Genomic DNA, 110361 nt, shown 5'->3' on the forward strand with positions numbered 1-110361 from the left:
TGGCTTGCAAACTGTTATTAATGCCTTTATTTCATCATGTCTGGTTTATTGTAATTCATTGTTCGCTTGTCTTAACAAATCTTCCTTGGACCGTCTGCAGATTGTTCAGAACACTGCTCCAAGGCTTCTGACTAAGTCATGTTAGAACTCACATATCTTACAGTTATTAATTCAGTTGCACTGGCTCCCCATTAGTATCAGGATCCACTTTAAGATTCTGCTAATACTTTTAGAGCCCTGTATGGACAAGCACCAGCACAAACTCATACATCCCCTGCAGGTCCCTGAGGTCATGAAATCAGAGCCTGCTGAAAACTGCACGAGTTTTTGCCCCAGTTTCCCCAAGACTCTGGAATTCTCTCCCACTGAGCCTGAGATCTATGGACTCTTTTTACTTTGATGTTCTAGCTTTTTTCATAAAGCATTTATTTTTCTTGAAAGGTTCTCACTTAAATGGCTCACTGCACACCATGCTGAGATATGTCAGTAATCTTTGACAATTACTTATTTATTCACCTAAAGAAATGCAAACAGCTTATGTGATTTGTGGCATGATGCTAGAAACAAAGTGCCTAAAGATACAATTTTAAACAGTTTCTTTGGAAAAATTAGGTGTTATGTCAGGACACAACACAGGTTCATCCTTTGAGTTAGGTGCCTTCTTAATCCTTAGCCCCCACTTTTTTCACACACTGGATTCATGATCAGTCAACAACCACCTCAGAAGAGGAAAACCTCCACTATGGTTTAAATACCCATATTTCTCCACTTTCTGTTTTTTGAGCTGCAGAAACCTCTTAGATGACAAAAATATCTTCACAAACTTAAAGAACTGCATTAACCTTTTAAGACTATGTTTGAATGATTCATAGTGTTAAGTGGTTCATCAAACACAAACATATTCCTCCAAAAATAGTCAAGTACAAGAATTGGACTGGCAATGAGTGAAAAAGCTGCCAGAACCTGGAGGACTATTGCTTGAGACCACCAAATGACGAAAGATGGCTCAAGACGTTTTACACAGGACTTTATTTACAGTGTTATTTTGAATTACTTAACTTTTTGATAAGATGACATAGATGCATTAGTTTCTGCTATACTGTGTGTACATGTTACATATCAGCAGTATTTCAACACCTCACAAATGTTACAGTGTTCGTTTAGGTGTTTTAATGACCATGAAAACATGTAACTACGTCTAACCTACACAATAACTCTTCCGAACCGCTTCCAGATAATTCTGCAGGAACAATACCCATGGCCAACTGCTGTGCTTCTCCCGAATAAAGACCGCGGTAAAGTGAGCCGTCATTTGTGAGCCGCGGTTAAGCCAGCCGCCTCCTATCCGCCGCATAAATTTCCTTGCGCTTTTACACCAGTCTTTACGGTAGCGCCTACCCGCGCACACGTGCGCGCGCGCGAACAGGCACACGCGCGCACACAAATTACAACGGAACAGCCCAATACAGCCATCGTGACAGTCTGGTTGCATATTAAAAAATTCATTAAAAATCATTCTTAAAAGTTGATGCCAAGCTTTCAACACAATCCTCTTCTGGGACAGGTTCTACCCAGATTTACTGTAATATTACTCAGAATTCACAGTAAACTCATATTCAGTGCAATACAGTCAATACTCTACAATTATGTCTATTTCAAAAATTCATTAAAGATCATCCTGAATAGTTGAGGTCCAACTTTCAACCCATTCCTTCTCTGGGACACCTACTGTACCTGTGTGCCAAGTTTAATCCAGATTTACTGTAAAATTCCTCAGAAATTAAAGGAAACGTATATTCAATGCAATACAGCCAATACAATAGAATTATGGAAATTTCAAAAATTCATTAAAAATCATCCTTACTAGTTGGGGTCTAACTTTCAACACATTCCTTCTCTGGGACACCTACTGTACCTGTGCGCCAGGTTTCATCCAGATTTACTGTAAAATTCCTCAAAAATTAAAGGAAACTTATATTCAATTCAATACAGTCAATAGAATTATGTCAAATTCAAAAATTCATTAAAAATCATCCTGAATAGTTGAGTTCCGGCTTTCAACACATTCCTTCTCTGGGACACCTACTGTGTGCCAAGTTTCATCTAGATCTACTGTAATATTACTCAGAAATTACAAGAAACTTATATTCAACGCAATACAGCCAATACAATAGAATTATGTCAATTTCAGAAATTCATTAAAAATCATCCTTAGTAGTTAAGGTTTCAACCCTTTTTCTAGTCAGTGGGTGTGTGGGCAGACAACTCTGGCTTGTCACCCAGTTAGATTTCCTGGTATTTGTAAGATGGCACTATCTACAAATCAGGACACATTAACTACACTCAACAAAAATATAAACGCAACACTTTTGTTTTTGCTCCCATTCCCCATGGGATGGACGTAGAGACCTAAAATTCATTCCAGATACACAATATAACCATCCCTCCCAAACAGTGGTCACAAATCAGTCCAAATGTGTGGTAGTGGGCACATCTGCTATATTGAGATAATCCATCCCACCTCACAGGTGTGCCACATCAGGATGCTGATCTGACATCATGAGTAGTGCACAGGTGTACCTCAGACTGCCCACAACAAAAGGCCACCCTGGAATGTGCAGTTTTTTGCGCTATTGGGGGTCTGGGGACCCAGAACCGGTCAGTATCTGGTGTGACCACCATTTGCCTCATGCAGTGCAACACATCGTCGCATGGAGTCTATCAGATTGTCAATTGTGGCCTGTGGAATTTTGGTCCACTCCACTTCAATGGCTGTGCGAGGTTGTTGGATATTCGTGGGAACTGGTACACGCTGTCGTATACACCGGTCAAGCACATCCCGAACATGCTCAATGGGTGACATGTCCGGTGAGTATGCCGGCCATGCAAGAACTGGGACATTCTCAGCTGCCATCTGCCCTGAACAATGTGAACCATGATTCATCCGTGAAGCGCACACCTCTCCAACGTGCCAGACGCCATCGAATGTGAGCATTTGCCCACACAAGTCTGTTACGGCGACGAGCTGGAGTCAGGTCAAGACCCCGATGAGGACGACGGGCATGCAGTTGAGCGTCCCTGAGACGGTTTCTGACAGTTTGTGCAGAAATTGTTTGGTTGTGCAAACCAATTGTTCCAGCAGCTGTCTGGGTGGCTGGTCTCAGACGATCTTGGAGGTGAACCTGCTGGATGTGGAGGTCCTGGGCTGGTGTGGTTACACGAGGTCTGCGGTTGTGAGGCCGGTTGGATGTGCTGCCATATTCTCTGAAACGCCTGTGGAGACGGCTTATGGTTGAGAAATGAACATTCAATGCACGGGCGACAGATCTGGTTGACATTCCTGCTGTCAGCATGCCAGTTCCACCTCCCTCATTGCTTGTGGCATCTGTGGCATTTTGCTGTGAGACAAAACTGCACATTCCAGGGTGGCCTTTTGTTGTGGGCAGTCTGAGGTACACCTGTGCACTACTCATGATGTCAGATCAGCATCCTGATGTGGCACACCTGTGAGGTGGGATGGATTATCTCAATATAGCAGATGTGCCCACTACCACACATTTGGACTGATTTGTGACCACTGTTTGGGAGGGATGGTTATATTGTGTATCTGGAATGAATTTTAGGTCTCTACGTCCATCCCATGGGGAATGGGAGCAGTAACAAAGGTGTTGCGTTTATATTTTTGTTGAGTGTATGATATTTAAAAATGACATGATGACATAGTCCTTGGTCAGTTTACCAAGCATTTCTCAGTTTTGTTCTTTATAGTTCTGTTCATCATATCATTGTTTGTGAGTCCTGGATTATTTGATTATATGTTTACATTATGTGTTCTTTTGTTTTCAGTTCCATATTGCTTTTAAGTGTAGTTCTTCTTCAGCGTTCCACAAGTGGATGGAAGACTTGTGAAAACACTCTAGTGTTAAAGCCAGTCTTGTCTTCATGTCTGTTTATGCTTTTGTCTGTGTCAAGCTTGTGTGTCTTAGTCTGTGTTTTAGTTTGGTGGCCTCTTGTCTCTTTCTTGTGTTGAGTCTTACTTCCACTGTCTTCTTATTCCCAATGTATCCCTGCTGTGTTACACAGCTGTCTCCAATTCCCCTAATCGCCATCCTATTTATACATTTTGCCAATCTCCCGGTCTGAAGTACATTATTCTATTCTATTCTATTCTATTCTATTCTATTTATACAGTGCCAAATCACAACAACAGTCACCTAAAGACACTTTATGTTGCTGGGTAAAAACGCAACAATAATACAAAGAAAACCCCAACAATTTAAGTACCCCATATGAGCTAACATTTAGTGTGAGTGGGAAGGAAAAACTCCATTTGAAGAGGTAGAAACATCTGGCAGGCTCAAGGAGAGACAGCCATAGGACAACATATACACTGTGCAAGAGATACATACTAACTAATGATTAAATGCAGAGAGGTGTATAAACACAGAACGAGCAAAGAAGGAAAGAATTCATACATGATGGGAAGCCAGCAAGAGCCTAGGCTTATTGCAGCACAAATAAGGGAAGATCCAGGGTCACCTGATCCACTATAACTGTATTATTTGTCAAAACTGAGGGTTTTAATGCTAATCTCAAAAGCAGAGACGGGTGTTTGTCTTCTGAATTAATTTAGAATAGAATAGAGTTCAACTTTATTGTCATTGCACATGTCACAGGTACAAGGCAAGAAAATGCAGTTTGCATCCATCCAGAAGTGCTTTAGCCATGATATAGATATATTAGAATATATATTAGCAATAATATAGGTATGTAAGTATATTACAGAAATGGGTCTATTATGGTATGTTACAATGCACACGGTATGAAGGTATGTTATGAATATGCTATAACTATAAGTATAGTTACAGGCTGTAGTGAGTACAAGCTATGTACAGGCTATGAACAGGATATAAATATGAAAAACTATACAGAATATGAAATTTAAAAAACTATACAGAATATGAGATATACAGCTATACAGAAATGTGAACTATGCAGGTTATAAACAGTTGTAGAATTAAAAATGATCGTATTGTACAGAATGATGTGAGCTGCATCCACAGAAGAGAGGTCTAAGAGATGAAGACTCTGATTACCGTTCAACCTTAAAATTCTATAGGAACCACACCTAATATTCCAAAATTAAAATCTGGATTTCAGAGCGAGTCAGTGAAGACAAGCAAATATGCTGTCTCTTTATAGTCCCTGTCATGACTCTCTCAGCAGCACTTTTGATCCATCAATATTAAACAATTATTGATGCAGCAGATTGAGATGAAACCTGGCCCAGAGGTACAGTAGGTGTCCCAGAGAAGGAATGTGTTGAAAGTTGGACCTCAACTATTCAGGATGATTTTTAATGAATTTTTGAAATAGACAAATTTGTAGTGTATTGACTGTATTGAACTGAACACAAATTTACTGTGATTTCTGAAGGATATTACAGTAAATCTGGATGAAACTTGGCACACAGGTACAGTAGGTGTCCCAGAGGAGGGATGTGTTGAAAGTTGGACCTCAACTACTAAGGATGATTTTTAATGAATTTTTGAAATTTCCATAATTGTAGTGTATTGGCTGTATTGAATTGCATATAACTGTCCTTTAATTTTTGAGGAATTTTACAGTAAATCTGGATGAAACCTGGCGCACAGGTACAGTAGGTGCAGAGAAGGAATGTGTTGAAAGTTGGACCTCAACTACTAAGGATGATTTTTAATGAATTTTTGAATTTTCCATAATTGTATTGACTCTATTGGGCTGTTCCATTGTAATTTGCAGAGGTGTGGACTCGAGTCACATGACTTGGACTCGAGTCAGACTCGAGTCATTAATTTTATGACTTTAGACTTGACTTGAAAAAATGTTCTAAGACTTGTGACTTGACTTGGACTTTTACACCAATGACTTGGGACTTGAATTGGACTTGAACCGGTTTACTTGAAAAGACTTGATATTTTACCCCAAATATAAAATTTAACATGCATATTATATAGAGATTGAAAATGTGACGTCATTCACGGGTAGAACCGCAAAGGATTCTGGGAACTCGTGGCAAGCGGTACTACCGCACGCAGGCTTTCAATTAAAATCAGTTATACAGCGATAAAAAGAAACACAAAAATGGCAAGAAGCTGTTGTATTATTAACTGCAATAGCCGGTCGCATGACAGCCACGAGAAGCTGACGGGTAAAGAGATCGGTTGTTATCGGATTACGTCGTTGAAGAGAAATTGTTCAAGCCATGTTTCCGAAGTAACAAAGACGCGACGGATGGCCTGGATCGCAGCCATTCAAAGATCAAATATAACGTCCCAGAACCCTCCAGCTCACAGGTTAGTCTGCTCCAAGCATTTACACGAAGGTCAGTGTTTTTTAGTAGTTAATACGTCATTTTCATAACATAATTAGTGATATAGGTTACAAGCAAGTCTGGCACTGAACAGAAATGGTCGCGCTATGCTCCTTTATTTATTGTGCATAAATAGTGAATTGTCCTGACACAATATTGCGTTTCGCTTCTGTTATTATGGTACATTGACAAAAACATATACTTTTATTCACAGGATAAAACAGGTTTTTTGTATCACCAGTTGCCCAGTGCGATTACAGCATACAATATTATTGTCACTGCTACATTTCTGTGATGGGTACCAGAAATTATTTCCACTACTAATTAATTACCGTTGAGCTCAAAGGTCCTATTAATAAACGGTTAAGGAATGTGTATTTATGACGACGATTTGTGAGACTGGTAAACTTATGATACGTACGATAGTCTTTACTTTCTACACGGTGCATTTCAAGGTCCTGCACCCATCTGTCGGTAAACTGTACCTGGGCTTGTTGCAGTGACCTGAAGTTACTAAACTTCATGAGTGTGTGCACTCACTCCAAGAACCGTATGATTATAAATATGCATATAAATATGCTAAGATGAGATAGCTGAATTCATCTAACTAGCAAATGTTGTCCAGGCTACGTTGGTGATGCAGTTTTTTTTTTTTTTTAATGTGTATGATATTTTTGTCATGCGATTTTAAAGCCGGTCCTACAACCGCATCCAAGAATAACATGCAGCTTATCTCAGAACTGTCGGTGAAAATTATTCTTGGAGCTAGGTTTAATTGAGCTGCATTTTAAAGAGGTGCAATTTCACAATTTGTGTATATTTTCTAAGTTCACTATTTTGTCATGTGTTGAGAAAAACACAGATTTTAAAATTACATGGTCTAATATTTACATTTAGCATAACTGCAACATTATTTTTTCTTTTTTTTTTTTAAAGACTCGAAAGGACTTGAAATTCAAAGTTTCAGACTTGTGACTTGACTCGGACTTTTACACCAGTGACTTGAGACTCGACTCTGACTTGCCTGACATTACTTGAGACTTGACTTGAGACTTGAGGATAAAGACTTGAGACTTACTTGAGACTTGCAAAACAATGACTTGGTCCCACCTCTGGTAATTTGTGTGTGTGCGCGCGTGTGTGACTGTTCGCGCGCGCGCACGTGTGCACGGGTCTAGGCTTTCAATCAGCAGAGTGAAGCTGACCCCCCACCCACTTGAAACGTAAAGGCAAATAGGCGGAGCGGTTAGTGCTACGTTTGTGCAGATTTGTGCAGGTAAAATTAGCGTTTGTGCTGCTACAGTATCTGAGATATTAAAAGTTATATTTTTTGCTGATGACATCACCATCCCCCCAGACTGCTCCAAAACAAACCAAAATGGTCTACTTTTTTAGTGCTACGTTTGTGCTGGTTTGTGCAGGTAAAATTAGCGTTTGTGCTGCTTCTGTTTTAAAGATATTAATGAAAATGTAAAGGTCAAAAGGTCAACCAGCCCCCCCACATTACCCAAATCCAACAAAAGTGGTATCAAACGTTTGTGCTACGTTTGTGCTGGTTTGTGCTGCAGAAATTTTTGTTTGTGCCGTTATTATTTTAAAGATATTAACAAAAATTTCTAGAGGTCAACCAGCCCCCCCCCCCCCATATTAATGGAATCAAACAAAATGGATGTCAAACGTTTGTGCTGGTTTGTGCTGCAAAAATGTTTGTTTGTGCTGCTAACATTTTAAAATGTTTAATAAAATAACGTCTTGATGCGTGCTTAATCATCCAGGTAAGTAAATCCCAAAAGGTTGATTCTGTTCATCTGGACATTTTCAGTTGGAGAAACGTTTCGTCACTCATCCAAGTGACTTCTTCAGTCTCAGCTGACTGCAGGTTTCCCCAACCTTATAAACACCCGTGAGTGAAGTTGCCCCCCCTACCTTCTTCAAATCGAACAAAATTGATGTCAAACATTTGTCCTGCAAATTATTTTGTTTGTGCAGGTTATGTTTCCCTAATTTTATAAACAGTACATGTACAGTGAGAGAGAGATGTTACATCTGTCTTCACTTGCATCCCAGTCATAGAAGCGTTGGAGGTCGTTCATAAGAGATTACAGGATCATCCCAACCTCAGCAACAGGACCACTCTCAGCACTGATCAGTTGTGTTTGCTTTTGGAACTGTCTTAATTCCACCTATTGTGCATAAGGGTCAGTACAGGCAGAAATCTAGGTGTGCCATGGGTTCCCACAGGCCCCTGGTCAAAGTCACCAAACCAGTTCGTAAGCAGGTACAGGTGTGGCCAGAAGGGTCCTCAGAGGCACTGCTTTTCCACCACAGGCCGCCACACACGACAACACCACAGACTTTCAGGAATATACAGAAACTGTCACTGCCTACATCCCAAAATGCATCGATGATGTCACAGAGACCAGGACTATCACTGTCTGGGCCAATCAGAAACCATGGCTCACAGGTCAGGTTTAAATGCTCCTAAAGTTGAAAAATGCAAGCCTTCAGAGCCGGGAATTAGGTGAGTCTAAGAACAGCAAGGGCAAACCTGTCACGTGGCATCAGCTACAGCAAAGCTTCAGCGACAGCAGAGATACTTGGAGGCAGTGGCAAGGAATACAAACCATCACAGACTACAAGCCCACTCTACAGACCGTGGTGACACAATCCCCAGACAGTGTGTGGAGATCCCTCCACCATCATTACTGAACCCAAGAAGTCATCTATCTCCTGCTTTAAGGACTACCGTCCTGTCAAACTCACCTCCATCATTATTAAGTTAAGTGCTTTGAACGGTTAGTCATGCATCAAATCAAATTATTGCTTTCCCCCAACCTGGATCCATTTCAGTTCGCATACCAGTCAAAACGCTCAACCGATGATGGAATTTCAACTGCCCCTCACTCAGCCCTCACACATCTGAACACTAGAGACTCATATGTCAGAGTGCTGTTCATAGACTTCAGTTCAGCATTCAACACCATCATTCCCCAGCAACTCATTCCCAAACTGGATCTGCTGGGGATCAGCACCTTGCTGTATAACGGGCTGCTAGATTTCTTGACAGGAAGACAGCAGACAGTACGGGTCAACAGCAACACCTCCAGCCCAAGAACACGGAATACGGGGGCTCCCCAAGGATGTGTGTTGAGCTCCCTTCTCTTCACTCTGCTGACCCACGACGAGATCTACTACAGGGGTGAAGTTAACCATCTGCCAGAGTGGTACAGCAACAACAACCTGTCCCTGAATGTGGAGAAGACCAACAGTGACTCTACTTCCTCTGCAAACTGAGAAGCACAAGAGATTCAACCCCCATTATGAGCACCTTTTACAGAGGCACAGTTGAGAGTATCCTCACCAGCTGCATCACTGTGTGGTATGACTCCTGCATTGGGTTCTGCAGGAAAAAATGACAACGGGTAGTGAGAGCAGCCGAGAGCATTGTGGGGACCTCTCTTGCCTCCCTCCCCAGGAGATCTACTGCACCTGCCTCATCTGGAAGGTCGTCTCCATTACAGGTGACTCCACTCATCCCTTCAACAGCGTCTTCAGTTTGCTGCCATCAGGAAGGATACTGAAGAGCCTCCGGGGCAGAACCAGCAGACTGAGAGATAGCTTCGTCCATCGGGCTGTCAGGATGCTGACCATCTCTGGATCGAGAAGGGGGGCCCAAGGGTACATCTTTCGCCATCCTACAATGCTGTGATTGTAGCCATTCAACACATTCTGTGAATGGTACTCATGGCCATTGATCAATAGGCTTTGATTAGTTGTCATTGATCAATGGTCATAAGAATTTGCATACTAACAATCATGGAATTAACCCCCCGGCACATTGTTCATTCAGTGGCGCTAGTTTCCTTCACTATGCAAATGTACTGTTTATAAGGTTGGGGAAACCTACAGTCAGCTGAGACTGAAGAAGTCACTTGGATGAGTGACGAAACGTTTCTCCAACTGAAAATGTCCAGATGAACAGAATCAACCTTTTGGGATTTACTTACCTGGATGATTAAGCACGCATCAAGACGTTATTTTATTAAACATTTTAAAATGTTAGCAGCACAAACAAACATTTTTGCAGCACAAACCAGCACAAACGTTTGACATCCATTTTGTTTGATTCCATTAATATGGGGGGGCTGGTTGACCTCTAGAAATTTTTGTTAATATCTTTAAAATAATAACGGCACAAACAAAAATTTCTGCAGCACAAACCAGCACAAACGTAGCACAAACGTTTGATACCACTTTTGTTGGATTTGGGTAATGTGGGGGGGCTGGTTGACCTTTTGACCTTTACATTTTCATTAATATCTTTAAAACAGAAGCAGCACAAACGAAAATTTTAGCAGCACAAACCAGCACAAACGTAGCACAGTTGATTGACACCCATTTTGTTTGATTTAATTAATGTGGGGGGGCTGGTTGACCTCTGATGACCTCTAGAAATTGTTATTAATATCTTTAAAATGATAGCAGCACAAACGAAAATCTTTGCAGCACAAACCAGCACAAACGTAGCACAAACGTTTGATACCACTTTTGTTGGATTTGGGTAATGTGGGGGGGCTGGTTGACCTTTACATTTTCATTAATATCTTTAAAACAGAAGCAGCACAAACGCTAATTTTACCTGCACAAACCAGCACAAACGTAGCACTAAAAAAGTAGACCATTTTGGCCCGTTTTGGAGCAGTCTGGGGGGATGGTGACCTTTGAATGACCTATAAAATAAAGTTTAATATCTCGGAAACCGTAGCAGCACAAACGCTAATTTTACCTGCACAAATCTGCACAAACGTAGCACTAACCGCTCCGCCTATTTGCCTTTACGTTTCAAGTGGGTGGGGGGTCAGCTTCACTCTGCTCTTTTTTTTTTTTTTTTTTTTTTTTTTTCTTTATTAGTAATATAAACATACAAACAAAATGCACCATATATTACAGATTCAGAGAATAAACATTTCTTACATATTAGCAACTTTCATATATAGTGAAAATAAAATATAAAGATGGGGTCACATAAATTAACAGATTATTAACTCACTAAATACTTCACTCTGCTCTTTCAGCAAGGATATAAAGCGAAAAGGCGCTACCGTAAAGACTGGTGTAAAAGCGCAAGGAAATTTATGCGGCGAAGAAGAAGCAGCTGGCTTGACCGCGGCTCACAAATGACCGCTCACTTTACCGCGGTGAATAAGCTGTGACATTTTTATGCATAGACCTGAATTCAGTGGGAGGAACCCAATTATCCTGTACCTATTTCTCATTCCATGCACATCCAAGTCAGCATTGAACTGCATAACGTAACAGAGGACGCGTGTTGCATAAGGGCAGAGAAAATGGGTAGCTGATTTTATCGATCATCGGCCACCACTGTCCCGTTTTCGTAAGACTTAAAAAAAACACAAAAACAAGAAAAAAAATGCAGTCAGAGGTTGTACATGGCAACTTGTGCCAGGAAACTGTTAATAAACTCCAAAAATCAGTTACAACTCCCTTAATCAATGCCATGTAATATGACAGATCGGGAGCGAACCCAATGGGCGCGTGGGTGGGCGGGATTTATATGGAGAATCAGCCAATCTGAACCAGGAAGCCACAGGCCATCCCAACAGCTGCGAGTAGAAGAGCCTCACAGCGTTCGGTGTAGCTATTGTGGCTTATTTCAGCCTGTTGTAAGCAATACATTAGTCATTTAGACGTGATTAGAAATGCTGTTAAATGTTACTGGTAGATGCTCGTGCTTTATGTTAAAAATAGGCAACTTGTGGAGCTAAGTCACGCGTTGACGTTAAACGTTCTCTGCGAAACTTTTGCAGAGTTGAAAAAAAGGAAACAAAATTGCCAAAATGGAGAGTCACGAACGGGCAGCGGCAGTGGGCGACGGCGTGCTCGACTTCTCACGCTTGGGTTTGAACACTCTGAGCGTTGACAGTATCACCGACAGGAGGAAAAGAGACACCAAACAACTCTACCTGAACTACAACCGACTAGGCTCGCTGCCGTCGTCGGTCACCCTGTTCTTCAACCTCGAGTTTCTGGACATTAGCAACAACGGACTTTCGTTCATCTGTGAGGACATTATACGCCTGACCAAGCTGAAAACACTTATAGCCAAGAACAACCGCTTGGACGAGTTCTCGCTGCCCAAGGAGTTCGGCTCTCTGCAGCTGGAGGTGCTGAACTTTAGCGGGAACCGATTCGAGGAGATCCCGCTTCAGTGTACCAAACTGCTGCGCTTGCAGTCGCTTTCACTCGGAGGAAACAGATTGAAAAGTATACCTGCAGAGATAGAAAACTTAACCAGGTAAGGTAACAACACAAAACGGCCGAAAAGTCAATATATGAGTGACGTTTCAGTCCAGCGCTGAGGTAATGGATTACGTATAGTGTCCAATCTGCATATCTTTGCTTGAGGCAATCGACTATATTGCATACGATATAATCTGACCAACTGATAATTGAGGGGGTGGAGAGGAATCAATCTTTTATTTCTCTCCAGTAAAGCCCTCTGAATATTACCTGTATTGGTCACTACATAGGTTTTTTTACGACTTCCCTTTTGGTTAAATTTAACAATGTAATTAGCTATGGTCGTTGCTATGGTTATCTGCTGCAGAGACGGGCCAGCCTTTGGGCCCCTCGGCCCGAGCTAAACCCACCACCAACGACACACTTCAACGCTGCTAATACTAACTATATATTGTCCACGCTTCGTCTCGGCATAATACATCTGGCACAACTGTTATAATGGGTAACTATTGTGCTTGTAAAAAAATAAAAAAATAAAAGAAACCAGCAGACAATAAGTTTCTAAAACTAGTTAGCTGTTATTTAGGCATAGACTTGTTTTTTTTTTTAAATTTATTTGCATAGCAATGCAATTGTTAAAACAGACAATATTAACTAACTTAAATAGAAACTTGCTAACTTAGTAGTTGGTTACCAGTGATAATGCCTATGGTTTTAATGCAAAGTCGCATCTAGTCAAGTCTAGGCTTTCATCTGTTTGAATCGCTGTTAGTGAATCATAATGATAAATAACTAAGATAAAGGAAGCATACCATTATCTTGCTTTTTTTTTTTTGTTTTTTGTTTGCTTGTTTTTTGTTTGTTTTTGTTTTTTCCTGTTTTGTTCATACATCCTTTTTTTGTTTTTTGTTTTTTTTTAAATCTCAGATATACTTATTGCAATCTGTTTGCAGTTACTTAGTGTGGATAAACACTGTCCTAACTCTGACAATGAAAATTATTATCCCAGTAGCATTAAGTTGTCAAACATTCACTTTCTCTTGTATGATTACACAATAAAAATATACATTCATCAACCTGTCTTATGTGACATTTTCAGGGCTTAGACTGTTTATGACTTGGCCTGGCTCTGCTCAGCCAGTCAGCAACAATATCTGAATATAGCCAACTAAATCTCACCTGTCAGGCGACTAAAATATTACTGCTAAGATCTGCAATTTGTTTCCTGATGTTTCTGAACTTATTGGACGCTAAACATGTTAAAATGCATAAATCCATAAGTTGGTGATTAATGAAATATCTTAGTAAAAATTACTTTTTCCTGCTGTTCTTTATGTTATGGAATTTCACATACATTTTAATTTTAAAATGTATGTGAAATTCCATATTAATTTCATATATAAATTGTTGAAATAATATATCATTTTTAATTTTTCTGCAAGTATTTTGAACTTATTATTATTATTATTATTATTATTATTATTTTTTTTTTTTTTTTTTTTTTTTTTTTTTATTATTATTTTTTTTAAAGAAGAAAAGTAGATGCTGTTTCTGGGGAATATATTAGGATATGTGAGTATTGGGCCCAGCAGTACTCGCAGTACTCCTTGTGCCATATCGAATGGGATCTTTCGACTGGTTGCTAGGGAAATGTATTTCTCTACTGGTTGGTTGTGGTTGCTGGCTCTCGCTGGGTGAAATCCGATTGTAAGAAGGTTCTTCACTAGAAATATCCTACTAATTGCTTTGGTTGCTTGCATATTGCAACAGTTGCTTGTAGATTTTCATGTTTGTCTGCAAACATTTGTTAATTACTAGCCGAGCAACGGAACAACTTGAAAAGGTATGACAAAAACTGGAAATGGAAGAGGTTTGTCTTTTACAGTAAAAGTTTTGCTCCAGCTGTGCAGCCAAAAATTTCAGAAAAAGTTTTTGGAGAAAAGTCTTTCACTTCCATTCAAACTGTGACTGCAGTAGCAACCAAAGAAACTATGAGGGTTTTGCCAACAGGGGGAATACACTTTTCCCAGTGACAGGTGATTGCACGGGGTCGCAGGCTTGCTTTCCTATTTTCACAGCAACTGCCATCAACCTCCTGCAACCACTTGAAGCTGCTGGTTGCCAAATGGTGTTTAGGGCTGTCTGACTGTGGCTGTATTCGATTGGAGTGTATGGGAAAATGTCCCTTAACCCTGACAAATTTGCTGGTGAATTTATTGACTCAGTCGCTCATTTTGGTTTCATGTTGAATAAGACACTAACTCTATTTTGTAAGTTTTGATTATTCAATTTCAGAAAGGAGGTTTGCGGCACTGTTGAAGACATTGTTGGCAGAAAATGCAGAAAGTGAGCAGTTGAATAAATTCACGAGCAAGAACGTGGTTTTATAACCAAGCTCAAAAGTTCACTGAGATCAGAGGAGCTCATTTCAAAATAAAAGCGAACAGCTCAAGTCTGTTCAAAACTTTTTCAGCCCTGTTTTCTGTTAAATGGGGCAAAGCAGGGTAAGGACTTCTTATCTTGAACTGCTGACAGGTACAAGTGTCACAGTGACCGAATGCTGGGCCAAAGATCAAACCTAATCGTTTTATCAACGCGTACAAAATACTGCAGCTCAGAGGCAACAGATTTAATTATTTAAATTTAATTATGACACATACTGGCAGGAAGTATTTAGACTTTTTTTTTTTTTTTTACAGTAAGCCTTTTATATGTGGACAGTACAGTATTGTATTCACCATTTTTCCTTGAAAACTGCTCAACATTGAATTGCATTTTCCAAATTCAACTACACATTCTCACATGGATCGAAGTCTGGGCTCTGACTGTGGCTGTTCCTGGAGGTGCTTATTGAGCAGAATGGATATGGTGGGCTTAATTGTTAATATTCTTGCATACTCACTTAAAATAACTTAATGACACAATAAAAGAAACTCCACACTGCTAAGCTTCCCTCAGTTTGTTGCACGGCTGTCTTTCGAAACTCATTACTTCGATGATGTGGAAGTAGGATCGTTACAATGTTACAAAGCCCTTTTCAGGTGATGCCAGTTAAATGGAAAGTAGTAGATGTCTGAAGATGTGTTCAGACCAAATGAGAGTTCAAAATATTTCATCTTCAGATGACAACCAGAAATGGTGGACAAACATACTTAAACTGTTTCTGGGCAGCCTGAGACCTATGATTCAACTTCTCTTTTATGTAGAAAAAAAAAAAGGGGGGGGGGGGGGTCTTGGAGAATATTGAACAAATATAAGTGAATATTTGAGGACTTTGAAAAAACCCAAACAGTTGACTCTGTTTGCACAAAGGGGAAACTTGGCTTCACATTTGATGTGAACATATCATAAAAGGGATACTTTATAGACGAGCCACCTAATTGCTGCAAAAAGACAGTATATACTTTTTTTCTTTATTATCAGGACTAATAAAGTGTGTGTGTGTGTGTGTGTGTGTGTGTGTGTGTGTGTGTGTGTGTGTGTGTGGACATTTACGTTCTTGTCTCAGCTTTAATGCTGCATCAGCTGAAGCACCCTGGCAACAGTTGTGCACGCAAAGAGATTCCTTTTGGTTATGTGTCCTATAGCACCTGATAAGGGTTCATTAAGTCTCTTTGCAATGTAGGAAAGTTACTGTCCACTTGCTATCATAATCATTGATAAGCACACTTTGATTACACACTGGTGATCTTTGTTTCCAAAAAGCTCAGTGACTTGTTACAGCACAGGTTTAAAGGCCGTCTCCTGATCTAATTGATTACGTCATACAAACTCATCTGTGTTCACTATCACTGTATGTTAAGTTTTTCTTGTTCTTCAAAAATAATCCCTCATGCAGCAAAATGACTTGTAACTCTACACATTTTTCTGCCTGAGTAATTTTCAGTTTGTCCTTGTTGACCTAGTTGCCTGTAGTCCGTCCTCGCTGACCCTGTGAGTTTGTGAGCCTCATTCACACAGAGCTGGTTCGCACTGTGTTTTATTGAACATGAAAGGACAATCCAGTGCCCAGTATATGAACCAGGAGGTCCTGGATCACAGAGACAACACTGATTGGTCAGGGATGAGAAAGATGGAATGCATCTGAAAAAATCCTGAAGCACACTGGATGGTGCTTGTATGCGAAAACTGTCACTGCAGCCAAATCTGTTATCCTAATAAAGGTTTCAACTACATTAATGTTTTTTTTTTTTTTTCATTTTAAATCTAAACTTATGCTGCATTTCTGTCTTTTAAAGTCAAAGCATCTACTGTGAATTAAGACTGTTTGATTGATCCTCTGGACATTGTTTTTGAATTGAAATGCAAGAAGTGACTTCCATTAAAATGTGTGTACAAGATTAGAGCCTGCCTGATATGGGATTTTTAAGGCAATACTAATGGTTAATATTGGCTAACCAATAAATCAGTCAGGCTTTATATAATATCTCTAATATATATTATAGACTATATAAAGGGGAAAAAAGTCAAGCTAGTATTCTTTGACTATATTTCCCAAAAATGGTTAATCTAAAGGGGGGGACTTGAGTCACTTTTCATTCCAAGCTCCTTAGATTACTGCGATGTGGATGACTGAGAACCTACAAAGACAATTGACCTGATACAACTCCATAAGATTTGTGACAGACTTTGGGGGGGGGGATTAATTGTAGAGTCTACAAAATAGACATTTAGTCATATTGCCAATAAACTAATACAAAAAAATAACTGGTGAATTATCTAGGCAAGCAGTGAATGAATGTGTCGTGCTGTGGTGTTTCAGGGGTGCAAACAGAAGAAGAAGACAAAGTACATGTAACCACATGAACCAGCTTTATAACCTTTAAGGACGCGCTGAACTTGATTAGCTGATAAACCTTGCATATCAGCTAGATACCTGTAAGACGGAGAGAGGTGCTATACTAACAAGTTTCTTTAGGTTTATCCTTCCCATGACCCAAACATTAGTCTCAGCAAGCGATCTTGTAGGATGGCTGGTCATTGTGCAAGTTATCACTAACACTGCTGTGATCAAATGACAGTTTATAAAATACAGCAGCGGGCTATAACAAAACTATGCATGGATGATGATGTACCATGAGTCAGTTCATGATATGTCTTTGAAATTGTCAGTAGTTTTGTTTCACGGTGTTGGTGTGGGCAGTGAGCAGACCCTGAATGTCTCCGTTCTTTTCAAAGAGAGGCTCAGCCACCAAGGACAGGATAATGGCTTCATGTCTCGCAGTCGCTGTGTCATCAGTTCCTGCAGGCAGATGGCCTGACAGCTTACTTTCGCTGACCAGCCACCCATAGCTCTCTCATGTCTCTCTTTGATGCCATCCCCTCACCCCCACCCACTCGTGTTCTTGATACCTATAATAACTCAGCATGGTGGGGGTTTTTTTGTTTGTTTTTTTTGGGGGGGGTTATTTAATTTTTTTTGCCTAGCAACAAGCATGTATGTCTGTTTTCCTCAATGTAAATGTCATCATCATCATCTCAGAATTTATTTCATGTCCTTGTTTTGTTTTTTATTTAAATCAACATATTTTGTAAGCAAAGTTTCATATTTGGTGACAAACCTGAACTCTGACCATGAAAAGGTGAAGCTTCAGCGCCCCCTTGTGGCATACTTTAATGTAACACTTTATTTGTTTATTTAATGAGATGAAATCATCATTGGTGGCTAATACAGTGCTCTTTGTGGTATCTGTGGCCCTCAGCCATCAGCAGGGTTGACAGGAGTCTGAAGCTATGGCTATAAACTCCTATTGTCTATAGGAACAATAGACAATAGGAGTTTAATTGGGGGAAGAAAAAAAATACCTGCACAGCAGCAATTGTGATGGAAAGTGTAATTTTATTGCATTTAGACTTATTTATTTAAATTTGTCATGGTAAAAATCACAAAGGAGAGAAATGGATGCTCTACAACAGAGCACCATATGAAAGATGGTGCTCTGTGTGATGCACGGAGGAAAAAAATCTTGAGATTGCAAATCAATACCTGTTTTCTTTTGTCATCTGTCAGTTTGGAGATGTTGTACCTGGGCGGAAACCTTATTTCAGCCATTCCTCCTGAAGTAGCGAATCTGCCCTACCTCACCTACTTGGTCCTGTGTGACAACCGCATCCAAAGTGTCCCACCGCAGCTCACCAGGTAATATCAGCACTCTCCAACTATCCTAGCAATCGCCACACACCAGTCTACCTACAGCTTGACTATATGGTCTCCTCAGAGATGCTATCTGAGTTAGAACTGTAATTTATCCTGCATTGATCTGGTAGCTGAACTTTCAAGTAGTCATGATTTTTATCAAAGTGCAAACAAAACTGACAGAGTGCTTATGCATCCGATTCTAGGCTCCACTCTCTGCGATCTTTAAGCCTACACAACAACTTGCTCACTTACCTGCCGAGAGAGATCCTGAGCCTGGTGCACCTGCAGGAGCTCAGTCTTAGAGGCAACCCGCTGGTTGTGCGCTTTGTCAAGGAGATGACCTACGATCCACCCTCATTGCTAGAGCTGGCAGGGCGCACCGTTAAGAGTCGAAATCTTCTGTACTCCCCTTTTGACCTGCCTGCAAACCTGGTGCGTTATCTGGACTTGGCCAGCAAGTGTCCCAACCCCAAGTGTGCCGGTGAGTTGTGCCTAATGATTACATGCCATGTCACCAGTTTCAGTGAACAATAGGTGGGTGAGGCTGCTGTGCTCCAAGCCGGAGCTGTGTGCCTCAGATAATCAGATTGAGGATATCCTCTCTTTGATATACAGATTTAAATGTAGCAAAAGAAATCTCACATGGATTAATTGTACATATGGTGACCTCCTTATTTGAAACTTATTTTATGAGCATCTATCCATTGTATCAGTATATATGACAGGATAAGGATAAGCGTCATAGCTCCTTTAATTTTATCTTGTGACCTTCCTATGGAAATTCCATATCCCAGGTTGGGAACCACAGTTATGTCACCATGCTCACCACGCTTGTGAGCTGCTCACTACAACTGTTGTTCCTCATATTGTATATTATCCATCCATTTTCTTCTGCTTATCTGGGGCTGGGTCACGGGGGCAGCAGCCCAGGCAGAGAAGCCCAGACCTCCCTCTCCCCAGCCACCACCTCCAGCTTATCCGGGGGAACACCAAGGCGTTCCCAGGCCAGCTGAGAGAGAGAATCTCTCCAGCGTGCCCTGGGTCTGCCCCGGGGCCTCCTCCCAGTGGGACATGCCCGTAAAACTGCGCCCAGGGGGCATCCTTGTCAGATGCCCGAACCACTTCAACTGGCTCCTTTCGATGTGGAGGAGCAGCGGCTCTACTCTGAGCCCTTTCCGAATGGCCGAACTTCTCACCCTATCTCTAAGGGAGAGGCCAGCCACCCTTCGGAGGAAACCCATTTCCGCCGCTTGTATTTGCGATCTCGTTCTTTTGGTCACTACCCACAGCTCGTGACCATAGGGTGAGGGTAGGGACGTAAATCGACCGGTAAATTGAGAGCTTCGCTTTTACACTCAGCTCTCTCTTCTCTCCGCATCACCAATCTGTCTGTCGATCTTTTGCTCCCTTCTCCCATCACTCGTGAACAAGATCCCGAGATGCTTAAACTCCTCCACTTGGGGCAGGAACTTGTCCCTGACCCGGAGTAGGCACTCCACCCTTTTCCGGCTGTGGACTATGGCCTCAGATTTGGAGGTGCTGATTCTCATTCCCACCGCTTCACACTCGGCTGCGAACCGTTCCAAGGCGAGCTGGAGGCCATCGCCTGATGAAGCCGACAGGACCACATCATCTGCAAAAAGCAGAGATGAGATCCTGAGGCCACCGAAGTGAAAGCCTTCCACCACTTGGCTACGCCTAGAAATTCTGAACAGAACCTATGACAAAGGGCAGCCCTGGCGGAGCCCATCACCCACCAGAATATTGATGTGTGTGTGTGTGTGTGTGTGAAGAACAGCACAAGTTACTGTTACTTAAGCCTGACTGTGCATTTCCTGTCACTCTTCTTGTTCCAGGTGTGTACTTTGATTCGTGCGTGCGCCAGATCAAATTTGTAGACTTCTGTGGAAAGTACCGGCTACCCCTCATGCACTACCTGTGCTCCCCTGAGTGCACCTCTCCCTGTAGCTCCAACCCGCAGAGCGACGCAGAGTCTGAGGAAGAGAACAGTGTGCCTGCTGACCGCCTTCAGAGAGTGCTTCTGGGATAGTACGACCAAGAGGAACATCTGATCCTCTGTCCAGACAAATCCTTGACAGTTTGCCATTGTTTTTATAACACTAACAAGGACCCTGATTAAGACTTTATTGGACATATTAGTGCTCATACACATTTTTATTCCCCCCCCCGTTTCAGCCACTGAAGCGCACAAAAACAGTGAGACAACTTACTAATGTGAAATCTATTCTATGAATGTTTTCGGTTGGTTTTTTTTCTTTTTTTAATTTTTTTTTCTTTTGTTTCATGAAGCGTGTTGTCTCACCATACATCAGTCTATCTAGAGCACATGAAGGAAGGTCCTTCCACACCTGCTTGCCTCATGGTTGAGCACAGGAGGGCAGTAAAACTCTTGTTTGACTGAAGGAGTGAAAGGATTCTTTTTTGTTTTCAGGGCAACATGTTTAGTTGTAATTACAACATTTCATTCTGTGCAGATGCTACAGTGTATTAGTCTGCATTTTCACTTTGAGTATGAGCTCTTTGTCAGCCTTCATCTGACTTTATTTGACCATCAAGCCTGATGTGCCAACCAAGAAAAAGTCAGTGTTTTTTATAGTATGTGAGCAGGAACTTTGAACACTGTTTCAAACTGCGGTACTATAAATATTTTTTGTGGTTTGAGATGGGCTTATGCGCACTTTGCTGTGGCCAGTCCCCCAAAATACTAAAGGACCAGTATGTAGGATTTTGATGGGGAGGGTTCACTTTCAGTCATGTGATCAACCCTGGAGGACCAAAAGAAAATTAAACATTGCTGGCCAAAGCTAGATATGCCACATAACTGAGGAAAAGTGCACACCTGTCAATTTTCCAGCTATTTCAAACCACATGTTTAGATCACCCAAATATGAAAAGCAAAGATTTGTGAACCATAAGTTAGATATGTGGCTGTCTAGTCAGCATACTCAATGACAAGGGAGAACTAAACTGTGGTCAAGTTTAAACCATTGTGTGTCATTTCAAATAAATCATCACTGACAACCTGGGTATCTGTGAAGGAGATGACTGAGGACCGAGTCCTCACAGATGGAAAGTAACTGTTAACTATGCCAATAGAATATGTCTTTGCTTTTGAAAGACTGGGGTGTGTCATAGACAATGGTTCACATGGAGTCCTGCACTCTGCGCTTTGTTAGCAGTTGTGAAACAGTTGAGTGTCTGATTATGGGTTGTAATGGCTGTGCAGCATTTTGGCTAAACACAAACCAGATGAACAAAACCTGGTTTTGGCTTTCAACACAGGAGCGGGTCCTCATCCACCAAGCTCCAGTGTTTCTACTTTAGCCCAGAAGAGATGAGCCAAACATTGTCTCTACAGAGGACCTTTCATTAGCAGCTGCTCCAGGTTCCTCAGAGGTGTTGACTTGGTTGTCATGTTGCTAGATCCCACTTAATCCTGCATACTGCCTTCCGAATAGCAAGGTGGCGATCTTTTATCAGTGCTTTTGTCTCAACTGCATGCCACCTTTGGGGGGGGGAAGGCTGCGATGGCTTAGTAGTTTTAAATTAACTCATAGTGGTTATGTGGAAGAATGCTTATCCAGGCTGACTCACAGGAAGTGGATGTGGGTTGGGCCAGGGAAAACCATTCACTGTGTTCGCACAAAAACAATAGCTATTGAGCGCAACCCAGTACCAGCCTTTGTGTTTATGTTCAGGGCTGTTAGTTTTCTGTGGGCATAAACATATGAAGATGTATCTGAATAAAACCCACAGTCAGTGATATATGTATGGTTACATATCTGCTGCAACTTTCTGCTTGTGTGGAAAGCTGGGTCATTTTATAATGTCCCAGACAGTTTGTGTCCATTAGTCAGGAGAAGAAATCCAATTTGGCTTCACATTAGACCTTAATGTTAAGAAAACAGAAGAACGTTCTTCTATGTTACAGAAGTTACAGTAGTTACAATTCCTAAGTGCCTTACTAATCAAGACTTCTAACAGCAAAGCAAGTATGAAGAAACTGATATATGCACCCTGAAATGTGAATAATTTAGCTTTATAAAAGTCACTTATCTGATTTCCATACTCATCTGTTTAACAGCAAATATACAAAATAGCCCTTTAAAACAAAATGGATTTATATAAATGTATAAATCCATTTTTAAAAAAATGTTAAAGTGCTACATTTGTAACAAGCTTTGGAATAGACAATGCTTTAACCTCAGATATTGTAAGTAGATGTACAGTAAATAATGACATTAATAAAGACTGATTGTTATATCTTTAAATTGTGTTTGTATTGTGATCTTTTCTGATTGAATTAAAGCAAGTGGGAGCAACAACTTGGAATTCTTCAGTTGCATTTATGTTGTTATACGATTTGAATACAGAGGCTGCTTTTTAAATATCTGGTATCTGTAATATGCATGTGTGCAAATGATTCGCACAACTATTAGCTGAAACTATAACTAATGTCAATTTAAAAAGTTACATGTTCACCGTTTTAGTCCTGAAAAGGACTGAATTGCATTCCTTTTACATATATTTTTTGTATGTGTTGGTCTGAGCAGCAGAATCTCCTCAGATCCACACAGCCTGTGATTACAACTACATTGATTGCTGTTTAACCCTAATAGAATCAGAGTACTTTTTAATGCTGGTAAAAAAATAAATATATATATATAGATATGTACACACACACACACTTACTTTATTAGGTACACCTTATCAATATTGGATTACCTTTTGTTTTCAGAACTGCCTCATTCTTCGTGGCCTATTCTCAACAAGGCACTGGAAACTGTTTCTGCAGATTTATTGACTGAAATTTCCTCCAAAACCAATCTGATTTTAGCTTTGTGATATGGTGCTCTATCCTGCTGGGAGTGGCCATCAGAAGATAAGTACACTGCGGTCATAAAGAAATTAATTTGGGATGGATCAATGCCTTCATGTTATTTACACCAAGTTCTGAACAAGCATGAGAATATTGCAAACGAAATCAAGACTCATTAAATATAATATTTTTCTAATCTTGTATTGTCAAGTTTTAGTAAGCCTGTGCAAGTTGTAGCCTCTGTTTGCTGATCTTAGCCAACCTGTTGTGGTCTGCGGCCGTACTCCATCTGCTTTAATGTTTGATATTCAACCACTCATTGCATTAGTTGCAATAAGTCTGTTGCCTTCCAAAGAGCTTGAAGCAGTCGAGCTCTGTCATAAACAAGGTATTTTTCCCCAGAGAACTGCTGCTTACTGGGTATTTCTCTTTTTTTGGACCATTCTCTGTAGAGATGTCTGTGGAGGAAAATCCCAGGACACCAACAGTTTCTATGCAGTTTCTGGCACCAATAACCATGGCAAAGGCAAAGTCCCTTAAATCTCCTTTCTTCCCTCATGCTGAAGCTCAGTTTGACTGGTCATCTTGAATTGTCTACATGCCTACACTTGCAATGAGCATGTGTACTTATTAAAGTGATCACAGATGAAAAGTAACACTCAGTTCTTCTGATCAGTTACTTGCAGATATTTCCTAATACTGGCCACATGCCTAAATTAAATAAGAACAGGGTTGGATTGGCTTTTGTAGAATCACTGGTTGCTGCTATTATCTGACTAGTAGTAGTGAAACCAAGAAGCTGCATTGTTTTTTATGTTGCACCAAATGCTGTACAGGCACCTCACAGCACCTGTTCATGCTCATGCTGTTTTTTAGTTGCAAACTGAACTTGTTTGGGTCAGCGTTCACAGAAATACTCTTTTTAAAATGTATTCATGCGCAACACTGGCTCCTAAAGACTTTGTGTTTGTTGTTTGCACGAACCGTTCCATTTTGTAGCTTGAATATGTCCAGGTTTCATTTGCATATGAAGGTGAATTCATTCTTGCATTTGAATACCAAGAGCCCTTTTCTGATACAGCTAGTGAATTCCGCCTCTCACAATCTGCAAATCCTTTAACATCAGCAGCCAAAGGCAGCTAAACTACTAGTTTGTTTTCCTTTCTCTCGCCTCTTTTCACAGTTTCTGTTCTTACCTCGGCATCTAATTCCACTTCTTTTCACCTCACTGTTTCATTAAGCCTGGTTGGCAAAGAGGGTAGCACATATTTTGTTTATTTTCAATGGTCTTTGAGCAAGTCACAGCTGGGTTCCCCTGTTTTTGCAGCGTGTCTCTTGTTCCTCATTTCTGCTCTCAGCACTTGCACATGAACCCTTCTACCAACAGGAAACACCAAGGAAACACTCTGGCATCACTGTGCTGAGTTACATCTATGGTTTGCACGCACACAGTGGTATACCTTGTCTGTTAAATAAGGGGATGCTGTCAAATGCAACCTGAGACGCAAGCAGTGATGAAGCACAGTTAGCTGTGACTGGTAGCTGTCACCAAAACCAAAGAGTCAAATCAGTCCTGCAGAGTCACAGAAAGTAAAATACTGCTTGAACATAGACTTTGAAACCTCGGATCACTCCTGAAGCAGAATGGGCCTGCAGCAAGGAGGATGTTTTAGACTTCTCGAAAGGTAGCGTCTGTGTAGTCCTTGTCACATCTGAGGATTAATGCAAACATATATAATTTTTGTTTGTTTGCTGAATTCCATGCAGCACAGCTCTCTTTGGTGGTTACACTACAGCATTGCAGGTGATCCAAAAATCAAAGCACTTCTACGTGTTTTTTTTAAATATACTTTAATCCTCTTAATGCCCCACAGTCTGAGGCATACCAGCCCATATCAGCTCGTAGTAAAGCCAGTATGTTTTACACATGCGTGCCAGACCTCACACGATCGCTTTCAAATTTACACTTATTACTTATGACAGCCGCACACTGCAGACACCCTGTCAATAAGGAAGCCTTGTCTTCAAAGTCATACCGCTAATCCCGCCGACAGTGAAAATCAGGCTGGAGTTCGGAGAAGCAAGAAGGGCGTAAGAAGAAGTGGCAGGTAAATAACCATCCAGAGCTGAGCAACTGTGTTTTTGTTTTTTTGGTTTATAGCTTCTTCCCTTCCTTTGTTTTCCTTAAGCCATTCAGTCTTCTTTTATCACTTATCTCTTATTCATTCATCTCAGGCAAATGTTTGCAGCAGCCAACACTGTCACATAAATGCTCGGGAACTTTGAAAGAAACCATGTGCAGCAGCTAATCACACACAATAAGGAACATGTGACTGCAGCTTTTGGATATATTTGCCTTTCATTGATGATGTGTAGTAGAAAAGAATGGCTGCAAAAAAAGCATCACTTTTTCAGTCTTTCCAAAGCATTTAACAGCAGTCTGCTTCAGCATTTGCTAAAACTGTTGCATGTCTTTGCTTGAGTGTCAGAAGTGTATACGACAGATCAAATAGCTTAAGACTGTGACACGGCAAACTCCTTTTTTGGATCTACAGTTTCACAATGTTGACAAATTTTTACATCAATGTAAACAATGTAATCAATCACATTATATAATAGAAAGCAATAAATCCAATTAAATATAGCTAACGATGAAAATGAGAATGATTCGATTGAGACCATAAATGGAGCTAAAATGAGAATTTGATTAAATAACAGTTATTTGAGTAAACAAACCCCTAATGCGTCAGGACTCTTTAAAACTGTTTAACTTTAGCTGTCAGTTATTGCATAATCACTTGTTACCTGTTTATTTTTTTTAACAAGTGTGTAGGCTGATGCTTTACAGCTACCACATTAATCATTATCATAATCCGCTGCTTTAGAAACACCATGATTGGAACCTGCTTGGGAGCTTTGATTCAAAGTTTCTAATCCAGGTCCATAGCAACACTGCAGGAGGATCTGCGGTGTTCCAGAGAGGGCTTTGTCTCCCGGTATGTCAGTGGGCAAACCTGGGCATGTCACGGAGGAGCGTCCGGGCTCAGGCAAGGACAGCTTGGAACTGGAAAAAAAAAAAAAAGATTGTGATGCTTCAAACGTAGAACAATGTGCTTCCACCCACACAGTACACTGTTGGTGCTGCGGTCACATGTTGGACCACAAATGCAGATGCTTCCATGTCAGGAAACAGCGGTGCATTCAGGAGTGGTTCAACAGGAAATGGTGTGTCAGGAGCTTATAAGCTTTGCTTGTTTTTTGTTTGGTTTGGTGGACTTCCAGCTGCTCCATGTGCACAACACGGCAGAGAAAGATAGAGGCTCTCACTGATACCTTAATTTGGTAATTATAACATCTCAATGTTAAGCTCAGTGGAACAACATGTGTCCTGTTTCATCCAGTTCGCCTTCCCATTCAGCCTCGTCTGTTTGACTCCTGCTTTATGGGTGACAGCCCCCTCCCTGTCCTCACATCAATTATTCAAGCTCCTAGTAACCTGAGCATCATTGCAGTCCACCTGCTGCTGCAGTTATTTTGAACCTGATCTTGAAGGAAACCCGAGAGTGATCGACACACTTTGGGTGTAACTGAGCTGGTGACAGCATTTCAGCCTTTCAGTGGAGTACTGACATCATGTCATTTGAGCTTAGCTCACAAGAAAAATTATGAGCTTAAAAACACTCGTCCCATATTCCACTCCAGCTCTTTGTGCATTCTTTTAAAACTTTCTTACACTGATGAGTGATTAGTACTGTAGTCAGTGCATTTTTCATAAGGTCCTATTGCCAGCCTCCAATGAAGACCTAATTATCCTTAATGAAATACATGATGTTGAATTACATATTTTAACATGCTTCATAATAATCTGTTCTCCCGGCACTTTATCATATTTAAAACCAACAGTTTGGCCACAGCCACTGACATGAAAACCATCTTCCAAATAATGCATATTGCAATGTAATATAGGTCCAAAAACGACACAAATAAACAATGGGTCTTTTGCATTGACGCAGCTGGATGTCAAGTGCCTACATCGTGTTTTATGTCTTTTTACTCAACAAATTAGAGAATTTCTTGTATTTTTTTAAGTGCAATTTTAAAAATAACAAATAAAAACAACTACTATCTTTTTCTTCTTCTCGTGACTACAAGCCTGCACTGAATTTAATTCTGCTTTGAAATATTTACTTGTTGAAAGTAACAAACAATGCTGTTACTGAAGAATACACTCAATGTGCCGGAAGCTGTTTGGGCGTTCATTAACCACAACGCAGTCATTCCATCCTGTTTACGTAAATATGTTTGCGTCTGCGTTTCACCTGGTTCCCATCTGAGAAGTCTGAAAAATGAAACCCAACTTTTGGGATAACTGCTGCAGGGCCCCTGTTGTAAGCTTTCCGGTTTTGGAAAATCTGGTTTGTCATAGTTTCGATGCCAGAATAATTTATATGTTTAATTCCGGGGAAAGGCCACAGGAGCACAAAGCTTTTTCAAACATGAAACAATGGTGCACTGTAAACACGTACTGTGGCCTATTTGAAATAACAGAGAGCTATATGCGTCTGTTCAGAGTTTTAATATAGATTAAGTGACTTTAAAATTTAAAAGCAGTGAACCTATAGATTAATACAGCCATGGGAGAAAATTTTATATCGTGTGAATGGGACTAATGGGGGCAGATGGACGCACGAGTGGATATCCGCATATTCTTCTTTTCTGATAATCTGTGTTTGTCTCTGTTTCCCCACTTACAGCTCTCAGTGGTGGCACTCCCTTATCAGGAATGACCCGCCGTGTAGGCTCACACTGTAAGCCTACAGTGACGTCTTAATAACACCTTTATGTCTCATATAGCCGGCTGAATAAATGCTGACATACCTCTGCAGAGGCTCGCTGAGCAATCTGAGAAACTCAATCTGTCCTCATCAGGCTGCACGGCGACCTCATGTCCATCCGTCATAAACGTCTGCTTTGGAAGAAAAATAACGATAATATAAACAGTGATGATGTGTGTTTCTCTTTCCATTAAAACGAGCGCTGTTTTCACTCTATTTATTTGTACTGGTGATAGTTAGAGCGCCGCCCTGTCCCATCTGCCACACGCAGGTCCCCGAGGGGCCCCCTGTACCGTACTGGACCCACATTGTCACAATCGTGCACCGCATCACGCTTTGAATTCTCTTTTTTGGAGAGAGAAACAGAGAGAGAGAGAGAGAGAGACAGTATCTCCCACACACACTCGCTCACACTCGCGCCCTCCCCTTCCTCCGTGCGCAAAGGAGGACTCCAGAGTTCTGCTGAACTTCTCCAGAGTGACGGGCTCTTTCCGGAGTGACGGGCGGGAATCGTTCCAAGTGTGCGGCCGCGAAAGCCATGTAGCAATGTTAGATAAGGAACTATATTTTAATTTATTTTCAGTTTTTATTATCATAAGGTTTCTGAGTCTGGCGACATGGAGTCCGAGACGGGACGAAGCAATGGGATCCTGCGTGCGGTTTGAAGATCGAGGTTTGTTCTTTTGAAGTCATTATTTTCTTCTTCTTCTTCTTCTTCTTCTCAGCGGGTTTAGCTGACAAATTGGCTGCTTTACTGTACAGCCTACTAATTACAGCCATGAGCGGTCGCCTCTTTTACCGGATAGGATCGCACTTCACAGCTGATTATGCTACCGAACCCGGAGGAAGGCTTATTTTCTTTAAGCGATCTCGTACAGGTGTTTTATCCAATATTCAAATTTTTATAGCTCATAAATCATTGCTTTCTTCTTCACTTTATTTTAATGTTATCTGTTTCTCTTTTTATTGGTGCTTCATTACAAAGCAGTGATGACACGCACGTTTCATTCAGTTTATGCTCTTTGCAAAGTCTGGACGGTATGGCTAAAATCAGATGAAATTTACCTGGACCCATACTAATGACATAATATTTTAATATGATGCTTGCATGGATCCACATGCAATCCTTGTATGTTATATCTACAGTATCTACTCTCATGATAATGATTAAATAATTAGGCTAATAACATAAGGTTTCTCTATAGTTTTTTCTTGGTAAACTTTAAACTGATACGCTGAGAACTCATCAGATTTTCTGCTTGTATAGTCAAATTGCTTCCGTTCTCAGAGAAAATATACATTTTGCTGAATTGATGTCTCTATAAAATATATAATCCAGAACCTACAAAAAAAAATGGATGATGTGCCCAGAAATGGCCTGAGGTGGGATTTTAGTGCCAGTAATTGCGTTCTAAATCAGCTTAGGGAATAAACTTATAAACGGATTACTGGCTATGAAGGAATGTTTCAATAATGGCCCCTGAACCAGGCTTTACATCTGATGGTTACAACACTCTAATCTTAAAAGATGAACAGAGTGATTGACAGAACAATGAATGGGCTTTACTCCAATTTTTAATAAGAATTAAGAATGTAAGAAAATGTGTCCCAAAGGGAGGCACAGTGGTACACCCCTGTTACCAACATTTAAAGACACTCACTTTATTTTATTTGTTTATTTATTTTAAGGCAGCGAAACTGCGATGATTCTTAAATTATTTAACCTACGGCTCTATAGTGTCATTTACAGATTAAGCTTACAAATTAAACATTCCCGAGTCGATCCAGGAAGGAGATATAAATCCCTTTGGGGTTGTATCAGGAAGGGAATCTGGTGTAAAAAGAAATCTGCCAAATTAAACATGTGGAACTACTGGCTGTGGTTTTCTATTTAGTTTAAAATGCAAGAAGAATAAATATAATTGTAATAAATATAATTTTCAAACTTGTTGCTTTTTTTAAATGGAGATGTCATAAAATACATTTAAAAAGGATTATCCTGTAACAACAAAAAACTTAGAAATAGTCCTCAACATAAAGTGAGGAATAATTTTTGAATTTCATTTTCTGTGGTGCATAAAACTATGAAAAAATTCAGAGAATAGAGAGAAATCTTTTCACATAAAGGAAAAAGCCAAAAGTGATGATTGGGCTTTTGGACATTTGCATTAAACAAGAAAACGAAATATGGTGGAAATCACTTCACAGCTCAGAAACACTGCTAACAACCACTGAGAGTGAGCACAGTTTTTGCTGCATTCAGAAATACAAGTGAAAGTTTTATTATGCAAAGACAATACCATAAACACTATATGCCTCTCTGGGTCTGAGTCATCTAAAACAGGCAGGTGCAGAGACTATCATTGCACAGATACAAGCCACAGTCTGTGAAACTTGCCATGAAGGAACCATTAATACTAAACAGCATATACAGTTTTTAGGTTCTGAGCAATATTTTCCAGCTAAACCCTTTCAACCACAGACCCTGTAAGAATCTGGGTGCTGAACTGGCCTGCCTGGAGTCCAGTGCTGTCAATCTCTGAAAACATTTTTGTCATGAAATTGGCTCTGAAATTTCAATCTGCTGGCATATCAAGCACACCTGGGGGGGAAATGCCATTCACAAGAGCAATTTGTCTCTGTAGTTCCCAAAGGTGAGAATGTTATGAAAAGAAGAGCTGACACAACACAGTGGGAAACATATCCCTGTTCCAACGTCTTTGAAATGTGTTTTTGGCATCCGTTTCAAACTGTCACGTCCCAAAATGTGCTGTTATTTTCCACAAAGCAATGTTTCTCAATATCTGATACGTTGTCTATGAAGCGAGTCAAACGCAGGGTTCAAATGATTTGCAAATCACTGCATACAGTTTTTTATTTTATTTTATTTTTTTTAAGACAAACTTATAAGTACAAAAGTGAAAGCCCCGCTGCAGGCACATTAAGCCCATTAGGCCCATCCCATGTTTAAAGTAAGACAATCAAGGCTACAGGTAGCTCAGGTATTACTTGCGGTTTAGCCTTCAGGACTTCAAAAGACACTCCTCATGATTATTCTGAACTGTCAAAACATGTCCATAAAACCAAGCTCAGCTTGGAGTCTAGCACTGCTCTCCCTGCTTACACGGTGACCCCCTCACAGTTGGATGTTGACCTCTGCAGGGGGGTGGGTTTTGGCCTAAGCTGAAAGCTACAGAGGCAGGATTCTGAGAAAAAACTTGCGGAAATGCCTCTCTCTGACGGCTTTTCCTGCAGGAAGCAGAAGAACTGTGATCTAAACTTGGAAAGTGACAAAAGGATATGAACAGGAACTCCAGACATTTCCTAGATATATTGAAAAGATGGCTTCTTTGTTCTGAAAACAGCCTTAATATTTGGAAATGCCTTATACTTTACATTACTGTCAGCCCTGCTTAATCATTTTCACTCAGGAGCTTGCAAATGGGATGTTTTTATGCCACACTGCTACACTGCACTATTTCTGCACAATTCCCCCTTTCATTTTGATTGATCCCATAACTGAACAGCCCCAGAGCCTTTCAGGTTACCTTAGTCATTCTACAACGGCGAGACGTGTGATGCCTAATAGCACTCTACTCACATAAACACCCACCGGTCTGCCAATTTGTATCGATACAAGTAGTCTTACATCGTCTTAGCAACATGTGGCTGAGTCACAGCAGCGATTACAACGATCAGACTCTCGTCTGTCCTAGTTACAGCTCACAGTATCATGTGAGACCATGCCGCATAATTAAACGTGCAACATGTCAGTGCAGCCCAGAGCAGCCTCATAAAAATTCCTGCGGCAAGAGTGACAAACTGTTGTTTGGCATTAAAGTTTACCTCTTCAGTTGCAGATGCTTTAAATTAAAGGTATAATTGTGGATTGTTTGGCTGTCGGGGAAATCTTAACCCTGAAATGTTAACTTTGATATGCTAAATTAGCTCTGCTGTTCCTTTTTCTTTTGCCTGGTCAATGTGAAAATGTGTGTTGTCACAGGCTGTGGTCCACTGTTTGCTAGTTTACCTCTGGGATCACAAGGTGATGGTAAAAATTGAGGATAAGCAGAAACAGAGTTCCTGTTGTACATGTTTATTGTTTTAAAGTTGGAAATACCACTAATGCCTAATAACTTCTCTTATTTATATTCTAGTAATTCTAATATTCTTGTCTGTTTAAAATGCCTGTTTCTGTTTGGGCTGCTATCTATGCAATGCACAATCACTGTCTCTGTCCCTGTCACTCCTCGTCTCAGAGGTTTCTGTCAGAGCACCACACTGTGGTGGCTTCAGGTCCTACAACTGTCAGGTGAATCATAAACCTGGAAACAGAAACAAAATGCCACTACATGTGTTTTCTTGGTCTCTAGTATCTTGTGGAATTTAGTACATTGGTCCATTAGTAAGATAAATAATTATACAGTAAAAATGTTATCGCAAAACAGGAATAAGTGATTTTAGTGTTTTCGTTGTTGTTTTTTTCACAAAGAGCAGTGTGTTTCTTCTGTCCATTTCATCACATCTGTGAAATCTATTGATTGCTTAACAGGATGTTTTTGTGATGGTGGACGGACTGGTGCCAATCATGGAGCCTGAGCTGAACTGCAGCTCCCAGTGTGAGTCCCCATTTTGCTTCATCCAATCTGGAGTCAGCAGGCAGGACAGCCTCGACGTTCTGCAGAGGCTATGCAGTCTCAGCACGGTAACCTCTCTCTGTCACTCTCTCATGTTAATATATATACTTATAATGAAAAATATAACAATGCCAAGCACATACTGTATACTCATGGGTGAGAAATTAAAGGAAAAGAAACTCAGAACCCTATACTTCCAAAAGATATCCCTTCATTCTTGGTTTTGATGATAGATGATTGAGTCTAAAATCTCCCATAGGTGTTCAGCTGGTTGAGAGCTCTTGACAGGAAGGCCATAGAATATGATTCATGTTGTTTTAATATACATGCAGCCACTCAGCAAACCCTCAATGTTTCACCAGAGTATAAAGGTGAGGGTGAACAACTTTGTCCAGATTTACAATTACTCTTACAATGCCAGTACATTTCTCTTACAGCATAATAAATCAACAGGATTTTTCTTATGGTCAGCTCAGCTGGCCAAGTTAGTTTTTCCTTTAATTTGTCACACATTTGTGTATCTAGACTATCCAGATGTCACATGCACATGTTCCTGCATTTACACAGTAAACAGATTCTTTTTACATCACAAAGTGCTGGCACACTGGCGTGTCTTGTGCAGTTGACCTTGTGAAAGGGTGAAAAGGGTGAAACTACTTCTGATTAATTCGATTAGCAAATTACTTTTAATCGAGAGACGTTCACTCAAAGCCTAAAAAAACCCCCTGTTTTTTCAAATTACTTTTAAATGCAGATTTTAAATGTTGGTCGGTTGGTCAGTGGAACAAGTGAGCCGTGTAAATAAACACACCAAGCAAGCTAGGAGTGTGCTACTATCCTACTCGAGAAGCAATTTGAATGGTACATATCCCGAAAGGTAATAGGGGTGGACTACCGAAGCTATGTTTAGTATCGTCTCAGTCACTGGTGCCCTTAAGAGACGAGTCAGCGGAGATCAGCACCGTGAGGCAGGCAAAGAAAGTCTAATAAGACTTTCCAAATAGACGCTAAAGTAGCCGAGACGCTGTGTCAAAGGAACACAAACAAGCTTTTCTCTTCGTGCCGTGCCACAACGAGTTGAGGTGAGTTATCGCTTTGATTTCTTTCACTTTCTGATGTTAATTTATGCATGGAATCAGAATCAGAAACTTTATTGTCATTGTCATGAGAACAACGAAATTAAGAATGGTCCCCGATCATTGCATCATCCCTAGCAATATCAAAATATAAATAAAACAATAAAATTCAATAAATAAAATAGATAGAATACTTAAAATACTAATAAGATATAACAGTAAAACATTCACATACATTCCCACACACATGCTTCAGACCGTGCATAGATTAACACAAGAGTGGCGTGATGGACATTTTTTTGTAGTATTCAGATGTGTTATTGCAGTTGGATAACAGCTGTGTTTGAGTCTATTAGTCCTTGCTCTGATTGCCCTGTACCGTCTGCCTGAGGGCAACAGTTCGAACAGGGAGTGGCCAGGATGTGAGGTGTCTTTTATGATGTTTTGGGCCTTTTTAAAACAGTGGGCGTTGTGTAGAACTTCCAGTGTGGGGAGAGGGCAGCCAGTGATCTTTTGGGCGGTGTTAATGATCCCTTGGAGTGCTTTCCTCTGAGCCCCTGTGCAGCTAGTGTACCAGATGCATATGCAGTAAGTTAGAACACTCTCAATGGTGGCTCTGTAGAAGGACACCAGCAGTCTCTGTGTGATGTTATTCCTCCTGAGAATTCTCAGGAAGTACAGTCTCTGTTGGGCCTTTTTCAGCAGCTCGGAGGTGTTCACACTCCAGGAAAGGTTCTCCTCTATATTGACTCCCAGGAAGCGGAAGCTTGCCACCCTTTCTACACAGTCCCCATTTATGAATAGTGGTTGGATCTCTGCCTTTTTCCTTCTGAAGTCTATTATGAGTTCTTTGGTTTTTGAAGTGTTGAGGAGGAGGTTATTGGCCTTACACCATGACGTCAGCTGCTCCACCTCGTCTCTGTACGTAGACTCGTCTCCCTTGGAAATGAGCCCCACCACTGTGGTGTCATCTGCAAATTTCACAAAGATGTTGCTGTGGTGGCGAGGAGTGCAGTCGTGTGTGTAGAGAGAGTAGAGCAGTGGACTGAGCACACAGCCCTGGGGTGAGCCAGTGCTGAGACTCAGGGCTGAGGATGTGTGATGGCCAACTCTGACTCTCTGTCTACGGCCCGAGAGGAAGCTATTGATCCACATGCAGGTGCTGTATGGAAGCCCCAGGTCTTGTAGCTTGGCCACCAGTTTGTGTGGAAGGATGGTGTTAAAAGCTGAGCAGTAATCCACGAAGAGCATCCGCACATAGCTACCATGCTCTTCCAGGTGAGTTAATGCAGCATGGAGTGCTGTGGCTACAGCGTCTTCCGTGGATCGGTTTGCTCTGTAGGCAAACTGGTGTGGATCCAGGCTGCGGGGCAGGGCTGCTGTGATGTGTCTGCGGACCAGCTTCTCAAAGCATTTCATTACCACTGGGGTGAGTGCCACCGGTCTGTAGTCATTCAGGCCGGTGATGTGGGGCTTCTTAGGCAAGGGGACTATGGTGGAGGACTTCAGGCAGAGTGGGACAGTCGCCTGTGCGAGGGATTTGTTGAAAATCCTGGTGAAGATCCCAGCCAGCTGTCCTGCACAGCTGGGTGTGTCTCAGAGTGTATAGCATCCTCACCCAGGGGAGGGAAGAACAGCATACTGCGGTTTTCTTTGTTATGGTAATTTTTAACATGACAAAATAGTATTGAAACATAGTATTATCCTTTAGTTCAGTGTCTTTATGGGCTCTCTTTATTATTTTCTAATGACCTCAACTGACATAAAAACTGCTCAGCTAAAGTGAAATACTCTTTGATGAAATCTAACACCATGCATTTGTTGCTATTTGTGGATGTGGACAGCCCACCAGGCACCAAGTGTTCCTATCCCTAACGCTATAGTGGAAAGACAAAAATACAAGAAGCTGAGCCAACTTATTGCATAAAACACCACCTGTTTTTTCTCTCTCTGTGCTTCTAGATATGGCCACAGTTGGCAGTGTGCTGTCCAAGGAGCAGCTCCTTTGCCCCATTTGTCTGGATTTGTTCAACCAGCCAGTGTCCACTCCTTGTGGGCACAACTTCTGCAGGGAGTGTTTACAAAGATATTGGCAGACCTCTAACATGCCTCAGTGTCCCATGTGCAAGCACAAGCTGTACATGCGGCCTGACCTCAAAGTTAACACCTTCATATCGGAGGTGGCTTCTCATTTCAAGGAGTTGGTGGAAAAGAAAAATGAAAATGAGAGCAGTGCTATGGATCAGTCACAGGGCCACAAAGGAGAGGTTTCATGTGATGTATGCATTGGAAAAACAGTCAAGGCTTTTAAATCCTGTCTGGACTGTTTGGCCTCATTTTGTGAGACTCATCTAGAGCCCCATCACGTTCTAGGCACCTTCAAGAAACACCGCTTGATTAAGCCCATGATAAACATGCAAGACAGGGTTTGTAAGCAGCACGAAAAGCTGCTCGACCTGTTCTGTAACACTGACCAGGTGTACGTGTGCCAGATCTGCATTACGAAAGACCACACGGCTCATCAGACTGTTCGTATAGAGGATGAGAGCCGGAACAGAAGGGCTCAGATCGGGAGCACAAAAAAAGAGGTGGGAGAAATGATCCATCACCGACTGCAGAAAATCTGTGATATCAATAAAATCATTCAAATCAGCAGGAGAAACACAGAAAGGGAGACTGAAGAGAGTCTGCGCGTCTTCAGCAAGCTGTTCCAGCTTGTCCAGAGAGGCCAGGCTGAAGTGGCCGAGGTGATTGGCGCAAAGCAGAAGCAAGTAGAAAGCATGGCCAGCAGGCTTATCTTGGAGCTGGAGCAGGAGATTGATCAGCTGAGCTGCAGGAGAGATGAACTGGAGCAGCTCTCGTTCACCGACGATGATCTCTATCTTCTCCAATACTTTCCAGCTTTTGCCACAGTGCCAGCCACCAAAGACTGGTCCGACACCTGCTTAGAGAGTACTGAATATGTGGGCATAGTGAGGAGAGCGGTGAGGAGAGTAATGTGTCAGCTGGAGGAGACGGTAAAAGCTGAGGTGAAGAGGCTCTGCGAATCCGAATTTCAGAAAGCTCAGCGATATGCTGTGGATGTGCATTTGGATCCTGATACCGCTCATCCCAAGCTGGTGCTGTCTGAAAACAAGAAGCAGGTCTATCACGGTGACGTATCCCTCGGCCTTCCTGACAACCCAGAGCGATTTTACCCTTGTGTGAGCGTTTTGGGAAAGGAGGGCTTCTCTGCTGGAAGGTTCTACTATGAAGTCGAGGTGAAAGAAAAGACAGAATGGGATATTGGAGTTGCGCTTGAAACGGTGACCAGAAAAGGAGGGAATGTGCTAAACCCCGACAGGGGCTACTGGTCGCTGGGGATGCGAAAGGATGAGAGCTACTGGGCTCTCAGCAACAGCCCTGTGTGTGTCCCGCTGATTGAGAAGCCCCAGAGAATTGGGGTGTATGTGGATATGGGCTGGGGACAGGTTTCATTTTACAACGTGGACTCTCATTCTCACATCTACTCCTTCACTGGGTGCACCTTCAGTGGCAGACTTCTCCCCTACTTTAACCCACGGAGGAATCACAGCGGGGTTAACTCAGCACCTCTCATCATCGTGCCTGTTAACTAAAACTTCGTAACGTGCGATCTCTACTTGAATGCTTCGTTTAGTTTTCAATTTAACGTTTCAACTGTGCCAAAAAAAGTTCCAAGTCTGTAGGGTAATTCTTGCTGTTTAATAAAATCGTGTTTGTCCAAATGAATTGTGTTTCTTTTTTTATTATTATTGTTTTGTGTCCGTGATTTCAAAAAATGAGAGTTTCAGATGCACAAGAGCAGCATCTGAAATAATTTGGATGCATGTTTGCATGTTGCATGTATGCGTTTGCAGATGGCAGCAGAGCTCCCGAGGCGCTCTCTCTCATCGGTGCTAATTGCTGTGGTGTGGACGCTCCTCTCCTGTGGAATCCTGTTGGCATTTTGCTTCCTCCTTTTCACCCTGCGCTTCAAAAACAACAGGTACAGTGAAACATACGCAGTATATAAACACAAAGAGAGGCTTACAGAAGTCATTTAACATAATGTGTGTCATGTCATTAGGATAGTAAAGATGTCCAGCCCCAACCTCAATGCCCTGACTCTCTGTGGAAGTGTCCTCACCTATAGCAGCGGTTTCCTGTTTGCCGTCGAGGAAAGTGGAGCATCTATAGCTGTTCTACAAGTGAGTCCAACTTCCCTTCACCGCTCTGTATTAGCGTTGACATTGTTAGATTGAAGTATTCATACCATGCTCTCTACCGTAGACTCGCATGTGGATGCTTTGTGTAGGCAGTACCCTGGTGTTTGGCCCAATTTTGGGGAAGACATGGAGACTGTACAGGGTGTTCACGCAGCGCGTGCCGGACAAGAGAGTGGTAGGCATGCTCTTCAGTTTTCCTGGTGGTTTCCTAGGAAACCTACATAGTCTACAGTCCATATATATATATATATATATATATATATATATATATATATATATATATATATATATACATATATATATATATATATATATATATATATATATATATATGTATATATATATATATATATATATATATATATATTTTTTTTTTTTTTTTTTTTTGCCTGTAGGTTTGGTGATAAATTTGATCCTCCTGGACTTGGAGGAAGTGCTTTTCACAGATGATTCTTTTCAGAGCTGCTCCTTGCTGGAGGAATTTTGTTGCTTGACCTTCTACTTTAAAACACTCCAGATGTAGTCTCTTTGAATTAGGGGACATAGTTTTCACTCTTTCCTCCTGTGTCCACTTTGTTAAGACCTCAGGGCAACCTTCCTTCAGTTTCTGGGCACAAACTTGCTATCTCCCCAACATTGTTTGCACTCGTGTTTCACAGCCAGCACTGTTGACCTCCTCTTACTTGAAGTATTATTCTTGCTTTTATTTGGTTGTAACTCTAACTAAAAGTGCTTTCACTAATGGTCACAATGCTTCTTTTCATGATCTTTGGCGAATCGTGCAGCACTGTGCTGTTTTTAAGCTGCTGTTTCCTTCTTTTCTTTCTTTCTGCAGAGGCTTAATTCATTCAGGGTTTTTTTATTGATGCATTAGTTTCTGCTGATACTCTGTCCACCATCAAACACGCCATCTGCTTTTCAGTCAAATTATATGTAGCAAAAAATAGCAAATTGTGTATTTGTGCTGTATTTAAGGCCGTCCACTGTGCCTGTTTGTGTTAACATGGATCTTCATTTACCTTTTTTACTTTTTAATCACTCCTGGCTCTTTGTTTTAACTTATGCCAAGTAGCCTACTTACACTCTTGGACCCTCTCTATCTTTATGACATCTCACAATCTGGTTTCTTACGTGCTGAGGCAATTGAGCCATGCCATATTAGACACAGCCAAGGCCAACATATAACAATATAACCACTGTAATATGTTGGTATAGTAGTTTATGTTCAGATAACAGTTTGATTCTGGGATAAGATACAAAATTTGGGGGCTGGTCTGGGATTTGGACTCAGGGCCTCTCATGTTATGGTCCCTAAACCCATGGCTCAAAGAAACCTAACATATGAGATGCCACAACACTGCTGCAGTTCAACAAATGTTTAATATTGCAAAAATAGTTCTTTTAAAAAATAAAACAAATAGATATAACAAGGAATAGGAGCCCAACCATAAACAAACAAGAGAGAAAGAACATGAACAACTACACAATGAGCAATCAGATTCCAGCTTAAGCTAATAGTCGTAAACTAAACTAATAAAACCAAGACTGAAAACATGATTGTCAATAACTCCCAACTCAACTATTGAATTGAATTGAACTAGGAATAAATTAAAAACAAACAAACAAACAAAAACAGCAAAAAAGAACAACTGAGCAATAATACTGGTGCTGGTGAGGAAGAGCAGAGAGAACATCTTTAATAGGTGTGCAGCACTAGGGATAAAGAATAGATCAAGAAAGGGGGGAACAGGTTAATAAAGGATGACAGAAAAAACAATAACGGCCTGGCACATGTGCTGGTGCACAGAGAAGCATGTAACACCCTCAGTGGTCTTTACCACCGGTTTGTGGGATTATCGCCTTTCATCTTTAGTCGCCATGGCCACCTCTTGGCTTCATCTCACTTTCGAACCTTGTTGATAAAAATTTCTTTAATAAAAATTTCATGTCCAATTACATTTGTTGCAGAAAGCAACAATATAAGTGATTTTATTTTTGCGCTTTGCTGCTTTTTACATAGTCAGTATGTATTATGTATTTTTCTTTCTTCCTCCTCTATTTACCAGATTCATCAAGCATGTTCTGCCCCAGGTATTTATATTGCTTAGGAGATATTCAGAGATGTTTCTGAAGCAATAACTAGCAGGTTAGGTCATGGATAAGAGACAAAGCTTGTTTTGCTTAATATAAATTTCTTTACTGTGCATATCCAATCTGGTATCTGATAACTGTGCCACTTAATCAAGGTGTCGCTACATGAATGAAAATGCTCTACTGGTGAAATAATAACTGGGGACTATGCTCTATGTGTCAGATAATCAGGGACATCCAGTTGATGGGTATGGTGGCTCTGTTGATCCTGGTGGACATGCTGATTCTCACCGCTTGGAACCTCACCGACCCCATCAGGTGTTCACGATCTGTGGGAGCTGTTGTCAAGGTAGGATTATTGGTGATTTCCTGAAGCTGAGCAAAAAGTTGTAAAATGACTTGGTTTCATTAAGAATGATGAAAACCGAAATGCATGGGACTTAAATGTTCACCTGAATGCTTTTTGCTGTCAAATTATGGAAAGTGAAATTGAATGAGATTGCAGGAAAAATTGAATTTGTGACTGGAAAATCACAAACTCATACATAATGATGACAGCTAAATAAATCAACTCTCTGATGGTGTATTGTTTTCTTTGATGATGTAGGTGATGGAAAGAGATGTTTCCTACTCGTTGTCGCAGCTGGTTTCTTGTTCTTCTTTGTACTCAAATCTGTGGATCATTATTGTTGCTGTCCAAAAGGTAACTAGTCTCTATTCAAACTTTATTATACATTTGTATCAGTGTTTAAATGCACATTTTAAAGTTTTGCATTATTTTGATGGCATCATTTATCTTTCACGTGGTGTTTTCTGTGTATTCTGTATGCTGTACTGTTTTCTCCAGTTTGCCTTATGTAAACACACCATTGCAAGTGCTTTACTTAAGTGAATACATGTGAATAAAACTGCTGAATTTGAGAAATCAAATCAAAATGATAGTTTCAGACGTCAAGTATTAAATAACCTAACATCTGAAAGACTTTGGTCATTCATTTTTGTATAATATGAATAATTTTTAAACAATAATAATGGTTATTTATCCACCATGTTTCTTTTTTTTTCCTTTTTTTTTTCTTTTAATGCCCTTTGTCTTTACTTTGTTTCTCTTTAGGGTTGTCTTCTCCTCTATGGCACTTATCTAGCTGGACTGACAAGTAATGTCAGCCATCCCCCAGTCAACCAGTCTCCTACAATCATTACATGCGTCACTTTGGTCACCTGCTCCTCCGCCGTTGCCACCCCCGTGTCCATCTTCCTGCAGACTTGGCCCAACGTGGTCTACAGTACTGTGGCTGGAGCCATCTTCATCTGCACGCTGGCTACAAACTGCATGCTGTTTGTGCCTCAGGTCAGACACTGATGTCATTTTCCATTTTTTAGCATCTGCGTAACAGAAAACTACTTGGAAAATAAACTTTATCGTGTCTAGAAGTATTATGTTTACTGATTGTCCATTTCACTTTTGCGAACACAATGATGCTTCAGTGTACAGAGGGACTTTTTTTTTTCAAATATGGCAAACGTATTTACTTAAAGTGAAGGATAAACTGATTGTATAATAATAGAATACTATGTTTAGAAACCAGCAGTAAATAAACCGACTCAATCAGACAGACAGAAACTAAATACAGACAGATGACAAATAGACACGCGAATGGTAGCTTTGGTTATGACTTTTTCTTTTTCATTTGAATAAAGTAGTAAATCTGTGAGTGATTGCGGTGCTCACACATGCAGTTTTATGTGTGCCAGGTTTCCATGTCTGTAGTGGAGGGTGACTCACACACAAGGTGTTTATGAGTCAAAACTACGTAGGCTGTCGCAAACAGGTTTACTCTCTAAGAGTCTAGCAGAGGACTTTTGTTATGGTAAAGGAATGCATCTCCTCTGGAACGGAAGGAAATAGCTGAACAGTGAGCAGTTTGTGCAAATACACCTGGTGAATATTCCAGATCAAATGACCCTGATAATATATCTTCTTTTTTTGTTAAAAAAAACTACATTTTTTTCATATCTCTAAAATATCTCACTTGCCCCATACAGCTGACCCAGTGGCGACAGTTTGAAGAAGATCAGAACAACCCGAGTCAGATGGCCAAGTATTTCAGCAGCCCCAGTAAGAGTCAGCCATCTGTGTACAGTCAGGATGAAATCTTCTACCTGCTGGGGGAAAACAGCTCAATGAAGAAACTCCTTAATGAGGTAACGTTACTGTTTTCTTCTCAGAATTAGCCACTCGGTAAGAAATCATCTTTGTTTCATGTTAGAATTTCATATAAAGCTGCAGTAGAACTTTTTCATTTAATTATAAGACACATAATCTTTATTTTTTTGCAGATGATTTAAGTTTTCCACTCCTCTCCTGTAGACGAAATGTGCTTTCTTTATAAAGGCCAGTAGGGGGTGACTCCTCTGGTTGCAAGAATATGGAGAACTGACACCACTTCTCTTATTTATGATCTCAGTAGAAACTTCCTTGATTCGTTTATGGTAACAATCACTGTCTTTTTTTAAATAGAGCATAAGGTTTGTGTAGTAAAGAATTGTAACATTTAGAGTAAAATCAACACCAAAGTAGAGTATGCTTCGGGGCGTGGCTGCAAATATATCACGTCGCTAAACTCAATTAGGATTTTAAACAATTTGTCATTTTTTGAGTATTGTGGTAGCACATATTGCAATTTAGTGGCCTTTTTTAAAGCGTTGCAAACTGATGCAGACACTTTGCTGTACTCAAATTGTCCTCGACTATATGCTTCACATCTCTCTATATTGTGGGTATGGATGTGAAAAAACATGACATATCAGGGTTCCAGGCTGTTTAACACGTAACAAAAATTTCAATTTCGGCCAATTTTATTTATACAGCATCAATAGTCCACTCAGTGTGCTTTATACAGTAAGGTAAAGACTCGGGTATTAGAAAGAAACCCTAACAATCATATGATCCCCTATGAGCAAACGCAGGAGGACAGGGAAAAAGGCAAAGTGTGGGAGAGAGAGTCAGATTTTAATAAAGGCTCTTGTTATCTGAGACAAAGGTTTTTGTAAATAAAGTAGGTAATGGGTTGTGTTATTTCAAACTAAGTGTGTCTAGTCTTTTTTATTTTATTTTAGTTTCTATTTTATACCTAATAAACCTACATGGAAATGGAGCAGCAGAGCACAGTTCTGATAGCGTACAAGGCACTTATAATGTCCCACCAGCTTCTGTGTTGGACACATCTTTGTTCCTCATCTATAATAATGTGTGTGATGCACTGTCCAAGTACTGGTCTCTATATTAAACACAAAAACAAATTTCAAGAGTTTACATCCTGAAGCTGCAGGTAGTCCTCTTAACAGACTAGTTTACTGTCAAAATTAGGTGACAAACACATTCAGTACAACATATAAAACTGACACCTTCATATTACTTCATTAGTGGTGTAGATGAAACAGGGCTGAGTCAGTGCTGAATCAAAGTGGCACCAGCTGCTTAACCATATGTTTACGACTTTCTGTCACTGCTTGACTGTTCTGTTTATATTGATTCAAAAGGCAGGAAACTGATGCGTGCCAAGTTTTCATAGTGGCAGATTTTTCTAGCAACATTTTCTCAGTATGTGTCAAAATGTTTTCACTTCTCTGTATCACCACAATTTTCAGAAGAACGCCGTGATCGACAGTCTCCAGGAGCAGGTGAACAACGCCAAGGATAAACTCCTGAGACTCATGTCAGCGAGCCAGCACCCTGAGGACCAAGACATGGACTCCTCTGCCACTAACCTCAACTCGTCCTCCACTCAGACGACCGAGCTCCAGTCGGAAGGCCCCTCTACTTGTTCTCAATCTCAGAAAGACACTAAATCAACACTCTCGCCCTCTGCTCTCTCGCCTCACCTCACTGCTGCTCATGGTTCATTATCTGCTGTTACACCGTCCTCTGCTCCTTCCTCTATTTCAAACTACTCTGCTCCCATTTCTGTTTCCTCCCCTCTTCCCACCAAAATCCCTGCTTGTGAAACTCAAAACAATGCATCTGCTCTCAAACGGGACGCATCCCTCCCGTTTATGGGTTTACTCAGGACACCAGAGGAGACAGTTCAGTTTGTGACCTCTCTGCAGTACCGACGAGGGTTGAACCCCTCTATGGCTGAAACCTTTGGTAGTTATAGTGGCCTAAATCTTCAGGTGGGACCAAATACTAAACCAGCTGGTTTTGTTAGTAGCGAACAGTTGCAGGAGATCCTACAGGAACTCAGCGTGGATGCAATCACGGAAACCACGCTTCGATCTCCCGATCAGGTGCCCAGGATACCTTCTCAGCAAAAACTGACCAGAGACTCTACACTCTCCCCTCTCTCCCCACGGACACCCTGCTCCCTTCCCTCTCCTGCACTCTTTCGCTACCCTAGCATCTCGCCTTATACCATGAGAAAAAGGCGGCGGCCCTTTCACTCCTCCAGAGGAGGTTTAGCTCCTCCCTGCTTCTACACAGGCTCTGAGGTTCCTGGCTGTGCAAGAGCAAGAGACACATGTGCGCTCCCAAGTCCAGAAGATATTACTGTGGATGATAACTGTATCTCACATCACAACAGTGACCTTGAAGAGGGAAAGGAGGAAGACACGAAAGTGCGTGAAGTAGTGAGAACATGTCAGAGGTGTGTTTCAAGGCTCCCGAGATGTTCGGTCGTGCATTGTGAAGAACAAAACCGTAAAGCTCCAGAGGATGTGGGAGCAGGCGGTGATAACGAGCAGCACCGCAGACACATTCGAGACTCATGTGGGTACTCGGACTCAGACTCCAGCAGCTCAACCGATTACTGCTACTACCACCGTCCTTACTGTGACTCCTGCCTGCAGCGAGGCTCCCTCCTGTACTCAGACAGCTCCTCAGACTCCTCTGACAGCGAGTATGATGACTACTTGAGCCTCTACCGCTCACCACGCCCCGTGGTATTCAAAGAAGACCTCAAACCCACCTTCGTATGAACACGTTTACTGCACTTTACACATTTATCCAGTTCCAAAACTTGAATGAATATTCTCAGAAAGGTTGCTAAAACGGATGTACTTCTGTGATGGGGGACATTCGACAGTAGCTTACAGTATAGGAACTTTACATCCCAGAGATTGTTGTTTTTCTGTGTTGCACCATAGGTCACAGTGACTGATTTATGAGACTAAAACTTTTGTAGCTTAAAAACACATAATGCTGTTTACTTTTTATAGTTACTTGTGGCATTATTTGGATTATTTGGATTACTATTTCTACTGTCTGATGAAAACCTTTGACACTTACAGTACTGTGCAAAAGCCTTGAGTTACTCATTTATTTATATTTAGTTTCTTTTAATTCTTTGAGTGGTTCTGAAGGACATTTGTCTTTGGACATTGGCTGCTTTTTCTTTCTTTTTCACATGAGACGCATGTTTTTTTCTGTGTTTGTTTTTTGTTAATCTTTTTAACACTTACCTTTGAATAATTCAAACATAAAAAGTGTTTGATGACAATGATAACAGACAACTTATCAAAAAAATTTTTAAATTGTATGTTTAGGCACTTTGTTACTAGCAGCCGTTCCAAAATGCATAATTTGTTTCCATTTCTTTAATCCATAAAAATAAATGCCGAAGATAACACATTTTCACAGATATAAAACACAGTTTTTGCACCACGAATTGATTCTCAAGGTGCTATCAGCCCACGATATTTCTTATGAATTATAGTTTCAGTTTTCCTCAACATATATGTGGGAGACCAGGAGAGAGGTGCAACAATGAGTGCCTACAGCCATCTGTAAAACACCGCGGAGGCTCTGTCATGGTTTGGGATTTCCTTTCAAGTAGTGGTTTTGGAGATCTTGTCAAAATTGATGGAATTATAAATGCAGAGCCCCGGCTCGGACAGTCTTGGTTGTTGTGTCCTTGTTGTGTCCTTGGGCAAGACACTTCACCTACCGCCTACTGGTGATGGCCAGAGGGGCCGATGGCGCAATATGGCAGCCTCGCTTCTGTCAGTCTGTCCCAGGGCAGCTGTGGCTACAACTGTAGCTTGCCTCCACCAGTGTGTGAGAGTGAATGAATAGTGGAATTGTAAAGCGCTTTGAGGGCCCCAAAAAGCGCTATATAAATGCACTCTATTATTATTATTAAAAAACATCCAAAGAAGAATTTTTTTGTCCTTCAAGAAGCCCAAACTATTACTGAAGACTACTTAAAGAAATTACAAGAAAGCTTGCCTAAGAGAGTTCAGCATGTGTTAAAGAATAAAGGTGGTCATACTTGTGCAAACTCTGTTTCTTTCCTTATATACTGTATTTCTATTTCTATTTATGCATCTATTTCATATTTTCCTGGCAAAATATTTTGAACTGAGGAAATCAGGACTTTTGCACAGCACTGTAGACAGGTGCTTTGTTAGTTAACTCATGTAAGTTCTCAAAATATACTGACAGAAGAGACACAATAATGAAAAATGACATAAACAGATGCAACATAAAAGGTTTTCACAGAACAAATGTGCGCTCTATTATCAATTGTGCAATTCTGTATTTATTTCTGTATTTATTTGTTGATGTTTTGGTGCCCAGAATTACTTTATGTTTCTTTTATTATAAACATTCCTTAAAATGTTGTTATGTTCCTTTGCTGACTCTGAGTTTGAATTTACAATGTGCATTCTGTGAATGTGAGTGCTGACTTGATGTTAAATACTAAACCTCACCTTTATATGATTTCCATGTTAAATGCAACATTTTCCCTGAGTTAAAATATTTGCCAGGCTTCCCATCACTTAAATCTCCACCATGATTTCACCACATTTTCATGGGTTTTCCTGAAACACAGACAAAAGCCTTTTCTCCCTCGTATCTTTCATGTCTCTTTTATAGCTTGCCCTTCACTTCCACTCCCTTCTGCTATCTACTCTCTGTCTTTCTCGTATTTTATCCCTCCACTAATGGGAAAATGTATGTTTGCCGGGGGAGGTGTTGCTGTGAAGGCAAAACAGTGTCTTGCGTTACTTCTGCTCAGCTGCCTGCTTTTAAGATGCTGCTGCTCTCTGTTCAGCATATGAACCATTGAAGGCCAGCCTGGGAGAAACTCCCTTTGATACGGAGAATAAAACCCACACGCATACACACCTGCATAAAAGATACACTAGCAACTGTATCACTGTGAACAGGGAAAGACTTTCCTGCCCTTTCTGGATTCTGCATACGATAGACTTTATTGCCATTTCATGAAATGCAGCACACATATAATTAGAGTTCAGTACAGTTAGTGACACTCACATGCATTTGCAGAAAAGAACAAGATACACCTTCAGCGATTTTAGATCACCAGACAAACATAAACTGCACAAATTCCAACCTTTTTGGTGGTTTGTTAACAATAACTGCTTTATAGATCAGTAATAAATCACAGTTCTAGATTATTTAGAATATTTTTGACTCAGTGATACAACATTCAATTATTAACACCTCATTTAAAATTTATATTAATGGTTTCTTCTTCTTCTTTTGCATGCTCCCTTTAGGGGTCACCGCGATGGATCATCTGCCTCATTCTCACACTATCCCTAAATCCTCCTCTGTCACATCAGCCATCTGCATGTCCTCTGTCACCACAGCCATGAACCTTCTCTGTGATCTTCCTCTTTTTCCTCCAGCCTCGCAGCTCCATTTTTAAAATATATCTATTATCCCTCCTCTGCAAGTCCTCTCATCCTTGTCTCTCTGACTTTGTCTCCAAACCTACCATCAGCTATCATCTTGTAAACCTTCCCTTTCACTCATGCTGCTTTTGTCACAAATCACCCCTGACACTCGTCTCCACCCAGTCCACCCTGCCTGCACTCTCTTCTTCACTGTCCGTTGCTTTGGATTTTCGACTCAGTGTAGTTAAACTCATCCACCTTCATTACCTCTGCTCCTTGCAGCTTCACTATTATTAATTAAAATCGTTCATAAATATTATGTCAGTGGAAATCAACAGCCCTCTCAAGGGTAAGAGGAAAGAGAACAGACAAAGAAGATCATGGAGAGACAAGGACAAAACACAATGGCAGAGAGAAGAAAAAAGTTAATGCCATGCTGGAGTGGTATGTAAATGCAGCTGTAGCATAAAGCCATAAGAGGAGAAGAAATGCTCATTGCATCTTAGCAAGTCCCCCAGCAATATTGCATCATAATCAAGACATGGTTCGGGGTCACCTGATCTAGCCCTACCTATAAGCTTAAAAGAAAAAAGGAGAGTTTTAAGCCAAGAGTAAAGAGGGTATCTGTCTCCTCAAACTGGGAGCTGAGTCCACAGGGGAGATTGCTAGCTGAAGGTTTTGCCTGTTATTCTCCTTTTAGAAACTATATACATCAAAATATCACCAAAAATTAAGCGAAAAAAAAAAAAACATCAGTCAAAGGAATCTTCAGAACCAACTCATCCATTAGGTACCTTTATTAAATAAATAATAGCAAAAGCTTTGTTTATCTTGCATCTTTAAAACACACAAAGAGACAGCAGTTTAAATGTGAAATCAGGACGTACGATGCTAAACATGTAAGATAAGGTTATAATAGAAGGGTGAGACGCGTGCACGCGCACATTATTACATTACTAAGCAGGATGACACTAATTAAAAGGATGTGCCCGAGGGCCGCGTGTGGTAAAAAGTGTTGGGGAGCGATAAAGGAGAGGCTTTTGTAACTAACATAGCAACAGTGCTGCATGACCACCGGTGCTCCGTGTCCGTGACAGCTGGGTCCATTTGAACTGACAGCCCGGCTTCGGCTCTCCATTGGTGGAAGAAGTCATCCATCCCGGGAACGGGCCCGCCCCTTGTCCCCGACGCGGCACATGAAAAAAGCCTTTGAAGTCGCGAGGGCGGTGCCGAGCAAATTATGCCATGTGGTGCTCGAGAGCGGGGTTTTCATTGGACGGCGGTGAAATGGTCGCCGCCCATTTTTGAAGGATACCCTCTCTGATTGGCTCAATCGGCCACCCCAGATTCGCCGTGCGCGCGTTCACAGTTTTCCTATTCTCCCTCGCGAGTTACGTCAGCAGCGTGAACGTCTTTCCGTGACGCCGGAGCAATCCCTCGAACAATTTGCGGAAACGGCGTACCTACCATGCGCAGCGACAAAGACTGCGAGCGTGAAACCTATGGGGAAGGAATAAAAAAAAGAAATTTCGTATCGTCGCACTCTGTGCTTAAAGACCAGTATTTTCTGAGGAGCTCGCCGGCCTGGGGTCTCGGTAAAGACACCGAAATTTAACCGAGGCAAGGCTGGATTTAGAGTCGGCGTACGGCTAGTGAATTCGCTGAAGAAGACTGTAGCAGCTGGCAGATTTTCCGTTGGACCGTCTGTAGGCTAGGGTAGCGAGGGAGCCGCCATGGCAGTCGGATCATTGAGCCTCCACATCGGGATATGAAGTGGAACTGCATGTGTCCCGAATCGTTAAGAAAACGCCGCATTTGTCACCGATCCGCACCGGATCAGCATCTGAACTAACCCTTCTTCATCTCCGTGAAATCGATTCCGCACCCCGAAAGAAATTACCGCTGGTTTTTAACCGTGGGGCCACAGGGAGAGGCCAGATTCATGACTATTTTAGTCGGATACGTGTCTTCAAAGGCCCGCTGAAAGAAATCCTGGAGCACAAGGAGGAAACGATGCTCTGATAGACCGTCGGTGGAAAAGAAAAGGGTCATTTAGTGGCGATACGAAGTAGTGTGAAGGATTCCTGGGATAAGGGGATCTCTTTCTGGCTGACCTCCCCGTGAATTACAGTGATATTAATTTACTGTCATCCCCCCCCTCCTTTTTGGATTTTTTTTTATTATTTTTTATTTTTGATGAGAAGGTTCGGCGAATCGATCAGCTCCGCCGTTTAAGCAAGTCACAGTCGAGAGAATCAAGGGGATCGTCGGATCATGTCGGGTCGGCCCAGGACCACATCTTTCGCCGAGAGCTGCAAGCCAGTGCCGCAGCCTTCAGCTTTCGGCAGCATGAAAGTCAGCAGTAAGTACACCCGTGTAATTCTAGAGTGGCAGACTTTTCCTGCACGCACCAGGCCCACCGTGGGCTGCATATGCTCGCTTAAGTGTCCTCTCACTAACTAGACTGGAAATGTGTCAAGTTAGCATACGGTTAGCTCCGGGAAGCTTATCTCTGTCATATATGTGTGTCACAGAGCGAGACAGTGGATGGTGCTGAGCGGCACACACTGCTGCTCGCCCCGATGTTGGCACACAGCGTTACGCGCTCTGTCGCGCCGCCCCGGGGCCGGTCAGCCGGAGCGGGGTTAGCAGGCCGCGCCGGGAAGGGCCGGGCCATAGGAAGGTAGTGTTGGCACAGGCCCAGGTCAAAACCAAGCCTCCTTCTTCCACCGCAGATCCGGCCTGATTATTGTCCATTTGAATGTAGATTAGATCGCGTAGAGATATTGCCACACAGCACCAATCACATGCGTAATGGAGTTAAAGCGATAGGTCCGGTCTATTACGCAACTGTCAGAACGGAAGGTGCGCCCGTAGTTGAGTCGGGCAAAACTGACGCGATCCTACGGGGGGTGGTTTATTAGCCCTGTTTCCACTACTTCCACGGGCCGTGTCGCGACGACCGGAGGGAGTGTGACATCAAGTATCCTGTTCATGAAGCCACGGTGGCACGGTGCCGGAGACCGCTTATAGACTGGCTGCAGAGAGGAAGCCATGCGACTGACTAGGCCTGTCAGCTGAGCAAGTGGCGGGGTGGGGGGCTGGCAATGTGGGTGCTAGACGCCTCTCTTTCGTCTAGTCTATCCATCACCACGGCGATCTCAAGGCAAGGCGCACTCGCTCCCATGCTGAAGATACTACTGCTGTGTTGGTTATATTTAATGGCCCAGTTAGAGCTCAGTCAGTTTAAATAACATCAAATTAACACTTTACATATCTAAAAGTCTTTTCATTGAAATTAATTTATAAGTATAGCATCTTTATTATTAATGAGTATCGACTGTCATAGATGGACACTTGCACAGTTCCTAGTTACACCCCTGTCTTATCTGACACACAGATGGGTGGGGTGGAGTGGAGTGGAGTGGGGTGTGAGGGCACGTACCTGTTAAGGAATGCTGATGGAGCCTTAAGGCTGTGATGTGAGCATGATGTATGTCAGGCGGGTGAGGCCTGAGCTCAGGCTCATGTCTGGGCCTTGGTGCTGGAAACCGATTAGTGCACTGTGACACACACACACACACACACACACACACACACACACACACACACACACACACACACACACTCTCCAAACCCAAGCCTAATTCTTGTCTCGCCCCAGGTGCATGTATGGGTCAGGTCTGCTAAATGTGAGAATTAATTTTTTCAGACAAAAGTTTTGGAGACTCATCTGGTGACTCAGTACTTTTTTATCAACTAAAATAATAAGCTGAACCTCTAGTTGCTCAATTAAATAGGTGTTTGATAATCTGATGTCTAACAGCAGGTGGTGTTCATCTCCATGGAGGAAAGTAGAGTGGCTGATTGCTCAGATGTCCCCTGTTGTAAAATTTTTCAGTATTTTGTCTAGTGTCAGTTATATCGTTATCGCAAATTTTCAAATGTATGACGTGATAAATAGTTTTGGTCATATCGCCCTGCTCTAGTTCCCAATCTTTAACGATCAAGGATGACAGCAAATCTAAATCACTGAGTTTTATTTTTTCTTGTAACAAGCAGCTACATATAATTTAACTTTCTTTTTAGTTATAGTTTTAATCTAAGGTAGGCTCTGTCACACAGAGGTATGTGGTACGCAGTTTCAGTTGTATAAAAACTGTACTTTGGACTGTGTCACTTAGCTGGAATCTACCTAGACTTGTTTTTTCATCCGGTCCAGGATATTAGTATTTTAGTATTTATTTATTTATTGTCATTGTCAAGAACAATGAAATTGCGTTTGGGGCTTCCATACAACCCAAAAAAAAGAAGAAAATAATAAATACCCCTTAAAACCCAAGTGTACATATTTAACCCAGTGTGACTCCAATGCAATAAGACAATCCTTAGCAATAATGTTCGTAGAAATTCAGACAAAGACCTGAGAAACATGACAAAATACAACAATGCAACCCATTCAATATTATTGTACTGTGAGATATGATATCAGATATGATAGTTATCTATTTAAGAAAGAGGGGGGGGGGGCAGGAGGGGGAAGAGAATAAAGATATGATGCACCAATGCAGACCAGTTCATTGCTATTAAGAAGTTGGATATGGTTATTGTCCGTGAGAGGGGGGCAGAGAGTTCAGGAGCCTCACAGCCTGTGGATACAGGCTGTTGGCCAGTCTGGATGTTCTGGCCTGTATAGACCTGTACCTTCTCCCTGAGGGCAGCAGATGGAAAAGGTGGCGCGCAGAATGTCATCCACTATTATCCTTTCCTCCACCATCCTATAACACACACACACACTTGGATAGATATATGCACTCAAATGTGTGTGTAATAACTTGGCTGATGGTCCTACACAGCTGTAGCCACTGCGTATGATCCTGGAGGAGAATGCTCTTACCCCTCCTACACAGGCAGACGGAAACACACATGCATATACATACATACAGTACATTCACACACCCACTCAAGCACCCTCAGGTTTTGTTTTTTGGGGGGTGAGGCAGCTGGCCAGGAACAATGAGCAGCTTGTTTAGCATCTCAAAGCAGCAGCTCTCTCTTCCTCTTTTCTCCTTTTTCCTGTCTGTCCCCCTCTCACGTTTTACAAGTGATGACGAGAACAAAATGAACTAATTATACTCTTTGATTCCAAACGAAACAGCAGGGCTTACAGACGAGACGAGGACCACCGGAATCGCTCAGGGTTTAGAAGAAAGATGAGATCTATTTTTTTTTTTTTTTTGTGAGTGAGAGAAAGAGAGAGCGAGAAAGCTAAATAAGATGAGTGTAGTAGTGCAGCAATGGCTCTGCAGGCTGCACGCTACCCTGACATCTACAATCCATGCACCAATATTATGTCTCCATCTCAGTGATTCTTGGCCAAGTTTGCTTTGCATTAGCTGTAACACTCGTTCCAGTAATGCAGTAAATTATCGTGTCAGCTTTACAACGGGGGGGATTCTGCAAAATTGTTTGTACCTGTGTCTGCATTACAGGAGCTGAGGACTGCGAAGCAGCAGATGCGCGTCTGTCATGAAAGACACGTGAATGCAGCATCAGTGGGGAAAAAAATAAAGAGAAATCTATTAATATTAATAAAAAAATGAAGCATAGCAAGGGAAAAATGACAGTGAAATATATACGGTATATACCGGAACTGAGCCAGAATGCCAAAATTTTGTATCTTAATTGCTTTCAACTTGCTTCTAGGCAGCCACTACACTTTAAAGCAATGTAGACTGAAAAAGAGGAGGCTGGAGAGGTGTAGAAGAAAATGCAAGAGCTGTCACTGCCACTTCCTGTTACCTGTGTGAATGCAAACAAAAAAAAAAGGTATTGAAAAGTAGTAGCGACTCCTTAGAACTGTTTGATCCAATGCGTGGATGCTTCTGCTTGCCAGGTTCAGGCATGACGAGGCCTAAATGTTCTCCTGACTCGACAGCGTAAAATATGGCACACATATCTTGAGCTAGGTTTAAAATCTAAGCTTAGTGATAAGCCCGTCAGGTTTTAGTTACCCTAAAGGTTATAAAAATATCTCTGCGTGCACTCTTCAGGGCTTGCACCTATGTTTAGTTGGGTGTTGATGCTTGGACCTAAGGTTTCCCAGCAGAACACTGCCTTGTAACGAGTCGTCCACAAATCCCCTGTCAGTAGTTCCCTTGCGTAGCTGATTGGTGTGTGAGCAAGTTATTGTGTGCAATTCTTTGCCAAAATTCAGAAAGCGATGGACACATGGGCTGTTTGGCAGGCTTTGCATTCTTTGACATTCACTTGTAGTGATGCAACATGAATGGTGTGAAAATTATTATTCGCACTGCAGTAAATACATGACTAATTTTATGACTGCAGCTTGATTACTGCTGCATATTTATACCCCTGTAGTACTTGGAAAGAGTGTGGCTGATCATGCTGTGGGAGTCGAATGTAAAACTACAAAGAAAATTTCTTTGTTTAGACTTCCGTGTCAGACAAAATACCAATGCATTAACTTTAGAAGGGGTAAAACTGCTATTGCATTAATAAAAAGAAGCATCTTGTCCAGAACTTGGACCATGGAATAGTGAGCGTGGAGGATTTGTCTTTAGAATTATGCCATGTTATTCTGTTCATTATCAGTGCCAAGGCACTGCTGTATATTAATAGCTAATAACTTATTGAATTATCGTGTACATGCCACAATGTGAGTGTGGTCATTTTGTGGCTATTTTGTGGCTAATCTTCTGTTTTGAGGAGGGACTGACAGATAATTTCAGTGGCAATATAATCTTCTTTTTTAGGGGTAAAATTCTGTTGGGCCGTGATTAAAAGAGAGTTTAACGAAACAATAAAGATGTGATTAATATTTGCCAGCCACAGGAAGACTTGAGAGTCAGAACTCAAAGTTCCTTTACTGACTGTGACTGTGGGGAGACGTCCACACAGGGAGCAATTTGTTGTCACAAGGCGTTTAGAGGCCGTAGAAAGTCAGTGACACTCAATGTGACTACGGGCAAAAAAGATCCCACTGGTGACGCGTTGAAGCGACTGCCAGTGAGAGGACAGGATACAGGTGGTTGACATGACCTGGTAGGAAATGCCTTAAAGGGTAACCTCGGCAACTGGAACCTAGAATATCTTCTGTCGACCAACTGTCAGCATCAGACCAGTGATCGCTTCCCTGTGCGGATGCAACCTAACCTGAAAGGGACACGTCCTTCCCTCTCATTGGTAGCTGCTTCATTTTCTCATCTGGGGTTGATGAAAGTTTAACTCAGGATCCGCCCACCTTGCATTGCTAGCAGTTATTTTGCTCCACATCACCTGAAGTTGCTGAATATTGTTGACTATTTATGGTCTCTTGTTGCCAAGATGCTGCTGGTTGCTTCCTTTGTGGATGCCCCTTAAAAGTACTTCATTGCCCTCCACTAGAGAAAAATAAATGACAAAAAGAGAATAAAAGTGTTGCTTTTAGGCAACACTTTACAAACTTAATCACGTTACTTATCCCATAATAAGCTTCAAATAACTGCAAGTCCTTAATTAATATTCATGTCAGGAAAATTAAGATGATCCACAAGTCTGTTAGTTAAAAAGTTGTTTTTTTCCCCCTTGATTTGATTTAGATGAACACAGATGAATTTATGACATTTGCTCAGGTAGTTTTTCAGCAGCTTTGATAGAAATACAGGGTTACACGTTTTTAACAGCAGCAGCCGCACACGTGTCCTGTGACTGCTCAGCAGCAGTGTTGTTGTGCGCACGCTTTAGCCATATTCAGCCGTGGCCTGAACTAGTCTGCTGACCTGAATCGAATATTGATGCCGCTGGCTAAACGTCGCATTGCAACAACCGTCTCTGCTCTATCACTTTGTAGATATGTAATACAGCATACGTACATGGAGTGATGCACTGCGATTTATGTATTAACTAGTGTACTTGTCGCAGGCTGACTGATAAGTTAACAATTCCCGCGCATGCTTGAAGATGTTTGTTGTTGCACTGATTTCTCTGTTATTGGTGCAAAATTCATGTTTGGTTATATTTAAAGAACTCTTTACATGTAATAGAAGTTTTTACCAGATGCTTTTGTTTGTTGGGGATAGTTTATTATAGGCATGGACAGATTATTGGTTAAACCAATATTGGCCTTTTTTACTGTAGAAATATTGGTAGAAATGATTGTTTATCAATGCCTGGATCCATTTTTTTGTCTCCCCAATGTTTTTTAGTTTTCTAAAAGTTAAATGACAAAGTGATTAAGAACTAAACTGCAGTTAAAGCTTTTAGGATTTTTTAAAATTTATTGTAGTAAAGATTTGCTTGTTTTCCTGGTTTATTGTTTACTTATTAGAATAAATAGGTGCCATAGGAAGTTACATTTCTTCTCAGATGTGAACTGAAGGTAATTCCTAATTGTGTGCAATTGTAATCGTTTCTCTAGTCTGTGTGAAAAGTCCTGCTTCATGCGTGTCCAGTTAGTCACTCAAATGACATTTGATCGCTTGGTCATTCCTTCCTTACGGCAGTGTGGGTTCCCAGTATGTGTTTGTGAGCAGGCACAGACTTTTCTCACGGTTTGAGGAAGTGCAGAGGCGTCATAGAAATGGCCCTGTTGGAATATATGTAGGCAGAGTCATATTCCTCTCTCTGTCCATAGTCCTGGAAAGTCTATTTCTGTTGGTACAGAATCCATCTTTAGTTTCCCTTTCTAGACTTGGTCCTGGAGAGAGAAGCTGTCTCTTTTTCCTTTTTTTGGTTTCTCAGACCCCTCCACTGTTTTCTCCCATTCCTTCCCTATTCTTTGATTGTAATTGCATCTTTGGTAATGGAGCCTCTCGCTGGCCACACAGCAGCAGAATAAGGCTTGCAAACACACATTAATAATTTTATGTCTGGATTGAGCCCGTGTGTGCACCGGCGTCCGTGGGGGGACTATTTGCATCGAAATCAATGGTGGTGTTGGAAAATAAAATCAGCAAACCAGTGAAAGTAAGAAATAGGACTGGTTAACCTCCACACCCTCGGTTATAGTTTGAGGTCAAATGTTGATTTGTGGATTAGCAGTGCGGGGTTAATCAGTCCGAGGAAATTGTTGATTCAAAACACACATGCAAACAACCCATGACCTGGTACTTTACTAGAAATCAGCATGACATGCACACCCACTCAATATGGGTGGACGCAGCGGCCTTCCAGAGTCCATCCAACCAGTTGTGTTTGCTGCCTACCGCTGTGAGAAATTCAAAGAAGAATGCATTTGATATTTTTGACTTGTTTAGGCTCCTCCTCTGAAGTCTGGGTTAAGTTCAGACCTGCCCAGTCATCCTTTTTACTGCCAGCTAATGTAGAGTTTCCTCAATTTTACAGCTCTTTCCACTTGTGCTTTTTTTTTTTTGTCTGTCTGAGGCTAAAGCTGATAGGCATGACAGTAACACGGTTCAAATGTTCATCAGTAATACACGGTCCTTGCCTGCGTTGTATGACTTGTGAATCGAGGACCAATTTGACGCTTTGATGACCAAAGACAGCCTGCAGCAGAATTCAGAAACGGTGTCAGAGAACGAGTTCTCACAGTGTGACCCACATTTAAAAGCCAGTCCATCACACATGAATCAATACACCAGTCAACTGTCGTTCTGAATAAAGTTCAGTTTGAAGATTTTTTTTAAAAATTCTTTTATTTTTTAAATGCTTGGAAGCACTGCTGCAGTGGTCACACAGTGGTCTGGTTTTCTGTGAAATATCTTTGGATTTTCAGACAGGGAGCTCTGAGACTCACCTGAAACTCTCAGGATCATGAGCATTTTTACTCTTCTTTCATGTATTTCAGACAAAATGATTCGGAAAGAATATAATAAATGGGAAAATCAATGTTTTGATCTAATCTACACGGATCTGAACACTTGTGTGTTGCTTGTGTCTTTGTCTGTATCTGCAGGGGACAAAGATGGCAGCAAGGTAACGACAGTTGTGGCCACCCCAGGCCAAGGCCCCGACCGGCCACAGGAAGTCAGCTACACGGACACCAAGGTCATCGGCAATGGCTCTTTTGGCGTCGTCTACCAAGCTAAACTCTGCGACTCTGGAGAGCTGGTGGCCATCAAGAAGGTCCTGCAAGACAAGAGGTTTAAGGTAAAACTTGTTATGACTGAGAACAGCTGCAGGCGTAATTGACGAGTGTGCATATAAACACAAACTCAATGTTTACCCTCCAAATCACCCTTTTTTTTCTTTTCTTTCTTTTTTTTTTTTAAAAACAAAAAATCCATGCTATCAGAGTCGAGATGTGTGGCATTAATGAATGTTCCGGGGTAACCGTGAAAGAGACATGAATGGAGAGATCTTTCACACGAACGGGGAGATCAGAGAAGCAAACAAAAGTGAAACAAAAGAAAACAAAAGAAGAGCGGGAAAGTTTGTCATTCAACACATTCCTACTTTAAAGCGTGTCTTTTCTTCTTCTTGCAGAGAATGTGCGTGTTTGTGTAGTAGTGGAGCGGAGGTCTTTTCTCACACCAACAAACTCAAACACATAAATACTCCGTCATCCGTCAGCTTGCAAATGTCATGTTTCTTTCCAAGTAGAGCTCTGCTGGAAATCTCCTCCTGTGCTTTGAATAGATTTGGCTGATGGCTCGTTGTTCCTTCATTTGGGCAACATTGTCTTTGCTCCACTGGTTCATGGCCTCCGCTGAGTGTATATGGGTGGAAATAAGTGTCCCGAGGATCATGCGGATAGGATGTTTACATGAAACACACAAACTTGATAATAAGATGTATATAAGCAACATTAGCTGGGATTATTTTTGAGTGCTTAGGATAGCATATTTGGGTCTCTCTGACTGGTTAAGGGTTTGTCCTTGTTTCAGAAATCAGGATATGATGTTTATGTGGCAAAGACAAAATGGGATGCTTCAAAAACTCATGTCCATATAAACAAACTCATTGTCCCTGCCACTAGACCTCAGAAAGCAACGCTTGCAGAAGAGCTGTTTAGAGTTTCATCAAGTTTAAAGGCTTTAAAAAATGAGCTTCCACAGTATTTTAAGTGTGTGATCAGGCTGGGGGTAAACTGGGTAACAGCTCAAAGTGTTAATCTTGCAGTTGGTTATTTTATACATATGTATAATGTTTGTTAAATGGTTTAAATTCAAACCAGCGCTTCTTAACCTATTTCTGGGATGCTTCACTTAAAAAGCAGCCATAAACTCTAACACTGGGATCAAAGTTTTATTTATTAAAATACCAGGATACCATCAGTCAACTCGTGTTTGTTTCACTTTCACCAGAAAAATGATATCTGTTAACTTAGCTGGACTCCACATTTTTACCCAGGTCACCTACACTGGTTCTCTTCCTCACCGCTGAAGCCAGTGCAGTCTAATTAGGGATGTTATTGGATTTAGTGATACCAATACTATTATTGAGTCTGCTTAAAGGGCTTATTCTTTATCGATTCTCTTATTGATTGTTGATCAATTTTCTGAAAAATGGAGGCCCATTCTTGTTTTCAGCGGCCAGTATAGCAACAAAATATAAAAATAGCTTATGTTAGACTCAGGTACTCAACATGCTAAAGGAAGTTATTAAGCTTGCAGGTGTGTGATTATGGTGTACTGGACAGTTTAGTAGTGGTTCTTAACTGGAACTTGGTTCTTGAAATGTAAATCTATAGTAGTCACATGTTTCAGTTTCTTTAGGCTCCAGTCACACAGAATAGAAATCGGTCGGCAACCAAATGCAAACTTCAATTCAATTCCATTTTATTTATATCGTGCCAAATCACAACAACAGTGGCCTCAAGGCGCTTTATTTTGTAAGGTAGACCCTACAATAATACATACAGAGAAAAACGCAACAATTATATGACCCCCTATGAGCAAGCACTTTGACAGTGGCAGTGGGAAGGAAAAACTCTTTTAACAGGAAGAAACAGCCAGCAGAACCAGGCTCAGGGAGGGGCGGCCATCTACCGTGATCGGTTGGGGTAAGAGAAGGAAAACAGGATAAAAGACATACTGTGGAAGAAAGCCAGAGATTAATAACAAGTATGATTCAGTGCAGAGAGGTCTATTAACACATAGTGAGTGAGAAAGGTGACTGAAGAAGAACTACTCAATGCATCATGGGAATCCCCCAGCAGTCTACACCTATTGCAGCATAACTAAAGGAAGAATCAAGGTCACCTGGTCCAGCCCTAAATATATGCTTTAGCAAAAAGGAAAGTTTTAAGCCTAATCTTAAAAGTAGAGATAGTGTCTGTCTCCCGAATCCAAACTGCAAGCTGGTTCCACAGAAGAGGGGCCTGAAAACTGAAGGCTCTGCCTCCCATTCTACTTTTAAATACAGTGCGAGAGCAAAGTGCTCTAATAGGGTGATATGGTACTATAAGGTCATTAAAATAAGATGGGGCCTAATTATTTAAGACCTTGTATGTGAGGAGCAGGGTTTTGAATTCAATTCTGGATTTAGCAGGGAGCCAGTGAAGGGAAGCCAATATGGGAGAAATATGCTCTCTCTTTCTAGCCTTTTTTTGATTAACTGAAACCACTGTAAGCTACGGGAAATGCTGGTGAGTGGTTGCTACCTCCTTGGAATTGTCTTGGTTACAATAAGACAGCTTGTAGTTTGCAAGGGAGACGCAAACGTGTCCACAAACAGTGCCGCTGTGCACAGACTGGTGGTGAAACAGTGAAAAGTACAATACAAATGGAAACAAAGACGCTTAGCCTTGAAAGTAGAAGCTACACCTTTATGAAACATGTCAGCAGTAAAGCTTAATTTAGGCTTCTGCAGGAAATTTACGTCTTAACTTACATAGTAACTCCTTTTATCTCCACACTGCAACCTTTCACACCACTCGAGTGGTTGTGGTCGTCGACCCAACGTGTAGTTACGTTTCTCAGGAGGTGCCTGTCTGGCGTAGAGTTGAAATAGGATTCCGGTTATTGCGTACGTTACAATGTAGATCTGACGCAGGAGTATAATTTACATGTTAGGCTTAAACTTGAACTTTGTGTTTGTGTCAATGCAAACTAAGGGTGACCATGGCTGCCTGCTAGCCACGCAAGGAGGATTTTTTTTGTTTTGTTTTTTGGTGCAGCGCTGTCTTCGCAATCGACAACCCCTAGCGACAGCCAGCAACCTCCAACAACTTGTCAGCCAGGTAGGGAATACACATTTTTCCCGGCAACTGAAGGTTACCAGGGGCTCACCAGCCGACCTCTAGAGTTGCTGCCATTCCAACCACAACTGAAAGTCACACCTTAAAAAAAACGAGTGCACTATTGTCGTGTGAGACTATATATTTGTCATACACACAGACACTCAATACAGTAACAACTACCAGCTGAGTTGGGGTTGGTTTGACTGGGCTCTTCCAGCCTAAGCACAGCAATTACTTTGCAGCTCTGAATGGACTCACACTTAATTTCTAACCTCACAGGCAAAAATAAGAAGTTTTTGCAATGATTAAAGGAGATACATTTCAACTGTAAAATTACTGCAAAAAACAATTTATACCTTACATCTCTGACCTTGTGATGCTGTAAAGTTTGTGTACGTTCTACCCATAAGCTTTTATTTCACTGTGTGACAAGAGATGCTTTAATTGTAGACATTTGACTAGAGGAAAGGGGGGAAAAAAGCACAGACGTTACTAAAAATAGCAGGGGCTATGTCGTCAGACTATGGTTCCAGTAAACAATGGCTGCAAACCAGGAGAAGCAGTTCACATTTACATGCATTTAAAGTAAAACTGAAAATACAAAATGAAATGCTGGCATGAAGAAAAGAGGAAAAAAACGAACTAAAACTGTATTGACAATGATAAATGGGTAGGTTATGTGTCATACTACATACATGCCCCTGTTATAAATAAATAAATGAGTAGTATGTCTAATGGGAATTAAGTCTGTTAATATTTGATTTAAGCTTGGAAGGCAGAGCTATTCCCTTCTCGCTCATCATTTTATGTCCGTTATTCCCAGGAGGAGAACGCTCACTGTTGTCTTGTAGACTCCCATCCCGCTGCTCTTTTTCTTTTTACCCATAACTGTGAGAACTGCTCACAAAGTTCAGTCAAATCTATTTGCCTGTAGCGTTTTCACCCAACTGGTTCAGCTAAATGCTTGAGCTACTCAAAACCCTGGGTTTAACCTGTTGGAGATTCAGCACAGTTTTTCTTTTCCTCGGGATGTGCTAGTCCTTTGCTCTGTGAAGCCAGACAAGATGAATGATGTCACTTAATGGTGTAGGGGGTCGGACATCTGCCACCAAATTCGCGGTGCTCGTTGCGGACGCTCACACTGTCTTTTTGTGGCTCTGCGTGCCGGCCCCGGTGAAGTCACATCCTGCTCTTCCTGTTAGCCTGTGGTTAGCATGACGTGCTAGCAGGCCGCCTCCTCTTTTAAACAGCTCAGTGAAGCTCACGCTGGTTTGATTGTTCAGTTTCCTCTTTAGAGAAGACCCTCTGCCTCAGCTGGCTGTCGCTCTTTCCGCCTCGTCTTTCTCGCTGCTTCATCTGCACGTCCTCCTCATGAACAGCTTGTTAGGAAAAATGAAGCAAATGAGGGCTAAGACTCTTCACATGACTGTCAAGCATGCAGCGCGCGCACACACACACACACACACACACACACAAACACCTGCGTTCTATTTTCTTCTCCCCCACTTCAAAAGCCTTTTGTCCACACTTCTGCTTTTTTCCTGTCTGATTTAGTGCTCATCTGTGAAGTGAGCGTGGGTTGAGTAAACCATGCCAGTCAACATGTGTGAATGTTTTATTTTCTCTCACTGGCGCGCACACACACACACACACACACACACACACACACACACACACACACACACACACACACACACACAACCAATTCAAGTCAAACAGGGTAATCATGTGAATAGGCTTCTGGTTTAACTGTGAGGCTGCTTTGGTGGGCTCACAGTGTTCTTGTTGTCCATTATGGGATGGGTCCTTCTCCCATCCCAACTGAGGGATCACATATCAGTCTATCGGAAAATGGATGCTCGCATTAGACCTCGCTGTCACACAGACCGAGAGCACGCCTGATGGCAGATACTTGTAAATATTATTAACGAATAAAGAAAAATAACAAATCCTGTAAATACTCTGTAGCTGAAACCTGATCAATTTAACCCCGTAGGTTTTTTTTAAATTCATAAGTGTGTGTTTGACAGTTTTGAGTAATACACTTAGAGAAACCCCTTTGTTCTTTTATTTTGGATGATTTACAGTTTGAGTGGGCTTGAGAGGGACCGCAGGTCTATTTTAATTGCATTTAACTTATACATAAACAACATTTCTTCTCATTATTTATATTTAAACCACATCAGATTGATCATTTTTTCATTTGTTTGATTGTACAAGTGCATTACAGTATTTATAATCAACTTATGTTCTCCCACAATGACAGCTCCGTATAATTCCCAAACACAATCCAAAATCTACATTGGTGCTGTAGGAAGCCATTTAAAACGACAAAACCAAGGAACTGGTTGACTCATCTGGAAGTATGAGATGGGAATAACTATAGTAGGACAGGGCTCGTGTTTGCGAAGGTTGTATTGTTCTGTGGCTTTGGCGTTCTTAATCTTTTTGGGATGCGGTTTGGTTTTGGCAGCATCAGCTGCGCGAGGCTCTCAGGTGTAGTCCTTGCAGCCGCCGCAAATCAAGTCATTTTTCTCTTTCCTCTCGGTCTCTGCTGTCTGTGCCGCTCACACTCTGGGGGATGATAGGTCAGCAGGATGGACTGCAGTATAACTGGAGCTGGGTTGGGCTTTACTCGACAGCCTTCCCACTCCTCCTCCATATGCTACTGTCTCTCTCTCTGTCTCTCACACAGAGACACACCCTCGGACACTCCAGCACAAAAAAGACGAGGGCGTTGCCTGCGGCCGGTCTTTGACCCCGTGTGCAGTGATGTCACTCGGTGATGTGGGGGGTTGTGTGTGTGTGTGTGTGTGTGTGTGTGTGTGTGTGTGTGTGTGTGTGTTTGGTTGTCGTGGCTGCGTAAAGGGTAAAAAAGCAGGGGGAAGACTGTGGGGATGATTTGCATCAGCTTAAGTGAATTAGACTGGGGGGTTGTCTGCAGGAGGCTATTGAGCTACCAGATGCTCTGTTGTGCTGCTGTTGTTTAGGTGGAGAGGACCTAACCCTGCTAACATGGGTTTAAAGCCTTATAAAGATAAGGACAGCTGCAAGCATCATCCCGACCCACGTAAGGGACTTTTCATGAGTCACAGCTTCAGACAGACAGTTCAAACCACGCAGTGTTTTGTCAACCACGTTTATCCATATTTCTTTTTACGAAAACCACTGATTTACAGGCAAAACTATGAGCTTAAAATCTTTTGGTTTGAGGAATTGGCATTTTTTTGTGTGTTGTTGCATATAATGAACAAACTTACCCATTCTGCTATCTTACACTGAGCTGCAAAACCAGTTGATGCCAGTCTGGAGGCTTTTAGAGGCTTTTGTAATGATCGTCTTGACTTGGACTTAAGAAGTTAAACAGTTATCAAAGCCACTGTTAAATAATACTATAAATTTTAGTTAATCATTAGATTAGTCAAAGAGGAAGATTAAATCTCTAGCTGCTGTGTTATATACTAAATAGTAGCACTTATGTTAAGCCTCTTTATTACAGAAGAGCAAAGAGAAGAACCTTCAATAAGTAGTTGTGTATTCCTACATAATGTGTTTTTACTCACAATGATACTAGACAATTTGTGGATGGATAAGTTGCTTAAAAGCACAACAGTCTCTTAACTTCGTAGTTTCAACTGATCACTCTCTGTTTAAAGTCCAAAGCTCACAAAGTAGTTTCTTTTGCCATCACATGTGCATCCAATTTAAACAACACAAAGATGATTTGCATGCGGTGCTTCTAAGCCAATCGTGAAACCTGTCTTTAGACAAGTTCAGACATGATGTTGAGTGGTTGACACTTGCTCTGGTAGCTTGTTAGTCAGCTGGACAGTCATGCAATTCTGTGCTTCCTTAATAACTTTGTCTGTGAATTAACTCTGTAACCAGTCTGGTTACAGGGGAATTAGACAGGAAGCTGCTGAGTTTCTTTGAGTGGAAATGTACATCTGATTTTTTTTTTTCCATTAAAAGCATGCTGCATACTGATCATTGTGGCTATATTTGCCATCTTTATGTCACCAAAGGCACAGCGCTTGGTTTCTGAATGTAATCATATTTTTCCCAGAAGCTGCTAGCCTTCATCAAATACAAAAAGAAAGTAAATGTGGGCGGCAGTTCTTTTGTACATCTACAAGTGGACAGCTTCACTGAAAACCCACATCACAGCTATAGAATATGCTGCTCTAATATGTTTCTAATTGAAAATATTAAAATGTACTCATTCAAATTGCAGGACTTCTAACCAAAAGTCAGAATATTACGTAAGGAGTCCGCTTCACTGCTGCACACTGATGGTGCGTTTCTTTTCCACTTTGTCCCTGTACTGAGCTTTCTTCTCTGATCTCTGTGTTAGTTCTCCATATGCTTGTTACCCTCCATTTCTTTCTCGACACCGGGGCCACACAATGTTACACAAGCACTTTAGTCAACACTGAGCACTGTGGAAAAGAGGAGGAAGGAAAATGGAGAATGGGAGCAAATGTGGACTATAATGGAGCTGTTAAAGCTTTTTGTAATGCTTGAATTCCTGCCCAACCTTTGAGAAAATCCATACGCCCAACCTTTTTATGTATGGAAACACTGTATATGAATACAGATGGAGTGGTCTGACATTTTTTTTCTCGGCCTCTGGATTGTCTGACTACAGGGCCCAGAGCTTTACTCGAACCTTTCTGAACAACTTTTTTTTTTTTTGGACAACTCTTTTTCTGGGGCCATTTTCTGTAGGTGCTGGTGCTTTAAATGGGAATCGATGGCATGCAACCTTTTTTTTTTGTTTGCTCTCTTCCCCTCCCTGTGGAAGTGTTTGTCTTGGTAACACCACAGTGATGCTATTGTGAAACCAGTTGACTAACGGAATGCGTTTTCTGTCATAAGACAGTCATAAGCAATATAAGGTTGATGGTTTATGTTAAACGTTTGGCTTGTCCAAACTGCACTCGTTGCTGTTGAACCCACTGAGGCTGACACGTAACGCTTCTGACATCTAGTTGTTTAAAAAAAGCTCAAAAGGAACTCTCCACAGTGTGCTAAAGGTTCAGTGGAAAGCTTTCATGATCTCCTGACCCTCTTTAGACCAACTGTGTTATGAAAGCTGTCTGAAGCATAAACATGAAGTATCTCTCACGCTTTTTCTGTTTTGTTTTCTTCTTTTGTTCAGAATCGTGAGCTGCAGATCATGAGGAAACTGGACCACTGCAACATAGTCCGCCTGCGCTACTTCTTCTATTCCAGTGGAGACAAGGTGAGTCGGCTCGGTGTGCTTCTTCTAATTCTTCATCTGACCGTGGGAGGATGCATATTTAATTCTGCACAAATATACAGGAAAAAATATTAACAGCCATCTGTTTAAATTGACTGTTCAGCATAATCTATTTTTTCCATCCTTGGAAAAGTATCGCACCTTGTGGCTGAGGAAGCGTATTCAAGGACGAGCCTTGCTTAGATTCCTCTTTTATGGGCCTTTTTAAGGTATCTTGGGGTCTTCTAAACAAAATAAAAGAAGATCTAAAATTCAATTTATTGACTCTGATTGCAGTAGCATAACACCAGCCTCTTCTACAGAGTATACACTAAATGTGCTCTGTGGACGCTGTACTTTCAGAAGCAGTTGAGCATTTTCTAGCTCAATCAACTTGTTCTGTGTTTAAAGGGACTGGACTCATAGCTTATTTCACTGAGTCCCATTCACAGGTCATTTTGTTGTATTTTGGAATCTGTTGTTTTCCTGTTTTTTTTATTTTTATTTTTTAATGTTTTCTCCTGGCCAGCTTAGCTGTAATAAATACAATAGTACATATCTTGCCTGGAAAGTCCCTCTCTGTGCCCTGCTGTCGGTCTTCGCCGAACATCAGAGGTCCCCTGGAGACTACACGGCTGTGCTATGTCATTCAGCTAGCTTACAACGGGCAAAGGTCTGTGTGTCAAATATAGAACCACGTGGACTTGGCTCACATGCTGTCGGGACTATACCCATGACACGGCAGTTAGGAATGCTTTCCTGTTGCTCACCTAGCGACACCAAGGAAAGCTGTTAAGGTTTGAAGGGAGAGGAGTGGACGGTGAGATGGTCAGAGGGCATCGGCTAATTATAGATCCACTCGAGCTCTCCCTTCCGCGCCGTGCAAGCTCCAAGCCTGTCCCAGGCTCTCGTCACACACCCACTGACCTCTGGGAATCACCTCTAATTCTTGGTATACTGACACAACGCCCGAGGCGACATGTTACACAAATCACCTAACACGCTGCCAACTTTTTTTTATATTGCACAAGTTTCATGTGACTGTACCATTGCATCCACCTTTACATCACTTTCTTGTATAAGTCCCCCCCACCACCCCTTCTCTTCGCCCTCTCCTCACCATGTCTAATTATGGAGACCGGCACCATGTTTTTGGTATGGGATTTTACCACCCATAGAGCTGCTGAGAGGTAGTGAAGTAGCCAAAAGGCAATGTGAAAGGGATGGAGAGTTTCAGGCATGTTGATGGATTGATGGCAGATGGGTTTAAAATAAGTACGGGAAGAAAAAAGACATAGACAAAGAGATGACATGAGAAGAGGTCAGGTGTGTAGGTGCCACTGGTGTCCTGAAATGAGGGTTCATGTTGGGTGCAGCTGTGAGACAGGCAGGGACTGTTGCTACAGTAGCTGTCAGTGTGTGCACAGGTAGTCTTATATAAGTGCTGGCATGTGGCGTGCCTGATGCACACAGTGTGCTTTTGCTTTTACCCTTTAACCACTTGTATAATGCTGTGTTTAAACAGAAGGCCACCGGTCCAAACAGCGTAGGCAGGGAAGCAAATAGTCGCTTGACTTTTAACTATGAAATCGCTCAGAGGGTGCTTGGAACGTACTCTGCTGACATGTAGCTGCCCTGTGCTGCATTTCTTCTTAAAATCACATATATTTACACACTGATTGCTTTCAGTAACATGAAAAAAATTAAGATAACATTCTTGGCAGCAGATTGACACTACAGTTTTTTTTTCTGTTGTAACAGACTTGAAGACAAAGTTCAGTTCATTTTCAGGTTACTGACTGAACGGTGATTAGAAATATGAGAGGCAGAGTTCAAAAACCAGCTAATTAATTGTTCATAGGTGACGAATCTGCATTAAAATTAACTTGCACTCTCACTTGCAACTTCCACTGGCACATCTAGCACTAGGACCACCTTTGGTCTTCAGAACTACCCTAATTCTCTGTGTCTTAGAATAAATAAGCCACTTGAAACATTCCTCATTGACTTTGGTCCATGTTGACATGCTGTGGTGTTTTAACAATGCTCAGCTGGTACTAAGGGACCCAAAGTGTGCCAAGAAAACACCCCCCTCATCTTTACACCATCATCAAGCCAAAACCACTGATAGCAAGCAGGATGGATCCACAGAAGAATCCACTGAGACCTCTCAACAGAAAGTGAGGAATCTTAGACCATCCGGTATTTTTCCCCCCCAATCTTCTGTTGTCCAGTTTTGTTGAGCCTTTGTCAGCTGTAGCTTTAGTTTTCTGTTCTCAGCTGACACGAGCAGCTCCCAGCGTGCTCTTTTGCTGCTGTAGCCCATTTCCTTCCAGATTTAATGTGTTGTGCATTCAGAGATGCTCTTCTGCTTTTGTTATTTGAGTTACTGTTGCCTTCCTATGAACTCGAAGAAATCTGGCCATTCTCCTCTGGCGAGGATCAGGATATTTTCGCCCAGAGAACTGCCGCTCACAGAATATTCTCTTTTTTTTTTTTTTTTTTCTTCAGACCATTTTCTATAAACCCTAGAGATGGCTGTGCGGGAATATCCCAGGAGATCAGCAGTTTCTGAAAAACTCAGCCTGTCTGGCACCAACAACAACGCCACATTGAAAGACACTTTAATCAGTGTTCTCCCCATTCTGATACTCAGTTTAAGTTGGTGCCATATCATTGACTGATTAGATATTTGCATTAATAAGCAGTTGAAAAGGTGTAACTCTAAAAAGTGTAGGAGTTTATTGAGGACTATGAAATGCATACAATTTGGTCTAGGCGTATGATTCTCGCTTTGGGTGCGAGAGGTCCTGGGTTCAAATCCCGGACGAGCCCCCAATTACGCCCCCAATTAAACATAAGAATAGACTTGTACATTACAATGGTGTAAAGAAATGGTAACTTAATGATAGAGCTGTGACTTTGGTTAATGTCATACATTAGTGTTGGAAATCACTTTGATCATGTCCAGTTAATTTAACGATGTGCAACAGATGCACTTTTCTAACGTGGGCATTGTAACTTTCCTGACTTCAACAGTGTCTTAAAACTGACATCATTATGTGATTCAGACAGGATTCAGGAGGGATGTGTAACGATGATGAGTTTTGTTAACATGGAACTCTCTTTAGACTTTAGTTAATACATCTTTTTTTATACTGCAGCTTACAAAGTGAGCAAATCAAAGTACGCTGTGTCACATCCTATTAGATTTTGATTCCTGTCGGAAAAACGTTTCCATGTTGGGGAAAATATATTGTACGTAATTAATAAAGCTATTGTTGTGCCACGTGCATAAGTGACGCTGATGGATGAATCCTGCTGCTCTGTGATGTTGCAGATATATAATAAACTCAGAGGAACGACTCCAGCACACACAAAGCTTAAAACTAAATTTCACCCCCTGTTATTGTTTTGTCAAAAACCCAAATCATATTTATTGCTCCCACTGAGTTTTGTTAATCTGTTATACTGAATGATACTGAATTGGAGGCCCTAATCTTTGGTGTCCACTATTTCTTCTCCACATTTATAATCAGTCTGGGTGATTAAGAATGTAACCCTGACTAGTTGTTGGAGGCATACATTCTTCTTCTTCTTCTTGTTATTGTGATTCTTGTTGAGGGCATTCCTCACATCAGTCTTTCCTTTTTCTTTTTTTTTGTGGGCTCAGAAACTGGCGACAAGAGAAACCACAGTCTAGTGCGTGCCTCTCCATTAATACTGCAACGAGTTACTTCAGATATGAAGCAGACGCTTTCAGATGCTGTCTGATAAGCAGAAAGACGTGCACGTCACAAACAGATTTAAGTGACGTGAATGACTCAACAACCTTGCGTGCTTGGTGAATTAGCTGGAAAGGAAAAGGGAACTGCTCTGGTTTTTTGTGGTATTTGTTGCTGGTGCCTTTAAAGGACTTTTAACAACTGATTTTTAAAAGACAAAATAAAAAAATGTGTATTTTCTGTATGAGAAATAAATCTACATCAAGTTTTCAGTTATTTATTATGTTAGATTATGTTGCACTTGGATGGTGCATATTTTTAAATGAAGTGCAGTGAACTTATGAACTGATGGGTTGACAATGAGCCTGTGTGGCTATTTATGAGTTCAGCTGAAGGATGGTTGTGTAAACATACAAAACGAATAGGCCCAGGGGCACCTCTTCTGCCTCCGGTCCTCCTGACTGGTTGATCCGGCTGTGGATAACATACCAGTGTAGCTTTCTGTTTCTTTCTGGCTTTTTTTTGAGCTATTAAATCAGTGATTCCAGATTTTAATAGAGACACTGTGGTTGAATAGCCTTGCATCTAGATAATGAATCTGGTAGAGCTGCCACTGGATTTCCCAGGAGCCAGTGAGAGACAGGTGAGAGTTTATGGCTGTGGCTGACATATCTGGCATTGCTCCTGCACATGTTAAAGACTTATTCTTAGATTCGTAGTGCCATGTTGCAGCCTTCATTAGCGTGGGCCAAAATAAGGACTCAGTTAACGTCCCTCACATCTTGCTCGAGCTCCGTCTGTGCCGCTGTCTGCCTTCCTTGATTTCACAGACTCATTTGCGCTCACAGTTGTGTAATTTCCTCCCATAATATGCATTTAAATATGCTTCATAATGTCAACACAGAAGCGCAAACACACATGCTAATAAAAGCTTTGCTTGTGAAGACTGACATGCAAACTGTGCGTTACATACTGAAGACTGCTAAGCTTACTGACAGATAGCGTAGCCAGGTTTTCTCACCAAATTAGAGGCTGGGTTGCTTAGCTGGGAGTGAACAAGGAGCCAATCGGATCCTGCCTGGCTAACCTCCGGGAACAAGCCAAGGAAGTGGCTTTGTAGTGAGGCAGGAAGTGAGTCATCGCTGTTGCTAGGCTAAATATAGCTTTAGTGGCACCAGAAGGAGGTGTAATGGGCTCTCCAGACGTCACAATTCTTATCAATGGGAGTTTTGCTGGTGAACGAGGGATGGCTGTGTGCTATGATTGGTAGAAGAGAAAGGCACGCAGAGATCGCGTGCTAAGGAGTGAACGCGATGCCAGTGATGGATCAGTTTGTAAATGAAGCTATACTCACCAGTATCGGAAACCCTGTGCGTGCCTGTCCATCTGTCTTCCAGGAGTCAAGGCCCTGTACTTCGCTCGCTGTCTGTGTATGTGTCCAGTCATCTGAGTGTGAACAGGAGAGAGCTGTCAGGACAAAGCAGGACACTGAGCTGACAGAAGTGTACCGCACAGTCTGTCTGGAGGCTCTTCACAGGCCCAGCTCACTCATTTTGCTTTGCAGACCTGCAGGGAGCCAGCGCCTAAGCTGCATGTTGGGCAGCGTTGCTAACAGATGGGGAAAAGGAGGCAAAAGGAATCCAGACACTCAGTCCCAGACTAGATAGGAGGGAGAGAAGAAAGCAAGGAATAATTTAATTAAAGTGTAATTTAAAAGCTCAGATTTATTTATTTATTTTTTTTACTCAAAGAGGGATGTCTCATGGGTGTCTGTGCAGATACTGTTCAATACCAGTCAGTGCTACATGATTACATGTAGCAGTATGCGCTCACCGCCCACTGATCCTCTCAAAGATGTCATGATGAGGGAACACATGAGGTATATAGCTTTGCAGATGCAGTTACAGTGTGGGCGATGGGCCGCTGTTATCAAAAATGCAGTTTATCACAGTATTACATGCGCCTACACAGAAGACACACCCATGTGAAGTCCATTTACACTTTATCTTACATTTATGTTTGAAACGAGTGAAGGAGCCTTCTGCCAGTGATAAACGGTGAACGCACACAACTTACATTTTGAAGGCGAGTCAGTTGTGTTGCAAAGATTAAATACTGCATCAGCAAATCCCTTGAAAGAAAAGCAACACCATCAATAAAGCGATGGCCAGGTTTAGCTTCTCGCTCTGCTTCATATACCTCAGCTGTATTTAAAACACATCAGTGGCCCGCAGTGTTGCATGGCTGCCATGTTTCTTCACTACAACATGGCCTGTGTAGTTTATTTTGGGTTAGTCCCGCCTCACCATTTTGGTGCTATGAATACTTACTAGAGCATCAAATGTGTACCAATACCCTGGTGAGAAAAGTCCCCTCCACTAAAGCTCAGCTTGCTCTAGTTTGAGCAATATTAGATCAAATTTGCTCTGTCCAGTGGTTTGGGCATTTTTCATAAGACCACAATTTGTGATTAAGTGGCTGTTGAATGATTTATGCAGATGGGAGGGAAGTCAAAGTATTAAGAGAGACAGCAGGACTGTGGTTGTGCTAATATTTTGTAGAGAATGCATGAAAAATATATAAATTCCAGGTTTGTCTTCTAGAAAAGTGCTCAGTTTGTTACATTGTTACTACTACTGGTATTCTGTTACTGGTTTTATTGTTAGCATTAAATGCTTAGAAGAAGACACTTCTTCTGATGATGGACATTTTCCAAAAAACACCACTGATCACTCAGTGCTGATTTATTCACATCACCCTCAACATGGGCATAGTGTTTTATGCAGAGGCCTCTGCTGTTCCTCCTAGCATGCAATCAGAGCCTGAGCAGGCTAGTTGTCAATGCGTCACGTATGCGTTTGTGAGTAACCTTCCTCCTGAATTTTTAAAGTATTTCTTAACTCTTGCATTTTAGCCTTATACGATTTACAGCCTCCCAAGCTTGAGTTCCTCAAGACACTCTAATGGCTTACTTTGGGCTCATTCTGGCCATATTTAAAGGAAATGGGAAGTCTAAGAATAATTGGGTGGAGAACCCCCCAGATACAGCATCCTTTCATGGTCAGTGCACTCCAGAGTTCAATGTACACAACCCCGCCCTCCAGCACTGGTCTCGTCCAACCAGGAAACAAGGAAATGATATCACTGTCTGCGGCCACTGTCGGGGCAACGGCCGTTATGACGCACGGTTGTGTGCTTCCTGCCCACAGGGAGAGATACAATGGATTCCCAGTTAGGCTGCAAGAAAGCATCAATTACATCAGCATGAATACGGCTTCTTTCTTAGGAAAAGATGCATCACAGCTAAGAGGAGAGAGACAGGGTAATAGGATGGGGATACATATTTAGATCACAAGTTTTGAGTTAAATTCATGCATTTTCCAAGATTGTGTTGTTTTTCTTAACATGTTTAGATTACAAGTGTCTTTTCTATACAGTTTACATGATTTCTGTCAGTGTAACCATGTTTTTTTCTTTTCTATTGTTGCTTCTCACCGACAGAAAGATGAAGTGTATCTGAATTTGGTTCTGGATTACGTGCCTGAGACCGTCTACAGAGTGGCCAGACACTACAGCCGAGCCAAACAGACTCTGCCTATGGTTTATGTGAAGGTAAAAGCTCTGTCTGTTTAACAAGGCTGAAAAACACAGTTTAAAGTGAACTTGACGGACATGTTTCCAATCTCATATTTTTTATTCTTGGAGTCTACTATAGTAACTTTCAAAACAATCCTCATTGGTGGAGCTCCTTGGTTTATCCACTGACTGAAACAGTTCGCTTTAGCAAGCCTTCCTTTAATCCTGCTTACTTCTGATTGGTATCTCTTTGTAAACAGAAGGTTAAAACGGAGCATGGGCGGATGTACTATGAGATGACCATGTAACAATTCTGAAATACATAATAGTTAATCGAATATCTCTGGTAATTCTTACCGGTAGTTACAGCAACTTAGTTAAATCTGAGTTAGTCTGGTGAAAGCTGCAAGTATAAAGACTGTAGATATATCAGTAAAATGGGGTGTGGGCTTTTTGTGTGTGAATCAGTCGTGATAAATTTGGGCTTGGAGAATTGTTATACTTTTAATATGAGACAAGCTGCTTGTAGGTCCACTTTAACCACACTACCCCACTATGTGTCCTTTATCTTCACATTTCTTAAAGTACGTATTTTTCTTTTTTCTACAGAAAGAATATTATCAAATCAAAACATTTTTTTATTAAACAGCTGTGTTGGTATAAAATGTGGCTTAACTCTTCTAGTTGATTATGGGGCTCAGTTTTCATCCAGCATCATAAGATCCAGATTTCACTGAGCTGTGTTATCAGCTTGTTTTTGATAAAAGCTAATTTATCATATTTTGAGAGCTTCACTGCTAAACACTAAATATAAACAGCTCAACAAATGAAAATTTTTGTCCTTGCATATCCCATCTATTTTTGCCCGTAGACGACTTTTACTAACTTTTTAACGTTGTGTTTTGTACAGATCTTAGATTTAGCTAAAAATCATAAAAAATCTCAGAAACAATCTCTGTCTTCAGATTTCTTTTACACAATGTGAAACTTTACTGCTTTGTTGGTTTGCATCGTGTGTGCACACATGAGATGCTACTTTTTAGGACTTACTTAGATGACAGATGTGCGAAACAAATTGGGAATAATTAGCAGAGGCACAAAAAAACCTCCATCTGAAGGACTTTTCTGTATCAATGAAGCAATTAAAAATAAAGCACACCTACTGTTTACTACACCTGCTGTTCCACTGAGCAAATTCTCTGCTCAGTTCTCTTTGAAAGTAAATCCACCATTGTAATATTAATTAGGATTAAACAACTAGTTCACTGTGTTAACAAGTAAAACATTTTTTGATCTTATTTGTAAGAATAGATTGACCTGAGGCGGCAAATTTGAAACAAGAAATGAGTTTGGATTTAAAAATTTGCTTTCATTTTAAAACGTGTGTGTCTATAAAAACACTTCATATACTTAATTTTATCTCTACAAAAGCTGAGTGACAATGTTTAGGAGTTAAAAGAAACAGTGTGTGAAACTGGAGTCTAAACATTTGCTGTAAAACTCATTCTCTGGAGCTGAAATACAGCCCAGAGTTTCTATATTTTAGTGCTGTAATGGAAGTTTGCTGTTTCTCTAACCTCTGTGTGTGTATTTGTGTGTGTGTTTTCCTGTGTAGTTGTATATGTACCAGCTCTTCAGGAGCCTGGCCTACATTCACTCGTTTGGTATCTGCCATCGGGACATCAAACCCCAGAATCTGCTGCTGGATCCAGAGACGGCTGTTCTCAAGCTCTGTGACTTTGGCAGGTGAGGGACAGTCATGTTTTACACTGATCTGAGTTTTTTCTTTTCTTGGCATTTACAAAAGATGTTCACATTGGTACCGCTGTGATGTCCGATAACATAAAAAGTGAGCGCCAGCAACCAGTTAGCTTGGCTTAGCATGGACAGTGGAAATAAAGGAATGGGTCTTCTGGATCTGTGTGAAGGTTTCAGAAGGCTTCTAAGTAACATTGCTGCTCATCCTCAGTATTTAGCAGTGTCCTGAAGACAGCAAATCACACACTGTAACTATGCACAACCAAGAAAAAGGCCCTGTAACACTGCTGTACATCATTCTTACACCAGATCATGTTGGAATTAAGCAAACGAGACTGACCCCTGTTTACATCTCTTCTCATATGACTTTATATTTATGAGCATGAGAATGAAATCAGTCTCCAGCTCTAAACATACCTAGTCAGTCTGTTTCCCCAAATGTTACTCTCTTCCTTTTGAAGAGTTTCACCCTTAAGCTGATGCACACTGTGTGGCTGCCTGGTTGAACTGAGAAAATAGGTGAGGCCATAGTTAAAGTCATGTGGTGCCATGAGTCTAGGTTTACTCTGTTCCTGGGAGATGAGCACACTGTACCCTGAAGAGAGGTAGATAAAAGTGATGCAGCCACCATCATTGTCATCATACCTGTACCTGCCCTACAAGCCTGTGGAAGCAGTGTTATGATCTGGGGTTGCTTCAGTGTCTCAGGTCTAGGTTCAGCAACATTATCTGCCCAAACATGAGGACAGCGGCTACCTGAACGTGCCGAATAATCAGGTTTTTTCCTTGTTCAATGGACCGGGCACATTCCAAGATGACAATGTCAGGATTCACTGGGTTTAAATTGTGAAAAGAGTAGTTGAGAGAGCACGAGACATCATTTTCACACAGAGTCCAGACTGTATCTCCACTGAGAAGCTTTGGGATGTGCTGTAGAAGACTTTCAACCAACTGTCCAATTTGTTCAGTTTGTTAGTGGAAAAACGTGAACCACCTCTGGAGTGAAAATGTCGTAATAAATGTTGCTTAAACGTATCAAAACAATGCCATGGAGAATGCAACGCCTAAATCCAGCAACATAATAATGTGGGAGCTGTTTTCAGGCGCATTATACAGGCTCTAGAAAGTGTGCAAAAGTCAAACTGAGATCAGCGTGCGTTGTCGAAAACAGATGATTTATTTACTTTTCATTCGTTAGCATAAATGCTGATTATATTTGTAGCAGAAATGTAGAAATCTTCCTTTTAGCTGTGTGTTTGATTGGATATGAAGTCCACTGAGGTTTTATCACACGTGTAAATCCTCAGTACTGGGTGTTTCTTCAGGTTCATTTTTTCCCTTTTTTTTGAAGTATGCAGATGGTGGTGATGATGATTATTTGCTATGATTTTGTGTGCAGCGCTAAGCAGCTGGTCCGTGGAGAGCCTAACGTGTCCTACATCTGCTCTCGCTACTATCGAGCCCCTGAGCTGATCTTTGGTGCCACTGACTACACTTCCAGCATAGGTAGGCTAACTCGAGCAACAACTCTCGCTGCCTGACACATGCACATTCATCAGGAAATTATGAGATCGTGTGTTACTTATGATAAATGGACTGGTTCTTATATAGTGCTTTTCTACTCTGGTTCAGCACTCAAAGGAGTTTATAAGCTTTACAGCAAGTCGTCATTGCTCCTCTTCTGCTTTTACAATCGGACTCCTGCCTTGTCCTTTAGATGTGTGGTCAGCCGGCTGTGTACTGGCAGAGCTGCTCCTGGGACAGCCGATCTTCCCTGGTGACAGCGGAGTGGACCAGTTGGTGGAAATCATCAAGGTAATGACCGTACTAACCGAGAGTATTCCAATATTCCCAAACAAATACAGCTTCAAGTTGGATGTAATATTACTCGGGCTAATGGTTCCACCCGTGTGTTTCAGGTTCTCGGCACCCCGACCCGAGAGCAGATCCGTGAGATGAACCCCAACTACACTGAATTCAAATTCCCCCAGATCAAGGCACATCCATGGACTAAGGTGAGTCAACAGGTACAGGAGCCCTTTTACTTCTTTAAGATCCACCGCAAAAGCATTCTGCCATTCCTGTTTTGCCTGCATGCTTCGCAACCATCCAACATCATCATCTTCATCTAACAGACCTGCATGTGAAATAGTTAATGCCATAAATGCACAGAGTTCTAAAAAATAAAAGATGCAAAGAATTTGCATTTACTGAAAATTTACTGAACCCAGCTCACACTTATCTCCCTCAGATCGAGATTATGGAATCAGCAGCACTCGTGCTCAGAGCAGATGTGCTGACTGGTAGCTAGCAGCAATGTGCGGATGTGCAAATCAAATATTGAGCACCAGGCAACGAATCTGAGGCGCCGTGTACTTTTTTGCATCAACTGTTTCAAACTCGGGGGGGGGGGGGGGCGATGGATGAAGGCCTTGAAATCCTTCTCAGTGTTCCCGAACGTGCCATGCAGTTGTGTGATTTCTTGGTGTTGATGCTGCCAAAGATGCTTTTGTTTAAATGTTTAGTGAGAGTCTTGACCAAATCACATCAGCCAGACAACTGGCATCCTTAACTGAGAGTAAGGGTTTTTTTATTTCTCCAATTTTGAATAAGTCAGTCCTGAATTTTATATTAAATTTATACAGTGGGGCAAAAAAGTATTTAGTCAGCCACCGATTGTGCAAGTTCCCCCACCTAAAATGATGACAGAGGTCAGTAATTTGCACCAGAGGTACACTTCAACTGTGAGAGACAGAATGTGAAAAAAAAATCCATGAATTCACATGGTAGGATTTGTAAAGAATTTATTCGTAAATCAGGCTGGAAAATTAGTATTTGGTCAATAACAAAAATACAACTCAATACTTTGTAACATAACCTTTGTTGGCAATAACAGAGGTCAAACGTTTACTATAGGTCTTTACCAGGTTTGCACACACAGTAGCTGGTATTTTGGCCCATTCCTCCATGCAGATCTTCTCGAGAGCAGTGATGTTTTGGGGCTGTCGCCGAGCAACACAGACTTTCAACTCCCGCCACAGATTTTCTATGGGGTTGAGGTCTGGAGACTGGCTAGGCCACTCCAGGACTTTCAAATGCTTCTTACGGAGCCACTCCTTTGTTGCCCGGGCGGTGTGTTTTGGATCATTGTCATGTTGGAAGACCCAGCCTCGTTTCATCTTCAAAGTTCTCACTGATGGAAGGAGGTTTTGGCTCAAAATCTCACGATACATGGCCCCATTCATTCTGTCCTTAACACGGATCAGTCGTCCTGTCCCCTTGGCAGAAAAACAGCCCCATAGCATGATGTTTCCACCCCCATGCTTCACAGTAGGTATGGTGTTCTTGGGATGCAACTCAGTATTCTTCTTCCTCCAAACACGACGAGTTGAGTTTATACCAAAAAGTTCTACTTTGGTTTCATCTGACCACATGACATTCTTCCAATCCTCTGCTGTATCATCCATGTGCTCTCTGGCAAACTTCAGACGGGCCTGGACATGCACTGGCTTCAGCAGCAGAACACGTCTGGCACTGCGGGATTTGATTCCCTGCTGTTGTAGTGTGTTACTGATGGTGACCTTTGTTACTTTGGTCCCAGCTCTCTGCACGTCATTCACCAGGTCCCCCCGTGTGGTTCTGGGATCTTTGCTCACCGTTCTCATGATCATTTTGACCCCACGGGATGAGATCTTGCGTGGAGCCCCAGATCGAGGGAGATTATCAGTGGTCTTGTATGTCTTCCATTTTCTGATGATTGCTCCCACAGTTGATTTTTTCACACCAAGCTGCTTGCCTATTGTAGATTCACTCTTCCCAGTCTGGTGCAGGTCTACAATACTTTTCCTGGTGTCCTTCGAAAGCTCTTTGGTCTTGGCCATGGCGGAGTTTGGAGTCTGACTGTTTGAGGCTGTGGACAGGTGTCTTTTATACAGATGATGAGTTCAAACAGGTGCCATTCATACAGGTAACGAGTGGGGGACAGAAAAGCTTCTTACAGAAGACGTTACAGGTCTGTGAGAGCCAGAGATTTTCCTTGTTTGAGGTGACCAAATACTTATTTTCCAGCCTGATTTACGAATAAATTCTTTACAAATCCTAGCATGTGGATTCATGGATTTTTTTTTCACATTCTTTCTCTCACAGTTGAAGTGTACCTCTGGTGCAAATTACTGACCTCTGTCATCATTTTAGGTGGGGGAACTTGCACAATCGGTGGCTGACTAAATACTTTTTTGCCCCACTGTAAGTCACTGTAGGTGCACCCATCAGTTTCTATATTTTATTGGTTTTTAAGTTTTTTCAGTCCCAATAATTATTTGAACAAAGAAAAAAATATCAGACTTTATAAGAGCAAGAAGGGAGAAGGATGCAACACCATCGCTGGTAGAAATCTACATTTTAAACACTTGTTACCGGATCTGACTGGTGATTCAGAACATGCTGTTTTAAAGTAGCAGTTAACCCTGAAATGAAAGTTGACTTACCCGATGCTTCAAAACAACTGAAGCATTTAACCACGACTTCCGAGTTGCAAGACTTGCTTCAGGGAGGAGTTTGATAATGACGCACTGGTTCATCGAGCTGAAAACAACCACTTTCTTTGTTCTTGACCACCTGTAGCACAATGTCTGGGCCTATTATCAGCAGCATCAGAGCTTTGGCACAGGCTCAAAGCAAATATAAGATCTGCCTGATGTTTTAGAGTGGACTGATGTTAAACCTGTGCTATCCTGCTTCAGTCAGTTACTTCATCAACTGCCACCCTACCTCCCAACATCACGATGTTGCCTCGTTGCTTGTTTTAACTCATCTTGAGAACTAAACAGGTTTTAAAATCTAAAGGACAGTCTCTCTTTCTTAGCTAAGCACAGCTCTTCTATTTGAAAAAGCAATTAGCCAATCAGGAGGGAGCAGGGCTATCAGGCCCTCCTGTTCACCTCCGACGTGCCTCGCTGTGGTCGCTCTCTGCAGCTGCATTTCATTTGCTACTCACTGCTACAGCAGTCATATGCTTCCACTGATTCATTCATAGCACGCCATAAAAAATACATTGGTCAAAGTGCATTAGCTTTCATAGGATATTAGTAAAGATTCATTTTTCATCCAGTCATATGCTCTGTGTGTGTGTGTGTGTGTGTGTGTGTGTGTGTTGTATATGCGTTTGTGCTAAAAATACTGAAATGTCTCTTTTCTTTGGAAACTCGTGATGTTCTCATTGTTGATTCGAATTGACGTTCAGGTGTTCCGACCACGTACGCCTCCGGAGGCCATCGCCTTGTGCTCCCGCCTGCTGGAGTACACGCCCACGGCCCGCCTAACACCCCTAGAGGCATGCGCACACTCATTCTTTGACGAGCTGCGCGACCCCAGCATCAAACTGCCCAACGGGCGAGAGAAGCCCTCGCTCTTCAACTTCACTACCCAGGGTAGGCGCACTCACAAAGCATTCCTCGGAAGAGAAACCATTCATTTAAAAAAATAACACCTCTCCCAAAGTCCCATTTGCATTGTAAATACGGTTTAAACACGAATATTAAAATAACAAATTCAGGGGGATCCAAAGCCCTGAGGGTTTAAAGTTTTTCTGTTTTGAATAATTCACTTTACTTTATTTAGATACTCCAATCTAACAGATTTTTTTAGAAGAATATAAAGTACATTTAAATATTTTTTTTTTTCTGGGACATATCGGTTATCTCGTATTCACAGTAGCATTTATCCGTAAGGAAATCTAAGCACATCTTAAAACGCCACTTTTATGTTATCGCTGGTCTGCAGGTAACTTTGTAACAGCATAATGTGGTAATGCATTGTGTGTTCTTCTTCTTTTAGAACTATCTAGTAATCCTTCTTTGGCCTCCATACTCATCCCTGCCCACGCCCGCAGCCAGGCTGCCGCCTCTACCCCAACCAATGCATCTGCCACCACAGGTTAGAGCCACGCTACCTCCGTCAGACCCTTGTTTTATGTGGTTAGCTGCTCTATATTTATTACTTTGAAGTACTGGTTGTGGCTTTGTTTTTCAAATTAGCAGTAAGCAATTTCATCCCCTAAAGGTCAGCCTCTTTAGTTCAATTTAAGTTCAATTTAACTTAAGCCAGAAGTTGTTTTGCACTCATGTCTCCGAGCACTAAACGCTGCAAACAACAACACATGCTGTTTTCGTCGAAGGGTTGACTTTACTTAACATGCCACCTCAGTTTGGCAGTATCTTAGGTGTTTTCAGCTGTGAGTTTGGCTTTTAATTATTAATAAAACAAGATAATTGAGTTTTTGTTTTTTTTTAAATTGTGACACCCTTGCTTTGTTTTTTGCTATAAATTCTTCGCACTGTGCTCTATTACAGCAGCGGCTTTTGCCCGACACCATAGGCCCAAACTCACTCCCAGTCATGTGACATGCTTAGCTTACTTCACATTCATTAATTATTGCGTTTCCACTTCAAAGAACTGCTAAAAAAAGTTTAGTGTTTTTTTCCCATCAATCCATGGGGTTTCTAATTGTTTTTAAATTGTGTGTTTTTCCAGAATTTAAAATTCCTTTCTTCTCATGTATGCTTATGTTTAACCTGCGTAGCATTATCGATTCACATTTGCTGCTTATATTGTTCAGTGTGGTTTGTATACACAGATTTGTATCCTTCGCTCTCATTGTGTCTCTGTAACTCTTTTTCTACCTTTATCTCTAAACCAGCTGTTCAACTGAGCACTTCCTCTTCCTGTTCATAGATGGCAGCAGCACAGAGCGAGGTCCCACCACCACCACCGCCTCTGCCTCAGCTTCCAACTCCACCTCCTGAGCCCACAGAGCACCTGCCCCGCCCCTGTCTCAGCCCCAGCCCTCAGCCTCTCCATTGCCCTGGCCAGGGGGTGAGCTCTGCTCAGCTCAGCTCTGCCCTGCTCCTCTTCCCCGGCAGCAGCGGAGCGATGCTGAAGCAGGCCGGGTTCGACAGCTAACTGACCACAAACCTAGCATCCCCAGTCTGCCTCTCTTATCCCCAAACCCGGCCTCAACATAAAGCTGTTTGAACTCTTCTCCATCCTCCGTCAAAGATGCCTCTCCGTGCCCTCTCGACAGGGAAGTGAAGCGCAGGGCCGAAGATGTTATCGACTGTACTGTTGATTTAAAAAGTACACTGTACACGTATACACAATGCTAGCCTGCTAAGAGGACAATCTGTAGAAAAGTCCTGAGCTCTCCCCCTTTTTTGCCCTTTCTCTATCTGGCCTCCCTCTCCATTGTTCCATTTTTCTGCATCCTTTGACCTCTGACCCCTCCGTCCCCTGGCCAACCCCTCCTCCTCGAAAAAAACAAAAACGAGCCCCGCCCCCCTTTTGGTTCTTTCTGTAGTGCATGGCCTGAGTATGGTAGGATCACCTGGGGGCCACCAAGCCCTCTCACATCCACTTCCGCAGACAAGGCATGAGGCTCACGCACGCGTATACACACACACACAGACACACACCTACACCCTCAAACACACACATCCTCACACACATGGATGCATGATGATCCTGGTGTATGTGGGAAGAAACAGTCCTCTTTGGGAGGACATGTTTGGACAGTGTTGTTTTTTTGTTTTTTTTCTTTGCCCGGGGTTATTTTTAAAAATGGTTGGCGATCTGTTTTATTCAACTTTGTTTTTAATTATTTTCTTTTTTGTTGTTTTTTTTTTTGTACTCCTGGGCAGACGTCTTTTGGATTGCCACGTGTGATGGATGTGACATGTATCTGGTCCTGTGTGCTTGTATAATATATACATACAATACAAAACAGACATGCATACACACACAGTTTATATATTACTTTTCCTTATGTATAAAAAGTATATATAGATATATGTATATTAACTACAATGGTTCAGAAATCATTTATGGTGAGCTCATATCTGGCAGAGCAGTGGCAATATTTGCCGCTGCCTAAAGACAATAGATTTAGATAAGGTGGTGTTTTGTTATTATTTTATTTCTGTTTTTGTTGTTGTTCTCTTCTTTGCTGGAGTGTGGTTAGATTCCAGCAGCCACTTCCCTGTGTCGTCTGTATTAAGGCTGTAGATGGATTTAGGGCATCGCTCTATTCCCCGTCTTTGTACTGGCTCTGTCTGTAACAGTGTTTCTGTGACAGTGCAGCGTCTAGACAAACGTGTCCCCCACCCTTTTCCCTCTCTCCCTCTCTCTTTCTCTCGCCGTTTCTGTGAAGAATTCGAGGTTGGTTTTCACGCTCGACTCTCGGCCCGCGGTCTTCGGCGCACCACCGGCTGCCTCGTGCGCTGCGACCACCGACCGGAGCGCCCCTTTCTTTTTGTCCCCCTCCACCCCCGCAGCACATAGAGCCACTCGGTACAGTCTGACGAATCGTCTTATTTACGGAGAATACTCACTACATTTAAACAAAAAAATTAAAAAAATAAAACCAACACAAAAAAAAAATTCAGAAAACAAAAAAAAATCACACACACACAAGAAAGAAAAACTGAATTTGTACATACAGTATAAATGCTCCTCACCAAAATTCTGACTTGTATGACTTGTATGTTGTTTTTTTTATGTTGTTATGTTGATTTTTTTTTTTCTTCCATGTTGTGTTCAAGGTATGTATATATGCAGACCCATGTACTGTTTATGAGCAAAAACAAAGATGACAAAGGGTGAGGGAACGGATGAAAAAGATTCAAAAACAAACAAAAAAATGAAACAAAAAACAAAAAAAAACAGAATCAGGGCAAAACTGATGTTGTGTATGGATATTGTAGATGACGACGACGATGATCAGCTTTATCCAGCCATATGTTCAATCTTACCTGTACAGTACAGTAGATTACAGCTGTATTATTGTAACAAGAACTAGTCATGTATAGTGTAACTATAGTTTGGAGTGCCTTTGCTTTCATACACCTTCGCCTTGTTTCCACCCTCACCCAGCCCACGCCATCAACCCCCCCACCCCCACTGTCACCGCCCCCCTCTGATATTGTGACTCTCCCTTTTGGTGCTGTTGAATGTCCTGCTGTCCGCGTGCTCACTCACGCGCCCCCTCTTCCACCCGATGCACATCCTCTCCCTCCTGCTCTTTTCATTGCACACTAAATGTAATATACAGACATTGTTAATTGTAAGGATATTTTTTTCTTTAACTGAAGATATAGTAGACAGGTGTTTATTTTAATAGATGTTTTATCTTGGGGGGCACACACACACACACACGCATACATACACGTGTACTGCAGTCCTGGCACAGATTTGGGGTATGAAGTGGGTGGGTGGTGTGCTGTGGACGGCAGCAGGGTTTTAAACAAAAAAAAAAATCAAACAAAAAAAAAAGGCCTCATATATTATATTCGATACAGTGCAGTTTCTGTATTACTCGCAGTGTTGGTTCTGTTACCAAAGCCAAACCATCATGTTGTGATGAGCCATCCTCAGAGGCAATAACTCTTCTTCTTCTCTTCTCTTTGGATGTTTCGTTGTTTCTCCTCCTGCTCTTGAGTATTCAGGGGGGTGAAATTCAGTAGCACCTAAGGGGTCAAGTCATGTAGCCTTTCTCCTGTCTCTCCCGCTTGCTGTAATTTTGCATTCATGAACGTGTTGCTACCCTCCACCAGAAGGTTGGACCACTTCACCCCTGCCCTCTTACTCCAGTTCAATTAAAGCACCACAATGGCTACCAAAAAAAGAATAAAAGTGTATAAGCTAGTATAATATCTTATACTGACATATACACTAGTGTCATGCTGACTGGGTTAAACTGGGGTAATAGAAAAGAAGAATCTTAAGAAAATACTACAAAAACATCCTGTATAACAGTACTACTACTTGAATGCCTCTGTTTGTGACTGAAATTTCGATTTCTTTTTTTGTTTGTTTGTTTGTTTTTGTTTGTTTGTTTTTTCCTTTTGTTCTGTGAAGGTATGCTAAATGTGCGCCTCTGTAAATATTCCCTCTGCGTGCTCCGAGGAATAGTTCCCTGGTACTGTAATTTGCATTAAATAAAGAGTAGGATAGCCTGGAAATGATCATGAAATTTGTCTGTTTGAGATTCTTTTACTGTGTTTGTTCCCGTCACTTTGTAGACATCGGATCGATTTTGTTAAAGAAAATTCAAACCAAAGTAGTGGCAGCTTAAATATATCTGACATGTATGTACATTGCTGAAGTGGCAGGGACACATATTATATATTGTAAATGGCAATTTATTAGGTAGACCTGCTCAACTAATCATTAATGCAAATATGTATTCGGCTGATCACATGGCTCTAGCTCAGTGCATTTAGGTGTGTAGACATGGTCGAGAGACCTGATGAACTTCAAACAGAGCATCAGAATGGGGCAAAATGGGGACTCTGAATGTGGTGTGGTTGTTGGTGCCAGACTGGATTATCTGACTATTACAGAAACTGATTTCTACCACCCAACCATCTCTAGAGTTCACAGAGATTTATCTTAGAATTATTAAGAGCGAGAGAAAACATCCAGTGGATATAACCAGGATACATAAGACCATCTCTGAATGCACGCGCATCGAACCTTGCAACAGAAGACCACACTGGATGTCACTCCTTTCAGCTAAGAACAGAAAACTGAGGCTACAGTTTACACAGGCTTATCAAAAATGGACTGGAAAAACACATCTGCCCTGACGTCTCAAGTTCTGCTGCTGTGTTCGGACTGTAGGGTTAAAAAATTTTGTGAACAACTTAAAAGCGTGGATCCCTCCTGCGTTGTATCAACAGTTCAGGTTGTTGGTGGTGTAAAGTTTTCAGGGATATTTTCTTTGCGAACTGGTTTTTTGAACATGACAATGAAGTCACTGTAGCTAATTGGCCTCCGCAGTCACCAGATGTGTAATGCTGTCATGTCAATCAAGTCTCCAGCACTTCAGCCTGTGCCACAAAGAATTAGGTCAACTCTGAAGAACAAACCATGACCAGCCTGATACTTTCCCAACATATCTGTTAAAGTGTTTAGTGAGTGTCTTTTTGTGTATATTACAAAACCAGCATGGCAAAACTCATATGATCATATAGATTCACACAGATTTATGTTTACATATTAAGAGTCTGAAACCTTGCTAATGGTTCAATGATGCACTGGCTTAAAATAAATGTGTTTGAAAAAAGAATATCTTTATTACAACATGATGCACAGAGATAACAGAAGCATCAACAGTGAATCACAAAGTCTATAGTAAATAAAAGTAAACAAATGTGGAGGTATTCTGTGCCAGGTAAATCCAAGGATTTCAGTTAGAGTGCCAGTTTCAAGTTCAACCCAAACCCATTAAAAGTTGCCCTTTAATGATGATCTGAAGGCAATAGCTGAAAATCGCTTTGGATGTTCTTAGTTCTTGAAAGAAAAATAGTAAAAAACTGTGTCCTTTTGCTTAATCTGAATCAAATGGAACAACTGCCGGGTACTGTACACAGAAATCTTGAAGAACAAAACTCTCAACTCTCAAAGTCACATAATGAAAAAAGTTCTCCTTAGTGCAAAGAGAAGACTCGAGTCTGCCATCACAAATTAAGGTGGACAAAGAACTGACAAAATAAAAAGTTCCTCCCTTGGGGCGTGTTTATTTAATCCATTAGATCAAAAGTGATCAACAAAACTTCAGGACAGTCCAGATGTTTGCAGTGCAGATCAGCCTCACAGAGAATCTGTTTTTCTGTGTGTGGCCAGAGGGGGGCAGTGTTTGTCTTTATATGCCATCAGAAACGCTCATGTCAAGCATTTTTCATTCATCACGGTTTACAATAAATGAACATTAAGGCACCAAAAGCACAAAACTAGACCAACAACAAAATTCTACATTTAAAAAGCAGCTTTTTCGGAGTCACAACACTGACAACACTCGTTCACTCCCTCTCACCTATATATTTTTGTCCTGTCAATATTTAAGACAATTCAATTCCATTCAATTTTATTTATATAATCACAACAAAAATCGCCTCGAGGCACTTTATATTGTACAGTAGATCGCACAATAATAGATACGGAGAAAAACCCAACAATCATATGACCCCCTATGAGCAAGCACTTTGGCAACAGTGGGAAGGAAAAACTCCCTTTTAACAGGAAGAAACCTCCGGCAGAACCAGGCTCAGGGAGGGGCAGCCATCTGCTGCGACCGGTTGGGGTGAGAGAAGGAAGACAGGATAAAATATGATTCGATGCAGAGAGGTCTGTTAACCAGAGATGGGCAGTTACTATAATCTGATTACTTTTTTCAAGTAACGAGTAAAGTAAGGGATTACTATTGCAAAATCGGTAATTAGATTACCGTTACTTTCCCGTAGGAACGCTGCGTTACTGCGTTACTAAAACCGTGATTTTTTGCGAGAATGTCTCACGACAGTGACGTAAACGAGTGCGCCGTTAGTGACAACAGCTGTGTGCAGATCAACAATGGATCACATATCGATTGTGGGAGAGAGTATGAGCGTGCAGCGTTTAAAGCGTGGAAGTACTGACCTTACTTTGAGTTTGATTCCATAAAAAGTGACAAAAATATTAGCGTCCATCGTGCGTGGGAAGAAAACTTTTTACAGCGAAAAAAACCCCCTAAACTTCCAAGCAAGCACCGAGTGCGCTATGACGTAATGGGAAACTCACAGAGAAACTCGCGGATTCTTCAACTGACCGCGGCACACCTGCACCAGGGTAAACCTCCGCCTACCCCCAGTCCTGCTTTACAGGTGAAAATAGAGCAACAGGACTGCTGAGTCTTTGACTTTATTTATTTTCTGCTGTGTTTTACTTGCATCTATTTGAAAGAGTGAGTGTAAACACAAAAAATATTTTATTTTATGTGCTGGAATGTGCAGAAAATAGGTTTAAATGTTAAACTAATTTATTCAAGTCAGAGAATGTTGCATATAATTAAATCTTTGCTTGATGCATAAAGTTAAAAGATTAAAACTGATAAAACAAGTTAAAAAAAAGAGACTTTTCCATTTGATTACATTTTGTATGATGGATTATGTAGAAAAAGTAGAATTGGGCTGAAAGATCTATCACTTTATCACCTCTTCAGGTTGTAAATCGTGTTTTTAAAAAGTAACTAAGTAATTAATTACTTTTGAAAATAAGTAATCAGTAAAGTAACGGGATTACTTTTTTGGGGAAGTAATCAGTAATTAGTTACTGATTACTTTTTTCAAGTAACTTGACCAACACTGCTGTTAACACATAGTGAGTGAGAAAGGTGACTGGAAAGGAAAAACTCAATGCATCATGGGAATCCCCGGCAGCCTACGTCTATTGCAGCATAATTAAGGGAGGATTCAGGGTCACCTGGTCCAGCCCTAACTATATGCTTTAGCAAAAAGGAAAGTTTTAAGCCTAATCTTAAAAGTAGAGATAGTGTCTGTCTCCCGAGTCCAGTCTTCACTCTTTCGACACATGTAAAATAACAATAGGATACTTTCATTTAAGCGTCCCCATTAACAGTGCTTGTGCTGCTCATGTACAGCACACTCTTCATAAGTCATTACAGGAGCCTTTACTGACCATCTCCATTATGAGAGGACTGATGGTGTCAGGCTGGATGTCCTGGATCTGTAGAATCTGTTTGCTGTATTCCTCAGTCATTGTTCTCATCTCTGTAAAGCAGGCTATCACTTTGGGATACAGCAGGCTGAAATACAATAGAAAAGTCAATAACTGCAGTATGTAAAAACATTTCACACTGACTGGAAAGGGGCGAGAATTTGACATTTCACTCACTGTTTCTCTGGACCTGTTCTCCTGCAGTCAATCCAGGTTTTTAGCGTCAGCGCCAAGTTTTCATGAACTTTGTCAATCAAGCTGTGCTGCTGCACGCCTGGACGGTCTGGCAAATCAAGTAAAAAACAAATTTCTTTTAATTTGAAGCCACTTCGCCCTGAGGAAAATCTGAGAATGCATTTTTATTTTGGGCTGGGTACAAATGCACACTGTTTGTAGGGTTTAAATATTTACAGGGTTGGTTAATTATTGATTTGGTCCTAGCAAGGACTGGGATGAACTGCTGAAGAACGACCATCACCTGGAGAAAACAGAGACATGGCTTGCATGAGAACGTATTCTTCCTCCTGTAGGCCCAGTGTGCGCAGGGTGTGGTGAAATCTGAACAGAGGCTCCAGCAGACATGGCTGAAATCCCGCTGGAAAACACAGGAAAACGGGTCAGGAGCAGGACAGATACGGAAGGACAGTCTGAGGGCCACTGAGGTCTGATCTGTTCCCACTTTTCTCCACACTCCAAGAAACGGATTCAAATGGATATGTTTAGTTCCCACTTTCGAGTGAGCTACCATCAAGGTGATTCTGGCAGGGATTTATGTGTGAAAATGTGCAACACATGTACAGGCAAACCACAATCTAAAAGCTCATTCATGCAGAATTATCCACAATTAGGAAGGAAAAAAAAATCAGGGAGAACGATGAGCTCAAAACTACCAGCTACACAGTAAATATTCACCAAATACACAAAACACGTATGCCAGTCAGATATGCGCTCCAAGAACATGCTGCAGGATTTTCCAGACATTCTTGCAAAACTATTTTTGCACAAGTTCTAAAAAAAGCAGGGGTGGTGATTTGCCACAACTTCCCTACAGTTTTTCCAACACACAAGGCTTATAAATGTAACTGACATGCTGTTAGCCTAGGAGCACTGAAACGGTGAAAGGAATTTGCACCAATAAAGACAACTAAAAGCCAGCGGAATAGTCGGGATATCCTTGGTGTGTTGACTGGAATCAGTCAGACATCATTTTATACTGATTTCTGTTGTTGTGGATGAAATAAAGGTACAGTTATTCCACTTGGCTTTGCCAGACAGATTGCACCAGTCCCAAAAAAATAATATCTAACAGATTATAAACAAAATACAAAGTATTTATAAAAGCATTTATACCAAAGACCCCTGTAGTTCAAATGTCATTTATGGTTTATGTGTATTTTCATTCCTTTAAAAAAAACAAAACAAGGAAGTGCTATTTTTAGTGTTTGTTCTCTGTGTGACCTACTTATAGGTCAGTCTGAGCAGTTAACTCGCAAGTAAAGTAGCATGAAGAGCAAACACCTTTGTGATGGATATTTGTAGCTGCACACCTTATCCAGTGTGAAAACTGCAGGTCAGCACCTTGAAAATTAAACAGAGCTATATTCCCTGTAATCTCAACTTTCACCTAGTGCTCAGTGTGAATTCCTTATTCCTAAGAGCTGTTTGTCTAATAGTAAAAGGAAACCTTCAGACAGCGCGTTTGTGAAGCACTTTGGATCGAAAGAAGTAAAAACCAGTTTGACAGCATTGCAGTGAGTGTTTCTTAAGGAGTCATATTACACCACCGTGTGAGAACATGTGACAAGAGTGATAACAGACTGGACATGTTACTGACTGACTGTTGTCTGACTGCTTCAAAAATAAAAGTGCAACATGTGCATGCACGTTAGGAGCGTCAAATTTCTCTTTGTTCATTTTACTCCTGTTTAATAACAGTTTGCAACGTTACATATAGTTTAAAAGCAAAAAACTAGCGAGATCAGAGAATAACGACTCAACGTGTTCATCAAGTGAAAAAACATTTTGCGGGGGCAAAGGTCATTCAGTACACGTTACATGTTATTTAATCAGGTGTACAGAATTTGTGATCAGGGACGTTACTTTGAGTCCTCAGACAACACACACCTCAGAGTTACTCCAATTCAATCAACAACAGACCATAATTGTCTCCATTACTGAATGCATTTTGTATTTTTGTATATTGACTTGGTTATAAGCACTAAGTCCATCTTTATGAACAGTGAAACACAGTGAAACACCTACATTTGCAGTTTCTCACACTCTTTGGAGTACGTCAGCATTTTAAACTGCACAGCCACTCATTGTCACACTTTTTTCAGCAAAAGCTTTCATACACCGCTGCAGTCTTTGCCAGCACCAAAAAGCACCTCGAGATTGCTAACACAGCAGATGATTAGGGAGCTAATTAGGCCTAATCCTCCACTATCCTCTGGTAAGCAGCGTCAAATGTAGAGACAAATGAAGAAAACAAGTGTCAAAAACTAAACTGCAGTTCCTCTAATGACCACTTGAGGCTTCATTCATTCATCATGCTTATCCAACTCAGGCTCACCCCGGGGCTGCAGCCTATTCCAGGTGCCAATGAAATAGTGGACGGTTACACCAAACGTCGCAAGGCTAACAGACAGAGAGCAACAACCATTCACACCTATTTAGATTCAGCAATAAGCCTAACATTGGATTTTCCTGAGTGTGTAGAGTCAGTTGCTCATTTTAGGCCATATTGTATAAAACATGAAGTTCAACTTTTCTAATTTACATGTCAGAAAGGAGGATTATCCAGGACATGCTCTTCTCTTCTGGGATGGTTTGAAACACACAGCAAGCCATAATAATTGTCAGATAAACTATTAAAAATGCTCCAGATGATACAACATCACAATTAGCTACTGCAAGTAGTATCAAGCCTACCAGACACCTATCACTGCCAGGACAGGTATCAATCAACTCAACAAACTCAACTATTAAGGTGAGTGAGTGGTTAAAACCTCTCACCTCAGAACACATGAAGCAGGAAACTATCCACAGAAGCCAAAACTTTTTTTTTGTACCAGGTTGTAAACTTGCTAAACTGGTTGGCAGTTTTAACGTGGGAGTCTGGGAACTGACTTGCTTTTTGAGCCAGCCTCAAGTGGCACCTAGAGGAACTGCAGTTTTTGCCACTTGTGCATAGGTCTCATTTTTCAGGTCTGGAGGTCAAGTCCCACTGACTGACTTTGTTCAGAATTTTTTTTTAAATCTCTCTTTAAATGATGCTTTGTCACAAGTGTTCAGGAAAGTGGCCACTCTAAGTGACAGTCTGACTTCACCTAATCTAATCTAATCTAATCTAATCTAATCTAATCCATCCAACTGTAAGAAGTCTTACCTCGTACAGCGTCATCTATGCAGTATGTAATATGGCCACATTCCCATGTGCTCGTTTTTGAGTTGAACACCATGTTGAAGCGGATCTGCATTATTTCAAACGTGGCTCCCTTCAGCAGAGATATTTGGTCTCCCATGGTAAGAGACCTGTAAGACACCAGTTTGACATCAAGTGTCGAAAACGTGCCGACTGAATATAAATATCCGTTGATGTACACATTTACCGGAAGTCTTGGAGACTTTTGGAAAAGCTAATGACGTTCTGGATCATGTAAGTCATGAGGTCGGCCACATGCGGAAGAGCAGTGAAAACACATCTGTTTTCGACGTCATTCCGTATGTGGTGTTCTTGTTTTTTAATGGAACTGTGGAAACAGGAGGAGGATGAAGAGCATGAGGTGGCAGATGGCGATGATGTGGGCTCGGTGGTAGATTTACTCGCAGTGCTGCAGCCGTTTCTAGGGCACTCGGTCAGAGGGTTAAAGAGCTTGCTTGCCGTCTGCTTGTGCGTATTCACAGGAAGGATGTTTCGGTCCATAGGCTGAAAAAAATCAAAGATCAATTACACAAGTTAAAACAAAGATGATGATTGGGTGTACCCCCACCCATCCTGGGTGGGGGTACGCTTCAGAGTTTGGTAGGAGACTATATCTCTGGTCTGCTGCCTGCTCTCGAGTTCGCGTTTAAAGTTGCCTCGAGCCTGGTACACCACTGAAGACTAGGGTAGGAAAAGTAAGGGTTTTGTTGTTTTTAGTGTTTTAGGCTGGGAGTTGCACATAGTAAATCAGTGGCACCAAACTTGGTAGGAGGTTTGAGACCATTCTTGATTATGGTCTGTAGCTGAGGCAGGTAGGCTGTTTTTAAGTTGGCATTGTGTGCACACCCTGTGTGTGCATATGTCAGTGTGGATGGATGCTAATGAGATCCTTGTGAGGTGAGTGTTTTGTGCTGTGACTTTTAGTGTTGTGGGGAATATGGCTATTTTGTTGGATCACTTGTGAGTGTTGTTGGCCAGGTGATGGCAATAACACTGTGGGGTGCTGAGCCACCCTTGATGTGATCATTGTGTGGCCATAGCTCTCCAGTTTGTGGTTGGTCACTAGTACGCTTGATTTACTGAACTTTTTGGATTAAAGTAACTTGTTGTGGTATAGGGCCACTTGTATGTGACTGTTTGTGTGGTGGAGACAACAGATCACTTAGTTGTGATTATTTGTTGCTACTTTTGGTTTTGTGTTGTAGCAGATCAGGTAATCATTTTGGGTTTGTGACTGTTGTGCTCCTTTGTGTTGGTCACATGTTACTTTTTGTCTGTTCAGTGTGGCAACTTCAAATCCTCATGCCCATCCATGCTTAGAGATGCCAACTATAACGTGAACACTGTGCTTCTGTTAGCTTTAACTTTTATTTATTTAATTATAAGGAACTGAAGGCTTCAGAGGGGCTTTTAATAAATTTAAGGGTCCTAGAGGAACCCTTTTAAGGGAGGAGGTGTTACGTCCCTCTGCAGCTTCTAATCGTCTCAGTGTTTTCAGCTGGTGCTAATTGGCCACACCTAGTCAGGTGTGGATAAAAGCATACCTGAGGCAAGCTTTCCGGCAGTGCACTAGTCTTTGCCTTGGTGGCACCAGCCATTTTAGCCAACCTGGTTTTCCATTTTAGGATGAAACCTCTTCTCACCCACACTCTGTTATTCGTCTCCTTTTTTTATGTTGCGGCTTTTGAGCCGGGTCGTAACAATGATGAAGAGCTGAAACTGCATGCATTCACTCACACACCCTGAAGCTGCTGAAGCGGGAAAATGCTGAGTCGAATGTGCTGCGGTGACCAAAGAGCAGTTCCTGAATACGTTTTTCTTGTTGGAATGAAAGCTCCACTGGGGAGTTAAGCATCTTATTCTTCTTGATTTGGACCCTCCTCTCCTGCACCTTTTCATCAGACATGACCACTGAACAAGCACAAAAATACAAGCATTTACTATGTCAAGCATGTCAGCATAAAACAACCTGATCTGATTCATAATTTCTTCTCAAGGCATGAAAATTATGTGTATCAATTTATTGTATGACATGATGTAAACATGCAAAATGATAACAAGCATTCTAGAAACTGATGGGTGCACCTTTTATAATACCACACACTTCCTACAGTGACTTAAACATTAAGTATAAAAGCCTTTAGATGTTACTTACTGTCTTTGCACATGCCAATGGCCTGACATTTGCGCATGCGGCAGGCTTGACAAGACCGGCGGCTGTTTTTCGTTATAACACATTTATTCAGGAATGGACAACGGAGCTGGTTTGACCTCTTTATGTTACGTCTGAAATGAAAAACATCCACTCACAAAATAACAGCTTCATGCCTTAGGTTTAACTGCTTGTTAATGCAAATATCTAATGAGTCACAATTTGCACAAGTTTACTGAAATTGCACAACAAATGTGCAGTCTCAAGTTCTGCCGCAACATTTGTTTGATAGGGTCAGAATTTGGTGTAAACAACATGAATGCATGGATCTCCACTCCATTTAGGCTGGTAGTGGTGGTGTAATGGGGTGGAAGATATATTCTTGGCACACTTTGGGGCCCTTAGTACCAACTGAGCATCATTTAAACATGACAGCCTACCTGAGTAATGTGCCTGACATGTCCACAGTGCACCCATCTTCTGATGGCTGCTTCCAACAGGACAATGCACCATATCATAAAACTCAAATCATCTCAACCTGGTTTCCTAAACATGACAACAAGTTCCCTGTAATCAAATGCCCTCAATAAAAAGCTCTCAGTAAAATAGAGCACCTTTGGGATGAGGTGGTCTGGGAGATCATGGATGTGCAGTAACTGTGTGATGCTATCATGTCAAAATTGACCAAAATCTCTGGGGAATGTTTCCGGCACCTTGTTAAATCTATACCACCAAGAAATAAATCAGTTCTGAAGGCAAAAGGAGACCACCCTGGTACTAGCAACCTGTACCTAATGAACTGTCTGTACTGTGTGCACTGTGTGGATTTAATTTGTGAAGGTGTTGAAATTAGAGAAGGTCAAATTAAGAACCAAAGTAGATGAGAATATCACACTGACACCACCTTTTATGCCAGAAATTGAATGTTATCTGACCACTCAGCTCACCGACAGCAGCCCATCTGAATAACAGGGACAGAGAGAGCTTTGGTGGCAGCAAAGTGAGGTTTATATAAAGAATACTTTGGCCTAAAGAAGTCAAATAATAAACAAAACTGAGCACACTTCTAAATGAGACAGTTCAGAGAGCATATATGGTGAACAGTATAATAATGTTCAATTAAAAATCAAAATAAAAGCCATTAAAATAAATGGTTAACTTCAATACTACAAAACTCTAGTATTTGGGCTCGCAGTGATTGATGATGATGATAACACATTGATGACACACAGCTTCCTATCTGACAGACATCTTGAGCTTCTCGTTGTATAAACTCTTTAAACAAAAGGTCAGATAATTTTAAACGTTTTACAGCTGAATGTGAGGAAAACTGAAAATGTGATTAGTGTTAAAGTTAATATATCTGTTACATAGTTACAACACATTTCAAACATAACAAGCTTCTGACTCAGAGTAAATCATGTTTTCATTTATCACGAGCAGACTAGACCACTGTCATTTCCTGTTTGTGAGCCATCCTAGTAAAAGAGTTCAACTTATTCAGAACACAACTACACCAGTCCTAACTAGGTCAACAAGTCACAATCTAGTCTTCTGAAACCTGCATGTGCCACAGAAAGAATACAATTCAACATCCTACAACCTCCTACAACTTCATGGTTACTCAGGTCACAGTGAACTGAGGTGGCCTTCAGATTGCAGAGCAGACGGTGTCGAGCTTATTTCACATTTTGAGCCTATGAAAGCAAGATAGTCACTGTATCTATGTATATATCTATGTATATAGATACTATGCAAGATGCAAGTATATGTATAAATGTAGTATAGAGAATGTGCTTGTGTGTATGTGTGTATATCCGGTCCTCACGATCGCGTGTCTGTTTATTTGGTTGACAGGGTGCTAAAAGTACAGAGGTGCTGAATTCAGGTGAACTGAATTCAAATTAACTTATAAATACTACTTAAAAAGTACTTTTTGGGCATGAAAAAAAAAGATCCGAAATGTGGTTTCACTTTATATGATATTAAAAATTTACAATATAAGCAGCCAATTAAATGCCATGAACATCCCCCACCCCACCAAAAAAAAAAAAAAAGTATTAATGACTGCCTGTACTCTTTATTACATTACAGTGTGTTTGGCATCACTGTGTTGAAAAATGAAGCGGATGCCAATCAGATGCTTTCCAGATGGTAAAAGCAATCTGATGGTATTTTTCTGTGTTCATAATTATATTAATTTTGACAAGATTCCCAACACCACTGGATGTTTTACTAATGACTGTGGTATGAAGCTAAATATGTTGCACTTGCTGTGTACCTCTCTCCTGACCTATTAACAGAGATTTGAGCCACAAATTTCAAGACCAGTTGCCACTGATGTTTAGTCCAGTTCTTGTGTAATTTGGAATACCTCCACCTTTTCTGCATGTTTTCTTCCCTTAAGAGCAGATGGATGAACTGAAGGGCCAGATGCATCTCTCTGTGTCTCTCTGTGTCAGGTCTTTGCTGGATTTTTTCCTCTTTCTCAAGGACATGACTTTTAGAAACTGTTCATCTGCTGGAGATGATGGAGTTTTTCTAACCCTGCCACTTCTTCTTTTGTCTTCTACTTCTACTGAAAATTCTTAAGGACACACTGCTGAGATATGCCAAATTTTCATCTAATATTTCTTATTAGATGAACTAAGTTATTAGTTATGTATGGACAAAACACTGGTTTGAGTTCAACCAGGAGCCTTTTATGCTCATCAGGTACAAAAACTGAGTGAGTGAAAATGACTGAGAAAGCAGCAAATGTCAAAAGAAAATTTTTGGAAGACCTTCTGGAAGACTGGAGAACTATTGCTCAAGACCACTTTAAAAGATTACAAGAAAGTCTGGCTCCTCGGAAGGAAGATCACTAATTTGTCATTTCACATTCACAAGGGATTCTTTTCATGACAAAAATTTTTCTAAATATAATTAAAAACATGAGAGAAACTCTAGATACAGCAAACATAAAAGCTGGACTATTTGTTTTCTAAAAGCCCTTAAACAGCCATTTATTGCTTGATTCATGATGTTATTAAATGTTGAAGAGCTTTACCTGAAGAAGCCCTTGCAGCCTTCACAGGTCAAGGCATTGAAGTGGTAACCATTAGCCAGATCTCCACAGACACCACACACTCTGGACTCCTCATCATCTGTCAGCTTCTCCTCCTCATCCTCTTTATTCAGCCTTGCGAGCACTTCACTGATGATCTGCACTCCAGCGGCCTTCTCGCTCATTCTCACCCGAGAGATAATCAGATTAGTCTGGCGTCACTGCCTTCACATCTGTTCTGGGCAAGATTGATTCAGTAAGAAATGGAAAGGTTCCCTGTGAGATCAGGCTTAGGTTTAACTACGATCAGCACTACTACGTCACAGTTAATGTACAGGATACACACTGTATATCCTACGTTATTGTGCTATGATACTCTTAAATGAAAGGATATGACCATAATACTGTGGCTGAACCATTTGCTTCCAGCAGTGACGCATACCTGGATATGACTAAAGGCTCCTTGTGGAGTCATTTACGTCTATTACAACCCCCTATTCATTGTGGCTAAATGGTCACAGTAGGAGATCACCTTGATTTTCATCAAAGAGCAAGAGCAATTTTCTGAAGTGCACAGAACAGCTCACAATGTTCAAGTGCAAAGAACAATGTGGACTCTTCAATTTTTTTATTTTTTTTTAATACTTTCCAGTGGAAAAACGGTAAGTTGCACAAAAAACAAGCACAGGCTACTGTTGATTAATGATTTAGCAACATACATTTCAGGTATTTTCTGCCAGTAAACAATGCTTAATGCAACCTTTTTAATTTTAACACTCAAATCCCTCCGAATTACTGACACACTGAAATCACAACTTTAACGTAAGTCGTTGTGTTTCTTTAAAGCATACACAACTCCACACACTCCACTGAAGCAGCGTGTAAAACATGCTTGTTTGGGAGTGCTCCTACTTTACTCCCACCCTGCAGGCAGGCAGGTTTGTAACTGAAGCCTGACCTGTCTAACAGGTGTGCACAGGTCCACACAGGTTGTCATAAAGTAAACTCTTTTCCTTCCTTTACCTGGTTAAATGTCTGGCTTAGGTCATTCAAATCACTCACCTGATGATTCCAGATGTCAAAACAGCTGTACGTGGTCCACAGGTGCCCGCCTCACTTCGCTTAATCAGGGGGAATTTTGAGCATGACCAACAGGGGAGAGAATCGTTAACAGGTCGTCGTGCAAGCTTTCGACCAGCTTAATGTTTAATACTGGCAGTTTGCCACAACTACAACCGGCTGCAGCCGAAGAAACTGTGTAAAAATCCAGCACCGCCTACTGATGTCGTACTTCGTAGACGCGGATCACGGACGCAGGGGCGTTTCCAGGATGGAGCGACACAGGACGAATCCAAATATTTAATCGGAAATGGAATCAGCACAGAAAAAAAGGACACGATTTTCTTGCAAAAGTGATGAAACATAATTTTTCGTTGAATAATTGTGGAAACGTGAAAAAAAAGAACTTTTAATGTAAGTTATAATCCTGTTTAAGAGTCTTCATGCTGCACGTTGTAAAATCAAAATATATAATAAGTACCAAAAGTCATTATGGAAAATGGCACCATTTAATGTTGAGCTGCGATTATTTTAATTGCTTGTGTGTTGCTGGGTATCTGTAATAATCCAATCAATCAAAAACAAACATAAAACAAACACTGGATTATCACGTTTGAATTAGTTTTTGAGGCTTCATCATCATCAGAGTGATTTTCCCCTCAAAAACTGAAATAAATTGCACAATGCATTTTAAAGAAATACATAGCTAAATATAAATAAATTTAAAAAACAGATGTAGCAAATATGACATAAATTAAAACACCTACAATAATAAAGATTTTTTCTAAATTCATCACAAGGTTCAATAATCCCCCTTTTCAAAATAAATAAATAAAATATATAATTTCTGGCAATTAATTCATGCCTATGCTTCAAAGGGTTCAAATACATCATCTACTGCATAAAACACAACATTTGTTCCCAAAACGTGGTGGAGTAAAAGCAGAAAGACTTCTTCAAACATTTCATGTCAAATTAAATTAAATTAATTACTGCTTAGAGTAAAAAAAACAACAACCCAGAATGATTATTAAACCATCACTTTAATAATATCACAACAACTTTTAGACATTATAGATTGCAATGCAGAACACTTTTAATATTCTAGTCCTCTCTTTTACTCAGTTTGAGCATCGTGCTGCTCTGCTTCCTTCCCCTGCAGCGGCTGGCTCATTGTCTCTTCCAGGACTTGACAGGACGCTTTTATACCAGGACAGGTAAATTTTGACGCTTCCAGAGTACTGTTCAGGAGCTCAGGAGCATTTGAAGTCCCTTGAATGATGTTCCGAGCTGCCTGTAAGTGTCTATGCTGCTTCTGGTGCACTGAAAATGCAAGGTCAGAAAAAATTAGGAAAGGATTTACCTTTAACTTAATCACTCCATCAACACTCCAATAAGTCATTTTAATTTCTATTTTAAAAACAAGGGCATTTATCTTTTACTAGTAAGTCATTTAATGCATTTTCGTGTGTTTCTAATTCTTGCTACAAACCTCTTTCCCTGACACCGATCTTCTTTACCTCCGGGATAAGGAAGCTGTACACCAGCTCAGACACAATCTCCTCCGACTGAAGATTATCCCGGCTACTCCCACACAAAAGTGATGTTTGTTAGTGTTACAATTCCTTAACACCAAGCAGCGACAGATATTCGAAGGTGCTTGTTACCTTTCCTCAATGGCATATGCGATGTCGTTGACCTCCTTTGCTCTCTTGTGGATCTCCTCCCGCGCCTGCTGGTCGGCTATGTGCTCAATGGTCCCCAAGATGATGTCTTCTAAATACATGTCCACAGTCTCCTGATGTACCTGTACCACCTGTGACAAGAAGTGAAGGGAACCCACAAACTCACACACCTTAAAATGGTAATAATAAGTACAATAATTGACAAAAAAAATAGAAAAATAAGTACGTTTTAATAAGCGATTTAGAGCTCAGTGACTCAGCTTGTTCCAAAGAGTTGGTGCTCTGACTGCAAATGCTTTGTTACCTCATTGTTACTGATCTCTGTTACCCTTTTACAACAGAACAATGACATGTGCACATACTTCTCTGAAGATCTCGTCTTCCTCTTTGCGTCTTCGCTCCTCTACCTGCCTCCTTCCGCTCTCCTCGGCCTCTTGCATCCGACGGTCTCTCTCAGCCAGCAGTGTAAAGGCGTGGATCCTTCGCTCATCCTGGAGACGAATCAGCTCCTTGGACAATGTGTCAAACACTTGTTCTAGTTCCGCTCCTACTACTCCGGCTTGATGCGCTTCCTGTTGAAAAATCTGAAAAGATGGAGAGAACGGGTATAAAGGTTGTTTGGATTTAGTACATTTTTGTCCACGTGGTCAGGTCCGTGTGTTTCACCTCAAGTCTGCGTTTGTCTCTTTGTTTATTCAGCATCATGACGTGCTCTTTGTCTGCCTTCTGTAGCTCCTGCTCTTCCCTCTTCAGGGCATGGACAGTCCTCAGTTCCTGGATGAGATCCTGATGTTTCTCCTTGCCCTTAAACATCTTTAGAACAGCAGAGATAAAAGTAAAAAGATAAGTGCTCAAAAACTGAGCAAGACTGAAACATTTATGTAGGAATGAAACACAGGTGGACCTCATACTGGATCCTTCGTCCTCGCAATAGTTTCTGCAAGAAGATTACAGCAAGTTCTTTCTCTTCTTCCCCCTAAAAAATAGAGAAATATTAATACAATAAATGTAATATTTACAAAGGAAGTCTCAGTAACAGTCAGAATAATTAACTGACCTCAGGTGGTGTTTCCACTGTGGGAGTGACAGGATGAGGAACAGGCGTCTCCTTTCTGAGAAGAAAACGTAAAGTCCTCAAAGATGCGTGGTCATCCTGCTTCTGCTTCAGATTCTGTGGAGCCAGAAGTGCCAGTATGTATGTATCTAAAACTTCAAAGATATACTTCAAGTGGATCTTGCATCAAACAAAATGGCTAAAATGTCAAATAATGACGTTGCTGTATATACATGAGCCAAAAGCTCAGGCTTCAGATTCCTGCCTGGTCTCTCACAATTTCTTCTGCTCTTGGCTCTGCCTGATGTTAATGAGAGCAGAGATCTTTACTGTGGTCATAACAGGTGCACAGAAGTACCATTGACCTGCAGTTCAAACCTTGTGTCTCCATGAGATAGCCAATCAGAAGTGTTGACTTCAGCTTGTTTCAGTGGGTGAATCGCCAGAGCCCAGCTTATGATAAGTAAGAGTTATTTTAAACTGTCAATTATTCAAAACTACTCCAGTAGTAATAAATATTGCATTGGACCTGAGCAACGTAGATCCACTTTAATGAACATCTATATTTTCTGTTCTGCCTTACCTTGTATTTCTTCAGCAACTGCACAGCTCTGCTCTCAGGAGGCTTCATCACATCCTCGGAGACTTTGGGTTTTGTTCTTTCTCTCTTTGACTTCAGTACTGAAGCACTGAGTTGCGCCTCTAGTTCTTCTAAACCTAACAAAGAATTAAAAATGATCTTAACAATGAATTTATGAAATTATCTGTGTGTGTTATACTGGAAATTACATACAAAATTTTTACTTCTGCAACAGCATTCAGATTCAAACCTTCATATGTGTCTAAGTAGCGTCTTGTTGACAGCATGCTGTTGATGTTCCTGTTGGGAAAAATGCCAATGCGGATCCTGGGGACATACGTCTGAGAGGCTATGACGCACCGTTCTAGCTTCCCCTCCACATTTTTCCTCTTAGCTTCTAATTTTCTCAGTGCTGCAGACAAAAATAAGAAAAGAAAAACAGAGGCAGTTGCCAAGGAGTGAGACTAGATATTAAATAATATACTTAACATTAGAGGGCTGGACGTCTTACACCTGTTGTAGTCAGCGTGTATTTTGTTTAGCTTGGTCTCCCTGTCTTCCTGGTGCTTAGAATATATCTGGTTCAGTCTGTCATTTGTGACATCTTTCTGAGCCTCATCTCTCTGCCTCAGAAGGTCCTTTAGCACCTCTAAACGAGCCTCTTGCAACCTAGCAGAGAAAATGTACGATAAAAACACAAAACACAACTGCTCCTTATCAGAGTGACAGGAGTGAACTGAAACAATGAAGGTGTGAAGCAATCAATACATGATGAAGTTTAAATCTGTGCCAAACAGTGCATCACCATCACTTTAAGCAGTAGGTTGCATCCCTATTAGTGTGTTTTCCAGTTAGATTAGCATTTCAGGTGCACTATCACTCACTTCTCGATTTCGCCTTCTCTGAAAGCCCACTCTTTGGCCTCCATCTCTTCCATTAAATGCCTCCTCTTGTCGAGCTGGCTCAGGTCACTCAGTGGAGGAAGACTGGCCTCCCAAGCTCGCTTGGCACGGGCACGCTGTATCATTTCCACTTCTGCAAGGCCTGCAGGCAGACCGTGACCTGAGGAATTTTCATTCAGAAAAAAAACTAATTACCGTATGCAACCCTGTCACAAAAAAGCAACACAGCTTAAAATGTAAATATATACAGATTGCAATCATAGCCCATATTTGCCTAAAAATAAACTTGACGCAAGAGTAAGGAAAATTTGCATTTTTTGTAACAAAGAAGAATCTTCTCCAAGCATGACATCCCAGTGAACTGCAAACCCAGACACACCCTCAGACAAAAACTGGTTCATCCCAAGGACAAAACTCGTAAACACAAGCTAAGCAATAAAGTGTATGCTGTGCAATGCAGTGAGGAACAGGTGGACCTCTAGTCTCCTGAGACCCACCCTATTCATTTATGTTCTCTGTCACGACATTTGTTTGTGGTCTGTGTCTTTTGACTAATTTGGGGCGATCGTGGCTCAAGAGTTGGGAGTTCGCCTTGTAATCGGAAGGTTGCCGGTTCGAGCCCCAGCTTGGACAGCCTCGGTCGTTGTGTCCTTGGGCAAGACACTTCACCCGTTGCCTACTGATGGTGGTCAGAGGGCCTGGTGGCGCCAGTGTCCGGCAGCCTCGCCTCTGTCAGTGCGCCCCAGGGTGGCTGTGGCTACAATGTAGCTTACCATCACCAGTGTGTGAATGTGTGCGTGAATGGGTGGATGACTGGATATGTAAAGCGCTTTGGGGTCCTTAGGGACTAGAAAAGCGCTATATAAATACAGGCCATTTACCATTTACTATTTAATTTGAGCTACCCTACGAAGTCCTCATGTGCTCAGTAGAGGACATCCTGGTCTTTCCAATGATATCTCATGATATCTCATGTGTTTGGGCGGCTTCTTCTAGTGCCAAAGATGCAGGAAATGACAAAAAAAAGTTAAAGCTGTTCTTAGGAAGCTACTCAATAAATAAAAGCAAGAAACAACATAGAAGAGCCACCTCGAAAGGACAACACTGGGCTGTACATCTGCACCTAAAAGGTAAAGGTCACTCTTTCAAGGATGCCAATATTCACATTTTGGACTGAGAACATAGATTGTTTGAAAGAGGAGTAAAAGAGGCCATCTACTGTGAACAACCATCATTGAACAGAGGGAGTGGCTTCCCAGACGCCTCAACCCCCACTCATATATTGCGTCAGCTGACCTCAATAGGTCACATGATAGGGTGAGACAAGTTCTTACGGTGTTTTCATCAGAAACCTCTGGGGGTAACATCACATGCCTTTTATCACACCTCGGGCTCATGTGATGACACACATTATGCTCTTAAGGGACAATCCCCACTAGGCTTTCAGTACCTGTGACCAGGGGCACCTCAAGAATTTTTTCATAAGGGTGGCCATACGGGGGCCATTAAAAACAGAACAGTGCAGGGGTGCAGCGAAGGGGAGGGGGTAATGATGGGAAATTGTGAGGAACGTACAAAGTGACACAATACGAAACCTTTTAGTTTTAGAACTGAAGAAGCCTCTTGGATGAGAGGTGAAACGTCTTCATGAAAGATGTCTAGTCGCTTTCCTTTCAAGCTCCTTGGAGTACCATGACCTGAGAGCCCACACAGACACATTTTCTCATGTGCTACTGAGTCAGTAGCAGAATAAGCTGCTCGCCATAGGCAGAGTCAATTTGGAAAGTTTTTCAAGCGAGCAACCCACATAGTCAAATCTGCTACTTAACCTAGAAATCCATTTTCCTTACAAACGTGGCAACATTTAAGGGAAATAAACAGGCTTTAACTGTGTAAGAGGTATTGCCATGAAGCACTGCCACAACTAAGAAATAATCAACCAAACTACTTGTACTATTTGTGCTAAGTGTAGTAAAAGATAAAATATCAAGCATTGACACTGAGACACTTCATACTTAAAAAAGTATCTTACTTTATAACTTGATACTAGAAAAACATTTTAAAATAGCTGGGACAACTAACACACTTAAAAAAGATTTAAATTATTTAAAAAATCCCTTTAGTACCATCACACAACTGAGCTAATCAGTAACGTGACAGGTTATATAAACAGTCCGAGCAACAATTTAAGAATAAGAGGAGTCAGAGAGTGCAACGTCCCCAACATGGCAAGGGCTATACCAGGGGTCAGCAACCTTTTACACAAAAGACCCACTTGGACCCGGTTTCCACGCAAAAGAAAACACTGGGAGCCGCAAATACTTTTTGAAATCTAAAATGAAGATAACACTGTATATATTGCTCCCTCTTCACCGTCGTGGTGAAGAGGGAGCTGAGTGTAAAAGCGAAGCTCTCAATTTACCGGTCGATCTACGTCCCTACCCTCACCTATGGCCACGAGCTGTGGGTAGTGACCGAAAGAACGAGATCGCGGATACAAGCGGCAGAAATGAGCTTCCTCCGAAGGGTGGCTGGCCTCTCCCTTAGAGATAGGGTGAGAAGTTCGGCCATCCGGGAGGGGCTCAGAGTAGAGCAGCTGCTGCTCCACATCGAAAGGAGCCAGCTGAGGTGGTTCGGGCATCTGACAAGGATGCCCCCTGGGCGCCTCCTGGGTGAGGTGTTCCAGGCATGTCCCACCGGGAGGAGGCCCCGGGGCAGACCCAGGACACGCTGGAGAGATTATATCTCTCGGCTGGCCTGGGAACGCCTTGGTATTCCCCCGGATAAGCTGGAGGAGGTGGCTGGGGAGAGGGAGGTCTGGGCCTCTTTGCTTAGGCTGCTGCCCCCGCGACCCGGCCTCGGATAAAGCGGATGAAGATGGATGGATGGATGGATGGATATTGTTTTTTTTACCTTTATGCTTTGTGTAAACAACTAAAGTAAGTAAGTAAAGTTTATTTATTAAGCGCTTTTCACAGACAGGCAGTCACAAAGTGCTGTACACAAATATTAAAATAAACAATACAATCAATAGACATTATACACAATGTAAAAGATCAAATGTAAAGAATGTAAAGAATATAAAATACGTAGATCAACAAAAGGCTTGTTTGAACAGAAAAGTTTTTAACTGCTTTTTAAAAGAATCCACAGAGCAACTAAGGTGTGTTGCTTATGAAATCCATGAAGTGCTACAGAGAAAATTACATTTTATTTATGTAATTAACACATTTTGAACTCTTAAAGAAATATAACAAAAGGAAAAACACCCAACTGAACTAAAATGATCCATGTAGCAAACAAAAACTGTTGTGATCCGCCACCCTTATATCACCTTTGGGCTTTTGAAGCCTTGGCCTGACTTTTAAAAAGTAATTGGAAAAAAAGCACTATGCTGCTAAAAAAAAAAAAAAAAAAGATATTTGCAAAATTCTGCCTAAATATGTATTTTACCAGGTTAATGTGTGTGGCGGGGCGTGGTCTGCAGCGCCGCTGCAGGGGAGTCGGACACACCTGAGCGGCACCCGCAATTACGCCTCGCCGCCTTAAAGTCTGTGCTCTCTGCTGTTGTGTTGTCGGGCTGTGAGCTGAAAAGCTACAGCCGGCTGTATGCGTACAGCAACCGTGTGTGAAAAGTGGTCAATAAAGAGATGCTGAAAAGCGTGTTCATGGAAACATCGTCGGGTCTGCCGTGATATGTTTACAATAAGACTTATGGTCCCGAACCTCTGCGCACAGCGTCTGCAAATCGGGGCTTTCATCTTTACGCAGGACTGTAAGCTTTCATCTGTGAGGCGTGAGCGGTGTTTGTTTTTAACATAGTTCACGGTGGAGAACAGCTGCCGACATAATGTGGATCCGAAGATCCATAATTGGCCTACCTGGGTTTGAAAGTCTCGATAAATGCACGGCGTTTCGGCGGGTATACCGGCTTCCGCGAGTGTGACGCTTATTTTGAGCGATGAAAAAATAATAAGATATAATTTTATTTTCATATTTCAAAATCACAATAATCTTCCAATTTAGAACTACAAGTTAAAAAAAGAACTAAACACAAATAAAATGCACTTCAGCTAAATACTTCTAATTTATTTTCCCAAACCACCCGGAGCCGCAGTATAAGGACAAAAGAGCCGCATGCGGCTCCGGAGCCACAGGTTGCCGACCCCTGGGCTATACTAACACTGATACTTTATGCTGATGTCAATATTGTTAATATGGAAATCTAGTGTAGGACGTTCATCTTTTTGTGACATTGGGAAGTCATATAATGTAATGAAAAAATAATGTTTTAAAGAGCATGTTTATGACCCAATTTATGTGACCCTGACCTTTGACCTTGAAGCATTATATGCAAAACTTGTGTATTTTATTATCTTTACCCATATGATTGTAGCAGAAATGTCTTAAGATTTAAGATATATTCATGCAGTGTGAGATCTTGTGAAACTAGTTGTGATGTCGTAGGCCATCGTATTGAAAAATGAAGAAGTGCATTGTACAGTTCTCTCCAAACCCTTTTACATGATATATTACTAGATACGGCTTCTTTAATTTTTTTCCAAGCTCAGCTTTGACCTTGGGCACTAGCAGTGATGAACTGTGGATGCTTGATAACAAACATTTACAGCAGACAGACAAACAAACTGCAACAATTACATTTGTCGGGGGAATTTGTGGGGATAAGGCACTCTGGACCCAAGGCACAAACTTGAGAACTGAGACAATAAAAATTTCTCAGTTTAAAAATATGATACAGTCACTTATAGGCATATTGATCAATTGTGCAGTGACAAATGTTAGCAGTGTTATGGTAAAGCAGACAGACTGCAAAAGGTTCCACGAATATGTTTAAGGCATGGTTCTATCTTGTGAAGCAAAGCTCAACTTTATTTATGCATTTGCCTTATGATAGGGGTGTCAAATATAAGGCCCGGGGGCCGATATTGGCCTGGCAAAGATCCAATCCAGCCCGCTTTGGAAAATATGAAGGAGTGCATCAATTTTGGGACTTTTAAGGGTATTTTCATTCATGTACACCTAAGTAATCAAGTAACCAAGTAATCTATCAAATTAACAATTAAATGACAGAAATGTTTCTTTTTTTACTGTCCACTATATAAATTTTAGTTTAAAAATAGATTTTAATCAATGAACAAAATCTTTATCTTGTTTCATAAATACAGGGCAGTGTGGGAAGTGAGCTTCCAGAATTTTTCTTTCTGTAATTTCCACATTTATCATTTAGAAAAACTGAGACATGCTGTTGAAATTGAACTTCTTCATCTTATATTAAGATATTTCAGTGATCTAATGTGCAGTTAAACGTCTTTACACTAATAGAAAGTGGAGTTTCAGTTATCCCTCCCACTCAAGATCAGCGTGGGTTGTATGTATTTTACTTGTACTTTCTTCCTGTACTAACTGTGACTTGTGGATGATGAACCTGTTGATGTTAACTATTTGTTTTTGCAACAATTTGTTTCTCAGTGAGTTTCTTATGCACAGGTTAGCCAGCACAGATGCATTATAAATTATGTTTAGTAAGTAAAAAAAAAAAAAAAAAATAGGATGGAGAGAAGAGAGCAAGATAATTATACTGCCAAGATCTAATAAAGTTGCTTATGAGTGTACCATCACGGTTCATATAACAGATAAAGAACACAATAAACATGCCTATACCCCAAGTCAAAGCTGCCATCTGCAGGAGCTCTGAGGGAGTAGTCCCGGGCTGAATCACATACTCGGGGCTGTATGGGTCTGTCTGTGTTTCACTTTCCCTGTAGTCTGTCTGGACCCCAACAGTGAAGTGGGTGGGTTTTTGCTCAGCATCAGACGTTATAAAGTCTTCTCTAAGGTGACACAAAAAACAGACATACTTCCAGAAAAAATAGCACAGCAGAAACAGCTGCACAACAAAGTAATGCAAAGAACCTCACCTCGGCAAAGCATAAATCACACTAGGAGGTATCTGCTGCCCAAAGGGAATGAGAGGGCTAAAGGGAACAAAGTGAAATACTATGTCATAGACTATATTGACATCTACATAAGTGGGGCAGTATGGCAGTTATCTTTAGTTTGTTGTGTTAGGAAAAACAGAACAAACAATCAGATTCTCAACTGGCTAGTCAAACCGTTTAAAGTATTTGCAGAAATCTGCTCCGGTTACACGGCACTCCTTGGTTTTCAGCCATGTTTGAGTGTTTGGAGAAATCCTGTCAAGAAGATAATCAAGATGTAATATATACATATTTTATCATTTATAATATATAATAGAGACATTAAAACATTACTTTATTTATTTTATTTATTTTGTCTGTAATGAGAGAAAGACTACATCTTAAAATGAAGCAACTTAGTAACTAAGGCTTCATGTGCATGTTGTGTTACCCAGCCAGCTGCTGCAGGGCCTCTTTGCGCTGTTCTGTGTGGCCTCGCCACTGAAGATCAGTAAAGGCCGGCTGCGGGACTGCAGGGTCTACTTTAACAGTATAGCGTGGGTTGTCACTAAACATGGATGCAAACTCTGGTATTCTCCTCTGAGCGAAGAAGACGGAAACAATGTTAAAGAGTGCATTTCACATTTAATTTTTAGTTAAACAAAAGAGACAAAAAAAAGCCCCTCTATATTATATTCAAAAGGTGGAAGAAAATATACATTATTACAATACAAGATAAATGCTCTGTATACTACAGGTTTAAATTAAAATAAAAATAAACTATAATATAATATAATAATGACAGCATTTTAAATCAACTTATCTTTTATTTAAAATGTAATAAATTTGAAATAAAGTATAGATACGACTTACTATTCGAGACCTGGACGCAAAGGCCTTGAAACTGGCCTTGGTGTGGTCTGCCTCCGATGACACTGTGTGAACCGGATCTGTGGAGGAACAGTTCAGGTGATGGCAACCGAAGCAGCTAAGTTCAGCTATTAGCCGTGCTCATTGGTGTGTTCGTTAGCTGTGCTAGTTAGTTCAAAGCTTACTCACCGTACAAGTAGTCATAAGCCCGTTCATGCAAAACAGCTGTACCAGCATCATTCTGCTTGGTAAACGTGTTAGTCACAGATGCGCACATTTTCTGTATTTAGTCAAACAATTGAGTATTTTTACAGCTAATTTTACATGCGGACGGCCCCTTCAACGACGTCGTTTTGACACTGTAGTCATGGAGACAATAAACTGACCGTCCGGAAGTGGGAGGATTAATCTCGAGCTTTCTGTTTACTCTCACCGGGTGAAAGTTGGAAGTAATTCTTGGACAGCATACTTTGGGTTTTTATCAAAATTTGTTAGTGTAATATTAATTTAACTCCACATGTCATCATTTAAGATTTAAAGGACGTTTCTTCCTTCG

At 41.3% G+C, this 110361-nt stretch overlaps 5 protein-coding genes across 11 annotated transcripts; 3 read left to right on the plus strand and 2 right to left on the minus strand.

Annotated features, from left to right (window-relative positions):
- The first annotated feature begins 12021 nt into the window (after positions 1 to 12021).
- On the plus strand, positions 12022 to 23098 carry lrrc58b (leucine rich repeat containing 58b). The gene is made up of 4 exons (XM_080902588.1): positions 12022 to 12668; positions 18624 to 18752; positions 18956 to 19233; positions 20609 to 23098. The coding sequence occupies exons 1-4, from the start codon at positions 12211 to 12213 to the stop codon at positions 20800 to 20802; spliced, it is 1059 nt and encodes a 352-aa protein (XP_080758714.1). The 5' UTR covers positions 12022 to 12210; the 3' UTR covers positions 20803 to 23098.
- A 5781-nt stretch (positions 23099 to 28879) lies between these two features.
- gpr156 (G protein-coupled receptor 156) lies at positions 28880 to 47069 on the plus strand. 2 transcript variants are annotated; one of them, XM_080902138.1, is made up of 10 exons: positions 28880 to 29100; positions 32980 to 33132; positions 38019 to 38146; positions 38228 to 38348; positions 38431 to 38541; positions 40681 to 40806; positions 41065 to 41160; positions 41572 to 41808; positions 42504 to 42662; positions 44109 to 47065. In XM_080902138.1, the coding sequence occupies exons 2-10, from the start codon at positions 32992 to 32994 to the stop codon at positions 45432 to 45434; spliced, it is 2445 nt and encodes an 814-aa protein (XP_080758264.1). In that variant the 5' UTR covers positions 28880 to 29100; positions 32980 to 32991; the 3' UTR covers positions 45435 to 47065. The 2 variants fall into 2 exon arrangements, with proteins under 2 accessions (XP_080758264.1, XP_080758265.1); XM_080902139.1 differs by lacking the exon at positions 28880 to 29100 and adding an exon at positions 36103 to 37169 and having other exon boundaries at positions 32986 to 33132; positions 44109 to 47069.
- Positions 47070 to 49538: 2469 nt separating this feature from the next.
- On the plus strand, positions 49539 to 85570 carry gsk3ba (glycogen synthase kinase 3 beta-a). Of its 4 annotated transcripts, none has more exons than XM_080903733.1 (11): positions 49540 to 50463; positions 58018 to 58211; positions 66407 to 66490; positions 73714 to 73824; positions 75404 to 75534; positions 76946 to 77052; positions 77264 to 77361; positions 77466 to 77573; positions 80789 to 80975; positions 81382 to 81480; positions 82244 to 85570. In XM_080903733.1, the coding sequence occupies exons 1-11, from the start codon at positions 50376 to 50378 to the stop codon at positions 82276 to 82278; spliced, it is 1242 nt and encodes a 413-aa protein (XP_080759859.1). In that variant the 5' UTR covers positions 49540 to 50375; the 3' UTR covers positions 82279 to 85570. The 4 variants fall into 4 exon arrangements, with proteins under 4 accessions (XP_080759860.1, XP_080759859.1, XP_080759857.1 ...); XM_080903731.1 differs by having other exon boundaries at positions 49541 to 50463; positions 82279 to 85570; XM_080903732.1 differs by having other exon boundaries at positions 49543 to 50463; positions 77466 to 77561; positions 82279 to 85570.
- Positions 85571 to 87122: 1552 nt separating this feature from the next.
- On the minus strand, positions 87123 to 99661 carry nr1i2 (nuclear receptor subfamily 1, group I, member 2). Of its 2 annotated transcripts, none has more exons than XM_080903923.1 (9): positions 98779 to 99661; positions 97720 to 97949; positions 94674 to 94804; positions 94260 to 94429; positions 92706 to 93022; positions 92483 to 92628; positions 89573 to 89689; positions 89272 to 89377; positions 87123 to 89182 (listed from the first exon to the last, which is right to left on the minus strand). In XM_080903923.1, exons 2-9 carry the CDS (start codon positions 97899 to 97901, stop codon positions 89026 to 89028), a joined length of 1326 nt encoding a protein of 441 aa, XP_080760049.1. In that variant the 5' UTR covers positions 97902 to 97949; positions 98779 to 99661; the 3' UTR covers positions 87123 to 89025. The 2 variants fall into 2 exon arrangements, with proteins under 2 accessions (XP_080760049.1, XP_080760050.1); XM_080903924.1 differs by having other exon boundaries at positions 97720 to 97954.
- A 138-nt stretch (positions 99662 to 99799) lies between these two features.
- On the minus strand, positions 99800 to 110157 carry cfap91 (cilia and flagella associated protein 91). 2 transcript variants are annotated; one of them, XM_080903921.1, is made up of 18 exons: positions 109995 to 110157; positions 109809 to 109885; positions 109387 to 109535; positions 109131 to 109211; positions 108936 to 108992; positions 108679 to 108848; positions 104592 to 104693; positions 102979 to 103156; positions 102606 to 102763; positions 102345 to 102506; positions 102098 to 102231; positions 101518 to 101631; positions 101365 to 101436; positions 101127 to 101273; positions 100823 to 101044; positions 100443 to 100591; positions 100268 to 100359; positions 99800 to 100098 (listed from the first exon to the last, which is right to left on the minus strand). In XM_080903921.1, exons 1-18 carry the CDS (start codon positions 110080 to 110082, stop codon positions 99893 to 99895), a joined length of 2358 nt encoding a protein of 785 aa, XP_080760047.1. In that variant the 5' UTR covers positions 110083 to 110157; the 3' UTR covers positions 99800 to 99892. The 2 variants fall into 2 exon arrangements, with proteins under 2 accessions (XP_080760047.1, XP_080760048.1); XM_080903922.1 differs by lacking the exon at positions 104592 to 104693.
- Between the last annotated feature and the right edge of the window lie 204 nt (positions 110158 to 110361).

This window comes from Rhamphochromis sp. 'chilingali', assembly GCF_963969265.1.
Source record: "Rhamphochromis sp. 'chilingali' genome assembly, chromosome: 14".
NCBI classification, from domain to species: domain Eukaryota; kingdom Metazoa; phylum Chordata; class Actinopteri; order Cichliformes; family Cichlidae; genus Rhamphochromis; species Rhamphochromis sp. 'chilingali'.

What these genes read in the sequence shown, in the direction of transcription:
- lrrc58b (XM_080902588.1), top strand. Translation starts at nt 12,211, where the DNA reads ATGGAGAGTCACGAACGGGCAGCGGCAGTGGGCGACGGCGTGCTCGAC. An exon ending in GTCCCACCGCAGCTCACCAG is followed by an intron (nt 18,753 to 18,955) that starts GTAATATCAGCA and finishes ATCCGATTCTAG; the next exon opens with GCTCCACTCTCTGCGATCTT. An exon ending in TCCCAACCCCAAGTGTGCCG is followed by an intron (nt 19,234 to 20,608) that starts GTGAGTTGTGCC and finishes TTCTTGTTCCAG; the next exon opens with GTGTGTACTTTGATTCGTGC.
- gpr156 (XM_080902139.1), top strand. An exon ending in TTATTGTTGCTGTCCAAAAG is followed by an intron (nt 41,161 to 41,571) that starts GTAACTAGTCTC and finishes GTTTCTCTTTAG; the next exon opens with GGTTGTCTTCTCCTCTATGG. An exon ending in TGAAGAAACTCCTTAATGAG is followed by an intron (nt 42,663 to 44,108) that starts GTAACGTTACTG and finishes CACAATTTTCAG; the next exon opens with AAGAACGCCGTGATCGACAG.
- gsk3ba (XM_080903731.1), top strand. Translation starts at nt 50,376, where the DNA reads ATGTCGGGTCGGCCCAGGACCACATCTTTCGCCGAGAGCTGCAAGCCA. An exon ending in GGACTAAGGTGAGTCAACAG is followed by an intron (nt 77,574 to 80,788) that starts GTACAGGAGCCC and finishes ATTGACGTTCAG; the next exon opens with GTGTTCCGACCACGTACGCC. An exon ending in CTTCAACTTCACTACCCAGG is followed by an intron (nt 80,976 to 81,381) that starts GTAGGCGCACTC and finishes TTCTTCTTTTAG; the next exon opens with AACTATCTAGTAATCCTTCT.
- nr1i2 (XM_080903923.1), bottom strand. Translation starts at nt 97,901, where the DNA reads ATGAGCGAGAAGGCCGCTGGAGTGCAGATCATCAGTGAAGTGCTCGCA. An exon ending in GGCTGCAAGGGCTTCTTCAG is followed by an intron (nt 94,805 to 97,719) that starts GTAAAGCTCTTC and finishes TTTTCATTTCAG; the next exon opens with ACGTAACATAAAGAGGTCAA. An exon ending in AAAAGTCTCCAAGACTTCCG is followed by an intron (nt 92,629 to 92,705) that starts GTAAATGTGTAC and finishes GGTGTCTTACAG; the next exon opens with GTCTCTTACCATGGGAGACC.
- cfap91 (XM_080903921.1), bottom strand. Translation starts at nt 110,082, where the DNA reads ATGTGCGCATCTGTGACTAACACGTTTACCAAGCAGAATGATGCTGGT. An exon ending in AGAGAAGGCGAAATCGAGAA is followed by an intron (nt 102,764 to 102,978) that starts GTGAGTGATAGT and finishes TTTCTCTGCTAG; the next exon opens with GTTGCAAGAGGCTCGTTTAG. An exon ending in AGTTGCTGAAGAAATACAAG is followed by an intron (nt 101,632 to 102,097) that starts GTAAGGCAGAAC and finishes CTGGCTCCACAG; the next exon opens with AATCTGAAGCAGAAGCAGGA.